This window comes from Sinohyriopsis cumingii, unplaced genomic scaffold (genome assembly GCF_028554795.1).
Source record: "Sinohyriopsis cumingii isolate HCF-2022 unplaced genomic scaffold, ASM2855479v2 utg001397l, whole genome shotgun sequence".
NCBI classification, from domain to species: Eukaryota; Metazoa; Mollusca; class Bivalvia; order Unionida; family Unionidae; genus Sinohyriopsis; species Sinohyriopsis cumingii.
Window position 1 is genome coordinate 2369467 of NW_028315993.1, and position 144179 is coordinate 2513645.

Here is a 144179-nt window from a genome sequence, read left to right on the forward strand (position 1 = left end):
TTGATATATAAGTAAAGGGACGACAATTTCCCATTTCTCCTGTGTTCTATTTAAGATCTGAAACATGTGCTTCAAGCTACATGTCACTGTGTAATAGATTCGCAACAAAGTTCAGCTCAGAGATTCAAAATTTTCTAATTCGGGTTTTCTCCGAATATTCCAACCCAATTTTTCACATCTGGATATTTAGGATGGAGTGTGGGGTCAGAGCAATTACATATAACAAATTTAGAAACTGCCAACACTGCAAGAAAGCTGGTAGCAAATTTAAACTGTTATTTTGACTTATAGTTGCATTAAATAGATAGAAAAATTATTGTCTCAAAAATGGCAAGTGTTATAATCGTTATGTCTTTAATCTGCCTTTATTCCTCTGACAGACTAGACGAAACTCGGCATAGATAAAAACCTGACCCGGTACTCGCCATTTGCGTTAATATTCACATGATTTCACAACTCTCACACAACAACAACAAAAGTACCAATAGGCATGTGATATCAACAGCAAACTCTTTTTTAATGTCATTGTACAAAATTTCAATTATATTAAATGAAAGTCTGACACGTTTTGCAAAAACCAGAAAGAACAGATAATTCTCAACATATTTATTTCGAAAACAACTACAAGAAACTTGGCCAGTTTGATTCATCAAGCAGAGTAGTCTGGTTTCCTGCTTCATAATCTCAACTTGGTAGTCACGTCATACAACAAAACTCCGGAAGTTGGTCTCAGAATAAATATAGAGAATTTTGTGCTCTTTCATGTTTGTATTTGTATTACTTTTATGACTTTCATTTAATTTTTTTCTACAATATTTGAAAATGACGGTTGTGAGATTCTGTCTGCTCGTGCGATTAACAATCAAAATCGCTAGTACCAGCTCACATTTCATCAATGCATTAGTTTTTCATTTTTGTATCAGATTAAAGGAATAACGATATTAATGCTCACAAATTCTGAGAAAGTAAATAATGTTCATATTGATTTCATGTAGGTATAACTGGAGTTAGCAATGTTTAAGTTTGCTAGCCCATCCGCAATGTGGCTATGTTTTAAGCCACCATGTTAGCCTCTTGTGATTCTACACTGGTTTTCATACCTTCCATATATCGAACTGTCTGTGAAACAGTCTACCAGACGAATCTAATCCACTGAGAATTTGGATTGTCTCAACAAATATATTTATGGCAAGCACCCAAAAAATGATCCATGCAACAACCTCCTAATATTCTCGACATAACTCGATAAATTTAACTCGTGATCAGTTCAGTTATGATTGCTTTAAGTAATTGTTTTGGTCGTCAAGTTGTGGAGGAAAATTTCTGGGTTTTTCCTGACTTTTGTCAATATTTGTAAAATTCAAGATTTGCAAAATTCAAGGACTTTTCACGGTCGACTAAATAAATATAATTTCTTCTGACTTTTTCCTGATTTCCCGGTAGCTTAAGAACACTGTGCTTGATACAATTGTTGTGTTTATTACAACTGATCATGTTTGTTTCAACTGAGTACATGAAACACATGTTGCGTTTCAACTGAATACATTTGGGTACATCTTGGTTTTTCTGTATCATGTGTCTACAATTTTCGAATATATGAATCACATTTACCCCCATTTTTGAATGACTGTATGAATTATTTGCATATGTCATAAGGTTTCACGAGTCACAAATTCATTCACATTTAACAAATATTTATGTGAAGTAATTAAATGAGTTGTATGTTTAGAGGTTGAACAAATCACACTGTATATGTTATAGAGAATATACCTTTATTTATTAATTCATTTCATAAACTTCCATCTTTCATCACATTGTGTTTGTATTGTCATTTAATCCAGGCATGCATTCAGGCCAAATCTTGTTACAATCGCGTACTGGTACAAATGTCACTCAAGTCCTTTAGAATGTTTTTCTGTCTGCACATCACCCTGAATAAACATTTGTCTTACATCACATGATCAGTTTAGTTATATCACAGTATAGTTATATCACAGTAGATATGATTCAATATTGCACTGTTGAGCAGACACACCTCTAAACACAAAATATTTTGAAACATCAGTTTTTAAAAATGAGAAATTTTAATGAAATCTTTAGATCTCATCAGTTATTCTATTTTTTATTGAATTATGTCCCATCAATATTCACTATTTCCAACACAAAAATACAAATAAAAAACCGAAAACACACCAACAAAAAACGGTCTCTTCATAGTCAACACAATAAATATATTGTTTCTCCATAGTCAAACCTATAATTGTCTTGTATTTTCCATAGTCAACACAATATGTGTCTTGCAATTATATACAGTCAACAACATAATTGCCCAGTGTTTCTCCAGTCGATACTACAAAAAAAGTTTCTCCATTGTCAGCAATATGTGTATTGTGTTTCTCCATATTTAACGCTATCATTGTACTATATTTATCCATAGTCAACACACTATAATTGTCTAGTTGCTTCAGTCCACACTCTAAATGTATTGTATGTGTCCAATGTCAGCACTATAATTGGTTTGTGTTTCTCCATAATCAATGTTGTAATTGTCTTTTATTTCTCCAGTCAACACCATAACTGTCATGTGTTTCTCCATAGTCAACAATATAATTATCTTGTATTTATCCATAGTAAATGCTTTTGTCATGTTCTGAACCCAACAGTTAAACAACCACCAACTAACCAGTGACATTGTTGTGTAATGTATTTTCAATTACTCTTCAAGGGCTCACACATCTCAGGAATGGGCCATAATTATGAACACATACAATAGTGACTCTTGACATGAAATTATGCATGATTATTGACTTCACGTAATTTTGACCAACACACAGCAGTGATTCTTGACTTGGAATTAAGCATGTGGGCATGTCTGAGATCCAGGCAAACACTCCTCTTCTACAAGGGAGGCATCACTGATGGTTCAAACCTGTAAAAAATATACAGTTCATGTCAACGTTTCCACTTTAAAACATGTTATGGGATGCACGCATTTAGTATAAAAGTCAAGCTGTATGATGCATATCACTCAGACACAAGAACTTTGGCATTGTGCACCATGCAAGTGTGTATTTAAAATAATACCTATAACATTATCTGATACAAGGACAGACTGCTCATTTTTATCCAGTTTTCCAACACAAACTAAAACATGTTGCGGAAGGCACTTGAAACTTCAATTTAGTTCCTCGTGTATAAAACGTATTATCACATAATTTCATTTATTTGTAGCTGTACCATATAACCATTTGGAAGAACACACATTTCCAAAGATATCAAAGAAATGTAGATGACAGAAATATGTAAAATAGTGAAATTAGAAGATAAATAAATGTCCTCATAACCCTAATGAACATGTGTTGAAATCACATTTTATTCTTTTACTTAGTAACATTGAGGCTTTTACATATATGTCACCAAAGATTTGGTCCATGTATATAATATAGGTATATTATTGTGTGGAACCATTTTCTCATTTCAGTGATGGTGACGTTGATGTCTTGACCTTAAAATCAGCAGACTCCTGTATAACCTGATACGCAAGTCATCCGTAATGCTTGGTCAAGGTCCAGGTTGTATAATTAATATTTTTGTTCAGAAAATTGCCTTTTAGTTCAGTCATTGACTTTTAACCCTTAAATTCCCAAATATGCTGCATTCTTGCTTACTCAGTATGCAAAGTATCTGAAATTTTGGAAACTGCAAATTACTGTATCAAAATCAATTGTCTTCGTCCAGCCACAGTGACCATGACTTTGTCCATTCCTCATGTAATTAAAAGTGATCTCTCTTAACCCCTGAACAAACCAACTTCAAATTTGTAGTATTTATTACTGTTGAAATTAGTTTTATTCTTTTAGACACATTATTGGCCTCTTTGACCCACAATAAATACAACTCCTCCTTTAGGTTAGGTGTATGCTATCCACAAATTCTGATAACTTCTTTGTGGACAATTTACAATCGTGAAAAAAGAAACAAAATGTGTATAGCATGCATAAATTGTGACATACTACTCTGTGCCTTACAGTTGGAATGTATAATTGAGTTTCTAAATTATTTTAATAGCATGTATAACACATTTTAGAAACTACTGTTTTTCCATCTTGTTTGCCTCTGTAGGTGATAAACACTGTGAAGAATCTATTATGCACACAACTTTCATGCCAAGGAGTATATGTATTGTCATTATTATTATTATTATATTTGACGAAGAAACATGGGGATACTCTCCTGCCTCACACTCAGTATGGCCATGAATTTCCTACTAAATATTTCCACTAAACTGTAAAATATTAAGAATGAGTATGAACATACCAAAAATATGTAAACTTAACAAAGCAGTGAACACCGTTAAAGCCAAAACCACCCCACCCCTTCCCCTATCCAAATGCCATGATAAATCATATTCATTCTTGTAATGATATGGTGTGTACACTGTACTTACTTTTTCCTCATACTTCACGATTCTCTTATGCAGTTAACAGGCTTCATAGACGGAGATCACCTGTCTATTTTGCTTCTCTAACTCTTGGCTGAATGCCTGTCCAACAATTACATCATCAATGTCACGAAGCACTGACTTGATCTTGTTCCAGTACTGATCAAAGTCGTCTTGGCTAGTCTGACCATCCGCGGAATGACCACATATCTCATTCCTATATAAATGAATTCGTTCCACATTAGCTTCTAGAGATTTGTCCCATGGCCTATCTTGTGGAGCAACTCCCCAGCCCATTGATGGAGGCTTAACCCTACTGACATTTCTTATCAAAGCGTATAACAACGAAATATCAAATTGATCAATGGAAGCCATATACCGATGTTTGGTATCTGGGAAGAGCATGTTACACTGCTCCTTGTTCAGAAGAGCATTCTGCCATTTTCCTGACCCAGTACGTGTCCCGCTGATCAGTTTAGTTTTGTTGGATAGGATTGCCTGGTAGATGTTTGTATGTGGTGCAGGAATGTTAGCTTGTAAAATGGATCTCATAGCTTTACCACAGACAGTTACTAGAGCAACACAGAGGCGGGCATAATTCATGTGCTCACGTGTTATGGGAGCATCAGGATCATGTACCTAAAGAAAGAGGAAGGTCAGTATTATTACAAGGCATATGTCATCAGTGACTAAATGTAAACTAAAGATATAAAGTCCGAGTTTGTTTAGATATAAAAAAACAGAACAGGTTTTCCTTTAGACTAAATATCCATGTGTGATCAAAATCAGATCAGCACTATGTCAGCCGGAGTTGAAGCAAGCTCATACAATCATTAATTTTGTATGAAGCTCGCTCATTAGTAAATTCTTCTAAGATCAAAGAATTTTAAAAGTACACAATAGGCAATGAAGACCTGTTCCAACTATTCACGACTTAAATTAAACAATGAAGTCAAATCCAGGCTTTTGTACATTAAGCTCAAAATTTAAAATGATAACATACATCAGAGAAAGCAGATGCATTTCAATAAAACAATGCTGCTGTGTGGACTGTCCCCTTGTTTCACCTTATTCAAAAAACACTATCAAAAATCCTAATTCAAGTCAGACGTCTTGAAGTGATTCTAGTCTTTCAGTACATTACCCGATACATTAAAGGTCACTGGCTACCTATATTTTACAAACGTGTGATTTTATTATAGTTATAAACAAAAAGCATTGGTTATGTATGCACACCATAAAAATGTTTAACTAGACTTAAAACTCCGCTTTATAAAATGAAACAATAATTCGGCAATCTCCATAAACAATCGGTAATTTCCGCGTACCAAAACCGGATATGACTTACATTTATCCCTTCTACTCTTCCTAGCCATTCAAGTGCTTAATTTCCCCACATAAATGCCTATGTGATATAGCATACGATTGTGCTTTTGTATAGCAAATATGGTGCATTGTGTTGCATACAGATGTAACCAAAAGAGTGATGATGGGAAAAAGCGTTCTTTCTTTTTCCGGAAAACCATGTTTACCAAAAAAGGTGGATTTAATCTCTGGGATCGAGTAGGAGAGGGATGGGAATGTTATATCATTTATGCCGGATTATAGTGAATTTATCCCAAAGACAATTGGACCCATCTCGAAATACAATTCGGCCAAACTTAACAATAGTTTGTACGTTCTTTTTCTTCAACAAAAAAAGTAGATGCTGTGTAAGATAGGTTTTAGGAAAAAACTAACTTTAAACAAACTATTTTGATATTCGTTGAACAAATAATCATCCTTCGTATTGCACATATTTATGAGAGAAAACACAAGCTGACATTTCTTGCTTGTTCTAATTAAAATATTCATATACATTTTTATGCTAGAAAATATATGCATCTGCACAACGACATTCTCAGTTTAAGTCTTCCAGTCAAATTATCAATAATCATTTATAAAACAAAAATACGTAACGGATAATATTCATCATAATACGTATACATTTTGCTAAGGGTAGTGTACATGAGATATTATAACAAATATACTTAATTTTAGGCTTCACATTGTAACACAGCTGCATACAATACATCCTAGATTACACAAGAGAGAGAGAGAGAGAGAGAATGATGTTGGGCATTTTGTCAGTATTTAGTTGCTGCAATATGAAGGTCTTACCAGTTAATTTTATTCCTTGTTTTTATTTTTCAAGTTGTCTTAGTGTGTGCGCTCATAAATTAAAAGCTTGTCATTACTGGTCAATATCGTCAATCATATTTGCTCCATTATTCCGTACAAATTAGAAAGGAAATAATTTTTTGTTTAATTTGTGCCCCCCCCCCACTCACGGTACAAAATAAATTGACAAACATACACTTGCTTGAAAATAAAATGAAAGGAATTAACCTTGCATTGTTATCATCATATTCCTTCTTTTTTCATCATGCAACAATTATTTTAAAAAAATATATATCCACGAACTCCGTATATGTAGCGGATGCCAGCTTGCATATGCATCCTTAGTGTAGTATGTATCGCTTATGTCAAATAACAAAATCGCAAAAGAGACGACAGTATCGCCCGGTTGCTTGAAGGCACCTGCTATTTACGCATGATAAGTTACTTATTGCAAACTGACCCAGATCGTATTGTATCCAGGTTAACTATAAGTCGGTATCTCGCAAAAAAAACAAAAAAATCATTATTTTAAAATACATTCAATATGAGTGCAAATAATAATCTTTTGGTAGCATGGGTTACAAAAGTATTATTAAAGCAGCTATTATTGTGTATAATATTTGCCCGGCAAAAAGCAATTATGATTACATATGGCAAACAAATAGAAGCCCGGGTGATAAACACAACTGGGTTGGACCAATAAACTCATTGTTTAAACTTATCGACAGGATATCAAATACATATGTTATTTTATTACAATACAAACCAACGCCGGAAACTTGACTTTGGTATTTTATTAGTGTGCCGATTTTTTCTTCTGAAGCCGGCCGACAAAAGGAAGTCAAGTTTGGTTCCTTTGGATTCTTTAAGTGTGTCTATTTCTTTCATCTTTTTCTTTTAATAAAGTCTGCCGACACAGAAAAGCCAGCATTGATTCTTTTTACCTGTATTAACGGGAATTTTCAAAAAAAATTGAAACAATGGAACAGTTTTGAAAGCGACACAATATAGTACGTCGTGCACGCATATCGATATAAGGCTGAACAGTAAATTAGTTTTCATTAGTTTCATCTAAATATTACCTATTCATAGTTTATAGTGTTTTATTTTTCGACAACAAGAAGCGTGTACTTCATCTTGTAGGGATAAATGTACGTCATTTCCAGTTGGCATCCTCTATAGGTGGGAAATCGTAACTAAGGGGAAGTAACAGCATTGTATACTTCTATTTCGAGTAATTAAATTATTATTTCTTCTTTACACTTGATAACTTTTTCGTTCTTTTTGTGCGAGTATAACTATTTTTAATCATGTAATGCAAATCTGATGTAAAAAGAAAAATATTGGAGCATGGCCGGTGACATTTAGCTTTGGCTAGCATATGGAATTTATTTTAATATACTATACACTTACTCTAGTCTGGGATTTGTTTCCATCAACCATCATCGAACCTGATCCAAAGGAGGTACTGCCACATACCAATGTCATATCATGTTACATGATGTCTTGCAACTTACTAAATCTATTATTGCCTTCTCCATTGAAAACCTGTCTTCTATTATAGTGTTATCACGAGGGGTAGAGTAATCTCACCTATGACTATGGCACTTTTATGCCTAGGCAAAAAGCATGAGAACAGTACCCTCAGGAGAAGACAATAATATAATAATATTCCCCTCCATTCAGTAATAATGAAAACAATTTACCTCATCCATAAACCACATCTCGCATGGCGGTGACAAACGGGACCTAATATCTTCAGGGATGTCTTGAGACTCTGCATTCTGTACACACAGCATATATTTTGAGTTTGGTTCCTGACGTGAGATAATCTCAGAGAGATTCATAGTAATGAACTTTCTAACTCTGGTGCAGATCTTTGCATTGACATTGTCTATCGCCATCCTTGTAATTCTTGCAAAAACAGCATGGTTCTCGCAGTGCAAAAATAATCTATGAATAGGGTCAAGGTCAAAAACAGTGCAATCTTGGAAAATTAGATTTTTGGATGTCTGCTTCTTCTTGGCAACTGGCCAGCGAGCTAAACAGGCTGCAACAAGCTTTTGGAAGATGATGGCAGGTTGCAGAGTCATTCCTGTAATGACCCAGCACAGGGATGATGTGCTCACCATACGGGGATCTTTTTCCGGAGCGATAACATCTCTTGGAGATTTTGTGCGAACCATACAAGGGGTAAAGAAGTATTTCTCCTCCTAAAAGTATATATATAGATATATACATTTTTCCTCAATGTTAACCTTGTGGCCTGATATTTATGAAAATAGTTATAAAGAAAAGATTTGCCATAAAAAAGAAACCATTATTATTAAATGTACCTTTCAAACTACAGTAGGTTTATTCTTATGAACTTCTACTTTCATACACAAGATAATTTAAAACACACAACAGTACAGTAGCTATTCCACTATACTTTTCCGAATTATTTAATTTTTGAAAAGCAGACTTACAAAATTGAAAATACATAGAACTTAGTCAATGTGAATAATCCAGTCAAGTCAAATGATACAGATTATGTACTCAGGGCCTCAAACATGAATCGAATGATAATAATGGCTAGCTGTTGTCACACTCATTTTATTCGCTGTGAACCGAACCCAGAATTGAATAATAACAGCCAGCTGTTGTCACACTCATTGTATTCACTCGGAACCGAAACAAGACTTGAATGATAATAACAGCCAGCTGTTGACACACTCATTTTATTCACTCGGAACCGAAACAAGACTTGAATGATAATAACAGCCAGCTGTTGACACTCATTTTATTCACTTGGAACGGAAACAAGACTTAAATGAAAATAACGGCTATCTGTTGTCACACTCATTTTATTCACTCGGAACCGAAACAAAACTTGAATGATATTAACGGCTAGCTGTTGTCACACTCATTGTATTCACTCGGAACCGAAACAAGACTTGAATGATAATAACAGCCAGCTGTTGACACTCATTTTATTCACTTGGAACGGAAACAAGACTTAAATGAAAATAACGGCTATCTGTTGTCACGCTCATTTTATTCACTTGGAACCGAAACAAGACTTGAATGATAATAACAGCTTGCTGTTGTCACACTCATTGTATTCACTCGGAACCGAAACAAGAGTTGAAGGATGACAACATCCAGCTGTTGTCACACTCATTGTATTCACTTGGAACCGAAACAAGATTTGAATGATAATAACAGCCAGCTGTTGTCACACTCATTTTATTCGCTCGGTACCGAAACAAGAGTTGAAGAATAATAACGGCTAGCTGTTGTCATCCTCATTTTATCTGGTCTGAACCGAAACAAGAGTTGAATGATATGATAATAATGGCTAGCTGTTGTTAGCACTATCCAGTTATATTTTCTATAGCCATGAAGCGTGTAGAAGGATGACACAGATTAGATGTTGTTAATAATATCCTTTTTAACTGTTTAATTAGGGCTTAGATTATGCATATACCTTTTTACTGGTTAATTAGGGCTTAGACTATAAATATCCCATTTTACTGTTTAATTAGGGCCTAGGCTATAAATATCCCTTTTTACCGTTTAATTAATATCCCTTTTTACTGTTTAATTAGGGCCTAGACTATAAACATCCCTTTTTACTGTTTCATTAGGGCCTAGACTATAAATATCCCTTTTTACTGTTTAGTTAGGGCCTATACTATAAATATCCCTTTGTACTGTTTCATTAGGGCCTAGACTATAAATATCCCTTTGTACTGTTTCATTAGGACCTAGACTATAACTATCCCTTTTTACTGTTTATAAATATCCCTTTGTACTGTTTCATTAGGGCCTAGACTATAAATATCCCTTTTTACTGTTTAATGAGGGCCTAAGCTATAAATGTCCCTTTGTACTGTTTCATTAGGGCCTAGACTATACATATCCCTTTTTACTGTTTCATTAGGGCCTAGACTATAAATGTCCCTTTTTACTGTTTAATTAGGGCCTAGACTATAAATATTCCTTTTTACTGTTTAATTAGAGCCTAGGCTATAAATATCCCTTTTTGCTGTTTAATTAGGGCCTAGACTATAAATATCCCGTTTTACTGTTTAATTAGGGCCTAAGCTATAAATATCCCTTTTTACTGTTTAATTAGAGCCTGGACTATAAATATCCCTTTTTACTGTTTAATTAGGGCCTAAGCTATAAATGTCCCTTTTTATTGTTTAATTAGGGCCTATATTATAAATATCCCTTTTTACTGTTTAATTAGGGCCTAGACTATAAATATCCCTTTTTACTGTTTAATGAGGACCTAGACTATAAATATCCCTTTTTAATGTTTAATTAGGGCCTAGACTATAAATATCCCTTTTTACTGTTTCATTAGGGACTAGACTATAAATATCACTTTTTACTGTTTAGTTAGGGCCTATACTATAAATATCCCTTTGTACTGTTTCATTAGGGCCTAGACTATAAATATCCCTTTTTACTGTTTAGTTAGGGCCTAGACTATAAATATCCCTTTTTACTGTTTAATTAGGGCCTATGCTATAAATATCCCTTTGTACTGTTTCATTAGGGCCTAGACTATAAATATCCCTTTTTACTGTTTAATGAGGGCCTAAGCTATAAATGTCCCTTTGTACTGTTTCATTAGGGCCTAGACTATAAATATCCCTTTTTACTGTTTCAATAGGGCCTAGACTATAAATATCCCTTTTTACTGTTTAATTAGAGCCTAGGCTATAGATATCCCATTTTGCTGTTTAATTAGGGCCTAGACTATAAATATCCCGTTTTACTGTTTAATTAGGGCCTAAGCTATAAATATCCCTTTTTACTGTTTAATTAGAGCCTGGACTATAAAAATCCCTTTTTACTGTTTAATTAGGGCCTAAGCTATAAATGTCCCTTTTTACTGTTTAATTAGGGCCTATACTATAAATATCCCTTTTTACTGTTTCATTAGGGCCTAGACTATAAATATCCCTTTTTACTGTTTCATTAGGGCCTAGACTATAAATATCCCTTTTTACTGTTTAATTAGGGCCTAGACTATAAATATCCCTTTTTACTGTTTAATGAGGACCTAGACTATAAATATCCCTTTTTAATGTTTAATTAGGGCCTAGACTATAAATATCCCTTTTGACTGTTTAATTAGGGCCTAGACTATAAATATCCCTTTTTAATGTTTAATTAGGGCCTAGACTATAAATATCCCTTTTTACTGTTTCATTAGGGACTAGACTATAAATATCACTTTTTACTGTTTAGTTAGTGCCTATACTATAAATATCCCTTTGTACTGTTTCATTAGGGCCTAGACTATAAATATCCCTTTGTACTGTTTAATTAGGGCCTAGACTATAAATATCCCTTTTTACTGTTTAATTAGGGCCTATGCTATAAATATCCCTTTGCACTGTTTCATTAGGGCCTAGACTATAAATATCCCTTTTTACTGTTTAATGAGGGCCTAAGCTATAAATGTCCCTTTGTACTGTTTCATTAGGGCCTAGACTATACATATCCCTTTTTACTGTTTCATTAGGGCCTAGGCTATAAATATCCCTTTTTACTGTTTCATTAGGACCTAGACTATAAATGTCCCTTTTTACTGTTTAATTAGACCCTAGGCTATAAATATCCCTTTTTGCTGTTTAATTAGGGCCTAGACTATAAATATCCCGTTTTACTGTTTAATTAGGGCCTAAGCTATAAATATCCCTTTTTACTGTTTAATTAGAGCCTGGACTATAAATATCCCTTTTTACTGTTTAATTAGGGCCTAAGCTATAAATGTCCCTTTTTACTGTTTAATTAGGGCCTATACTATAAATATCCCTTTGTACTGTTTCATTAGGGCCTAGACTATAAATATCCCTTTTTACTGTTTCATTAGGGCCTAGACTATAAATATCCCTTTTTACTGTTTAATTAGGGCCTAGACTATAAATATCCCTTTTTACTGTTTAATGAGGACCTAGACTATAAATATCCCTTTTTAATGTTTAATTAGGGCCTAGACTATAAATATCCCTTTTTACTGTTTAATTAGGGCCTAGACTATAAATATCCCTTTTTACTGTTTAATAAGGGCCTAGGCTATAAATATCCCATTTTACTCTTTAATTAGGGCCTAGACTATAAATATCCCTTTTTAATATTTAATTAGGGCCTAGACTATAAATATCCCTTTTTACTGTTTAATTAGGGCCTAGACTATAAATATCCCATTTTGCTGTTTAATTAGGGCCTAGGCTATAAATATCCCTTTTTAATGTTTAATTAGGGCCTAGACTATGCATATACCTTCTTACTGTTTAATTAGGGCCTATACTATAAATATCCCTTTTTACTGTTTCATTAGGGCCTAGACTATAAATATCCCTTTTTACTGTTTAATTAGGGCCTAGACTATAAATATCCCTTTTTACTCTAAAATTAGGGCCTAGGCTATAAATATCCCTTTTTACTCTTTAATTAGGGCCTAGACTATAAATATCCTTTTTTACTGTTTAATTAGGGCCTAGGCTATAAATATCCCTTTTTACTGTTTAATGAGGGCCTAGACTATAAATATCCCTTTTTGCTGTTTAATTAGAGCCTAGACTATAAATATTTTGTTCTACAGGTCAATTTAACGTTTACAAATTGCCACATTCTCAATAGCAAAGATGTATGGACTGATTATTGTAATGTCTTTAATACAAAATTATCATTAATTTATTATTACTTTAACCTGGTAAATTTGATTAACACATTATTGTAGAATAGTCAACAGTTTTGCTGTAATAATAACTGACACTCTGACTAATGATTATTTGATATTGCTGTAATATACATCAGATCAAAGAGCGGGAGACAATGTTAACATGTTCCACGGACCTATTTGTGTTACCCTATTTAAATAAAGCCATTATTATTATCATTATTATTATTATCTGTAAAATGTTTGGCATTTGGAGTGTGAAATATACAGGAAACCCGTGCATAGGTGCAGTAGAAAAAGGTTGCTTGATGGAAGTTTTTGTTCATCCAGTGATCAGAGTATCCAATTTGTATTTGCCATCTCCATTTCGATTGGAGATAAAACTAGCATGAATTGCTGCCAAGATTTGCAATCGATGACAAGAGTAACTGACCACTTGATTAGTTAAAATAAACAAGTAGCACAATATAGTTTTCTGTATGAAAGAATCGTGATAAAGATGATAAGATTGATTGACATGATAAATATCCTTGTTCATTTGTGACTGTGCCAATGATTTCAAATTATTTATGTTTGTACTAGCAAATATCGTGTTTATAATCTGCTCCAAGATCTTCGTTCTCTAAAAGCTGTTTATGTAATTCAATTGAAATCGTATGAAAATATAGTCTCTAGGGAGGTGTCAAGCACATCATATCAATCACATGATCACCATATTATGAACATATTTCAGCTTGTTACAGAATCTTTTTAACACCATAAAAAAAAAACTTATTTATGAAAATGAGATTATCCACCTATTAAAAGTTCTCCTTAAGAGTGCTTACAATTTCAATAAGTATAACATAGGATGAACTGTAATATATAAGAAAACCCCACCCATAAAATATGTAAACTCCATCAACAGCTGATGATCAAAGACTATTTAGCATGTCTGATCAAAATCTGATCATAAATAATTGCTATGTTAACCAAGCAAGTCATTTCAATGCTAGATCATGTTGTGAATATGCATTGGTGTTGCAACTATGTCGTAAGGGAAGGTGACAAGAAGTTTGGGGACAAAATGGGACAATGAGTAAAGGGACAATTAAGAGAGACAATTTTGACTGTATGTAATGTACCAGTCATGCTAAAAATGCTAGATAGTCTCATTTGCTTTGGCAGATGTCACCTGAACCTTGTCATCTGTACAATTAATGATTTCGCAATTACTTAATGTTACATATATATATATATATATATATATATATGTCGTTAATTTCAATATAGCTTTATTTAAATCATTTGTGTTTATGACAGTTATATATTTTGAATTCCATAATTCAGTGGCTGGATATAGCACCATTGTAATGTATATGTACACTACACACATGATTCCCATTTATAAATCAAGGAGGCTATGTGAAGGTAGTAATTACATACCATCTTATTCTTCAGTCTATGCCGGCTTTCTAAGAGTCATTGTGAAGAAATCGCGCTTTGTTTACAATACCGTTTTTGGGATTTAGCCTTGTGGCACATTTTTAATTTAAACATTCTATACATATTGGCTTATGTGAATGTATTCCATGATATGAATATTTAAATACTTTTATTGGATTATGTGAAATGTTCAAGGACTTTGGTGATATTCTACTTTCATGGGATTACCTTGAAGTAAAACATACGGATTTAGAACTGTGATTCGTCTGTGGTGCTAAAACCTTCTGACATAAACAGATAACAACCGTCATTCAAAATACCTTTCAACAGTTTCTGGAATGGTATGAAACTGATAGTACAATTTAGGATATTATTCTAGGATTTCATACAGTAAGTTATTTTCCATTCTTTCAATTTGTATGATTCTATATTTTATTTAAATAAATTTATATTTTTTGGAAAATTGAATCGTTGATTGGATTACCTTGTCTTGTTGTTTAAGTTTAAGCTCCCTACACATAGCAGGATAAATGCATGGCTTATTGCAGGACTTCTGAGGATTAATGGAACTCCTCTCGGGAGTTGGAATCTCATTGAATATTTTCAGGATTTAAATTTATCTATATATCTTCGAAGATTAATATTTTAGATATTCTGATATTTTAGAAGATTGGATTTTGAAGTTTTAATTTTATTTTTTGAAATTTTAGATGTCTCTAGCAATTGAGTTTATAGCTGAGAAATTAATAGAGAAAACAACAAGTTTTCTCAATGTCAGCCAAGGTAGAGTACCCAGGAAAAATTAGAGCTTTTAAAAAAGAAGGATGTACAGTATGATGAACTGGAACATAAACACTATAGGTTTCAGATAAACTAAATGATGACCCGATGATTGCTCAATTCCAAGTTATGTCCCTTTGCAAGTCACACGTACAAAAGCATTCTAATAGCACATGAACACAATTGCATCAACATCTTTTGTTTGATTTCAACCAGGTGTGGCAGCCATATTTGAGGAAAGTCAGCATCATTTGCACGCATTTTAAAGCACATCATGTACAGATGCTTCAAATCAAATTTATACAAATTCGGAATGTTTTTGAGGTGAATTTATTTAAAGGTTTTTCTCTGTAAGGTACTGGCAGCTATATTACATGGTGAGTGAGCATCATTAGAAAAAACATCTAATACCTGTTTTCCTAATTTTGTTACATTTTGTTTATCGGTATTAAAGAGACTGTTAAAATGTCATTATATTTTTTAGCAATTGTGGACATGGGAATGACAATGGCGTACACCAGCTTATTCTATATCCTTATACATGATATATAATTAACTGAAAGGAAGATAGATTCCATATATATGATGTCCAGTCAACTGAATGGAGGATTGATTCACACAATGTCCAATTAACTGAATTTAGGAAATATTCTTTAAGAATGACATCCGACGAACTGAACTGATTCAAAAGATGGTTGGCACGGTATGCAACAATATTTGTCACCAGTTAATATGTACTTTTGAGAGAGTGACGTATGTAAGGTGAAGTTGTTTGCATTTAAAACATGCACAATGGAGAGGAAGTTGGCATACCTCTATGCTACATTAATGTAATGTGGATGCTATTTCTTTAGATATTGTATTTTGGAAATTGTACATGATCTAAGCACAATGCTAACTAAAATGGTTGCTCCCTTGTGCTAAAAATCAGCCTGAAGTAGCCTAAAGTACAATGAATGAATTACCAAATATATCAAATGTAAAAAATATCGGCTCTTTTTTATACAATTCACCTCTGAAGTTCAGGAAGTGAAAATGACCAAGTTGAGCTAACACTTTTTTGAAAGGTGCACATCTGGAGTAAGGCCAAGCTGTATACTTTATGACCCATAATACACACATCAATCATATTGTTAAATAGCCAGTATAACCAGTGAGGAAAGCCAGGGAAATTATTTTTCTTTAAAATTCTAAACCTATGCATAATCCGAAACTGTAGAGCGCCACCATAATGATGTCACTGTCCAACTGCTTACTTTGTTTCAAGAGATTATATTTAATGTTACCAGGTTTCCCCAAATTTTTCTGTCGACATTTAGTTTCCCTATCCCTTTCTTTATTCCTTGTTATAATTTAACTTATATTAAAGTTAATGTGCTCGTGTGTTTGTTACCGGTATTGTTCTACATATATATTTGGCTTTTATTCTTAACTGGATATATAAAGAACAAAGCAAACAATAAATGTTCACAATCTATGAAATTTCTGCTAAGTTTTATTATTTTAGGCAACCAAATATAATGTTGACGTGGTACTAGAGATGGGTCAAGGTAAAATCTTGTCAAATGAAACTGTATTTTATTCCAAGACACACATGCATTACACTACAAGACCCTGGAAAAAAGGCCCACAATAAACTTTGTTTGTATTGCAAACATTTACATATGTCAAAAAAATGTGAAAATAAAGGATGAAAATTAATGAAGAATGTAAGGATGTCAAGGATGATAAGCATGAAAATGGACATAGGATTTTAATTTTGCTAAATATCATTTTCTCGTATGTGTGTAGATGGATATAGGAAATGATTACATCTGTGCAGGCATGAAAGTAAATTCATCCAGCAGTGGTTTCAGATGAGATAAAACCTTGGAAGTAGATATTGCTAAAATTGCCACAGCTTTTTATTTATAATAAAATTACATTTTTAAACTAATGTTAATATGAATTGTTTGCATATATATTATTTGTTCAACCATTTTTTAAAATATCTTAACATTTGTTCATAAAACAACAGTACTCCTGTTCAATTTTGTCATTTTACATTTTACCATTGGGGCTCTTGACAACAGGTAACATTTCGAAATGAAAATAAATGGAGGTGAAAATTAGAATGTCATTAACTGACCTTCACACCATTCTCATTGAATGACCTTGCCCTGGTAATGACGTTTAACTTCTCCATTTTGTTCAAGAAGTAATCTTTATTTTCATGTAGTTTTGGATTCCTCTCCTCTGCATAGATTACATCTAGAAAAGCAGAAACGGTTTTAGGTGTAAATGAAAAGCTTTGATACAAGTGGCTTGTGAGATACTTTTGAAAACAATACTTTTAAGGAATATGACAACTTTAGTTTGATGGACTCCTAAATTGATGCATTTAATGTTACTCCCACCCCAAATATTAGCATTCACTTATCCGTGAATAATCTAGTAATATGTAAGATAAGTATGCTAAATTAAGTTTTTTCTAAATCAGATTTTTCAAGTCATATAAGATTTTGTTTCCATTGTCACAAAGTTTTGTGGACCCTAAAAGAAAAAGTGAGGCTAACAGAATGGACATCTGTGCTGTTCATTATTAGCCACGTTAATGAAAATCACAATCTTTGACGTCTTTATGATATAAAAGGCCGGATGTGAAGTCATATTCTGTTGAATATTTTATTCAGCAATTAATCTGAAACTTTCAGTCATAAAGTAAAAAGAGTCTTTTGCAACATGTTTTGAAATATAACTCTTGCTAACACGCCAAGCGAAGCTTTTTATCTGATTGGTCCTGAGCACATGGTTACAATCTATTGTGTACTCTACCAAACATAAAAAGCATACATGACCAAACCAAGGTTTCATGCAATGGTGGCATACATTATGACCATATACATAAAAAGTCCCAAACAAAACTGAACAAGTATTAACAATAACATTTAAAAGTGGTTAATACTTTTCACAAGTTATAAATGTTCACCCTAAAATGTCCCTATCACAATTAAACGTTACATTGTTATGGTATTCATGTCAAAAGAGGTGAGTTTATTTACATCTGTGAGTTAATATTTAAACATATTTGTGCATTGGGTGAACTCCATGCTGCAGATATACAATTGAACCCCTAGTACCCACACCAGCTATCAAATTAACAATACCCTTAGTTTTACTTGTTATTCTAATCTTGAAGTTAATGCCATTTTTCATTGCATTATTTGCCATATGTGGAGCAACGATCCTCGTTGGGGGTAAATACACCATATTCAATGATCCTCATTGGGGGTCAATACACCACATTCAGAAAGACATTACCTCTTTTACCCAATTCCGTTTTGGGAGTCATTTCAAGAAATGGTAATTAAAATAGTAATAGTATTAGTAAAAAGAAACAAGTACATAAGGCGGGTAAAGAACACCATCCAGCAAGTGTAGCCCATTAGTAAAAAGAATACTGCACAAGAATTTCATGGGTTTAATTGGACCCATCAGAATCACATAAAGTGATATACCGAATAGAGGCATTCTTAGCAGATGTAAGAAAATATAAAAATTGGTTTTCTGTCCTTCCATGAGGGATGGTTTCAGAGTTAGCAAAGGAACCTGTCCTAATGTAATATGTTGAGGCATGCATTTGCTGAACAAATGTACAAGTTGCTTGTCTCTATTACTTTTTTCAAGTCACTATTAGGCCTCACAATGCAAGGCATATCCCGGAAAAAAAGCCACACAGAGAATGACTTATTTGATTTATATTAATGACTGCTAAATAATGATGATATCAACTCATGGTCAAGATGCAAAATACAGGCTGTCAAATACAAGGCCATTTGCAGGGTGAAATAATTGGGATTTTTTTTAAAGCCACTTAGTGGCACTGATATCACCTGTAATGCCATTCAATATCAGCACTGATATCACCTGTAATGACATTCAATATTAGCACTGATATCACCTGTAATGAGATTCAATATCAGCATTGATATCACCTGTAATGACATTCAATATCAGCACTGATATCACATGTAATGACATTCAATATTAGCACTGATATCACCTGTAATGACATTCAATATTAGCACTGATATCACCTGTAATGACATTCAATATTAGCACTGATATCACCTGTAATGACACTCAATATTAGCACTGATATCACCTGTAATGAGATACAATATCAACACTGATATCACCTGTAATGACATTCAATATAAAAACTGATATCAACTGCAATGACATTCAATATTAGCACTGATATCACCTGTAACGAGATTCAATATCAGCATTGATATCTCCTGTAATCAGATTCAATAACAGCACTGATATCACCCGTAATGATATTCAATATCTAACAAGATGAAATATTTTTCATGCAACTGATCAGAATCGGAAGCAAATAGTTAATAAAGTAAATAAGAACACCACAAACCTATCAGTTCTGGAGTAAGTTTTCCCTGATCTCTGTACTCAAGCCATTTGCCAAGGATATCAGGTTTATTCTTCTGAATGAATGACTCAGTAGTGTCGAGGGACTTCTGGGCATCGATTAACGACTGTTGACCTGCACTGAAGATTGAAATATACATTACACTGCAGGTACCATTAATATTAAACATCCCTTGCATACTACTGCTTAAACATCCCTTATTCTACGTGTCATTAGATGCAGATAACATTAATGATGAACATCCCTTACATAAACCTGAGCTTAAACATCCCTTATTCTACATGCCATTTGATGCAGATAACACTAATATTGAACATCCCACTTATTCTACATGCCAATTGATGCAGATAATATTAATATTAGACGTCCCTCACATACAAATGAGCTTAAACATCCCTTATTCTACATGCCATTTGATGCAGATAACACTAATATTGAACATCCCACTTATTCTACATGCCAATTGATGCAGATAACACTAATATTGAACATCCCACTTATTCTACATGCCAATTGATGCAGATAATATTAATATTAGACGTCCCTCACATACAAATGAGCTTAAACATCCCTTATTCTACATGCCATTTGATGCAGATAACACTAATATTGAACATCCCACTTATTCTACATGCCAATTGATGCAGATAATATTAATATTAGACGTCCCTTACATACAACGGAGCTTAAACATCACTTATTCTACATGCCATTTGATGCAGATAACACTAATATTGAACATCCCACTTATTCTACATGCCATTTGATGCAGATAACACTAATATTGAACATCCCACTTATTCTACATGCCATTTGATGCAGATAATATTAATATTAGACATCCCTCACATACAACTGAGCTTAAACATCCCTTATTCTACATGCCATTTAATGCAGATAATATTAATATTAGACATCCCTTACATAAAACTGAGGTTAAACATCCCTTTTTATACATGCCATTTAATGCAGATAACATTAATATTAGACATCCCTCACATACAACGGAGCTTAATGCAGATAATCAACAACTTGTGTAAGGCTGATAATCTACTTACTCTATTGCAATCCTTAAACACTTGATTCAAGTATGTATGTATTATTGGACACCATATGTAAGTATGTATGTACTGTTGGACACTGAATGTATTATGTGACACTAGATGCAAGTATGCATTATTGGACACTACATGCAAGTAAGTATGTGTTATTGGACACTTTATGCAAGCATGTATTATTCTACAATAGATATAAATATGTATTATTGGACACTACGCAAGTATGTATTATTGGACAATAAATTCAAGTATGTTTTATTGGACACTACGTGCATGTATATATTATTGGACAATACATCTAAGTATGTATGTATTATTTGACACGAGATGCAGTATGTATTACTGACACTAGATGCAAGTATGTATTACTGAATACTAGATGCATGTATGTTTGTATTATTGGACACTATATGTAAGCAGGTATGTAATGATGGACACTAGATGCAAGTATGTATTACTGAATACTAGATGCATGTATGTTTGTATTATTGGACACTATATGTAAGCAGGTATGTAATGATGGACACTAGATGCAAGTATGTATTACTGAATACTAGATGCAAGTATATATTGTTGGACACTAGATGAAAGTGTGTATTATTGGGCATGTATGTATGTGTTATTAGACACTCAAAGCAAATACTACTGTATTATGCTCTGACTGAAGTTTATAATTTAGGAGAATCAATGAGTCTGGTCTCCATGTCATATGTGACCAGGCAAAAAACCGCCTAATCTCTGTAATGTGTTCCATATAATAATAATAATAATACTAATAAATGATTTTGACTAGCACCTAATATTTAGAAGCTCTCAGCAATTTGCAATATTAGATAACATATGAAAATATATTTAATGACAAGACTACAGAAACATATACCATGAAATTTCAAAACAAATTATATTTAAAAAAAAAAAACACAAAAATGAGGGATACCAATCTCCAAAGATGTCTTTAATGCATTGAATCTTGTTGTGGAGTTTTCCTTCCATGCATATTGCTAAGTAGATAGAACCTGCTGATGTATGCCATGCATAAGTCCGTACAAAGAGCATTCCATTCAAATACTGCAGAGTAGCTGTAGCTACTCAAGATAAACTTCATTACCCATAAAACAAACGTGACTTGGCAACTAGCAGCACTGGATATATTTCCAAAACTATATGAGCAAATCGTGTGTTTGTAAGAACTGGGATATCAATGGGTTAGTATATTTAGGGCTTTTGAAAGTTTTCAGTGCACAAAGGGAATCCAGAAGTTAGTAAATATGTTCTCCCATCATTGTGGTGCAATATGCTACTCAGTTTCACTGAGCTTAGGGCATTGAGTGTGTGATGCACCAGCCCTAACTGGGCAGAATGCAGGGGTTCATTTTAATCTGTTTGCAGGTACCTACCTGTGGAATTACCCTGGATTTAACCATATCAGGGTCTGACTGTTCAAGCAACCATCAGGAATCTCATAACCTTGTAATTTCTCTCACAAGATAAAGATCCCAAACCTTATCCAACCACAATGGACATTTATGTGTGCATGCACAATTAGTACATAAAAGGCATGCATGGCCTGTTTCATCCTGTTTTTATGTGACCCCACATCGCAGTGGAGAGATCTGAATCTTCAAAGCGGAAAGTCTTTTCTAGGTTTCTTCGTAAGACACATCTCAAATAGTTAGTGTGTCCAGACTGTGACAAAATTTAATCGCCTGCAATCAGTGTGTTTTCAGCAGGAAAGGTCTCTTGGGGATTTTGCTGGGAATGTATATTGCTATATCAAACTATCAGAATCAATTTGCACTTGTGACCCCTCATGCTGTGAATTCTTTTCTGTATCAGAACCATCAGTGTGTATCAGCAAATTGTGTGTACTTGAGGTCAAAGCATTCGAAATGAACCAAGTTGTACTCTGAGCTCATTGCCTCATACAGTACTGCATATGGTGGTTTATGTTTAACCGTACCTTAGCTATTTGAAAACATCATTTTTGGCAGCATTGAACAACCCAATTACTGTGAGTCCTATGGCTGTGTAGTTTCACCACAACCAAGGTAATTACTGAATGAAGTCTCACTGTATTATCACAAGTTTTGTCAGGAAGCTCTCCATTTATGGAGCCAGTCTTCAGCTGTTGAAACATAACACTGAATTATTCTTGCCCTTTGTTTTGTGATAGAATTGTTTTTCTACTGAACATCTGGTAATTTTTCTCTAAATCTTTCAGGGAATCCGATCAATGTCACATAATGCCATGTTACCAGAATGACTATAGTCTGCCTCAAATTATCCTTTTCTATAATTGAACAAATTCAACTATACATTGCCTTCATGAAAGCTGTTTGAGGATGGTAATGGTGTCTTCAAAGCTTTCGGACCAATTAGTCCACATGGAAAAAGGACTCTCAAGGATGTCAAAAAATGTTTTCGCATATGCACATAATCAGCATTGATTAGTTAAATCATTAAAGGCTGTCATTTTAGAGCAGAAGATAAAAAATAGAAAATCAGCAATGTTATTATTTCTCATTTTTTACAAATATCACACAGTATCTCCATTATAACTCAAAGGTATTTCTGTATTAACTTTGAATTTCTGTTGACTGAAACATAACAATGATTACAGCAAAAAGTAAGGGCAAAGATGTACATTGAACAGATTTGTTTTGAAGATGGTTGTCATCAACTGAAATTAATAGTTTCTTGTAATTTTTACTTTGAGAAAATGCCTCATAAAGATATAGGACACAAATGACACTGATGTAAAAGTATTAACACTAAGATATGACACACATGACACTGATGTAAAAGTATTAACACAAAGATATGACACAAATGGTACTGATGTAAAAGTATTAACACAAAGATATGACACAAATGACACTGATGTAAAAGTATTAACACAATGATATAGAACACAACGACGCTGACGTGAAAGTATTAACACAAAGATCTAGGACACAAATACAATGATGTGAAAGCGTTAACACAAATGATATAGGACACACACAACACTGCTATGAAAGCATTAACACAAAGATATAGAACACAACGACGCTGACGTGAAAGCATTAACACAAATATATAGGACACAAAAACAATGATCTGAAAGCATTAACACAAAGATACAGGACAAAAATGAAACTGATGTAAAAGCATAAACACAATTATATAGAACAAAAACAACACTGATGTGAAAGCATAAACACAAAGATATAGAACGCAAATGACACCGATGTAAAAGCATAAACACAAAGCTATAGGACAGGAATGACACTATTGTAAAAGCATAAAAACAAAGATACAGGACTCACACGACACTGTTGTGAAAGCATTAACACAAAGATATAGGACAAACATGACACTGTTGTCAAAGCATTAACATAAAAAGATCTAGGACACAAATGACACTGTTGTTAAAGCATTAACACAAAGATCTAGGATGCAAATGACACTGTTATGAAAACATTAAAACAAATATATAGGACACAAATGACAATGTTGTGAAAGCCTTAACACAAAGATCTAGGACAAAGGTGACACCGATGTGAAAGCATTAACACAGATATAGGACACAAATAACACTGGTGTAAAAGCATCAAGAAGTTTCCTCACATTCCTATGTGTGCATGTTCATGTTTTCCAATGCAGAAGAACAGAGTAAATATTGTTTTACAATGTAGAACACCAGAGTACGATATAACACCAGAGTACGATATAACAACAGAGTAAGATATTTACATATTAAAATATGATATAACAATATAGTAAGAACACAATCCAGTTGATGTGTAAGATATCAGTACACAATCCAGTTGATGTGCAAGATATCAGCACACAATCCAGTACACAATCCAGTTGATGTGTAAGATATCAGTACACAATCCAGTTCATGTGCAAGATATCAGTACACAATCCAGTTGGTGTGTAAGATATCAGTACACAATCCAGTTGCTGTGTAAGATATCAGTACACAATCCAGTTGATGTGCAATATATCAGCACACAATCCAGTTGTAAGATATCGATAAACAATTCAGATGTTGGGTATTGCCACTACCATAGAAAATTCAATAAATGACTTTAAAAATATCAATACACAATTCATACGCTGAGTATTGCCAATACTATAGTCAATTTGATTACTGACTTTTGAAAAATATCAATACAGAGTTTAGATGCTGAATATTGCCCATACTATAGCCAATTTAATAACTGACTTTTGATAGCTAAAACATCATTAAAGTTTACACTTCATATTTCTGTGCAAAGTAACTTCGTATGCTATATTGTAAGATAATTTGCAATGGGGATTTGTATGCTCTGTCTTAAGGTACTATTCAATGGGGATTTGTATGCTCTGTATTAAGGTATTTCTCAACTGGGATTTGTATGTTCTGTTTTAAGGTATCACTCAATGGGGATTTATATATTCTACATTAGGTATTTCTCAACTGTGATTTGTATGCTTTGTATTAAGGTATTATTCATTGGGGATTTGTATAACCTACACTAGGTATTTCTCAACTGGGATTTGTATGCTCTGTCTTAAGGTAATATTTAATGGGGATTTGCATACTCTAAATTATGTATTTCTCTGCTGGGATGAGTATACTGTCTTAAGGTATTATTCAATGGGGATTTGTATAATCTACATTAAGGTATTTCTCTGCTAGGATTTGTATACTGTCTTAAGGTAATATTCAATGGGGATTTGTATATTCTAAATTAGGTATTTCTCTGCTGGGATTTGTATACTGTCTTAAGGTATTATTCAATGGGAATTTGTATACTCTACCTTAATGTATTTCTGAATTGGGATTTCTATGTTCTGTATTAAGTTATTATTGAATTGGGATTTGTATGTTCTATCTTAAGGAATTTCTCAACTGTGATTTGTATGCTCTGTATTAAGGTAGTATTCATTGCAGGGCTCGAAATTAGCAGTAGTCCACTAGCCCGAGGCTAGCAGATTTCCTGTCAGACTAGTAACTTTCATAATGTTAATAGTTCGATGGGCTAGTCAGTTTCAGTTACCAATAGTCAGCATTTGTTTATGCCTTTCCCTAATAAAGACTTGACTTAGCAGATGTTCTGTAGAATCAAACAGTGGCCTTTATAAACACAGTCATAAAATATTAGCATGAGAAGATAAAGTCAATTTCTGACTCAGAATGGTGCGTTTCTATAATAAGAATCCATCCGATTTTGTCCATTTCACTTTACAGCGCAAATTATGGCCCTATCATTAACAATGGAAGTTTTGTAATTTATCCTAATTAATCTGATAATGAATTAAATGAAAAAATGACGTGGTATCACACTTTATTCACTCAACCACAGTAACAAACTACAAAGCTGTATACCACACATAAGAACATGGCAAAAACTATTCAAAGAAATTAGTTTGCATGTTGTGCTCACTACCCAAATGCTCCATCAGTCACAAACAGGAAACTACATATTTTACATTTCCATCGAAATATATATAAGAATTAAACCAATTTATTACGATTACGTTATTGACACAGCCTTTCCATACAGCTACTTTTTCTATGATGATAAGAAAAGTTTGTATATTTTTCCCTTACAAAAACAAACAAATAATTGAATACATGTGGAGATATCCAAGCAGACAGCCGTACATTTGTTGGGAATTAAAATCTCTGAGCATGGGCATCTAAGATTTGAAAATTTTCCACATTATTAATTTCAAAATTACACTGAGATTCGATTAATTAGGAACAATTACCAAACTTACGAGTTATGATACCGTAATTGGAGCTGTTAAATACAACTCGACGAGTGTCAGATGGCTTCGTTTGATGGGAACACACCTTTTCCAAGCTGAAACTAACACTATCTTCTGATGCTAATATTTTATAACATTGTTTACAATAGCCACTGCTTTGATCATGCAGAACATTTGCTAATATAAGTCTTTGTTAGGAAAAGGCCATTTAATTGTGGGAGGGGGTAAAGACACGTGTTTTGAAACATGTTTCTTGCTCTGACTGCCTTATATAAAGGACACTGTGCCATTCCTTTTCTTGCTTTAAATAATTTGCATCAGCTATACAGTAACTTCTCGTATTTCAAAACAAGGCACAATTCCCTCCTCATAAGACAGGCAAAATGTGGCATTTGATAGAAGGTGTTCAGCCATCAAAAAAAGATAAAGTTGAATGAAAATGATGAGGAATAATTCTTATGATAGGGAAAAGCGTAATGAAAAATTTCAGATGAAATGGACAAAAGACAGGAAATGGCTGAATTACGACGAGGAAAGGAACATTATGTGGTGTAACTGGTGTAAGCAATTCGCAAAAACAAACAGATAGCATCCAGTTTTGTTGCGGGTTGTTTGAACTTTAAAACTGAATTGGTAAACATACATGAAAGCTGTGTGACATTGTTTCGTGAACAGGACTGGTAAAGATTTGACAGGACTAGAAAATTTCTCAATATATAAGTTTTCTGGCTACAATGAAATTTGTGTTAAATTCGAGCCCTGTAATGAGGATTTGTATAATCTACATTAGATATTTCTCAACTGGGATTTGTATGCTGTCTTAAGGTATTATTCAATGGGGATTTGTATACTCTACATTAGGTATTTCTCAACTTGGATTTGTATGTTCTGTTTTAAGGTATTTCTCATCTGGGATTTGTATGTTGTTTTAAGGTATTATTCAATGGGGATTTGTATACGCTACATTAGGTATTTCTCAACTTGGATTTGTTTGTTCTATCTTAAGGTATCATTCCTATGGGAATTTTGTATACTCTACATTAAGGTATTTCTCAACAAATACTTGTATGTTCTGTCTCAAGGTATTTTTCAACTGGGATTTGTATGTTCTGTTTTAAGGTATTATTCAGTTGGGATTTGTATGTCCTGTATTAAGTCATTATTCAATGGGGATTTGTATACTCTGTCTTAAGGTATTATTCAATGGGGATTTGTATACTCTACATTAGATATTTCTCAACTGGGATTTGTATGTTCTGTCTTAAGGTATTTCTCAACTGGGATTTGTATATTCTGTTTTAAGGTATTATTCAATTGGGATTTGTATGTTCTGTTAGGTATTTCTCAACTGGGATTGATATGTTCTGTTTTAAGGTATTATTCAATGGGGATTTGTATGTTCTGTCTTAAGTATTTCTCAACTGGAATTTGTATGTTCTGTATTAAGTTATTCAATTGGGATTTGTATGCTCTGTCTTAATGTATTATTCAATGGGTATTTGCATTCCCTATTTTAAGGTGTTTCTCAAGCTGGATTTGTATAATCTGTCATAAGGTATTATTCAATGGGAATTTTGTATACTCTGAATTAAAGTATTTCTCAGTTGGGATTTGTATGTTCTGTATTAAGTTATTATTCAATTGGGATTTGTATGTTCTGTGTTAAGTTATTGTTCAATGGGGATTTTTATGCTTTATCTTAAGGTATTAGTCAATGGGGATTTGTATGCTCTACATTATGTATTTCTCAGCTGGGATTTGTATGCTCTGTTTCAAGGTATTATTCAATGGGGATTTGTATACTCTACATTATGTATTTCTCAACTGGGATTTGTACGTTCTGCAAGGTATTTCTCAACTGGGATTTGTATGGTCTGTCTTAAGGTATTTATCAACTGCGATTTATATGTTCTGTCTTAAGGTATTATTTAATGGCAATTTGCATACTCTACATTAAAGTATTTCTCACCTGGGATTTGTATGTTCTGTAAGGTATTTCTCAATTGGAATTTGTATGTTCTGTTTTAAGATATTATTCAATGGGGATTTGTATAAGCTACATTAGGTATTTGTCAACTGGGATTTGTATGTTCAGTCTTAAAGTATTTCTCTCCTGGGATTTGTATGTTCTGTCTTAAGGTATTATTCAATGGGAATTTGCATGCTCTACATTAAAATATTTATCAACTGAAATATGTATGCTCTGTCTTATGGTATTATTCAATGTGGATTTGGGAACTCTACATTAACGTATTTCTCAGCTGGGATTTTTATGTTATGTCTCAATGTATTATTCAATGGAAATTTGTATGTTCTGTCTTAAGGTATTATTCAATGGGGATTTTGCTGTTTGAAAGAACTATAGTAATTGCATTCATCATTTTTCATTCAGTATGACAAAATAAGAACCCTTTCTGTGCAAAAGAGGAAAGTTCCAAACTCATGAACCAAATTTTAGCCTGTAATTCAGTGTTTCCCAAACTTTTTTGTCTTGCAGTGCACCAGAAAGATTTATAAAATTTTCATGGCACACCTGAAAAGATTTAACAATTTTTGTGGTGAAGAACTTATTTACTTTTACATATATATTTAATTTTAAATTTAATGTGAAGGATGTGCCCGCTTTCCAGAGCAAAACAGATTGAAGTGAGGCTCCAATGTCGACAAATAAGCGCGCATTTCATCGTCGATTTTAAGAAATCTCTCTCTCTCTTTAGATTTGATTTCAGTCAATGCTGAAAATCCAAACTCATAAAACCACGAAGACACAAGTTGCAGAATTACTTTGCTTTAGAACTGATTGCAGGATATGACTTCTTGATTGAGATCCTAAACTCATCCAGAATCTTTTCGGGAAATGTTGACTGAAAAAATTTACAGTTTTTTAAATCGATGAGCTGTTCTTCTTCGGTTGTAAGATTTGTAGTTACGTTGTTTCCGAATGGATTGATCACCCATCCATATTCATCACTTGCATGTGATGGGAAGTAATGCTGCAGTGCCGATTGTAGGTCTCTCAGTGTGTCCAGAATTTCGACAATGAGATCTCGCACAAGTCTCGCGTTACAAAAGGAACCAATGAATGACAGACTGACTGAGATTGCGTTTTTTTATATGTTACATTCTTAACTTTTGCGACATTGATTTACCATTTCATTTTTCAATATGTTCAAGGTTTCAAAATGCTAGCATGTTTAAATACTTTTCAAAACTCTCAAGGCACACCTGCAAATCTTTCGCGGCACACTAGCGGCACACAGTTTGAGAATCACTCCTGTAATCTGACACAAAAAATTCTAACCCTTGGGTGTACTTTTCGTATCCTATCTCAGGCATATGAATCATTCTAATAATATAATTAGCCTGTAATTTGACGCAAAATTCTAACCCTTGGGGGTACTTTTCAGATCATATTTCATGCCTATGAATCATTCAAATATTTCTGTTGTTTTTCTTCTCAGAGCAGCTCACATTCCTTCACACATGTTGACTGTTGCACTGTATGAAACAAATCAACAGGGAAATAGTAAGAAATAGTTCAGTCTTAACACAGGGATGTCACAGACTACCCTTGTAGCAACGAATCTAAAAAACCTACCCAAAAAGCACGGATTCCTATTAGTAATGTCAATGGTTTAAAAAAGATGTAAATAAACAGTTTCCTAATGAAACTCAGAAAAACATTCATGATATGCTACATACTTGTCATTGCAGAAATAGATTATGCCTCTGTATGTCCAGCATGAATGTATGTAATTGTCAGTTGTTGTTGCAGGGTTTAACGCCATTTTTCAGCACACGATAGGCTATACATGGCGGCCAGTATTAATGGTGGAGGAAGAACCCAGGAAAACCCCGGAAAGAACCACTGGCAAGCTTTCTCACATACCCACATTGGCCGAATCCGAGACTCGATCCCATGCAGACAGAGGTCAGATGGCAGTGATCCATAACGGAGAGTGTTAGACCACTCGGCCCCCCTGTAATTGTCAGTAATGCCTGTAATTGTCAGTAATACCTGTCATTGTCAGCAATGTCTGTAATTGTCAGTAATTCATGTAATTGTCAGTAATTCATGTAATTGTCAGTAATGCATGCAATTGACAGTAATTTATGTAATTGTCAGTAATTCATGTAATTATCAGTAATGCCTCTAATTGTCGGTAATACCTGTAACTGTCAGTAATGTCTGTAATTCATGTAATTGTCAGTAATGCCTTTAATTGTCAATGATGCCTGTAATTGTCAACACTACCTGTAATTGTCAGTAATGCCTGTACTTGTCAGTAATGCCGGTAATGCGTGTATTTGTCAGTAATGCCTGTAGTTGTCAGTAATGTCAGTAATGCCTGTAATTGTCAATAATGCCTGTAATTGTCAGTAATGCTTGTAATTGTCAGTAATGCCTGTAATTATCAGTAATGCCTGTAATTATCAGTAATGCCTGGAATTGTCAGTAATGCCAGTAATGTGTGTATTTGTCAGTAATGCCTGTAATTGTCAGTAATGTCAGTAATGCCTGTAATTGTCAGTAAAGCCTGTAATTGTCAATAATGCCTGTAATTGTCAGTAATGCCTGAAATTATCAGTAATGCCTGTAATTATCAGTAATACCAGTAATGCGTGTATTTGTCAGTAATGCTTGTAATTGTCAATAATGCCTGTAATTGTCAGTAATGCCTGAAATTATCAGTAATACCTGTAACTGTGAGTAATGTCAGTAATGCCTGTAATTGTCAGTAATGCCTGTAATTGTCAATAATGCCTGTAATTGTTAGTAATGTCTGTAATTGTCAGTAAAGCCTGTAATTTTTACTAAAGCCTGTAATTTTTAGAAATGCCTGTAATTATCATCTTCTTGATCACTTTAACACCTGTGTCTTTGACTACAAGTAAAAAGAATTTGTCTCCTTTGTTAGGGAGAGAAAGAAAAGAAACAATGTTATTCTCACCTGAAGTGAAGAGTTGTGCCAATTTCACCCTGAAATCTTAGAAACAAATCCCTGTTTTCTGAGGTCATTTGAATTCCTGCCTTGTTTAAGCTTTCCTCAATAACCTGTTGAATTGGCTGAAGACATAAAAAATGTAATTTAGATTAATAAGACTCTTCTGTTAGCTTGATACATCATTTGACTTTGTAAATTGTAATGCCATGATCTATATTTGCTTCGATCATAATAACATAAAATACAGAAGTATAATTAATTTACCTCTTTTTAAATGGATGAGTTAATATTAATGTGCAGTCGTTAAAAATGTACACTACATGCATTGCATTTAACATGACAAAGACTTACTGAAAAATCTGTAATCTTATGAAAGTGTATTATTATGCCTTGCATTTCATTCGATAGACTTACTGTAAATGTGTAATCTTATGAAAGTGTATTAAATGCCTTGTATTTAATTTGACAAAGACCTATTGTAAATGTGAAATCTGTCAAAAGTGTATTGCATGCCTTGCACTTAATTTGAAAATGATTTACTGTAAATGTGTATACATACAAATGTGAATTACATGCCTTGAATCTAATATGAGAAATGCTTACTGTAGCTACAGACTATTATTATATAAATGTGAGAAAAACAAGTATTTATTGAAAGAAAAGGGATCCATATTGTATAAACGTCTCGTATTTCAAATATACTGATCTATTGGAAATTGCTACATCTTGTATACATGTAGCTTGTAATTACTAATATAAATGAGTATCATGTAAAGTTCATATAATTACTGAGGTAAAATAGGTTATAAAATCATGCAAGTTAATTACTGGAAGCTAAATAGTCAATTCTTACCATGTTAAAACTCTTATCTTAGACTTAGGTTGGACATTCGTGGATACTGTAAATGAGTGTTAAAGCACTGTAAATGAATGCTAAAGCACGTAAATGAGTGTTAAAACACTGTGTTGGACATTCATGGATACTGTAAATGAGTGTTAAAGCTCTGTAAATGAATGTTAAAGCACTGTGTTGGACTCTCATAGATACTGTAAATGAGTGTTAAAGCACTCTGTTGGACACTAATGGATACTGAAAATGAGTGTTAAAGCACTGAGTTGGACACTCATGGATACTGTAAATGAGTGCTAAAGCACTGTCTTGGATTCTCATGGATAATGAAAATGAGTGTAAAAGTGCTGTGTTGGACACTCATGGATACTGTAAATGAGTGTTAAAGCACTGTTTTTGACACTCATGGATACTGCAAATGAGAGTAAAAGCACTGTCTTGGTCATTCATGGATATTGTAAATGAGTGTCAAAGCACTGTCTTGGACATTCATGGATACTGCAAATGAGAGTAAAAGCACTGTCTTGGTCACTCATGGATACTGTAAATGGGTGATAAAGCACTGTTGGACACTCATGGATACTGTAAATGAGTGTTAAAGCACTGTTTTTGACACTCATGGATACTGCAAATGAGAGTAAAAGCACTGTCTTGGTCATTCATGGATACTGTAAATGGGTGTTAAAACACTGTTTTTGACACTCATGGATATTGTAAATGAGTGTTAAAGCACTGTGTTGGACATTCATCGATACTGCAAATGAGAGCAAAAGCACTGTCTTGGTCACTCATGGATACTGTAAATGAGTGATAAAGCACTGTTACTGACACTCATGGATACTGTAAATGTGTGTTAAAGCACTGTGTTGGACACTCATGGATGTTGTAAATGAGTGCTAAAGCACTGTTGGACACTCATGGATACTGTAAATGAATGTTAAAGCACTGTTGGACACTCGTGGATACTGTACATGAGTGTTAAAGCACTGTGTTGGACACGCATGGATGTTGTAAATGAGTGTTAAAGCACTGTTGGACACTCATGGATACTGTAAACGAGTGTTAAAGCACTGTGTTGGACACCCATGGATACTGTAAAATTAGTGTTAAAGCACTGTGTTGGACACTCATGGATGTTGTAAATGAGTGTTAAAGCACTGTGATGGACACTCATGGATACTGTAAATGAGTGTTAAAGCACTGCTGGACACTCATGGATAATGTAAATGAGTGTTAAGTCACTATGTTGGACACTAATGTATACTACAAATGAGTGTTAAAGTACTGTTGGACACTCATGGATACTGTAAATGAGTGTTACAGCACTGTGGTCGACACTCATGGATGTTGTAAATGAGTGTTAAAGCACTGTGTTGGACACATGGATGTTGCAAATGAGTGTTAAAGCACTGTGTTGGACACTCATTGATATTGTAAATGAGTGTTAAAGCACTGTTTTTGACACTCATGGATGTTGTAAACGAGTGTTAAAGGACTGTGTTGGACACTCATGGATGTTGTAAATGAGTGTTAAAGCACTGTGTTGGACACTCATGGATACTGTAAATGAGTGTTAAAGCACTGTTAGACACTCGTGGATGTTGTAAATGAGTGTTAAATAACTGTGTTGGACAGTCATTGATGCTGTAAACGAGTGTTAAAGCACTGTGTTGGACACTCATAGATGCTGTAAATGAGTGTTAAAGCACTGTGTTGGACACTCATGGATGCTGTAAACGAGTGTTAAAGTACCGTGTTGGAGCACATTAATACTGTGATATAACACTAAAAGTTCATAAGCAAAGAGAAAAAACATTTCTAGTTCAAATTTCTACAAGAATCTGCTTAACCTTGCTAATGTGGAAGCAATATATTTATGAATGATGTCTCCCAGCTCTGTTTCCAGGACCCATATATTTAAGGTCAAACAGAACCCCCATCTGTATGCAAATACCATAAAAATATGGACCAGAACAGCTGTTTCCAGGACCCATATATTTAAGGTCAAACAGAACCCCCATCTATATACAAATACAACAAAAATATGGACCTGGACAGCTGTTTCCAGGACCTATATATTTAAGGTTAAACAGAACCCCCATCTGTATAAAAATAACATAATAATATAGACCAGAACATGACATCTATCAGATTTCAGGATATCATTAATCATGTGCTGATAATAGAAGATATAGTATGATATAGTGGCCAAAACATAATGTCTTTGCGCTATAACAGTACATCAGCCAAGCAAGCAATTCAACAGGCTTATTTGACTGGGAACATCTGCTGTCAACAGCAGAGGTTGATGTAAAAATAATATGGTGTATGTTCAATATTAGCAGCAGTCTAGCAGCTGTCTCATATATTGCTGATGCTAATAAATATTTATTTATATATATATGGGGGCATATTAATTAGAATAAAGTCCATCAATACTAATATGCTGAATTTTCCAATTGGAGAATTTATTTTCCATAGGAGTATAATATCACATGCTGATATGCATCTGCTATAACATAGCCATCACAGGACACTCATTGAATGCATGTATAAGTTACTGGACATTTGATTTTCTGGTGGGGGTGTGGGGGTACAATTTGCTATTAAGCTATTTTCTTTTCTTTTGTATCATAATGATTAAATTTATTTCAAATAACAGGATGGATTTATGTTCCTGTAAATCAGATCATGATATTTTTTCCAGCTATTGACAGATGGATGTATCTTTTAAAGTCAGACGCCAACCCAAGGCAAATGCATTGTTGGTCCAATATAGAACTGCTGTATCCTGTGGTACATATCGCAGCATATTCAGAAGTACGGATGTACAATATATAATTGCTGTATGGTGTGGTAAATATCGCAGTATATTCAGAAATACTGTTGTACAATATAGTGTGATATCCAGCTCAACAAGGAGGGGGCTTAATATGACTGGTGGTAATCTACATAACGCGGAAATATCAAAACAAAGCCTGACATTTTTGTCCATTTTGCCTTCAACCTATTAAAAGGACACCAAGAAATTGGTTTGTGAATTAAACTCAAGAATAAATAATAAATAAAGTATAGAAAACTAAATTACCAACAGATAGATAGCTCTCCAGCATGTATAGATAAACATGTAATGACATACCCTCCTGTCCTCTGTGTGTGTATGTGTGTGTGTGTGTGTGTGATTTGGAAATTACGAACAGATAGATTGCTCTACAGCATGTACAGAAAAAACATATATTGACATACCTTCCTGTCCTGTGTGTGTATGTGTGCGATTTAGATTTTTGATGTAGCTTTAACAATTCTTCAGTCATAGCGCTACGATATATGCAGAGTGGCAGTTTATAGTGATGTCTAGGACTGGAGCATCATGCCATAGACATGTAGGATGATATTCCACCCAGTCACATTATCCTGACACCAGGCCGACCAGTCCTCTTAATGCTGAGTGCCAAGCGAGTTAGCTGTTAGTACAATTTTTATAAGTCTTTGCTATGACTCAGCCGGGGATCCGACCCACGTTCTCCAGCATCCGAGCAGACGCTCTAAAAACTAGACCACCCTAGCAGTCACGTGTCCTGTTTGTACCCCCCTACCGGTTTTAAATAAAAATGCACAAAATTTGGTGATTTCATCCATTAATTTATAAGTTCTAACTCGATTGGTGCCATTTCTTTGCGTTTCAGAACGAATGAAGTTCTCAATGTAAAAAACAGAAAGACTGCTCATTATCCTTGTCTTGTTTCAACATCAGTCCATTTCAGTAATAACTATGCAATGTCTACTTATAATATTTCTAAAACAAACTGAACAAATAATAAGGAAAAACTACTATATACATGTGTTCAAAAATATGTGAATTCCTAAGATGGTGAATGGAATCAAAACACAGACTTGCCCAAGTAAATATGGTGACCTTGTTAATAAAATAACTCGAATTGGATTAGAATCCATACTTTGTTTCAGTGACTTTAAAGTAAGTTTCTTCATTATAAGACTATTGTAAATAAATAATCACGCATAATCCGAATTTTGGAAAAAAAATAAAGCCTGGAAGAAGGATGGTTGTTGTTGTTGTTGTTGTGGGGTTTAACGCCATTTTTCAGCACACGATATGCTATGCATGGTGTCCAGTATTAATGGTGGAGGAAGAACCCGGAAAACCCGAGGAAGAACTACTGACCCACGAGAAGCTACTGGCAAACTTTCTCACATACCCACATTAGCCGAATCCTGGACTCGAACCCAAGCAGACAGCAGAGATGGCAGCGATCCGTAACAGAGAGCGCTTTAGACCACTCGGCCACTCGGGGCCCCGGAAGGAGAAGGGTCAGCTTATCTGCGGGTCTGAACAATTTTAAAGCTTTTTTGTCTCGATTACTGGTATTTATTGTTATTGTCGATCGCCTAATAATGCCACATGGCTCATATGATATGTGCTGTCATGAAGTGAAACAAATATCTTCTAGGATAATGAATGGAACATGTATTATAGTACTTGACGTCTATTTGACAGACGTCCATTCACTAGTAAATACATCCATACACGTTAGTTGGAGGGGGCAACCAGACATATACAACCTAACCTATCCAAAAAAATAAAAGCTTTTTTTATGTGTTTCTGTATTCCCCAAATGTATGTTGCTTGTTTAATTTTATAAAAAAAATTTTGAATTGAAAATTTATTTAGAAATATTTTGGTTAGGGTATTTCTACGGTTCCCTAGTGTTTCTATAGGGTTGTTCATCCGGGTGAGGTTTCTCACATACTCAGAATTCCTTCCCTAGTTTCCACAGTTGCTATGTATATGTGCTATATTGTGTGTATGCTCTATATTGTTTTAGTGTTGGGACAGCATTCAGATATCAGATTTTTTACCCAGTTGTCCTGTCATTCATTGGATATAATCTCCATTGATGTATGTTTAAATTTTTATCTCGATTTCGAATTTTGGCGAGTAGAACGGTGTAATAATTATGATAATAAATTAAAATCCTTTGTGTTTTATGTGAGTGCTTTCTGTGTCATTTCCTCGCATTATTTAAACGAGATTGACTGTTCTCGAAATGGGTTCATACTTTCTTTCTCCCATCTCGAGCAGGTCATCTCTTATTTATGTAACAGCCAAAGTTACCAAAATATTTTAAAGAATCCCTCGAGAGTGAGGTTTAGTAGACAACACAGTACGGGAGCTGTATAGTTAGAAAAGGGTAGAAGAGGTAGAAAATATTTAGAAATTAAAATCCTACTTCCTTATATGCTAAACCTTGTGTTGTGTGTGTCTGTTAAGTGTTCTATATGGAAGGTTTCCAAGCTCTTTCATGGGCCTGTTCACTTCGCGTGGCACCTGGTGACATAGCCCCAAGACATACTCGACCTGTACTTACCCTGTGTTCCTCCCTCTAAATTTCCTACGTTATGTTTCTTTTAAAATAAAGATATATAAATAATTTACACTAAATTTAGAAATTATGAAATAAAGGTAAGGCACTGTCCGCTGCGGGATCCAAGCCAGGGGTCAAGTATGAGGGAAAAAGGTCCGCTTTCATTAATCTAACCTTATGGGGTGATCTTCCCTTGCCCCTATCTCCCCTCTTCTTTTCACGCTTTCGTCAGCCCCGTCCAATAACAATTACCTCTCCACAAGCTTTCATCGTATCTATTATGAAATTTGTAATTTTTGTATAAAGTTTTCTTATCATAATTCCCGTCTAAGTATCGGATGTTTTGCGGTCTGTATATCTCTTTTTTACTTATTTCATTAATTATTTGCATTTTTTGAGTCTTCCTATTTTCGCACTGGAATATGGTGTGAACTTTGGTAAATGTGGGTTGTTTTTTGCACAGTGGGCATTGAGGCGGTACTCTGACCATATGCCGCCTCACTGCTACCTCTCCTGTCAAACACGCATCATGCATGCATTTGAAGAAGAGGCTTTGTATTTTAATGCAGATTAGTTTTATCCAGTGCCCACGAGCCCTTTTCCAGTTTACATGCATTTTCTCCATCTCTATATTGCTTTTTATCTTACAAGTAATGTCTTCTCTTATCCATTTGTAGGTGTTTTTTTCCATCAGATTCCCAAAGTTCTTTTTTGTCTCTATATTTAAGTAATAGGTCTTTGATACTCCTAAATCTTCTTGGTATTTCTAGTTGTTTCATTAGTTTATTATTTTGATATATGTCTTTTTTATGTTTCATTGAAAACCCAAACCAATATATATATACAACCCCTCCCATGGTAGTTTTGGCTCTGTTTGTTACCTTTTAAACCTGTTAATTATATTTGCACATTTAATAATTAAGGGACTAGGTATTGCTAGCCCCCCCCCCCCCTTCTCTTGCTCTATAAATTGTTTCCTTGTTAACATTGTGGGCTTTTAAATACCATACATAATCAATAATACAGCTATCACTTTTGTGCAGTGTCTCATTTTTAATGTCTATAGATTTTAAAATATAATTAATATTAGCATACATGTATGTTTTGGCCACCTGGGCCCGTTCCATGAGGCATAGTGGCATAAGCACTCAGATGTTCACATTTTCATTTATTTTAATTTTGATTTGGTTACAGTTTTCCTTTTCTTCATCTTTACCAAAGTATATTCCTAAAGCTTTAACCTTTACCTTAATTTGTTGTGGTGGTAACCCAAAGTTGTTCCCCTGCCACTTCCCTATTTTTAAAATTTCCATTTTGTCATGGTTGATTTGGGATCCTGATGCCTTACTGAATTCTTCGAATTCCTTTACAAGGTGCTTAAAAGAATTGGGATCCTTGATAAAGTTTGTGCAATCGTCTGCATGCTGTAGCATTTTCACCTCTTCTCTGATGTTTAGAACTTTCAATTTTGTTGTTTAGTCTTATTTTTATACTTAGGATTTCTTTTGAAATTACATATTGCATTGATAGGGGGCATCCTTGCCTCACAGATCTTTTAATATCAAATTTACCTGTATTGGCTCCATTTACCTGTACTCGTGAAGTTATTCCGCTGTACAGGATTTTTGTCCATTTTTGGAAATTTTTTCCAAATTCAAATTTCTCCAAGACCTTCTGTTTATAGTTGTGTTCAAATCTATCAAAGGCTTTTTCCTTGTTGAAAAATAGCATACCCCCTTTCTGTCCAGAATCATTTATAAAGTCTATTATAATTGTCTTAATGCTTAAAATATTATTTTGAATTTCCCTCCCTTTTGCCACACATGTCTGATTTCTCTTGATTATTTTATCCATTCCTTTTTTTTACGTGGTCTGCTAATATCTTACTTAATATCTTATAGTCTGTATTTAGGAGGGAGATGGGCCTACACTTTTCTTAAAATCTTCCTTATCTCCTTTCCCTTTATATATCAATATGATTGTCCCCTCCCTCATACTGCTTGTCATTGTATCATTTCTTAGTAATATATTAGTATACAACCATTCTAGTATGGGCAACAACTCGCCACAAAACTTGAAATATAATTCCGCGGTGAGACCATCTCTACCTGGTGATTTCCCTTTAGGTACATTGTTAATTACACTTGTAATTTCATGTGTCGAGATGAAATCATCACATACGTTTTTATGATCTGATGATATCTCGCATTCTATTCCTTGCAAATATTCATCTATCGTAGTGTTGTCTATTTCTTGAGATTGGTATAATTTGGTGTAGTATTCCTTAATGTGATCTAAAATTTTATTTTTATCGGATGTTTTCTTGTTATTTCCTAGTTTTAAACTGTCTTAAAAAAATTCCCCTCCCCTCCTCAATTCTTCTCTTTTATACAGTCCATCTGCTTTTTTAAAATAAATTTGAGTAAATTTCCCAGCTTTTAGTTCTCTTCCTTTTCTTTCATCCTCCAATATCTTACTTAACTTCTCTCTTAAAATGTTTTCTCTTTCTGGCATCATACCCTTTTTAAAAAATAATTTTCAATTCCTTCTTTGTCCATTTTAATTATATCTTATTCTTGAGAATATAATTGCTTTCCTTTTAAATTTTTTCTTTAAATTATCCCATTCTTCAATTATGTCATGGTTCCCCTTGTTTCTAAAATTCTTATATCCTCTTTAATTTCCTTACTGAATTCTGGCTCTTCTAAAATGTTATTATTAAATTTCCATTTCCCCTTACCCCATTTAGTTCTACTTTTAATCTCTAAGTCCAAGTAAATAAGTTTATGATCTGATATTTTATAATTAAATACACCTGTATCTTTATACATATTTTTCTCAAAGTGTGTTCCAAAAAATGTGCCCAATCTGCTCCCATTTCCTATTTTGGATTCATATGTAAATTCCCTTTTAAGCATGTTCAATTTCATATATATATATATAAATTTATTAATAGAGATAAACAGTTTTAGTAACATTTATATTATGTGTAGTGCACACTTATTAAAGGTATAGAAAATAAATAAATAGAAAAGAGAATGTAAAGAAGAACAAAATAAAGATAAAACATTAATAAATAAAAATAAAATCAGATAAACACATAAAATATATGTACTAATATAATTTGTTCAGCTATTAAGTAGGTCATTAGAACTCAATTTATATAATAAAAAATATGTATAAAAATATGGTGTTCATAATGCTTGCTATGAAGTATTTTATAAATAATTAAATATTTTTAAAGAAAATTCATTTACAACTGCAATTTCATTTTTAAAGAGTTAGTAAACTTATTTTTATGTTATTAGATTCTACTTTTACCAATTAAATTATTTTTGCAAAGTTGAATAATCATATCTAATTGTACACAAGGGACATAATTCAGAAAGAAAAAAAAATGTCACTTAATGTCATATAGTGTTTTTGAATTTAGACCTTTTGGATATACCATATTAAGACGGTGAATCCAATAGGTTTCCTTTAGTAGACGTTCCATTTCAGGATCAGTTTTAACAATAGGTTGGAAGGAGAAATCTTGCAATGTATGGGGATTTTTGTTAAAATGTGCGGCAACATGAGATGAAAATGATTGATCGATATAATTTTTTATATCTGATCTGTGTTGGTTCATACGTTTAGATAGTTGTTGACTGGTTTGTCCAACATATTGGATGCCACATTTTTTGCATGTTATCAAATAAATAACATTTGATGTTGCACAATTAATATCACAACGCATATTAAAAGTTTCTTTCATATTATTACTATTGAAAGAAGTATTTTCATTAATAAATGAACAGTGTGAACATCTAGGTCTATTACATTTAGTTGATGATCCTATTTTATATGATGGTTTTTCTAATTTGAAATTAGTTAGGAAATCTTTAAGATTTTTAGTCCTTTTATAAGCAAGTGTAGGTTTGCTTTCGTGTAGCGATTTAACACTTGCTTTACATGATAAGTTTAATAAATCCCAATATTTATTGATAATTTTACCTATATTAGGCAAACTTGGATTATATTCAATAACAAAAGGAACAATATCTTCATTTTTACTTTTGATTTTATATTGTAAAGAAGCAAGCTGTGTAAGAGAAGATACATTTTGGAAAGCAGTATTAATGATATCAATGGGGTAGTTTCTATTTAGAAAATGCTGACCTAGCTCTGTCAAAGATGATTTAAAAACAGCATCATCCGAAATAATTCTTCTGTATCTTTTTGCTTGACTATATGGTATCCCATTTTTACATAATAATATGTAAAAACCTCTAATACCTTTAACCTCTAATAAGTGTGCATTACACATAATATAAATGTTACTAAAACTGTTTATCTCTATTAATAAACTTTTATGTAGTTATCAGTAGAGATATATGTATCTTTAAGATCCAGTTTTATATATTTTTATGTATTAAGATATCATTAATCTTTGCTGTATATGCACATCTCCATGTAAATTATTCGTTAAAGTATAAGATGATTACGTTAAAAATGTAAGCTATGACGTCATCTTGTTTATGTCATATTGTTTATTTCACTCATCACTTAGAAACAACATATTTAATGACGTAAACAAGATATTGAATTCAGTCTGATGAAGCATTAAAGCGAAACCGGTCACACATTCTACGTGTTGGTGTTGTTTATTTTATAATATATATATATATATATATATATATATATATATATATATATATATAAATTTATGATTTTTTAAAAATAAAATCCATTTTGGGTCTAAATCTCATGTCATTTGTTGTTATGGACCCTATCCTATCAGTGGAATCCCCCACCCAATTGAAATCTCCCCCTAAAACAAGATCCTCCATAGTATATTTCTCTAAATAATTTGATAGTTTTTCTATAAATTGCTGTTTTTGGTACTTATTTGCTGGTATATAAACATTAATAAAATGTACACTTTTGATAACTATATGTAGTAACCTCCCTTTAAAAAATTATCCCTCCTCTCTTCTCTCCCATTTACACCCTTTTTAACTATTTATCACTACCGCCACCACCCTCTTGTGTCTTTTCTAACATAATTATTTAAAATCACAATCCCATTCATTTTCTCTTCACATAAGGATATTAGGTCTTTTTTGAAACCATTGTTTGACTCTTTTATAAAAATCATTATATTGGGTTATAGTGCTTAAATTTAAAATTGTATCCCTATTAATTCCATTAACGTTTACTGACAAAAGATGGAGGTTTTTTCCTTCCATTTTTGCCGTTTCCCCAGGTTGCTGCTATTTTGGTTGTATGTACATTATAATTTAGTGTGATAAATGCTAGATATGTTAAATAATGGTTTAAGTATTTCCGGTTAGTTAATTAGTTTAAATCTATGAGTGGGGGGGCACTCGGTCTCCCCCTGTTATGCTTTCTGTTGGTGTTTCTAACGTTTCTTCGTCAGTTTTATTTGTTTGATCAGTCAAGTTCTCAGTTTCCATTTCGGTCTCCATTTCCGTTTCCATTCCTCTGTCCGTAGCACTGTTGTATTCCGTCCCTGTTTCAAAGTCTTCACTGTTGCCATCATTTCCATTGTTGCTTTCATCCATTGTTTTTTCGTCATTGCTCGTATTGTCAGATCCATCATTGTGTTTCAGTCTTTTCTTTTTCATCCTTAATTTCATTAGGTTGGCTTCATTTCTATCATGTGCAGTTTTCGGGGTGTCATCTTTTGTCTCATCAAGAGTTCCCTCTTGCGATGATGGAGACCCCGATGCAGCTTTCCTCTTTCTCAATTTTTTGTTAGGTAAGGGTGTGGAGCATGTTAAAGGGGCCAGACCAGACATATCTGTCTTTTCATCATCCTCCCCCCTTCTACTCCTCCTCCTGTATGGATTCTCCCTCCTCCTGTAGGATTGTGTATTTGTTACTTGTTGTCACAGTTTCTTTACCAGGGGTCTTCATTTTCCCTGTATTATTTGGACTAAAAAATTGACCCCACTCCTGATCTATTTGAGATTCATCTACAATTGTGACGTTTTGGTCCTATTGTGTTGTTGGTGTTGCCTGTATTTGCTCTTCCCCTTGTTTAGTAACTTCTTGTACAGTGTTCGTTCTTTCCTTTCTAATCTGCTCTGTTGCTCTGATCAATTTCAATCGTTTTGGGGGACATATTGTTGCTTGGTTCAGCCTTACTTGCATATGTTGCTGCAGCTGTCGCTGTTTGTTGCTAAGCAGGCTGGTGCTGTTTGGAAACATTTGGGGCATTTCCTATCATTTTCACTTCCCCTATACCAGCTCTTCAAACGAAACCCCATTACATAAAAGAAGGTAGGTAACTTCTTGGCTTCTTCTCTTGTCATAATCAAGATCCGCACCCCAGACAGTTGCCATTTTGTGCGTGGTTACTATTGCCTTCAGTCTGTTTTCTACTTTCCTTACTAACTCTTGAGTTTCTACTTCTAGGGGGAGTCCTGACACATGTACTTCTACTAACTTCGCCTCTATATCCGTAGTAAAGAGAGGGGGCTCCCTAATTTGGGCCACCACCCCTTTAACCTCTATAGAGTTAACTGTCAGTGATTGTGTGTCATATTGGCGGAGATATAACTTATACTTCTTGTATCCCATATTTTGCAAGCCTTCTATCTTTCCTATATATATCCCCATTGCATTTAATGCTAAGAGTATTTCCCCCTGCCTGGGGACATTTGGTGCTGAGTCAAAGTCTAAATCTTTGCATCTTAGGAGATGGTATGCCCTGAACACCCTATCTAATACCTGGGTTTTAATATCTACTTGTTTTGTCTCTTTGGGCCAACTTGATAATTCCCAGCTCCTACTTTGACTGAGTAATTCTCACTACGTGGGTCTCACACCATTATGTATTTCCCTCACTCTTAAAACTGAACTATCTAATTCAGAGGGCAGTTAATCCCTCTAGACATGCGCATGTAATAACGAAAAATTCTGTCAAAAATCACAATAGACTAAAACCCCTGTGGAGATAAAGTCTCTAAATACAAAAATTGCAAATAATGATTAAAAGACAAAAATACATTGAAAATCCCACAAGGGGAAAAAAGGAACAAATGAAACAAATGGTGTAAAGGTGCAAAGGTGCTTACAGTTAGATGTGATCAATCTCCACATTTCCTGGTTTGCTTTGTACGTGCCATTGCAACAACAGACTTTACTTCTCAACAAGTAGTATAAGAATTAATTACAGACTTAAAGTATGTAAATTAATGTTATTTGAGCCACTGGTGGTATGTGTATTTTCCAAAAGAACTGCCATATTAGTAACCTCTCAGGCAAGTATTTAACCCTCAGCTAATCAGTAATCATTAAACTCTACGATACCATAGAAAGGCACGCCAGCTTATTTCAGTGTAAATATGAAAAGAATCTACATTAATGAAGGTATTTATGACACAAACATTTTGGTATCGAGAGTAGAAACTTTGGTTTCTGCTCAAAGTACGATAGTCTTAAAGGAACAATAGCGAGAGGCTCCATAGGGGCTTGTTGTGTGCATGTTTAGAAAGGGTAAATAACAGACAAGTAGCAATATACAAGCCTGCATGAATAATTGTAAAAAATATAATTTGTGGGATTTCTTTGAGAGGTGTTTTAGAAGTAAATGTTGTTTAGTTGCTTGTAAAGCAAACTGGTTTGTTAGCAGAAGAGTGCTACAAGGTAACTACTGGTATGCTTAATCTGTGGTAAATGCTTCAGGGATAATGGGTTTGTTTTGTTGCACAATGCCAATGACTTTACTAATACATATCGACTCTCAGATGTATTGTTTAATGAGATAAGGTAGTGGACAATGGTTTCTGCTTAAAGTTATAACTGTCACAATACTTGAACAATGTCCACACTGAAACCAATCATATTTGGTCCACTGAATTACACAACCCATAGTTTTAAAAAAACACAAAAAAAACAATAATAAATAATTATCCAATACAAATTGATAACCAACCAACCATTTAAAAAAAATTACAGGATAAGGTATAAATGGTATACAACCACTATATGAAATTAGTTCAGTTTAATCTTTCCAGAAGTTTATATTCAATCAGATAAAATGAATAGTGTTGGAAGTAAAAGAAAGAGTTCTGCTTATGATGCAGCATTCAAACTTAAAGTTACTGAATATGCAGAAGCAAATAACAACTGTGCTACAGCACGCGAATTTTGTGTGAACGAGAAGCAAGTACGGGAATGGTGGAAAAGCAAAGCAGCATTAGAAAAAATTCCAAGAATCAAGACGGCTCGTCGGACTGGGATCGCCTCTTTCCCTGAATTGGAGAAAGAACTCAGTGATTTTGTAAGTAAATGTCAACAAAATGGATACATTGTCACACGAACTGCAATTCGTCTGTGTGCTGATGACAAATATAAGATGACAGATTCAAAACTTGTTGCATCAGCTGGTTGGTGTTCTCATTTTATGAACCAGCATGGTTTCTGTATCAGGCAGCGAACGAAGATAACACATTTGCTACCAAAAGACTTGGAAGAAAAAATGGAATCATTTCAGCAGTTCATCATTAAGCGCAGAAAGGAGTCCTCGTTCGAACTATCACAAATCGGAAATATGGATGAGACGCCTATGACCTTTGACTTACCAAGCAATAAAACGGTCAATGCTGCTGGAGAAGAAAACTATTCTGATATACGGGTAATGTTGTCATTACAGGTGACAATTCCATAACTGTATGAAATTTGGTCCATCCCATCACAGTATTGTGTGTTTCAGCAACTTGCGATGTCACCAACAACAATTTCGTTTCAGATTAGCTGATTGTTTATTGCCCAACAATCCATGATTTGTTTACCAAAAACTTGCACTTGCTAGCTTTCTTTATATCATAAATCTGAATAATTTATATGTGTCACCGTTTCAATAGCTCTTCAACTCCTCTGCGGCTTACATGCAGTGTTGATATAACACTTGCTTACTCTATCCTGAGCATGTATGCTTCTACAGTATTCCAAAACTACTGGAAATTCTAGATGAGAACCCCATTCAGCATTGTTAACTAAATGTTGATTGGCTGACAGTACCGAAGTTTACATATCTTAAATTATCCTAACCAACAAGAGACCTCTTTACTCCACACTTTGTTTCACATTTGAAATGTAATAAGTTAAATTTAGACACAGGAAGTGCTTTCTTGCACTTTAGGACTCTTGTGTAGTTAAGATAAACAATGATAGATTCTGATTCAGATATGAGCGAGTTTCAAAGTTTTAATGGAATTATTTAATGGATCAATCTTTAAAGCTGAATCAGTTCTTGGTGTTAAGTCCAGTCTCAACACCAGATGCAAGAGATTTTAAAAACACCTGACGGGAATGCTATAGGCATACTTAATGGATTGATGACATCGCTATGTTCGAGATCAACGAGTGTGATTCTGATGTTTATTCAACTATAGAGCTTAGACCATTAAGCAGTGAGAAAATAATTCTTCAAAAAACAATTCTTATTTTTTCCCCTGAATGTTTGGTGGTAAAGGTTGTTAAATAAACAGCTATCCTGAGAAAATGGGGGAAGAAAAGCAAGACCCGAAATAATGCCAGCATAACGGAGATGTGGATATTTCTTGGAATCTACATTGTCATGAGTGCTAGGCAGATACCCTATTGCCTGGATGGCATCCACATATTTTGGGATCTCTGGAATACCGGACATCATGACCAAAGAAACCTTTGATAAAAGTAAGCACATATTTTCACGCCAATGGAACAAGTGTCAACCCACCCACAGGCCAACCAGGACATGACAATATTTGCCAGACATGACCTTGTTATGCCAGAATCCTTGAGAAATGCATGGAACAGTATGACCATCAAAAATAGCAGTCAACTGATGAAGGCATTATTGCATATAAAGGAACAGTATGACCATCCAAAATAGCAGCCAACTGATGAAGGCATTATTGCATATAAAGAAAGGGTATGACCATCCAAAATAGCAATCAATTGATGAAGGCATTATTGCATATAAAGGAAGACATTCAAGCAATACCTGCCAGGAAATCCACAACATTTAGCACATAAGTCTAGAAAGTACCTATCCCTAACACCACAAATTTAAGATATATATATATATATATATATATATATATATATGGACATGTTCTTTTCAAGTCCCCAGTTTTTGGAAACTTTACATCAGGATGAATAGTTCTCCATAGTAGAGTCCAAGCAAACAGAAAATAAATGCCAAACATTTTTTTATATAAAAAAAACTGGTTTAAAAAGCTGGGTGACACAAAAAATTAGACAAATGCAGAAGCTGGTCTGTGTTGCCTGGAAAGATGAAAAAATTGCCCATAATTGTATTTTATTTAATAACATGGATCCCACAAAGCAGTTCTGTGTAACTCACAAGGAATTACTAGGAGGTGAAAGATAGTTCATGTTCAAAAGGTTGCATTTGATTATTAAGAAAACAATAGGGAAGTGGATACTGTAGACCATTAAGAAAACAGGGAAGAGGATACTGTTGACCATAATAAAACAATAGGGACGTGGATACTGTAGTCCATAAGAAAACAGTAGGGAAGTGGATACTGTAGACCATAAGAATACAATAGAGAAGTGGATACTGTAAACCATAATACTACAACAGGTAAGTGGATACTGTAGACCATAAGAAAACAATAGGGAAGTGGATACTATAGACCATAAGAAAACAATAGGAAAGTGGATACTGCAGACCATAAGAATACAATAGGGAAGTGGATACTGTAGACCATAAGAAAACAACATGGAAGTGGATACTGTAAACCATAAGAATACAATAGGGAAGTGGATACTGTAGATCATAAGACAGCAACAGGGAAGTGGATACTGTAGACCATAAGTATACAACAGGGAAGTGGATACTGTAGACCATAAGAATACAATAGGGAAGTGGATACTGTAGACCATAAGAAAACAATAGGGAAATGGATAATGTAGATCATAAGACAGCAACAGGGAAGTGGATACTGTAGACCATAAGTATACAATAGGGAAGTGGATACTGTAGACCATAAGAATACAATAGGGAAGTGGATACTGTAGACCATAAGAAAACAATAGGGAAATGGATAATGTAGACCATAAGAATACAATAGAGACGAAATGGAATAAGTACCTATTGGAGATTCTAAGCTACATTTTTAAATATTAGATTTATTTTGTGTGATTCAAAACACTTAATATGACTGATTTCTTATTTGAAGGGATGCAGGAATATATCAAGGAAAAATACAGTGATAACAAACTGTACAACTTGTAAGCTGTTTTTTTATTTCATTGAAAATGGTTGTAGAGCAGGATCCAGAATTTCAGGAAAATGAAATAACAGGAATGAGTGCTGTCTGCATTACTGTACGTGATAGGACTAATGACTACGTACGAGCCATATAACAAGAAATGATTACAAGAGGAATTCAAATCCCCAACAAGAAGTGATTACTGCACTGATTAAAATAAGACACACTATCATATTCAGAAGCAAAGAAAGAATACAGTCAATTTGGCAAAACATCTGGATCACAAATAAACAATTCTAAGACAGAAATATTATCAGGAGGAAAATATAAAGGGATTCAACTTGGACATCCACCAGAACTTTTTTAAAAAAAACAAAGGAAACGCATTAGGAATAACATAACACATAAAACAAACAATTTCAAAACTGTATTCAAAAAAATTTCAAAAACAAAGAAACAAGAAACAAATATGGTACAGTATGAACTTAAGATTGAGTCAGTCTATCTATTCCTAACTATTACCAAATGTTTTAAAAATAAATTGATGGGATAACAAGATCTCTGAAAAGGAATATAGTATTTTGGTTAGGAATACACCTAAAAACATTCCCAGGAATGGACTAAAAGTACAACTAAGACCCTAGACCCACCCATCTTATGTAAAAATAAAATGCTTATAAAAAATATTACTAATATAATATAATTTGGATCCTAAAATATGGACACAGAGAAAGGGGAAAATACCATAATATATGCCGACACATACGAAACAAAATTAATTTGTAGAAAACTGCATATACTGTAAAATCTAAAGACTTAAATAACAATCTGAAACTAGTTATAGAAAAATCTTAGCCATATAAAAACATTAAAATACAGGTAATATTACTCTGATACCTACCTGATGCATGGCAGACAGGGGAAATGACTCTCAGAAAGAATGTACTGAGATAAACAATCCATGTGACCACTGAATAGAATCAGAATGATAAAAAACCTTTTTTATAAGCCAATGTCATATGGAAGTCGTATACAATTACCTTTGCCAAGACATTAACAGAAAAGAGTGAAGACAACAAGCGTTGTAAAATTTAACAAATAATTGATTTCCCTAAAATACAAAGTGAAAGATGAGAGAGAAAAACTTACGGTATTGCATATTAAATCCAAACATAATCAAAGAGTTAAAGACAAGTTCTAGTAATAAAAAGTCCTAAAGAAAACTGAGTTCAAGTCCTGATGTGATCCAAAATTGAAGGTGATGATGTGCCTGTCATAGTCTATTAAGTACTGATTTGTCAACAGTCTCTTGTTGAATCAAAGAAGTAATCCAGGTTTGAATTCAATATAAATTCAAATGACTGTCTTTATCCAAGTATTTTTCAGAGCACTTTTGTATTTCCAGGGAAAATAATCACTTGAATATGTTGAAGAAAATAAAACTCAGCTCAAATTGGTCACAATACAACTGAAAGTAGATGTTAAAGCAGATGTGTAAAATCCTCACAGTCACAAGATAGCATAGTTCTCTACTTGACCTCAGGATACAATTGGCATTTTCTAAAAACAACCATTGCCAAATGGAAAATTGCCTTCTAGAATGATCTAATGATCCTTGTTTATTTACAATACAATAACCTATAAAATTCACTCAGGAATCTCCAAAACCCTGACCAAAATCAACATATTTACTCCTCCTTGTTTACCTGAATAATAATGTTAATAAGCTCATACACATGGAGAATAATGAAGTATGCTTAGTTGTTTACGTCATGAAATAAAAATGAAATGAAAGAGTCAATCAGGTCAAGCAGTAATTAGCTCGGGTTTGGACAAGGTCAAGTCCAGCAAATTATGTTACATTATAATAATATGTCATGAAATAAAATATTTAAAACTAACAGACAAACAATTAAATATACATAACACAACTCCATCGCATAAAAGAACAGAGTGTAAAGGACATACAACAAATGCAACACCACATCATGGGGACAAAGCAACAAAACTTATCAGACCTTCAGGATCAAGGACACTTCAGGATTTAAAAAGGGTAAAGTCAAGAAACCCAGCCAAATACGATTACGCATGAAGGGAATATAATATGTACCTAGAAACTGATGATGGATTAGCTAAATAACAAAAGATGATAATGGAAATATCATAAAACTAAAAAATAGCTCCATTAATTTTTTTCTCCAAATTCTTTTCATTTTATAGATAAAATACCAAATCATCAAAAACATACAGGTACAAACAAACATAAAAGCCTTTAACCTTAGAAAACATGAAAGGGCATCCCATAAAGGCCTATGCGATGGGATGGGGATGTGTGGTGTCCACAAATAATGTGGCTACAGAGCTAAAAGTTTGAAAAGGAAATTTTATAATCATTAAATTTTAGAACCTAATTATTTATTGTCACAAAAGCTGATGAACTTTTCCCGTGAATTTTGAGTTTAGATATTGGGACTTTAAACAAATTATCTCTTATATTTCTTCAGGAACCTCCCAGGGTGCCGTGAGAGTCGGTGTTAAGATATCTCAGGGTGTACAAAGTGACGAAACCAAGAGAATAAGAAAGAAAGCCGTGGAGACTTCCAGTGTGTACACAAGAGGCACAGTGTATAGAAGGAGAAGGAGGAAGGAAGGAGGAAAGAAGAGAAATTAAATGAGTACTTGGGGAAAACTCACTGAACATAGACTCTCTCACAATAGGACAGTAATTTCTATATGACGAAGTAAAGAGTAAAGTGCAATTGGTCAACCCGGCCATTATTGTATTATGATATACTGAGCTGAAGATTTATGTCCATGAAATTCTTGCAATCGTATATTTGATAAAATTGTTATTTATTCAACTTTGAGATGTTATATGTATTTAGAGGCTTGGAACTGCTGACTGGGGGCTCATGGGTAATTAAATTTTAATGCACACATTTTGCAGTATTATTTATAATATTGTAATGGATCAGTATTATTTATAATACAGTAGCGGGGTTGTGACAATACTTCTCATAATGAAACAGTGACAAAAACAATGAGGGAGGGATTAATTACTCTAATTTATAAAGGGAAAGGGGAGAAGGAAGGACTAAAAAGCCTGAGCCCATCTCCCTCCTAAATACCGAATACAAAATCCTAAGTATAATTTAAGCTGAAAGAGTTAAAAATGGAATCCATAAAATAATTAATTATATCCAAACTTGTGGAGCAAAATGAAGAAATATCCAAAATAATATTCAAAGTATAGAAACGATATCAGACTATCTAAAAGAAACAGGTCAAAAAAGTGACATGGTACTTTTTGACCAGGAGAAAGCTTTTGACAGATTAGAACATAATATATACATTATCCTGACACCAGTCTGACCTACCCTAACACTAACCTCTTAATGCTGAGTGCCAAGCGAGGAAGCTGTTAATACCATTTTTGTAAGTCTTTGGTATGACTCAGCCGGAGATCGAACCCACAACCTCCTGCATCTGAAGCAGATGCACTAACCACCAGGCCACCGGAGCAGTCTAGCTCTATCCAGCCCAATGTTATTTAAATGCACTAATATTTTAACCAGATTTAAAAGCATTAACTCGGAACCAAAATCGCCTTGGGAGGGCCTCTACATATTCTCAAATGCGAAATAGAGGAGATATCTACAAAAATAATAAATTAACAAAATGATTGTAAGTTCCAAGAAAATTCAGAAATATCAAGGATCTACTAGCTAAATATAGAGATAAGAAGGATTTATTGATACAAGACAAGAAAAAAACATACTTGGATAAGAGAGGAAATCACAAACATTTAATGAAAGGTATAACAAGAAAATCAAGCAATAAAATGGGATAGAGCATAGGGGCACTGGTCCAAGCTAAGCTCCCTAAAAATACAAAGCATCTGTTTCAAATACATGCACAATGCATGGCTGATAGGAGAGGTGGCGGTGAGATGGCATATGATCAGAGTATAGCCAAAATGTCCACTGTGCAAAAGAACACCATTTAGCATGTTCCATACTGTGGTGCAATGTGGAAAAAGACAGAAAGAAAGAGTAGAAGTTATACTAGAAAAAAAACGAGAGAGAGGTACCGGAGGACTAATTTACTATATCTCTACGAAAATTTTGACAAGAAAACATTATACAAAATCACAGAATATATAATTGGTACAGTGATGGCTTGTGGACAGGTTATCACAATTGAAGATGACCTGGCCTGGGCAACATTCCTACTGGCTGGGGGGAGATGGGGAAGGGGCATCACTTTACTGCCCATGTAGGGGCGTGTACCACAAAATGTGGGCTGGAGCCCCTGCATCATCTCTTACCTCAGGAAATATAATTTTTTCAACTAAAGGAACTTTCTAGAATCGGGGGGGGGGGGGGGATAGGGGATCCAGTTTACCTCCTGCTTAGGGGAGTTGTACCATCAAGCACGGGCTGGATCCCTATCCTCATCTTTCACCTCATGGAGGAAATTATAAACACAAACAAGTAGACTTTTCTAAACCCCTCCAGTGCCTTTAAATGGCTCTTTTTTCTTTCTTCTTTTTTGTATCTAACCAACACATAAAAACAGAAAGGGCAACTCACAGAGTAGGGAACTAACAAAATAGAAAGGTTTAAGTCTTAGAAGGGAAACAGGGGACCTTTATGTGGATAAAATACGATGCATAGACATCGCAGGGCTATGTCACAAGGCACCACATGAAGTGGACAGGCCTGCAGAACCATATCAGAAAAACCCACATGAAGTATATAAATACCACAACAAAAACATGGGGACTAATAAGTTACTAACCCACTAATAAATTTCTAAACCCTTTTGGAATTTTTTAATTTGATAATGTAAATAATAACGAGGCCTAGCTAGAGTCGGGAGAAACACAAATAAAGGAAGTGTGGACCCCGACTCAAATACAGCCTGCCTCATGTTGCAAAAATAGCTCTTTTTTCAATACGAGGAACGCTACAACATAGCCACTCATATAAAACACTAGGTTTTATTTTATTTTCAATTGTAGTGCACCGTTCACTCACCAAAATTATAAAATGCAAATCAATCTTAATTTTTTTTATAAAACCATATTAGGACAAACAAATGGACTTGAAAAGTCCATATATATATATATATATATATATATATATATATATATATATGAATGATAAGACAACGGGGGAAATTTGACAAAATTTTTTGCCATCCCTACATACAGAATATATTATATATAGCATACACACACTACAGCACACACGGGACAAAGAAGATCCTTGGCAAAGATCACCAAAAACTCATGGATTGAAAATCTTAAAATAGGGACGAGACCCATGTTTCAGACTACTACCCTTTAGAAACACTAGAACTCAATAAATATCCCATCAAAATTTAGTTATAAACTAAAATTTTGATCAAAATTCTTTTCTAAAATAAAACAAGCGCGCACACCTTGGGGGATACAAAAATACATGAAAACACTTTATTTTTTGGTTAAGTGGGGGGCATGTGTCTGTAAATAAAGACGGGGTGGAGAATGAAAATTCATTTGAGAAAATGATACCTGAAAGGGACTCATCCGCAAACCTCTTTTTTATAAGTAATCTAGTAAAATTGAACACAAATAAGAAACGATGAAGAAATAATTCAATTAAAATATACTTAAACTTAAAAAATATATTTTAATAAAGAAAAAATACAGTACTAACTGAACGTTAAAATTGGAAAGTAAACTAATAGATGAACGATGAATGTGACAGAGACTCCATCTCAGACGGTTATTAAAGTTTCTGATGATGGAACCTATGCCCAGTCGTATAACCATCTTATTCAAAATTTAATCAAAACTTAAGGAAATAATTATATATACATAAACAAGCCTGATGGACTACCAGAAACCTTCAGACAGACTCAGAAGTTTCCACTACAGAGCATCCCGCTGCTTGATGGCAGGAAAATGTTTGCCCCAACACCAAAATTGAAATAGAGCGCCAGGAGGTAAATTTGCCCACGGATCATTCCATGAAGACTGACCCGGGGCAATTTCTTCAGCGAAATGTACTGAAACCAGCTTTGAACAAATAATATACAAACTCAAGTAACACATTAAGATCTAGTACACGTAAATAAGACCTACATAATAAACTATTTGGCTCAACCAAATAAGAAACTAATGGAAATATAATACTACCCAAAAGTATACAAAATGATTAGAAACATAAGAGTACTACGGAACATCAATTAAAACCTAATATAGCTCTCAACTCAATGTTTGACAAACGGGGAAAAGAGAACTACACCGAATTAGGATTTAACACTAAAAAGTGAAAAAAGTTGTACCTTAAAAAAAAAACCACCACACTTTTAAAATCTAATATTAAAAAAAGTATGCGAAGACATACTACACCCCCCCCCAAGATACACAAACATACAAACATATATACACACTTTATTATTCTTATATACTTACCTAAGAGAAAGACTGGAACCATTTGATATAGATAAGCCAATACAAAAAAAAAACATACGTGAAACAAAATTAAAAAAAAAAAAAAAAATATGTGTATATATTTATGTATGCGCAAACTAATACACGAATAAAATGGGTTAAATGACTCTGGCAAAGTCAACTACATAAAAAACAATACAAAGAAAAACAAATGGGATGAAATTGGCCCACAACATTAACATGTCACTGGGGCAATAGTACGACCCTAAATCGGAAGTCAAAACTTATGGAACTGGGACCCCTAAAAAGTCCTATGGGGGTTGGAAAGTACATAAAATTTTGACTTCATGGGATTTAAAAAAACTTACAAATATGATGATACAAAAGAAATTAACCCTGCAAAATTCAAAATCAACATTATTGTTTTTATACAATGAACATACACAGATAATTTATGGGAGGACAGGGTCAACCCACAATAAATACACTTTCAGATATAATCAGGGTGTCACTTCTAAGTTCTAACCAGCTATATATGCTGGACGGAGCTAGGATGTGTCAACAATGGACAGTTTCAAAAAAGAAGTTGTGGTAAGTGCTATGATATATCTATATGAAATGAATGACTTGTGTCGAGACAAGCAGTTTGAAGGTAAACGGCTGATTAGCAATTGTTGTACTGAGTGTATTTTCATATGCACAACTTAAAACCAATTCGCTGTTGTTCCCAGGCATCACTGGTTTCCAAATATGCAAATTCATACAAATTATCGCATGCACTGGCAACATCTCTTTGTTCCAACAACTATCCCCACATTGAGCCCCAGAATATAACAAATCATTCTAGTGACACTAAAGAGACATAACTCTAAAATGGACTTGAATTGTGTTCCTAGATGCATACTTTAAACCTTCATTTGGTCTTGTTTTACATCCATGATCCTTGTGAGCAACAATGATATATATATTCGTTTCAAACATGAAGACTGATGCTCAACTGAAGGTAAAGAAAAAGAATCATCCAACCTTGGAAACCTTTATTTTATCATTGATATTTCAGCAAACAAATCAATTTATTGACTACTTCTATATTTTGGGAAAAGGGCTTTTCATTTTTATCATATCAATCATTCTAAACATCAGGAAATATGCATTTTAACGATTCAGGCTACAATACGTAAAGAGTGGTTCCCCTTTATCAGAACTTTGTACATCATGGAAAAAAAATGCATTTCCTTTTGCACTGGTTTTGAAATCACGGTAGGCAACTTTGAAGCCTATTTTTAAAAAATGGGATTGTAGTTTGCAGCTGTTTATTTTTTTTAATTTAATTTTTTTGTTCCGTTCTCTTTTTGTTTTTGGTATTGTACTTTTTTACCATGGGGAAAAACTGTTACGGTAGCACTGAGAAACAAGGATGGTCGGCCGACTGCAAATACATTTTCTTGCCTCAGAAATCACAGAAATAGTAGTGACATGTACAAATGAGTTCAGAAACTAATGAAGCGGGTTGGGGTGTGGTGCATAGCAGCAAAGAAATATTTTATTATTTTATGAAATTTAAAAATTAAATATTTTCTTTCGGAAATGTTTCTCTTTAAAACGCGTGTTATAATACGTACATAGTAGGCTGTCGTCATTTTAATTATTGAAATAAATGTTCTCCAATTTACTCTTAATGTTATGCCTCAACCTTGCGGATTCTCCCGATCAGCTGATTTTAGTAGCACGCATTGTTATTGGAGTAATACGCAAACATTTTGAGATGGCCCCTGGTAAAACAACATCATCGTTAACTTTTGGCATATCTTGTACAACAATGCAAGAGTGTCAAATATAATTACCTCCTCAAGCAGTCAAAGGTTACATCCAAATATCCGGGTAAGGTTGTCATTACTGATGATATCTCCGACTAACGTAAGAATTTTGGTGATTTAAATCACGGTTTGCAATGTGTGATGAACATGCTAGGTCCCGCTCCCACAGCATGGTCGTTTCGGATTGGTTGATTGACTGTCATGCCCACCAATCAATGGTTTGTATACCACAATACGTACACGTGCTTACTGTATGTACATCATTGAATATCTGCATAGTCAAGCCAATAAGTTCCAAATTTCGGACTTGAAAAGAATGGGTCGGTAGAGTACAGGTTTAGACCGAGATCCAAAATTTCAGAAAAATCTGAGAAATAGCATATCTATATTACTAAATGTGGTAGCGACTCTAAGTCTTAGAACTTAGGAATTATGGAAAAATAATGACAAATTGTAAAAGCAATAAAGAAACTCAGTTTACAAATACATGTAAACCATTCTAAGACAGAAATATTATTAAAAGGAAAATAAAGAATCGTGTCGGACTTCCACGAGAACTCATAAAAACAATGCACAAAAGCATTAGGAATAACATGGTTAAAACCACAAACAAACGAATTTGTAATTTTCAAAATATACTTTCAAAAACTTCAAAAATATGTATTCACATGGAAAACATGATATTTATAAACTTTGTGTTACACAAATTGCAAAATAATTTCATTATGACTAATTATTATAATGAGTTGGAATAAACCTCAAAACTTCCATCAAATTTGCAAAATCAATCCCTCAAGATGTTAAAAAAACTAAAAGACTAATAAAAGAGAATTTTGGATCCTAAAATATGGGAAATAGAAAAGATGAAAATATATGCAATTAGATACAGAAAACATGTTTTGGAGAAACTGAAGTGTAAGGTAGAATCTTAACATTTAAATATAAAATTTAAACTAGCATGGACAAAATATTCTTTGCTAAATAACAGCCACTAAAATTCAAGCAATATTACTAAGAGGCCTACATGATTCATAGTGGACAGGGGAAATAACTTTATAAGGCTTGAAAAATTAACCCCCATGATCACTGTGTAAGAACCAGCAGGATACTAAACTACATGTTATAATAAAAGCATGCATAAATAATTTCTAGAAAAACAAGTCCTCTTCTTAACCTCAGGTCACAATTAACATTTTCTAAATAAAACTATTACCTAATGGAAAAGTTGATTCTAGAAGGTTCTAAATGTTGACAAGATAAAATCCTAGTTATAATTAATAGGTTTGTTTCTAAAATTATAATTAAAAATGTAGTAAACAACTTGTAGACCTAGCAATTCATGGGTTATTTCCAAAGTTCTCGACTTAGAATGAGATAAATATGTTGTTTACAAAACCCAATTCAATGATTCAGGTCAGGTAGAGGATGGACTTAATTTTGGACAAAGTCAACCCACAAATTTACACAATTATCCATAGCATATAATTAATAAAAGTAATCTAGCAAACAAAGCAAATTAAATATACATAACAATATATATGAAATCATGGGTACAAGAAGGGAAGATATAATGAGAAAAACAAAATGGAATTTAGTAAATCAGGAAATAAATTTTTAACTCAGTTTAATCAAAATGAACAAATCTAATTCATGCGAGGAGAAAGGGACAGTCTAATCTTCCTAATGTCCCAACACCAAAACATTCGTAAAACTACCCAAATACATTTTTTAATCAAACATGAGATAAACTGGAAATGAATAGATCAGGAAAACATGTACTTCAGTTCAACAAATATTAAGAAAAGTAACTTGAGTCAGGAGAAGGACAGTTGTATTTACCTTCTTAATGAACCACTCCGGTGCCCTAGTGGTTAGAGCATCCACCTTGGATGCGGGAGGTCATGGGTTCGATCCCCGGCCAATTCATACCAAAGACCTACAAAAATGGTACTAACAGCTGCCTCGCTTGGTGCTCAGCATTAAGAGGTTAGTGTTAGGACTGGTCAGCCTGGTGTCAGGATAATGTGACTGGGTGGGACATCATGCTACATGTCCGTGGCATGATGCCCCAGTGCTAGACATCACTATAAACTGCCACACTGCAGACATCATAGCGATATGACTCAAAAACTGTTAAAGCTACGTTAAAAATCCAAATCATACACACCTTCTGAATGGGTATGTGTGTTTAACGGGATGCTCCATTATCATCTCCTTGGGGATGGAATTTAAGCCAATTACCCAACAAACACTTCTAGATTAAGTACTACAAATCAAATGCTCAAAAAATATATCCTTCATTTTCAGATCAAACTGTTGTCCTGTTCATATTTCAGATTAGCCATTACAATTACTTTAACAAGAATTGTTGAGGGAGGGACAATTATATATCTCCTCTTAAGATAGGTTTCCATAGTGCATGCTGCATCCTCCCTCCCACATAAAAAAACTTAATGACATATGCATAAAGGATAACTCTGAACCTTACTTAACTCCAAACCTTACAGAATTAACAGTGTTTTTCCATCATTTATGCACCACAAACCACTTCAATGTAGTGTACAACTCCAGGTCAATAATTATATTTTTTTGTTATTAATCAGAATTGTCAGCAGAAATTTTTCGATGCATCAGGAGTTGGATGTCAGTTGTGGTTAGTTTTTTTTTAAATCTGTTGTTTTTAAGGTGTAAAGCATATATAATTTCAATCCAGTTGCTCTGTTTTCCCTCTACCCTCATATGTGCTTCAGAGATCCCATATTTTTTTTTATTTCACCAGTTTTGATACCAAAGTTTTTTTTTTAATTTTTTTTTTTTACTCAGGTTGACACCCAGTTTTGACACCAAGGTGATGGCACACCTAGGGTATACACTGACAGTTGTCAAAAATACTATTCAATCACATCTGTCTGTGTGGGTTTTAGTCATGGGTATTGACCAATGTGGATATGTCAGAAACCTTGCCAGTAGCTTCTTGTGTTGGTGGTTCCTTAAGGGGTTTTACCGGGTTCTTCCGCCACCATTTATACTGGCCGCCATGTATAACCTATCCTGTGCTGAAAAATGGCAAAAACCCTACAACAACAACAACAATCACATCTGAGTCAAGAGTAATTTGAACCCATTTTTGAAATACCAAAGTTTTACTATGACCATAAATTTCAATAATGTCCATGCCAAATACATTTTCCATCCCTTTGACACATTAAAGGTCCAAAATTCTCATGTTACTATCTTACAATCCAACTCATGAATTCAGCAATCTTAATTTGCTCTTAATCACCAAGTATAGATATTTCCCTGCACTATATGTTTTCAAGTCTGTATAAGAAACCATTTCAATCTGTAAAACAATGATGGACACATGAGCATCAATACATTACAAAACAGATACAGGTTCAATACCATATTATTACACAACTTTTGGCCAGTTAATCTAAAACATATGAAAGGTTAACTTTCTTTAGTTGCAATTGCACATATTCTCCTTGTCATGTCTTGCACTCCTTCCATGCAACATTTCTCTCATGGTCCAGTTAGGGACCCTTTGTATCAAGGCCACCTGGCTAAAGGGGAAATTTTACAAGCTCATTGATGGCTACTATTCTATGTCTATACCATACAAGAATATTACTAAATGAAGCAGACATGCCTCTTCCATCTTGTAACCTATGTTCTGCCTTTTTACATTGATTTCTCAAAATTACTAAATAAAGTAAACTTGTTCTGCTATCTTTCTTGTAACCTACTATTATACCTTTTCTATATTTATTTCTCATCATCTGAAACGAAACAGATATTGCTAATGAATGTTGGAAGCTAATCAAGTTTTTGGATAAGATAACCATCTCAAGACTTTTGTAATTTAGTGTAAAGAAAGTGAGAATTGTCACTATTTATATGTGGGGATGAATTCAACTCTGTGTGTGTGTGTGTGCCGTCACTTCATACTAACATATGAACTGTTTGTATGCATGCGAGTTTGTATATTACCTATTCATACTCTTAAATATTAGAACTGTTTGGACATGTATCCGTATACTGTCACTTCATACTGACTGCTCTGGTAGCCTAAGTGTTTAGACCATCTGCCACAGATGTGGGAGGTCATGGGTTCGAACCCCAGCAAAGTCATTCCCAAGATTTATAAAAATGGTACTCACAGCTGCCTCGCTTGGCGATCAGCATTAAGAGGTTAGTGTTAGGACTGGTTGGCCTATTGGTGTCGAAATAATGTGAATGGGTGGGACATGATCCTACATGTCTGCAGCATGATTCCCCAGTGCTAGTCATCACTAAAAACGGTCACACTGCAGACATCGTAGTGATATGACCGAAAACAAATTAAAGCTACATTACAAATCCAAACCACACACAGACACTTCCTTCAAACTTTTAAACATCTGAACTATTTTTATAAATGTGTTTGTATATTAATATTGTCACTTCATGCCCTTAAATATCTGAACTGTTTGCATGCATGTGTGTTTGTATATTGTCACTTCATATCCTTAAACATCTGAACTGTTTGCATGCGTGTTTGTATATTGTCACTTCATACCCTTAAACATCTGAACTGTTTGCATGCATGTGTGTTTGTATATTGTCACTTCATCCTCTTAAACATCTTTTGTCTAATTTTGTAAAGCGCTTAGAGCTTCTCAAGATTAGGTGCTATACAAAGTCTTCATTATTATTATTATTATTATTAAATAAAGTTTGTATTATTATTATAATTATTATAATTATTATTCTATTTCTGTGTCTATGACTCATTAACAGGATCTAAAATATTATGATTATTATTATTATTATTATTATTATTATATGTGTGGAATTAAATTTCTGTGTTTATGACTCAGCTTATAAATTCCAAAGAGATTACTTCTTTTCATATCATCATGAGAAAATAAATATGATAAGATGCCAATCTGATGTCAGTCAAATCCTTTTCCTAGTTTTAAGTTCTGGAAAGTCTAAAAATCCTGACTATTTTCCAGATCAAAGAGGTTCTAATAAAAAAGACCTCCCAAAACAAATTATACTTGAAATAACACTATATTTTGTTTTATTCAGAAGCAACTACATATTATAAGAAATCTTTTGATGTAAACCCATGTCAATGTTACTTTCAAATACGGAGTAGCAAGATATTTAATATGGCTGTCCAGGCAACCATATGTGAGGTCTCATCTACATTTCATTTAGAGATAAACAGATGTCATAAGATGTCATCAAGTGAAAATTCAATCAGTAGTTTCCGCATACCAAAAAGCGGATATGACGTACATTTATCCCATCAATTCAACCTAGTCATTCAATTGTTTGATTTCCCCACATAAATGTCTATGTGATATATCTTATGATTGGGATTTTGTACAGCAACTATGGTGCACTGTGTTGCATATGGATGTTACCAAAAGAGTGACGATGGGACAAAAGGGTTATATGGGGGTGGGGTGTCATCAAGATGTGATGAGCATGGTTTTAAGAACAATCAGCAATGAAATTCATTGACAGTGAATCCAACCCACTCTGATATTAAAATACCTGTATGTTATTTAATTTTCTTACCGTTAATTGTTTTGAGCCTGCAGTTGGCAATTGCTTTCCTGACTCTTACTTCTTAGTCTAATGTAGTGTTAGACCTCATGTGGTGACCTCGCTAGAGTTCACTTCCAGGTCATTGCTAGTTTTTCATTGAAGTTTTGTAGAAGACTGTTTTTATCATTCTCCACAAAGAAACTGTTCCTTGTAAAGTAATTATTGTTTAATAAATATTTATTAGATTACTGTAAAAAAAAATATAGTCTTTCATTGAATATTCTTATTTTCCTGAACATACTCCTTAGAAGGGGGGGGGAGATTTTCTGCTGAATTCTGTATGCCTTACAGGATTTAGAAGTTTGTCGGAACTGGGAAGATGGTCAAACATTTATCTTAAGGATCTATCCCAGTTTTAGGTCAGAAATTAAAATTATAGGTACATATGCCTAATCTACTAGTGCCTCAACTTATACTAAATAAAAATTGTTTGATTATAGTCTATTTCATATAAGGGGTAAGTAATAGGTAAAATCATCACATGTACATGATTTCTCTAAAATTATAAGCATACAGATTTAATTTTCATATAGCAAAGATTATCTGTCCATTCAAAAGGTTTACTGATCTGAAATTTTCATTTTAAATCCATAGTATTTTTTTAAACTGGTGTAATTGAGTTTTTTGTTATTAGCCAAAGTATTTTTTCTGTTTTACTGTGATATTCACCACTGTGGCAGTATAATCAAATAGGATGATAGTTTCAATTATTTTTAATTCTTAATCATATCGTTTAATTACATATTTACATGTGTTATTGTTGAATTTGAATTTTATTTTTGCAATAAAACTAAGGAACCTAATATCAGGGTTTCGTTATTCAATTAATTTTAAGATACCTATGCAAACATGCATTCACTTTATTACACTTTAATTGCATATTACTACATACATCCACAATGGTGACAGTCATTTAAACACACGCTACCAAAGGACATCACAATATTGGTGATTTGCAATTACAGTTGCAAATACAGTGTAATTGTAAATAATTACTCAGTTACACCAATTACGTTGTATTTGAACCTAAGTCTGTTACATGTATGTAGGACTCTGCTTCACCTATTCTTGGGAATATGTGTCAACTGCATGTATACCTGGGGTAAATATGCAACACAGAGACTGAACTAATGGATAGTTATTGGATATCAGTATGTGCATTTTACTGTGCAGGAATATGTGAAACAAAAGCTGCACAGTGACTGGGAAAAAAATATAACTGGTTATCACAATATAGATTGTATTCACTACACAAACCATGTAAAATGTTCCACACTTTATCCCTCTTCTGGAGCCATGGGTGGCCAAGTGGTCTAATAATCTCACCTTTACAGATTACTTGCACATCTCATCTCTGCATGATTTGGGATGCTCATCCAAGTGGGTATGTGAAAAACTTGCTGGTAGCTTCCCAGGTTATCCCTCCACCAAATATACTGGCCAGCATATATATACTATCATTACTGAAAAACAGTGTTAAAACCCACAAATCAAACCAATCATGTCTTCCTCTAACCCGAACCCCCAGGTCCTGTACTAGGTTTCCTGGCTAATGGCTTATATGGAACATAGAACAGATACCATTCACCATGCAGCTATGTTACAAAGCAGGTTAGCATGAAGCAGAGGGTGATTAAAAGCCAAAGGGTGCATAAGAAAGCAAAAAGCAAGCATGCTGTAAATTGTATATAATTAGCATGGATTTTCTTTTTTGGTGCAGAAATGGTTCAAGACTGAATCTGATGCAAACAAAACCCAGTTTACGGTCTGCATTGTGTGAGTCACTAAATAAAAACCATATGCACTGTATCCAACAAAAAAATAAACTTATTTGTTTTTAAAAAGCAAAATGAATACATTTTGTACATATCAACACGTGAATCATATCGGCAGGCAAAAATAAAGTCACACTCTTTAGAAAAGGATATACATAAATATTTTGCAGTATTTCTCTCCAAACTATTTGTCCCATCCATGCCACATCTGTCTTCAGTTTTGCTGAACACTTTATATGAAGTTTGTCTTTCTATAGCAGTTAAGTTGAGTAAATATTACAATATCTTGTGACAGTTAAGTTCATCACAGCATTTAAACATCATGAAGAAACAACAAAAATAATGAGTTATGAATTTCAAGTCAAAGGAAATTTATCTGCAAATGGCTATGCAATATAAAATCCTTGTGATAATGGTCAAATTCATGGACAAATGCTTTCAAATCTGATTATTCAAAGTATTTTTGTAAGTAATTTCCAAATTAGTGATGATCTAAACTCGAGTGGAATACATACTCATGGTTGAGAGTTTGTTCTGAAACCTAGAGTTGTGTGAAAACATTTTCATGCCTGCACTGCTCTTGAAATTCAAAAGGCATCTGTTACCATTATATTCTTTATGTTTGAGATCTGGTAATAATCCTGTTGTAATTTAAAATATATATATTGTGAGAGAGAGAGAGAGAGTTTTAAAAAACTACAGTATTATTAGTAATTTTAACAAATATTAGCACCTCAGCAGCACACTTCAGGAAGTCTCAACATGAATATACTTATTTATTTCTCAAACTCGAGTAAAAAAGCGCTAAAATTTATATGACAAATACAGAAATGTTATATAAATGAAATAAAACTATAACAGTACATTCTTTGTTAACTGATGTTACTCAACAGTTTTAACCTTTATTTTAACCTTCAAATGATTCAAACAAATTTTACCAAATTATTATCATGCTTATATTGAATATCCATTCACATGGGACATACCAGACATAACAAAATCTTCTACTAAAACACCCAAGTCAAGATATCTCACAATGGCAACATGTTTAAAATATCAGCCAGGTGACCATACTGGATGTTATATTGACATAGTTTTCATTGCTGATTAACAACAGAAGATGAAATATTCTCAAGAAAGTTGTCTATCGATACAATTTTCTGTTTAGGATGAGTAGCAAGAACAAGTGTGTGTCTGATTTTGGTTTTTAACATAGCTTTAGCAATTTTTTAGTCATATCACTACAATGTCTGCAGTGTCACAGTTTATAGTGATGTCTATCACCAGGGCATCATGTCCCACCCAGTCACATCCCTATGAAAACAAATTCATGACTTCATGAACAACCATGAAACTGTTCATGAATGTTCTTCAAATGTTCATGATCAGTTCATCATTTGAGTTCATGAACAAACTGTTCATGAAAGTTCCACAACTAAGTTCATGAACACTTCAAGAATTTTGATGAATCATGTACTCAAAGTTCATGAACACACTGATGAACATTTATGAACTATTATAATATCTTTGAAGTTCCTGAAATATCATGTCATGATTATCCCCGACTCCAGACTGACCATTCCTAACACTAACTTCTTAACCCTAAGCTGCAATGGGGCCATACTGGACGACAGATGCAATGGGGCCATACTGGATGACAAGTGTAATGGGGCCATACTGGATGACAGATGCAATAGGCCTTACTGGATGATAGATGCAATGGGGCCATACTGGATGACAGATGAGCAAAACTTTCATTCAACTAACAATACATCAAAAGAAGTATTTTGTTGAAAACCTCCTCATGTTGATATAGCTTTTATCAGAGATACTGATGAAATGAGTTTCTAGAGGGCCAACATATTCAAGATCAGATCAGCACCATTTATTTAGGACCAACTTGAGATCAAATTAAGTCTTCTAGAATTAAACTCCATGCAGATATGGCTTTTAATTTAGAAGAAGTAACTAGAAGACTGTCAAAATTATACAAATATGGCCATGCTGGATATCTTTGTAGTATTATGTGACTAAATGTTGAAATGTTCTCTCTGTGTGATGAATCTGACTTGTTTAGCTTGCTGAAACAGCAGCAATTTTGTCATTGTTCTTGGAATAATACTGAAAATTATGTATCAACTTATCATTTTTCACAAACTACTTTTATTAATTAATTTTGATTTTTGTACAACACCGTTGGGAAGGGGACTTACATTGGTATCACATGAAAATTTAACCTCTGATGTCATGGATGTATAGGCTGCTAGGTTTTTTGTACCAGCAATGAAAAATGGAGTACTAGGTCAACTTTTATCAACACTAGATGCATATCTTGCATCAAAAAATAAAAATGTAATAAACGTTCTATTCACAATTTTTGAGGAGATGAAACATGTTCCAGTTCATTCTTGTAAGTACAGGTAAATGTAATGCCATTTAATTTTGCCAGGCTTATTAATAAGCAGCTACCCCAATGTGGTTTATGTGAATTCCAACTTTATGATGGGCAATGCACTCTGACCCCATACCCCAACCTAAATTTCAGAATATCTAAGATGTAGTGGGTAAGATCAGAGGAAACTGACTAGCTGGTATGACTTTATGTTTAGGAGTTCTAAAAATAGTTAGATGGTGGTTGCCAAGATGGCTACATCTATTTTGGATGTCATATTGATTTCAGACCAAAATGACATCACGTGTTTTAGTGAAAATCCCATGCTGATATGATCAATCATTCTGAATATCGAGATGGCCAATGTGGTGGAAATGTTGGATATGCACGTGGGAACACTTTCATTTAAGATCAACTATATCTTGGCATGAATGTGTCAGGAAATTTATTCTCTATGATGTTTAGGAGTAACATCAGATAATGTAAAATGGCCATCCCCCAAAATCTCCTGGTCTATAAATATACCTGTGATGATTTATAAAATAAAATCCATCACTTTCAAACAGTGAGGGGAATTACCCCTGCCCCTAACTTTTTGTTTCTACTGTAGAATAGACCCTGACTTAAAAATATGATTGTGTAAATAGTATTAAAGGTGTATCATCTATCCATATCACACATCAGAGGTTGTGTAAAGTGAAACTGTTATACTGAAAGTGAGCTATCAATACACAATATGGTAAACAATCATTGATGCATTAATGGACTACTTACATTTCCTTGTTCTTCTGAATCTTTACGACTTCCTACTGGAAAAGAAAAATTGTCCCAGCTAATTGGCAATACCACCAAGACATTGAATTTGAATGAGGTATTTATTAAAATCTGTACAAACTAAAGATTACAGTAAAATATGTCTGGGAACAATTCAATTTTCATAAGACATCAGGGGCTCTAATGGCCAAAAGTATTTACAGGAAGGCCAGACAAGATTGTTCCTTCTCGTTCAACCTGCTGAGCACTGAAAGCAATGAAAGCATCTCAGAATGACCATGTGACGGGGTAATGTCTTGAAATAACTTGAGTGCCTTGCTCAGCAACATTTCCGGCTAATGGGCTCAAACCCAACTGCATGTAATACAAAAATCAAAAAAAGTCAGGCTTAATTTTACAATATTTCATTTGATTATGTTTGTTTTATATTCTCCACATTTTGAAAAAAATTTTAAATAAATTTAAATTTAATAGATCGGCAAATTAAATCTCTAAACGTGGGTGGGATGGATATTCTTTTCTTTCTTCCTTTTCCTTCACAATTCTTTTTACTTCAAAATTATATGAGAGTTCACTGGTTTTGGGGGAGGAGATTAGACTATCACACTTGCATCTAGGTTGATAAATAAAGTTCAAAATTATGACTGACTTCCCTATATACCCCGCAAAAGACTTAATTAAATAAAATAAAAAATAAAAAAGCCACAGAAATGTTGTACAAAAATAATTTCATGCATCAATTATTTATAATTTCTAACCTGACTGACATTACTGGGTTATAGCCCTGTTATCCTGTGTGTATTTCAAATGCATTGGATGTTCCTTAATAGCATGGCTTAATATTTGATATAATGAAATGTGTGTGTGTGTGTGCTTCTTGAAATAGATTGAGTGTCTTACTCAAAATGATTTTGAGACCACTGGGCTCAATCCAATTAATTCACAAAAATCAGCTTAATAAAATAACAATCAGACTTAACTTAATTCATTTAACTAGGTTTGTTTTATTTTCATAAATTTATTCACCACCTTTTCAAACTTAGGCAGTAAATAAAATCGTTAAAAAGTAGATGGGGTGGATATACAATTCTTTCTTCCTTTCCTTCATAACTTTTTTCTTTTTTTTACCACCCGAGTGCAAAAAAAAAAATGATAATGGAGGGGGGGGCTGCTCATATCTAGCTTGATAAAATGTATTCTTGTTCTTTTTGAAAATTAAACAATAATGGTTTGTATCTTTAAGTTAAGTTACCTGAGAAACAAATATTGCATTTTTTAAAAAATTAGAAACTTAAAATTTCCTTAAAATGTAACAAGATGAAAATCTTAAAAATTATAGATGATTTCACTATACACCCAACCACATATTAAAATAATTAAAAAAGAAAAAAATGTCCTATTCTTAAAAACAAATGCACAGAACTTCCTCATTTCATTCATCAATTTCAAATTTATAACCTATCTGTCTTCTAGCACTGTTACCGTTTGTGTATTCCAAATACACGTGATTTTCCTTAATAACACAGCCTAATATTTACGTGGGCGAGTCCATGTTTTGCCAGACAAGTGAGATATTGTTCATCGTCTTAGATAAGTAATTCCTTTTATTTTCGTAATATTAGGAATTCTGTACCTTTAGTGAACTTGTATTTTTTTCTAACAAATGGTGTTAGAAATATTAAAACTATGTGTTGCTGGGAAAGGACATTGACCTCTGACTGGTTCATGACAACATCTTCCGTTTGGTTTAAAAATCATTTTTTTTTTTTTTTACTGACGGTTATCTTTTGACATAAATTTCTAATTACAAAAAATATAAATAGAAATTCATTGTTAAAGCAAGGGAACATTAAGACATGGGTAAAAAATAAATATGTGTCAAGAAATACGGTGTATAGAACAAGTGAATACATCCAACGGCCATCTTTGTAATCTATATTTAACCAGAATGAATGGCACGCGCTTGGAATGAAAGCGACACCTGGTGGATAAACTCGGTATAAAATATCGTCGTCCTTTTCAATCGGTGATAAATTATGTCTATAAAATCTATGTTATTTTTATTTACATATAAATAAATATATTATAAATAAATATTATAAATAAATGTAAATCACTTAACAATATTAAAGTGAACTTAATATAAATTTTATAACATCAAATTACTGCTTTATTTATATGTAACTTCATATCAACATGACTGAACTGTCATGTTGACATTTTGTTTTCTAAATTTAAAATGAAATCTTTGAGAATTTTCAATAAATAAAGTTTGTAATTTTATTTATGACGTCATTAAAAGTTTTTATGTCAATAAAATATAAGAAATATGAATTACCTTGATACTCGTGACGGAATACAGTAATGTCACTACTCTCATAGCATGTGGCATACAGACGTCCATTGTCCCAGAATATGGAATAGAGTGGAATTCCGTGTGTGAAAATGGCGACAAGTTGACATGAAGCTGTAAGTTGATGAATACAGTAATCAGGGACTCCACAGCTACATACGAAAATATTCCCGTCTTCATTTATAACGATTGATGTCGGCCATTGTAGACGTTGATGTTTGTATGTATATTTACATTGACTGGGATTCAAAATGTCGAATCCATACACACCAGTATTATCACGGAATTTATAACCAGCATGACACGCGACATAAATCATGTTGTCTTTTGTTGTCACTCTACTCCGTCCGTACCCTTCACAAATCCGGTTAATTGTGTCAACATGTCCGTCATCAAGTGACACAACACACCAGTACATCGTGCCCTGTCTTACACCACTGACAACAAGACTGTCATTCAATCTGACAACACCATGATATTCATCCATTACTCCCTTTAGACGTAAAGTCCTGGTCGTTTTAATATCACGTGACATGTCTGTAGTATTAATGGCCATCATTTTTATCAGACCGTCTAAATGAAGGACACAAATTGTCATGGCGTCTATCAGACACATGTCACGTGGTAATGACTCTAGTCTGTCTGACGATGCCAGGAATTTTCCATCATGGAGTCGATGTATCTGGACTTTATACGTATTGAAGTCTAGGACGACTATCTTGTCTTGGCAGACGACAATAGAGATGAATTCGGAGGACTTGTCGGCTGTGGAAATAAAGTGATATAAACATTAATACACATCTACACACAAATATTAAACATGTATAATTATATTAAAATATGAAATAACTTGTATATTTGCAGTGTGTAGGTACTAATACATTAATAATAATTTAATTAATTATATTTATGACTTTACAAATTAATTCCTGTTAAATTTATTATACTTATTCTATTGTTCTAAATTTAGCTCTCACAAAAATGCAATGGTCACGGTGGTTGTCGTCGTATATATTACTAAATTTGCATACTTATATTTATATTAAAATACTAAAATAACTTGTATATTTACGTGATATATACATTAAAATAATGCATAATATAAACGTTGATACACATCTACACAAAAATACCATACATGTATAATTTAAATACTAAATAACTGACCATTACAATCGTCGTAATGGCGTCATCATTTTATTATTATTACAAGAGAGATTTACAGCAGACATCACACAGACCCAGTAATCACACTATTATAGTTCTGTACAGTATTTTAGTAAACTGAAGATACCAATAATAGTGTGTTAACAGGTTCTGTGTGGAAACTGCTATCGTCTCTCATTTTTAATCATGTTACGTACGTGCATTCGTACGTGTGTATTAATCTTATACTCCTCCAAAAAATGGACAAGACAAATTCAGACATGAGTCCATCCTTACATTAAATAACTCTGTGTCATTCCTTGAAAGCTATGGAGTGAAGATCTTCATCACAATACCACGTAATAACTGATCACAAAACAGGGACATACACCAAAATGGGGGGGGGGGTACATTTTTTAAATAAAAAAAAGGGATTTTAGTCAAAACTAGGAATAAAACGGATAGACCAGTTTTGCAAACAGAATAACGGCAGTCGATTTTAACGAGTACAACAATATGAAAGCATGATAGCACACTATATTAAACACAGCCAACTAAACTTACATTTGTTAATAAAACCACAACAAAATTAGAAACACTTCGTTAGTTTACAACTATAATAGTAACACTTAAAAATTTCAATTCTGTTTCAAATTCCATTAAAAGCCGAAAAAATAGAGAAAATATAAAGAATTTAACCTGATGAATGCCATTTTTTTCATTCTTTGAAAAGTTGTTTAACCATATTATTGGAGTTGGCCATGCAAACGGGGAATCGCGGAGAAGGGCAGGTGAACGAAACTCACTAGATAATAATAATAATAACATCATAATATTAATAATAATAATAATAATAATAAATCATTCATCTAACATTTCCCTGTCATACTCAACATTTAGTCGTTACCCTATATGTATGTACTACCCTGAGTGTTTCAATGAAAGTCCCTGTTAATAAACGTCTTCATTCATTTACTTGTCTGCTGCATTTTCTTACATTGGTATGCCTGCCTTGAATTATGACGTCTGCACTGAAAAGAACGCTGACGGAAACATGCAACATGGAGAAACGTACTTATTTACAAATCCGCGAAGCCCGATGTACTAAAGTTTACATGACACAGGGGTCAAAACAGCGGTAGCGATTTATTCTGACAGAGTTTTAGTATCGATGTTTGACAGAGTGCGTGTCTTCAACTGTCACACAAACTCCGATTGCAAAATAACTCTCTGGGAAAAATAAAAAAAGTCAGACAAACATAACGGAAAACAGATTATACACAAGTTTATGTTTTGAAGATTGCATTTATTGGTAAATTAGGCTACTTTTAATATAAAACAAAATATACATCGTCAGCTTTTAACCAAGTGGTTATCATGGTTGTTAATGGTGTTAAGTGCAAACTCCTGGCAAACATTTGCAGCTATCGAAGTAATAATTTTGTAAGATGTTTAAACATGGGCAGTGTAAATGTGTCTAGGGTTATCACTTTTTTGTATAGTAGTTCTGATGTTAATTTATCATCTTTATCAAGAGAAATATTTACCAGGCCTGAAGTTATGAAATCCATATATATAATTATCGATGTGTCGAGTTTTATTTCCCTAAAGGGTCTTGCAACATTTCATCATGTTCAAGAATAGTAAAGAATTAATCATGTCAAATGTCGTGCATGTAATTTCCGTTATGATTTTTCACGAAGACAACTGTTTGCGAAGAAAGTGGCTATTTTCAGGAGCAAAGTAAAGGCATTTTTAATTTTAAACGCGTGTATCATGGCCGTATATATATATATATATATATATATATATATATATATATATATATATATATATATATTCTCATGGATAAATTATTATGACGAGTTCCGTATATTCACGAAAATAAATCACTGGTCTTCCATGAGAAATACACTTTCATATCTGATGACGTGTGTTTTACTAACACAATTTATATACTTTTTCTTGGAGATTCCCTTATCTCTTTACGTAACTTCACAGCAAATTTCTGACAAGCTAAAAGCAGTGTCGGTAATTTTGAGGGGGGGGGGGGGCATTTTTTAGATGCTCCCTGACATTACAAAATACCGTTTCCCAGTGGAATGTTCTGCAGCAATGTTACATTGTATATATTTTTACATATATTTTTACACAACCTCTTTTAGAAAAACCGTAAACATTCATATATGTAATTAACACACATGCACACACACACACACACACACACACATATATATATATATATATATATATATATATATATATATATATATATATATATATATACATGTATATGCCATTTATAAATTCCACTTGGATATTACACAATATTTTATTTGAACATAATTATCCAATTGAGAAGATAGCATTCTCACTTCGATAAAGTCCAAATCTTTACAATAATTCAAAAAAATTACAAACATTGTGATTAACAAACTTTATACTGGCATTGTTCATTCTAAATTAATCTTTATAACTGAGCAAACTATTGTTACAGCAAATCATAATTTATTTTGTTATACATGCATAGTTTGGCAATATATTGCATAATACATATTACAAAACTTAGACTTAAACAAATTAAATTGCAAATTAAAATAAAAATGTCCAAATTTAGGCAAAAGCCTCTCCCAGACACTTGGAACAGCGAAGGAAATGTACAGCGAAGCCAACACATTTTGTCATTGTTGTCGTCATTTGAAATGAATGTGTAATGTCCAATCCCATAACTCAGAAACTATAGGTAATGATAAAAACTGATTCGATTGAGTCTACGACGTCCTATTACCGCGTCATGCCTATTACTGCATCATGCTTACCACCACGTCCCATAACTCAGAAAGTACAAGTAATGATGAATAATATTGATATTACGACGTCCTAATACAGCGTCATGCCTATCACTGCGGTGTTTGAGCGTATCAAACAACCGCTGTCATAATGCATCACATATTGTTACGGAATCATATCGTTAAAATCGCTCTGGTGGCGTACTGGTTAGAGTGTCCGCCTCGGATGCGTGAGGTCGTAGGTTCGAACTCTGGCCGAGTCATACCCAAGACTTATTTTTTTTTTAAATTATACCAACAGCTGCTTTGCTAGGTACTAAGCATTATGAGGTTAGTGTTAGGACTGGGGCTTGCTGTCAGGATAATTTGACTGGGAGGGACATGCTGCATGTCTGCGGCATGATGCCCCAGTGCCAGACCTCACTATAAACTGACTATTAACTGCCTCATTGCAGACATCGTAGCGATATGACTGAAAAATTGTTTTAAGCTGCGTTAAATATCCAAATCATAAACAAATACACTTTAGAATCATACATACATAATTACATACATACATACATTTTATGATTATTTCTCTTTATATGTTAACGATAGCACAAGCAAAAATTGTACTCGTTTAACAATTCCAGTATAATATTCATCCCTTATACATTATAGACTTGTCTTTTAAAATAAAGTTCAAATGACCCTTCTATTTCAAATTTTTTTTAGCCAGGTATGAAATCGCATTCTGTTACGTTTTTCTCTTGATTCGTCATAGGTCATATCGTCGTAATAAAAGAAGCAAAACATAATAAAAAAAATTAAAAAAAAACTAGTCTTTGACACAACAGATTTCCAGCTTAAGAAGTTAAGTACATATTGGATGAGACTTGTTCGCCTGCATTCCATATTGCTGACAAGTCTTCAAATATTACTAAATAATATTGAACTTAAAGTTCGTTCCGACTTCTGTGTGTCTGTTATTTCGTTTCTGCGCCATTCTCGAGTAAAGAGCTAGTCCATATATCAGCCAATCCTAATCCCCCGATTCCATCAATACATTAAATGGTAAAACCAACAAACAGAAGTGGAAGCTACGATTTCAGGTAGATCAACCCGTGAGAAATAAACATGCAAACGTCATCTGTTTCACAGCTGTTGTAACACTGTTCCACGGCTTGACATCGCAGTAAATCAGGGAATACGTTGTCACAGTTATTTATACCCACTGTACCGTATCCCCTCGACAAAGGGTAACTGACACGGATTATTTTCTTATGCATACGAAATCTTTCTTATCAATATGTTTGTAAAACTACGGTGGCCTTTAAGTGATATACATTACAGAAGAAGTACTAAATCGAAAAACGACATATCTTGTTTAATGGAATTGTTAGTATGCATGAAATCAAACAATATCGTTCTATCAAAACATAATGTGTCGATAAATCGAACACTACTACTTCGTTATTTCATCGGAACACATTGCTTCTTTGAATAAATACGAACTTTTTCTGTTTATAATACATGGGTTGTCAATAATTGTGCACAGCCGTCAATAGGGTTTCATCCATTTGAGAAATATCAATATATTGCCTGAGAGATTCAATGCTTATAATAGCTAATCGCATCCAAGTTGACATCTGTCTTTGAGTCTATTACTTGTCGGCAATTTTTTTTTTAAAAAGTATTTTATTTTTTTAATTTTTTCTGCAGCCAGGAATATTAACTGAGTAATCTTTTATAACACAAATATGGCCCGAAAAATTATCATTTCTTTCCAAACAAATTGCCACGTGAGTTTACTTCTTTAAACATAACGAAGGCTATAAGCCGGGATCGTTGTTGTTGTGGGTTTATCGCAATTTTTCAGCACACGATAGGCTATGCATGGCGGCCAGTATTAATGGTGGAGGAAGAACCCGGGAAAACCCCGAGAAGAACCACCGACCCACGAGAAGCTACTGGCAAGCTTTCTTACATACCCACATTGGCCGAATCCCAGACTCGAACACGCGCAGACAGAGGTGAGATGGCAGTGATCCGTAACGGAGACCGCTTTAGACCACTCGGCCACTCGGGGCCCCTATAAGTCGTTATAGATAGACAGATACAAAGATGTATCACATATATTAAAATTAATTTGACGTTTAAAGTGTTGGTGTGAAGCAATTTGATATACTAATACTGCTGGTATGACCACATATAAAATTATTGTTTCAACAAATGATTATTTCTCTTGATAAGTTACGAGTTTCTATTAATGGATCATTTATAAAATAATAAAACAGAAAGAAAAGTAATATTTACCAATTTAGAAATGAATTTGATCGGAATTTCCACTGATTTCCCCCTATTCTTTAGGAAAAAACGTGGTGATTATAGAGAATGAGAGGGAAAGGAATTTGAAGGGATGAAAATCTTCAAACTGACCTTACACCAAGTAACCTAGATGAACCTGGGTCGTTATTATGTTAAGCGTACACTTTCCATGAGATTAATCTACAATATTACAAAGTTACAATAACGTCTCGAGATGAGAAAATCTAACTGGAAATCTTTGACTGTGTGGCATACGTATACATGTACTTTATTTTATGCCGAGCCATAAATTACAAATTTTTCTAAATTAAATATATGTGATAATTCACTGAAAATTTTATATATATATATATATATATATATTTGTATATATATATATATATATATATATATATATATATATATATATATATATATATATATATATATATATATATCACGATGTCCCACCCAGTCACATTATCCTGACAACAGGGTGACCTGTCCTAACAATAGTCGATCGAGAAAAGTTGCAAAACACAGAGAGAAAAAAATCCATAAAATGGAGCTTAGCAGATTTTTGCCCGTGACATGCTACGATGTATGTAGACCTCTAATGATGAAACTGTCCAAACAAACAGACCACCAGAGAGAGAGAGAGAGAGAGAGAGGGAGAGAGGGTGTAAGGCTAGTCTGAATGTAATTAGCAATACACATCACTTTGTACGTCAAAGATAACAGGTTAATAACATACATACATACATACATGCTGACAGACAGACAGACAGACATAGGCAGGGATATATTGTGTGGGCGCGCTTTTTCATTGATATACCACGAGATGTGTAAATTTTATATTAAATGGAAACGAGTCTTATCCTACATCAATAGCTCTTTTGTCCCTTTCCATTGTTCGGTTTGACTGATCGTGCTCGTACGTCGAAGAGAGCAGACAGCACTTTGGGTGCGCTCTAAAACAAAGGATTAACAGCTGACAATTACGCACAAGGAAAGTTACTATACTTTTGTATCTAGAGTGATGGCACTAGATACAACATTATCATTTTTTGTATTTTTGTTACTCATATTTAACCTTAATTTTTAATTTTCATCATTATTCGTTGAACCTAATTAGATTTTCAAATATTTGTGATTTCCTTTGTGGAGGCAGGATTCACTGAATACAACTCACAGCATTGGTCACCGCCTTTATTATTCAGCAATTACACAGTAATTAGTAAATTTTTGGACTAATAGTAGTGTGAGACCTGACCGCCCTCAAAATCTTAGGGGCAGACATTGAACAAATAGATGGTCTGCAAAATGCAGGCTACAACAAAATATGTTCTGTACCCTAAGGAATTCGACACACCTCTTTTAGAGATAAGTCAAATGGAAATTAAAGGGAACAACGTCAGTATCTACAAAACTGCGCCCCTGACCAGAGAGTTAGAGGCAAAAACTGTTGATGTTTCGATCTCAGGTCTGCCTCTGGAAATTGAAACAATAGAACTGACGAACAAAATTGAGAGAAAACTCAAAACAGAGGTAGTGAAATCAAAATGGCCACAGTTTGGGGTTTTGGCAATGTAAAAACAGGCGCCCGTATCGTCACTGTTGCCAAAGAAGATGCCCCTAAGATCCCAACGTTTTTCTACGAAATGGGATTTAGGGTGTGAAAACCATAGAAAGTGCCCCAAATGCCAACAAACAGGTCATGACCTTAGAATGTACACATACCAGCAGGCACCAGTGACAAAAACAACAACCTATGATAGTAAGGTAGCGGGAAAAAAGAAGAAAAAAAAAATCAGAAATAGACATCGACACACAAATAGGGATGGTATTAACTGAAATAAGAAACGAGGAAAACAAAGGGGGAGACATAGCCGAAACCACAATCAAACAATGAGCTAATGTCACTCCCAGAAATAGACCTAACGGAAATTAAGAGAATCTCTCTAACCCTGGAGTGGGAGAAAATACTCAGCCCGAATAAAAAATGGAACTTCCAAACCCCCTTCAAAGGGCCTCCGATTACTTTGACCAACAGGTTTTCGCTTCTACAAGAAGATGAAAACTCAGTAGTATAGTACAATGACACAATTGAAGGTGTGGAGTCAGATGTGAGTTTGAAGCATCTGACCTCTACTCCCTTGCCAAAAATAAGGATAAATAGAATAAACAAAAGGAAAGCCCTCTCCAGGTCAAGCTCGTCACAGAAGAGGGGCAGTAGCGATACAAAACGAGAGAGCCCTGTAACTATATATGAAATTAAACAGGACAAGACGACTGGGACAAAAAAAAAAAAACCGAGACAGGGGAATGACAACGAATACAGCGACAGAGACAATGACAATAGCGAAAACGACAACATTGCAGAAAACGAAACGGAATCGCAATTAACGGAAAACGACAACGGATAACACCAAAGACCAAACGAGCATAGATAAGACAGAAGACAGTTCATCATCGAAGAAATTATTTTTTTTTGGGGGGGGGGGGGATTCAGTGCCCCCCTCAAATAAACAATACAAATTAAGTAAATCAGAAAACACACATATTCAATTTGAAACTAAGATAAAAATAACTACGTATAACCGAAATGCGGCAACCTGAATAGAAAATGAAATATGGAATAAAAGAACTTCCGCGTTTCATCTATCAATGCAAATGGGATCAACAAAGAAAAATTAACAAAACTATGCAATGAAACCAACAATGATGTCTTGTTTATACAAGACAAACATAATGGTTTCACCAGCGAGTTAAAAGCATTATGGGGACGCTCACCAATTAATATGTACTTTAGAGAGAGTGACGTATGTAAGGTGAAGTAGTTTGCATTTAAAACCTGCACAATGGAGAGCATGTTGGCATACCTATGTGCTACAGTAATGTAATGTGGATGATATTTCTTTGGATATTGTACTTTTGGAAATTTTAAATGATTTAAGCACACTGCTAACTAAAATGACTGCTCCCTTGTGTTAATAAATCAGCCTGAATTAGTCTAAAGTACACTATACATAGCAGCTATTAAAATAGGGAAAATGAATTTTGCCATACTAGACAATACCAGCTTCTGAAAGTGCAATGAATGAATTACTAAATATATAAAATGTAAAAAAAAAGTTATCCGCTCTTTTTTATACAATTTTCCTCTGAAGTTCAGGAAGTGAAAATGACCAAGTAGAGCTAGCACCTTTTTGAAAGATGCACATTTGAAGTAAGGCCAAGCTGTATACTCTATAACCCAGAGTACACCCATCAATCATATATCATAATAAAGGGAATTAAAGGTTCTTTTAATTATACCTAAGATATACAAGGTCTTTTTTAAATAACCAGTATAACCAGTGAGGAAAACCGGGGAAACTCTTTTTCTTTAAAGTCCTAAAACTTATGGAAAATGCGAAACTGTATAGCGCCACCTATATGAGGATAAAATGAATGGAGTTTTGATTTTTAATGATTTTAAGGGAGAAGATGTAAGAGGAGGGGTAGCAACTTTCATAAAAAAAATACAAAAGGGTGGGAATTGGAAAAGGGAAAATGAGGGGGATTTTTTAAAGGGAGATTGATTCACATTGTAATGGACGAAGTTCACTTTTTAAATGTATATATGCCAGCGAATAAATAATGCAAACAACAATTTTTGGAAAACTTATCTAAATGCATGGAAAAATACACCATGGAAAATTTAATTTAGGGGGAGATTTTAATTGACATAAGGTTTAAACCAAAGTTCGAATTCTTTAAAAAAACAAACAACAAAAACATAAAATGGTAGACATGTGTAGAAAATTTAATTTCCTAAGGAGGGAGTATACACATAATTACAAAATAAATAAAGGGAGCAGATTGGATAAATTTTATTGTACTAATGCTGAAAAAGATATATATGAAGAAGCAGGCATCAAGGACTTCAAAATTTCAGATCACAATTTAATATATCTAGAAATAACTTTAGAATATAAACACAAATGGGGCAAAGGGAAATGGAAATTAAACAACAAAATTTTAGATGAAGAAAACAAAGAGAGGGAAATAAGGGCTGGAAAATTCACTGCTATATATATAAAAAAGCAGAGGTACTTACAAAAGAGAGGAGTTAATGGGGGGGGGGTCAAAATATGTTGAAACTCTTAAAAATAATGAGGGATTGTGGGTAACTGACAGGAAAGAAATTTTAAAATACATCGAAAAATTTAACATTAATTTATATACTTCACAACAAATTAATACCAATATAATAGAGGATTATTTGCAAGGGATAGATTGTGAGGTGATATCATCAGAACACAAGAAATTGTGTGATGATTTCATCTCAAGCGAAGAGATTCTAAATAGCATAAATATTCTGTCCAAAGGAAAATCCCCAGGTAGAGATGGACTCACCGCGGATTTGTATATTAAATTCCGCGGCGAGTTGTCGCCCATTCTGGAAGGTTTATACAATAATATTCATTTGAGAAATGATACTATGGCGGAAAGCATGAGTGAAGGGATCATAAGACTTATAATTATAAAGGTAAGGGAGATAGGGAACATCTAAAAAAAATTGGAGGCCCACCTCCCTCCTAAATACTGATTATAAAATACAAAATAAAATTGTAGCAGAAAGAATAACAAAGGGAATGGATATAATTATAAACATAAACCAAACATGTGGGACCAAGAGGAGGGATATACAAATAATATTTTAAGCATAAAAACGATCATAGAGTACATGCAAGAATGTGGGCTAAAAGATGATATGGTACTTTTGACCAGGATAAAGCATTTGACAGATTAGAACACAATTATATGCAAAAAGTCTTGGGAAAATTTGGATATGGAGAAAATTTTCAAAAATGGTCTAAAATCGTGTACAACAAAATAACCTCAAGAGTACAGGTAAATGAGGCGAACACCGGAAAATTCGACATACAAAGATCAGTGAGGCAAGGATGCCCACTATCTGTGCTATTATACGTAATAGCGATTGAGATCCTAAGTGTAAGAATAAGACTGAACAGTAAAATTGAAGGTATAAAAGTTCCAAATACAAAAGATGAAATAAAGATGCTACAACATGCAGATAATTGCACTAACTTTATAAAAGACCCAAACTCCTTTAAACAGCTGGAAAAAAAACTTTGAAAAATTTGGAAAATCCTCAGGGTCTAAAATCAACCATGATAAAACAAATATTCTAAAGATATGGAACTGATGGGGCAACCACCCCGTACTGACCCCCCCCCCCATAAAGAACGAGTTAAAGCACTGGGAGTCTACTTCGAGAGAAGAGACGAACAGGAAAATTGAATAAATATGAGAAGAAAAAAAAATAGAAGAAAATGTAAATATATGGGCACCAACGCCACTATGTATTAAGGAACGGGCCCAGGTGGTCAAAACATGCATGTGTTCTAATATAAATTCATACATGTATTCTGACATAAATTATATTTTAAAATATACAGAAATAGAAAATGCCACATTAAACAAAATAGACAATAATATTATTGATTTTATATGGGATTATGAAACACTACATAAATAAACAAACTTTATATTGAGCGAGGGAAAGTGGGGGATTAGCACTACCTAATCCCATTTTAATGAAACAAGCTAATATTTTAAATAGGTTTAAAAGACTTAAATCTGAACCCAATCTACCGTGGGAAGGGTATACATATATTGGTATGGTTTTACTATGAGAAAATGGAGAGAGATATACCAAAATAAATGTTTTTTAAAAAACTTGAAATACCTTGGAAATTTAGACTTGGAATTATTAATTAAATATCGTCATAAAACGGAGTTATGGGAAAAAGAAGAGAAAGATACATACCAATGGATTAGAGAAGAGACAACAAAAAAAAAAAGAAAAAAAAAAACCAAGAGCAAAATAGAACAAGAAGATTTAGGAGTTAACTGGGAAAGGGCCTGGGGGCACTGGAATAAACTAGGATCTTTAAAAATTCAAAGCCTCTGCTTCAAATACATGCATATTGCATGATTGACAGGAGAGATGGCAGTAAGACGGCACATGATCAGAGAGTATCGCCAAAATGTCCACTGTGTAAAAATGCCCCCTTTAGTAAGTACCACACTATGACACAATGTGATAAGAAAAAAAGAATATAGAATAAATAAATTGGGGAAATATGTAAAAAGAAGATATATAAAAGAGAAAGTATTTTATTTTTAGACGGGAATTTCGATAAAACCACACTCTATAAAATTACGGATTATATTATCGGAACAATGAGGGCCTATGGGCAGATAATTGTAATAAGTAGATAACAATGAAACATTTTAATAAAGAACTGTTACCTGGAGGGGAGGGAGAATATCGAGGGAAAGGGTGATGGGGGTGGGAGCTCTGGTTAGCTACCCACTAGGGGTGTGATACTGATAGTGAGCAAGCCAGAGCCTCCAACTCATCCCTGGGCCCGTCCATGGAAACTACAAACCCCAGGATCCAATTCAAATTTTACAATTAAAAAAAAACAAACAATAAAAATTAAAAATTAAAAATAACGTCTCTAAACCCCCAACCAAAATAATATTAAATAGGAACTTAAAACCATTTGATTAAAAACTACATAAAACTTAAATTTCTAAATCAGCAATATTTTTTAGGAAATGAATTAAAAATTCTTAATTTATAATATCATAATATATTCTAAAAAAGAACCCATACTTATTAAATCTGGAAAAATAAATATAAAACTACTATCTGAAATAAGGAACTATAGTGGTTCGGTGGTTCTTTTCGGGGTTTTCCCGGGTTCTTCCTCCACCATTAATACTGGCCGCCATGCGTAGCCTATCGTGTGCTGAAAAATGGCGTTAAACCCTACAACATACACAAATACATACAATATTACCCCCACTGACTATCTTCCTCTTCTCTAACCCTACAGCTCCATCACTTTATGGTCAACCGACCTACATTCTTGTAGTGTCTTAAACAATTTTGGAAATTTCTAAGAAATAGTTTAAATAATTAAAGGAGGTCTAACTCAAATCAGAATAAATACAAGGAGAATAAAGAAGTTTTGACCTTGAATCGAGCACAGCCTACCTATATGTTTAAAGAACATATTACGAAGAACGACACAGATTAACACTTGAATAAAACAAAATAATCTTTTTCGTAAACTAATATAGCACGCCGTTCCGATCGCTAAAATTATAAATTGAAAATAAATTAACCGGTACCTGGACGTTTCGCCCCATGGACGTTTCGGTCCAAGACATTTCGCCCCACTTCAATGGACATTTCGCCCCACATGGTACATGGACGTTTCGCCCCATGGACGTTTCGGCCCATGGACGTTTCGCCCCACATTAAATAAAGTATGAACCCTCACTCGAGTACAGCCTGTCTCAGTATAATGGTAATGCGAGAAACGACACACATCATCAATCATACAAAACAATATGGTTTATTTGTCGTTTAAATATAATACACTATTTATTCACCCAAATTCTAAGCTAAATTTAAAATAAAAACCGGACTAGGATTAACAACCCTATATATTACACTAGGGAAATACATAAATACCCCGACAAAATTTTGAATTTTTTTGTTCAGAAATCTTTTATAAAGCAACCAAATCTCATACCTTTGGGGAAAACATACACATATAAAACAACTTTATTTTTTTTTATAAGTAGGGGTGTATCTGTCTGGTGCCATAAAGAAAATAAATGTTCTGGCGTTCACTATTGCTCCCAGCAAGTGTTAATATGACTTAATTACATCCAGGTAACTTCATGCATTAAAAAAGAAATCATAGATAGTTGCTGTTTAGAAGTATACTTTTGCACATCATAATTTGACAACTATACCTTGTCATGAGATGTAATTTTGATTAGTGATGTGTTTTTATTTAAAAATGCAAATACATGCTTCATATTTCAAAAATATAAATCTCTGAAACCATTTTTATATCTCTTTATTGTTAATTACAATTAACATTCCTCGCCCCTCCTCCTGTCTTTTCATTGCTCGCGATATGTCGGGTTATTCTGTACACAGCTTTGAAAAGATGTAATGTATAACGATCGGGCTATAGAAATGAAATACATTAATTTGAACTGTTTCTGTCAGTAATTCAATCGAGTAATTAGGACCCGATTTATAGCTAGTTTTACAAAATTCAAAGTAACAATGCCAATAAATGGCAGGAGATAAAAAGTTAACTAACCCGAGCTTGAAAAAAAATGAGTAAAGTTCAACATTTAAAAAAAGTTTAACGATAGATCTTATTACATAAATGAAGAAAAAAAAAGGAAAATATTGTCTGATATAACGGCACGCTGAATGTAATTGAAATGGATGAGAGTGATGGGATTATGGGGCATGAAATTAAATCATAACGGCAGGCCCCTAAAGTAAAATGAAGATAATGGTGTAATGCTTGTGAATTTCTATAAATGTCCGATATTTCCAATGATGTGGGGCGAAACGTCCATGGGCCGAAACGTCCATGGGGCGAAACGTCCATGTACCATGTGGGGCGAAATGTCCATTGAAGTGGGGCGAAATGTCCATTGAAGTGGGGCGAAATGTCCATTGAAGTGGGGCGAAACGTCCTGGGCCGAAACGTCCATGGGGCGAAACGTCCATAATCCAAATTAACCTATAAATAATATAAAATATATTATAACGTATTCTACATCCAAAGACTTGAAATAAGATAACTGGGGAAAAATTCTGACTTATACTTGCTGTCTCAAACATGCAGAAAATATAGCATACACACAATATAGCATTAACACAAATAGCAAACACTGAGACTTAGGGGATCTGTAGCAAAGGTCACAAAATTTTCAGGGACGGGACTCCGAGCAAGGTGAATAAGACCAGGCTCGGAAGAATAACCCCATAGATAACAATAGGGAAAATAAATACCCCATAAAAATAAAAATTAAAATTTGTTATAATAAAATTCTTTTTAAATAAAACATACAATATATCTGAGGGGGAGACATACAAACATAAAATACTTTTTATATCTTTTTGGAATGGGGGCATCTGTCTGGTACCACCCCACCCCCAAAAAAGGATCTTGCCTGACCCACCAAAATAGGGGCAGTATGTAGGGACACCTTTCGGATATTTTGATATTTAAAAATAATTGTTTTACAGCCTAATTATAGGTTTAGAAAAAAACAACAACAACAAAAGCAAGCATTAAATAAATTACAGTGTGTGTGTGCCTCATAAACAAGAAAATTACCTTATAATTTCTACAGATTATTGCGAATTTGTATCACTGATTGTGACGTTTGCACGTATTGGGGTGGGGTTCTTCCAATATAATTTAATTAAATTATGATGAAAGTTCCACCCTGGCTCGTTAGGTTAGAAAGTTAAATTAGTGACGATGTAGATTTACAGCTCTGAGCCCCCAGTCAGCGATGCCGACGGTTAAATTATAGAGAACACGAAGATGAAATTCAATCAATAACAATTTAATAAATTTGATAATTTAAAACGATAACTTCCAATCACTCGTCTTCCCCTCGACCAAGTGACAGCTTAATTCATCCCGTGATTTACAGTGTGAGTTCGATTTCCCCCCGTCCTTGCATCTACTCATCTATTTCTTCCCGCTGATTCCTTCATTCTTTCCGTTCCTCTAACTCCTCCTTTGTCTCCGTTTCCCTTTCTACTATCTCCTGAGTCCTCCTCCAATTTCGCTGCCAGACTTCAACTTCACCTTCTTCTCCTTTCCTCCGTCTCTCTATCTGAGACTACGGGACCAAACTGAAACTGGTCTGTCCCTCAAAGCTTACTTATTTGAAGCTTTCTGTTCTTAGAATTTCCCGCTCTAAGATTTTCCCGCCAATAACGAATGTCTATTCGGAGTTACGCTAACCTCTTCTCTGGGTAATTTCTCTCAGCGAACTAACTCTTGCCGGAAGACGCGGGGATATCATTCTGCCCAAATCAAGGTCTCTCCCCATCTCGATTCTGATTGGGTGGCGCTGTGCCCCTGTCCAATCGTCTTAGCGGCCAGTTCAACCTGTCTGTCTGTTTGCAGGGAAAGAAGTTAAGACACTCCCACTTCTTCAGGCAACTTCTTTTGATCTTGGAAAACATTTCGACACCTAGGTGATAATTGGCTGTCTGTGACTTCGCAACTCCGATGTCCGGCTCTCCCCGTCTAGCTACGGCAATCTTACGTAACGGATTAGTGCTAGCCTTCGGCAATGTTTGACATTAAACAATGGCTTGTGAGAATTACCTTGATTATACATGTTTCAACTGGGCTACTCTGGGTCGGGGTAAACATGACTCTGATATTATGAACACTGTAGATAAATCCCATGGAAAGTGTACACATACCGTTACAACTATCCAAGTTATAGTAGGCTACTTGGCTAAGGTTCAGTTTCAAATAAGTTTTTTCTCTCACTCCAGATTCAGGCGCACTCTGTCCTTTATGAATGAGGTGGTTGGCTGGAAATTCTTAATATCTGTATCGTTATTTTCGCACGTCACTAGTGATTAACCAGTGATCAATGGAAATTCGTGACTGATCTATAGAATTGATGACAGGGTTGAAGTAATGTTTATAAATGCCATAGGCGGATAAAAATTTAATAAACAATACCTTACACACGCACGTGTGTGTGTGTGTGTGATATGGTCCAACCACAGGAGTCAGACGTTCTGGCTGACGATAAAACGTCAGACTTCTGTGGTCCATGCGACATCGAACTGGCTGTAGGTCAAGGTGTTAAATGCGTTTATGAACCTCGGATTGCACGACTCAAGAGTGTGCTTGACCAGTCCACACTGACGGATTGTAACCCTGGTTGATGGTTGCGCGAGTGGAGTGATTATTAAATGGCTATTTCCTTCAAATGTCCAAATAGTAACATGTATTATGGTGGATACAACCCATGAGTGACGGTTTGGTGGGTGGGAGATTATTCAACCTCTAACTCTACGCATGTCAAAATAAAAGCATATTCTTGTACTGGATAATAACCCTTGTTGACGGTGGGGTGGGTAGGGCAATTACCGAACCATTGTCAAACTAATATCGTTTTTATAATATCCATATATAAATCGAAATATTTTGATCATCGAACCATATTAGACCTAGTAATATGAGGCGCTATTTTACCTTTTTTCCTTATTTTATGATATTATATTTATCTTGTGATATCATTTAATTTTATTATATCAATCAACTAAATTTGTAGTTAGTATTTGACGAGCATACACTCTTAATTGATTAGTGTACATGCAATTCCCAAATTAAGTTTTAGTTGCAAGTTATTTCTTCACACTTGAATTCTCTTTTTAATATTGGGAAATATCGCCTATATCCAACACATTTCTCTCAGTTCGGACGTCAATGTAAATCATTCATTAGATAAATTTAAGATATGCATCTAATTTATAAAACAATAAATTGAAAGAAATAATAATATAATGAATTTGAAGTTATGCTATCATACACGAGACTATGTATATCATGCACCGAATGTATTATACAGCATACAATAATAAAACGGCACCTCATATGATTACACGATGAATGCAGTCTTATGTTGCCATCTTGCGGACACATGTTTGTGATAGATAAAAATATTAATAACAATACAATTTTGAGATTTATGCCAACACAGTAGACTATAGACTAAATTATACCGGATTTGGAAGACAGGATTTCTTTTACGCACGATCTTGCAAAACATGTTCTTGGAGACCTTAACTAGAACATTATTCATCAACGTAATTCTACTCAAATAGGAACAAAATGAGACTCTTTGGTTTAGATATTTGTTAGTTGAAAACATACAAATACAAAGTTTTATTTTTGTGACGTCTAATTTCCAATCTGTTTATAACGAGCATGCATAAAATCTGTATGTTTTCTTGAAACTATTTTGTGCCAGTGACAAACAATACATCTGTTTGAGGACGCTTTATCAACAAAATCGTCGCCATCGTTACCGCAGTCTTCTTTGTGTTCACAAAATCTATACTCCGTAAGAACAGCTTCTAGATCGAAATGATCCCAAGAAAGATAGTCTGAACATCGTCCGTGCGAGAAAAAGAATACATAGATATTTGACCCTTTTCTTACAAAAATCTAATACCTCTCCACAGGACAGATATTTTGGCGCTATACATAAAGGTAAATAATTCTTTAAGCTCGTTAAGAACAAAACCTATCTTCGCGGTGGTAAGATTACCTGCCAACAGTGACAAGAGCATGTTCATACCTGTCATCAAGCAGTCACAATCGCTTTCGTTCGGTTCATATTGCATATTAATATACATAATGCAGGAACACACTACACTGAACAAAGAGAGTGGGTTCCGTTATTGATCTCTTTTATATAAGTGTATAGCCATCAGACTATGTCATCTTACAGAAAGCCAGTATAATAGGTGTCATGGTGGAAGCTTACACGTATAACCAATGAAAAGACTTGCATTGCAGCCAGTTGGAATATCTAATCACCAAACAATGAGCTTATGGTTTTACATTATAGTGTTAAGGTTAATTAGTAATTCCATATTTAGGCTTAGCCAACTCTGATGTGTTTCCCACTGGCTGTTGTACTGTTATTACACACATTCATTCCTGTCTTTCTTTCTAATATATGTATTAAAAGCATATGTATGCAGGGTATGAAAATATTTACTGACAAATTTCATTAAGTATTCCCGACAATAGGTAATAATAGAGTATGAAACTAAGATAGAAATTCAAAGTATTTACTGGAGACCTTAGCTAGAACATTATTCCTCAACGTAATTCTACTCAAATAGGAACAAAATGAGACTCTTTGGTTTAGATGTTTGTTAGTTTTATTCTTGTGACGTCTAATTTCGAATCTTTTAATAACGCGCATGCATAAAATCTGTATGTTTTCTTGAATCTACTTTGTGCCTGAGACAAACAACACATCTGTTTGGGGATGCTTTATCAATAAAATTGTCGTCATCGTTACAAGTCTTCTTTGTGTTCATAATATCTATACTCCGTAAGAACAGCTTCTAGATTGAGATCATCCCAAGAAAGGTAGTCTAAACATCGTCCGTGGGAGAAAAAAACTACATAAATATTTGACTATTTTCTTACAAAAATCTAATACCTCTCCAAAGGGCAGATATTTTGGCGCTATACATAAAGGTAAATCATTCTTTAAGCTCGGTAAAAACGAAACCTAGAATTGCGGTGGTAAGATTACCTGCCAACAGTGACAAGAGTATGTTCATACCTGTCACCACGCAGTCACAATCGCTATCGGTCGGTTCATATTGCATATGAATAAACATTATTTAGGAACACACTACACTGAACAAAGAGAGTAGGTTCAGTTATTGATCTATTTTATATGTGTATGTATAACCACCAGACTATGTCATCATACAGAAAGCCAGTATAATAGGTGTCATGGTGAAAGCTTACACGCATGACCAATGAACAGACTTGCATTGCAGCCAGTTGGAATATCAAATTACCAAAACCTGAGCTTATGGTTTTACATTATAGTTTTAAGGTTGCTTCAACATTTAGGCTTAGCCAACTCTGATGTGTTTCCCACTGGCTGTTGTATTGCTAGTACACACGGTCATTCCTGTATTTCCTTTCTAATATATGTATTAAAAGCATCTGTATGCAGGGTATGACAATATTTACTGACAGATTCCATTAAGTATGCCGACAATATATAATGATAGAGTATGAAACTCAGTTCGAAATTCAAAGCATTCACTTAAATATTCGAATAAATATGCCAGACTTATGTAACAAAGACTACGAACATATGAAATTATTAAGTGTCATATTATATTACATATGCCACACTTAAGTAACACAGACTATGAAAATATGAAATTATTAACTGTCATATTTCATTAGGTATGTCAGACCTTAGGAAACAAATGAGTATAAAATAGAAACTGACATTTTCCACCATGTAATGAATATAGTACAAGTATCCGTATGCAGATTATGAAAATATTCATTAACAAACTCCACTGGATTTTTATATGTAACTTATGGATCACTTACTGGTTTCTTCTAGTGTCAGAGTCCCAACATTGGCAAGACTGTAACGAACTTTTTCCTCTCCTCCTGTAGCCATTTTATCTTTTCATATGATTGCGCCTCAGGGTTACTGACTCCAAGTGAAAGGAGTTTTCAACCTAACACAATGCTGACAGGATGACTGGACTGCAAAATATATAGACAGGACTATTCTAGCCGTATCGATGTAATATAAATAACTAATATTTAGTACAGAGATCAACTTGCTTGTGACATGAAATATCTATACAAATGAAATCGCGTAAATATTTTGGTGTCTAAAGAGCTTATCTAAGCTGCAATTACATACACTCTTTTTTTACACGCAAAATGTAATCATCTTTAAGTTCCTTAGTCATCTTAGTGTTCTGTGATATTGATATTTAGTGATATTGTGCCATCTTAGAGGTGTTGTGTGATCTTGGTGGTTTTCTGTGATCTTAGAGGTGTACTGTGATCTTATTGGTTTTGCTTGATCTTATAGGTGCTGTGTGATCTTAGTGGTTTTGTGTGATCTTATAGGTGTTGTGCGATCTTAGAGGTGTTTTTGTGATCTCAGTGATCTCCTGCTATCCCGGAGGTGTTGTGTGATGTTAGAGGTGTTGTGTGATCTTAGAGGTATTATGTGATCTTGGTGGTTTTATGTGATTTTAGAGGTTTTGTGTGTTCTTAGGGGTGTTTTGTGATCTTAGAGATTGTGTCTGATCCGAATGATACTGTGCCATCTTAAAGGTGATGTGTGATTTTAGAGGTGTTGTGTGATCTTAACGGCTTTGTGTGATCTTAGAGGTGTTGTGTGATTTTAGTGGTTTTGTGTGATTTTTGAGGTGTTGTGTGATCTTAGTGATCTTGTGCATTCTTAGAGTTATTGTGTGATCTTCGTAGTATTGTGTGGTCTTGGAGGTGTTTTGTGACCTTAGTGGATTTGTGCGATCTTAGTGGTGTTGTGTGATCCTAGTGATCTTGTGCCATCTCTGAGGTGTTGTATGATTGTATTGGTTTATGAAATTTTATTGGTTTATGTGATCTTAGAGATTTGTGTGATCTTAGAGGTGTTGTTTGATCTTAGTGATCTTGTGCCATATTCAAGTTGCGTTATCTTAGTGGTTCTACGTGATCTACAAGGTGTTGTGTGATCTTGGTTAATGTATGTGATCATAGGGGTTTTGTGTGATCTTAATTAATTTATATGATGTTATAGGTGTTGTGTGATCTTAGTTAATTTATGTGATCATAGAGTTGTTGTGTTATCTTAGTGGTTTATGTGATCTTAGTTATCGTGTGGCATCTTAGAGGTGTTACGTGGTCTTAGAAGTGTCCTGCGATCCTAGTGGATTTGTGTGATTCTAAAGGTGTTGTGTGATCTTAGTGGATTTTGTGATCTTAGATGTGTTGTGTGATCTTAGTTGATGTATGTGACCATAGAGGTGTTGTGTGATCTTAGTGGTTTTATGTGATCTTAGTGATATTGTGCCATCTTAGAGGTGTTGTGTGTTCTTAGAGGTGTTGTGTGATCTTATTGGTTTTGTGTTATCTTAGAGGTGTGTGTGATTTTAAGGGGCTTGTGTGATTTTTGAGGTATTGTGTGATCCTAATGTTTTTATCTGATCTAATAGGTGTTGTGTTATCCTAGTTGTTTTATGTGATTTTTTTTGTAGTTGTGTGATCTTAGTAGTTTTGTGTGATCTTAGAGGTCCCTTGCCATCGTAGAGGTGTTGTGCAATATTGATAGTTTTGTGTGATCTTATCAGTTTTATGTGGTCTTAGAGCTGGTGTGTGATCTTAGAGGTGTTGTGTGATCTTATTTGTTTTATGTGATCTTAGAGGTGGTGCATGATTTTAGAGGTCTTGTGCCATCGTAGAAGTAATGTGTGATCTTAGTAGTTTTGTGTTATGTTAGTAGTTTTATGTGGTCGTAGAGGTGGTGTGTGATCTTAGAGGTGTTGTATGATCTTTGTGGTTTTATGTGATCGTAGATGTCTAGTGTGATCTTACTGGTTTTGTGTGATCTTAGCTGTGTTGTGTGATCTAAGTGATCTTGTACATATTAGAGTAGCTAATTGTTACAATGACTGGACGAAGCATTGTACCATTGTGTTTGGGGAGTTATTGGTTAGTGTTAGTAATGTAAGCGTGGAGTTATTGGTGAGTATAAATACTGTTGACGGATAATTAGAGGTTGGAAAATACTATAGATTTTGAGTTAGTGGATGTAAATGATGTGTATGGGGAGATCAGTTTAAGGGGTAAATACTGAATTATATGAGTTAATCAGCGGTAGGTAGAATATGGAGCCAATGGTGGTGGTGGTGTGTGTGGGTGATTTGGATTTTAACGTAGCTTTAACAATTTTTCAGTCATATCGCTACGATGTCTGCTGTGTGGCACTTTAGAATGGTGTGTGTAAATAGTGTAGATGGGGTGTTAGTGTTATGTGTAAATAGTGTAGATGGGTAGTTAGTGGTGTGTTCAAATAATGTTGATGGGGAGTTTGTGGTGTGTGTAAATAGTGTAGATGGGGAGTTAGTAATGTGTGTAAATAGTGTAGATGAAAAGTTAGTGGAGTGTGTAAATAGTGTGGAGGGGGATTAGTGGTGTGTGTAAATAGTGTAGATGGGGAGTTAGTAATGTGTGTAAATAGTGTAGATGGAGATTTCGTGGTGTGTGTAAATAGTGTAGATGAATAGTTAGTAGAGTGTGTAAATTGTGTAGATGGGGAGTTATTATTGTGTGTAAAAAGCGTTGATAGACAGAGAGTGGAGTCTGTAAATAGTTAAAGGGGGAGTTAGTGGTGTATGTAAATAGTGTAGATGGGGAGTTAGCGATGAGTGTAAATAATATAGATGGGTGGTCAGTGGTGTATGTAAATAGTGTAGATGGAGAGTTAGTGGAGTGTGTAAATAGTGTTGATGGGGAGTTAGTGATGAGTGTACATAATATAGATGGGGAGTCAGTGGTGTGTGTAGTATAGATGGAGAGTTTGTGGAGTGTGTAAATAGGGTTGATGGGGGTTAGTGGTGTGTGTAAATAATATAGATGGGGAGTTAGTGGTGTGTGTAAATATGTCGATGGATGGTTAGTGGAGTGTGTAAATAGTGCTGATGGGATTTAGTGGAGTGTGTCAATACTGCAGAAGGGGGTTAGTGTTTTTGTAAATAGTGCTGATGGGGATTTAGTGATGTGTGTAAATAGTGTAGATGGAGAGTTAATTGTGTGCGTAAATAGTGTAGATGGAGAGTTAGGGGTGTGTGCAAGTGTTGTAAGTGGGGAGTTCGTGGAGTGTGTAAATAATGTAGATGGGGAGTTCGTGTGGTGTGTAAATAGTGTAGACTGAGAGTTAGTGGAGGATGTAAATAGTGTATATGGGGAGTTAGTGGTGCATTGAAATAGTGTAGATGGATAATTAGTCGTTTGTGTGTGAATAGTGTAGATGGAGAGCTAGTGGAGTGTGCATATTGTGTAGAGGAGGAGTGAGTGATGTGTGCAAATAGTGAAGATGGAGAGTTAGTGGAGTTTGTAAATAGTGTAGAGGGGGCGTTAGTGGTATATAAATAGTGTAGATGGAGTGTTAGTGGTGTTTGTAAATAGTGTAGATGGAGAGCTAGTGAAGTGTGTAAATAGTGGAGTGGTGAAGTTAGTGTTGTGTGTATATAGTGTAGATGGAGAGTTATTGGCGTGTGTTAATAGTTTGGGGGAGTTTGTGTTGTGTGTACATAGTGTAGATGGAGAGTTAGTGGTGAGTATAATAATAGTGGAGGTTAGCAATCAGTGTCAATACCAGGAATGATTTCTTTTAAAGAATCTTCATCTGCTCTTATTGACCTTAGAGTCACAGGAAATGATGCGCAGATTATATTTTTACCTTATAATCGCACTCACTAAAAATAAACAACTTTTTGTGCATTAAATAACCTACGTATGAGTTAACGGGATTTAGTATGTGAACATCTAACTCACTGAGACTGTACAGCTCTCTGTATTATCAGTAACATCCGTTTGAAAACAAAAACTATCTGAATTTAATTGATAATGTATCATTAACTGAACAACTCTTGGAGAGACTAGTGTCGATGACCTTGATTTGAGTAAATGTAGGACACAGCACATTCAGTACAACGTTATTCCATTTTCATGCATTGACTCAATATAAATTAATGTTTCATAAAAATAAATAGTAGACTGATACTTACAGAATATATATAAATCCCTTAAAATGCAACTTTCCGAAGTTCACCAGTCGGTGTTCTGTGCAATGATTGTACTTGTCTCCAAGCAAATTCTTGTTATCATACACAAAACCAACCAATCATTACATGACAACAAGCCATGTTATTAAGTGTTGACCTTATCTGGCAAGCTATTGGCGTGTGCAGACAAATGCCACAATGGATATTCAGCTAACTTAGTTAGAACATGCGTATCTCTTTCTTCAGGTTTACTTGAGTGAACAACATGGCTGTTTGAGAGAATAACTCTGAAAAAATAAATAAATTCAAATAATAATGGAAATGTGTAGTGCTGGCATGCAAGTATCAGTGTGTAATAGTAGTTACCTAAGTCTAGGTTTCCGTCAAGTTAGTTATACAGGTAGGTACCTCAGGGGAGTGTGTTTTGGGTTGTGGGATTTTAATGTAGATTTATCGATTTTAGTTATATCGCTACTATGTCAGCAGTGTGGCAGTTTATAGTGACGTCTAGTACTGGGGCATTACGCCGCAGACATGTAGCAGGTGCTAGTGAGAGGCAGCTGCTAAGTACCACTTTTATAAACCAATTGTATGATTCTGCTGGGGTCAAACCCACGACCACTAGCATCGAGGTACTGTAGCCATCTAGCTAGCTCACAATCATCTGTTTACTACTAACCACCACCACTACTACTACTATTACCGTATTCCTGCTTATGGTGGTGCCCTACAATTTCGTATTTTGCGGGTGGGGTGGGGGTGTAGAATTGTAAAGAAAAAGAATTTCCCCGGCTTTCCTCACTAGGTCTGCTGGCTATTTAAAAAAGACCTTGTGTATTTTAGGTATAAACCTTTGCTTCCATTTGTTTCGGTGTATGATTTATTGGTGTAATATGAGGTTACAGAGTATACAGCTTGGCCTTACTCCAGATGCGTACCTTTCAAAAAGGGTGCTAGCTCCACTTGGTCATTTTCACTTTCTGAACTTCAGAGGTAAACTGTATGAAGAAGAGCCGATAACTTTAAAAAAAAATAATATTACTACTAATATTACTACTAATACTACTTTTACTAATACTACTACTACTATCTTATTGCTACTACAACTATCGCAATGCTACCATTACGTCAGAACTATTACTACTACTACTGCTACTGCTGCTACCGTAATGCTACCATTATGTCAGAACTATTACTACTACTACTGCTACCGTAATGCTACCATTACGTGAGAACTATTACTACTACTATTATTAATTTATTGATACTGAGATGCTGTTGCAGCTGGTACTAGTACGTGTGACATATATAAATTAACAACTGGTACATTCATACCGTTACCAGTACGAGTTACATATAGAAATTACCGACTGGTTCATGCATAATGTTACCACTACGAATTACATATATAAATTACCGACTGGTATATGCATAGTGTTACCAGTACGAGTTAAAATATAGACATTACCAACTAGTACATGCATACTGTTATCACTACGAGTTACATATAGAAATTACCGACTGGTACATGCATACTGTTACTAGTACGAGTTACATATAGAAATTGCCGACTGGTACATACATACTAGATATATACTTATTCTATTTTAATACTGATAAAGAGAAGGTGTGGAGAATTATGACGACACGACGAACAATAACATATAGAAGTTGCCAACACATACATACATACATACTTACATACATACATATATTTATTATTATTCTCTCGTGCCTTAATGATCCAGCGTTACCCCAAAACAATGGTTCCAATTACTTGTCGACCGCTAAAGCCTCACATCCATATAAAAGGAAATATGGCCTTCCCCTACTGGGATGATGGAGCGAATAAGGCAAAAATCACATATGACGGCATTAGGCTGTAATTGTAAGGAATTTTTTAAATATCCACTCTTTGTTATATCATCCTAATTTTGATGGCGGTATCTTTATATAAAGCATTTATTCGGATTCTTAATCTCAGGTCAGCTGGCTTATCTTTATATAAATCATTAATCTGGATTAGTAATCGACAGTTAGCTAGGTTATCTTTTATATAAAGCATTCATTCCGATTCGAAATGGAAGGTTAGTTAAGGTGTTACCGACTAGGTAAAGCCGGGTGGATTACATCTCCTTGAGAAGGGAATTGAGGGGTCTCCTCGCTTGTGAATCGATTTGTTCGATGCAAAATCGAAAATTCCCAGGCCTTAAATATTCTACAGTCAGAACTTAGCTAAGGCTTGGAATTTGGATGTCTTTTGGAATATGTGAACAATATTGGACAACTTGGAAAAAATGTGAAAATCCTAAATCATCATAAGAGGATAAACGTATTAAACAGGATAACTATTTACACCAAAATGGATATGAAATTGATACCAGGGAAAATACTTTATTCACAATTTATCCACAATTTGCTGCTTAACTGGAATTTGGCAACTCGTGCCGCCTTCCATACGGGCGTATTAGTCTCGACCTGTCCTGCGCATGCCCATTGAGTTTTAACAGCGATGAAAGCGATTTAGGACGGGTTCATTCAGTGATCGATCTGAAGTCCAGTATGTTGTATAAGAAGCTGTGACATCTATTAAATATCATCTCTAGTGATCACACGTTATCTCCGCAATCGGCTCCCATCTAGAAAATGTCTCATTATCATGTCAAACTTGTGTCTTTCCAAATGATCAGGAGGCTACACGTACATGTATACGCATCTGTAATCAGCTGATCTTTGCTTCCGGCAGCCTTTATTAGGGTAATTTTAACTGTTTTTCTTCCCATCAGAAAATTGTATATCGTTTAAAAAAACAAAAACCAGTTTAGCCTTCCCCAGTCCCGTATGACGCGCAAGTGAAGTTAGATTTACTTGATTCCGTAATTATTATCAACGTATTCATTCTGAATCAATTAGGTCATTCTCATGATTACGGTATCGGTTGACTCCGGTTTTGCTGACCGTATTATACCGGGTTTGACGACGGATTCATGCTATTTCCAAATCGCTTGTATACAGTGGTGTATGGTGATCTTGCAAGTCGTTGATTGTAGTAATTGACAAATAGACTTGTTCTGATTTTGAAGGATGCAATTACTGTAAAGACTAGAAAACTGCCTGTTTCATTACTCTCTAAGTTGTGTGCAGGGTCCTTGCAAAACCTTAACTAAAATTAAGAAGATGCATTTATCTTTTATTTTTTTAATTTATTTATATCTTTTACTGAACAGTGTGTAATATTTTCTTATCATAATATGGCAGCTAAAAGGAAATCATTGCAAACTATTTTTGTCTCCAATATTCTCATGATTTGTGCGTAATATTCGTGTTAAAAATAATGACTTGTAATAATGTATTCATTTCAAAAGGTAAATACTAGCTTAAAGTACATCATTAAATGTGGCACAGGTTGATGCAGCAGGTAATTAATTCTAAAAGAGAAGAATTATTATCAAATCACCCAATTATATTTAATTTGGATATTGATGGAGTGCAGCCAGCGCCGTGACTCCTCAAATTTAACAAGTTCAATAGAAGTTAATATGTGGTAAATGTCATTGATGGCACTAATTCCTGTTGTGAGTCTATGGTCTTAAACTAAGTAATGGAAAAAATCCATCATGTTATGAGTTAATGGTCCTAAACTAAGTAACAGAAAACAGCAAAACCAATAAAGTATTATTAGATTTAGCAAATGATTTATTTCCATACAATACAAAGTGAAAATTTAAAAGGCAACTTACAATATTGTGATTTAAATCTCAAATAGTCCTAAAATATTATGTCACAGTACCAAAATTTAGATTCAAATAAATTCCAGTCTTGTATGTGTTATATGCCATTAGCCTGGAATAGTGTTGATTTGCTAACAGTCTTGATGTATCACAGTGATAAAATCTAAAATTTTCATGAATGAAATCACAAAAATTCCATAGTGTAATTTAGCAACTGATAGTAAGATATGGAATGAGTAATTCTGAAGTAAACAACTTTTTATAAAAAGCTAAGACACAACAACAGAACCAGGATAATGTCCAATTTTTCTTCAAATTCATAACTAACTTGCTTCTAGAATATTCTTGATTTCCAAAACAAGTAGACTTTAACCTCAGTAAAAATGTTCATCTGAAAGTAATAATTATTTTAATATGTACATTTAAATCATAAACACGTTAAAAATAATCACTTTACTGATGTTGTTAATTGGCATAGGGCTGTATAATTATTTTGCTCATGTTAGGAATTAGTTGATTTCTAAAACAAATAGACATTAACCTTAGTAAATATGTTCATCTCAAGTAATAATAATTTTAATATATCAGTTAAAATCATAAACAAGTTAAAGAATAATTACTTTGCTGATGTAGTTAATTAGGCATAGGTTTGTATAATTATTTTGCTAATGTTAGGAATTAATTAGACCTAGGACTGTATCATTATTTTGCTGATGTTCAAAATTACTTATGCATAGAGCATTATGATTATTTTGCTGATGTTAGGAATTAGAAATAAGGCTTTATAATTATTTTAGTGATATTTGAAAATGCTTAGGCCAAGGACTGTTTGATTGTTTAGCTGATATTAGAAATTAGTTAGGCGAAGGTCTGTATAATTATTTTGCTGATTTTAGGAATTAGTTAGGTATAGGACTGTTTGATTATTGTACTGATTTCAGGGATTAGTCAGACATTGGGAACAAGACACATGACCCATAGTCACAATTCATGCACCAGTAATAATGATGATGTGATCCCATTCATTAACCTGTAATAACTATGTTGTGGTTCTCATTCATTAACCAATAACAATGATGATGCGTTTACATAAAGTGTTATGGTTGTCATGGAAATATCATGGTATAATTAGCGGTGAAAGAAACGACCGATATAGAATTTCATAATTTTATATGGATTTTATTTTGGGCTTGCGAGTATGCAGTACCATTATAATAAATTCTATGATGAGTGGACAGCATTGATTATCACCTCTGAGAAATGTGACCTTGAAACCGTTCATACGGCATTGATGGATAATTCAGATTTGTTGAGTCAATATAGGTCTTTTCTCAGTGTGGTATGATATGTCAAACTATTTTGATTTGTTCCAGTGTTAATTATAGGAACTATTTTCCAGGCTGAAGGTTGATAATACTTAAGGCGTAATTTAATGTCTGTGTGTGCTTATTGCTTGATTTAATGTCTTTTTGTGCTTATGGCATGGTTCCATTCCATGTCAGTGTTCATATGGCGTTGTTTCCATGTATGTGTGTGCTTATGACATGGTTCTATGCCATGTCTGTGTGTTTGTATGGCATGGTTTCCATATATATGTGTGCTTATGACATGGTTCCATTCCATGTCTGGTCCCACGTTTGTGTGAAACCACTCCAGTGGGCTAAGTGTTAAAAGTGCCTGCCTTGGATGAAGATCATGGGTTGAAACCCTGGCTGAGTCATAGAAAAGAATTATAAAAATGGGACTGGCACCTGCCTTGCTTAGCACTCAGCATTAAGAAGTTAAAGTTAGGACTGGACAGCCTGGTGTATGGATAACTTGGTGACTGGGTGGAACATGATGCTACATGTCTACTGCATGAAGCTCTGGTGCTAGACATCACTATAAACTGCCACACTGCAAAATCATAGCTAAAAATCCAAATCACACACACACTCTATGTCTGAGTGTGCTTATGGCATGTTTCATTGTCTTTGAGCTGATGGCATGTTCTATATCTGTTTGTGCTTCTGGCATGGTTCATGGCCTGTGTGTGCTGATGTCATAGTTTCCATGTCTTTGTATCCACATAGCATGGTTCAATGTTGTTGTGTGCTTGTGGCATGGTTTCCATGTATGTATGTGTTTATGGAATGGCTCATTGCCTGTGTGTGCATATGGCATGTTCAATGCCTGTGTGTGTTTATGACATGGCTAAATGCCTGTGTATGCTTATGGCATAGTTCCTTTCCATGTATGTGTATTCTTGTGGCAGGGTTTCCTTGTATGTATGTGTTTATTGCATGGCTTAATGCCTGTGTGTGCTTGTGGCATGGTTCAATATGTGTGTGTGCTTATGGCATGGCTCAATGCCTGAGTGTGCTTATGGCATGGCTTAATGCCTGTGTGTGCTTATGGTATAGCACAGTGCCTGTGTGTACTTATGGCATCATTCAATGCCTGTGTGTGCTTATTGCATGGCTCAATGCCTGTTTGTGCTTATGGCATGGCTCAGTGTCTGACTGTGCTTATGGCATGGTTTGATGTGTGTGCTTATGGCATGGTTCAATGTCTGACTATGCTTATGGTGTGTGCTTATGGTATGGCTCAATGTCTGACTGTGCTTATGGCATGGTTTGATGTGTGTGCTTATGGCATGGCTCAATGCCTGTGTGTGCTTATGGCATGGCTCAATGCCTGTGTGTGCTTATGACATGGCTCAATGCCTGTGTGTGCTTATGGCATGGCTCAATGCCTATGTGTGCTTATGGCATGGCTCAATGTCTGACTGTGCTTATGGCATGGTTCCATGTATTTGTGTGCTTGTATCAATGCTCAGCATTTCTGCTTATGGCATGGTTTGATGTGTGTGCTTATGGCATGGCTCAATGCCTGTGTGTGCTTATGGCATGGCTCAATGTCTGACTGTGCTTATGACATGGTTCCATGTATTTGTGTGCTTGTATCATTGCTCAGTATTTGAGCTTATGGCATGGTTTGATGTGTGTGCTTATGGCATGGCTCAATGCCTGTGTCTGCTTAAGGCATGGCACATTGCCTGTGTGTGCTTATGACATGGCTTAATGTCTGTGTGTTCTTATGGCATGGTTCTATGTCTGTGGGTGCTTATGGCATGCCTCAATGCCTAATTCAATGGGTGTGCTTATGGCATGGCTCAATGTCTGTGTGCCTATGGCATCATTCAGTGGGTGTTCTTATGGCGTAGTTCAATGTCTGTGTGTGCTTATGGCATGGCTCAATGTCTGTGTGTGCTTATGACATCACTCAATATTTGTGCTTATGGCATGGCTCAATGTCTGTGTGTGTGTGCTTATGATATTGTTCAGTGTCTTTGCTTATGCATGGCTCAGTATATGTGTGTGCTTATGGCATGTTCAGTATAGGTGTGTGCTCATGTCATGGGGCAATGCCTGTGTGTGCTTATGGCATGGCTCAATGTTGTTTGTGTGTTTATGGCATGGCTAAATGTCTGAATGTTTTTATATCATGGCTGAATGTCTCTGTGTGTATGGCATGTCTTGATGGATGTGTGTGCGTGGCATGTCTTGATGGCTGTGTGTGCTTATGACATGGCTCAGTGTCTGTGTGTGCTTATGACATGACTTAATGTTTCTTGTGTGTTTATGGCATGGCTCAATGTCTGAATTTTTTTATATCATGGCTGAATGTCTGTGTGTGTATGGCATTTCTTGATCTCTGTGTGAGCTTATGACATGGCTTAATGTTTCTTGTGTGTTTATGGCATGGCTCAATGTCTGAATGGGTTTATATCGTGACTCAGTGTCTCTGTGTGTATGGCATGTCTTGATGTTTGTGTGTGCTTATGGTACGGTTCAATGTCTGTGGGTTTATGGCATGGTTTCTATTTATCTGTGTGCAGATGGCTTAGTTTCCAAGTCTTTGTGTGTTTATGGCATGGTTCAGTATCTTTCTGTGCTTTTAGTTGCTTAAAGTATGTTCAATGTCTGTTTGAGCTCTTGGCATGGTTAATTGTATGTGTGTGCTTAAAAAATGTTCAATGTCTATTTGTGCTTGTTGCATGGTTAATTGTATGTGTGCTTAAAGCATGTTCAGTGTCTATTTGTGCTTGTGGCATGGTTAAGTGTATGTGTGTGCTTAAAAATGTTCAATGTCTATGTGTGCTAGTGGCATTGTTAATTATATGTGTGTGCTTAAAGCATGTTCAATGTTTATTTGTGCTTGTGGCATGGTTAATTGTATGTGTGTGCTTAAAGCATGTTCAGTGTCTGTTTGTGCTTGTGGCATGGTTAATTGTATATGTGTGCTTAAAGCATGTTCAATGTCTTTTTGTGCTTGTGTCATGGTTAATTGTATGTGTGTGCTTAAAAAATTTTCAATGTCGATGTGTGCTAGTGGCATTGTTAATTATATGTGTGAGCTTAAAGCATGTGCAATGTCTGTTTGTGCTTGTGGCATGGTTAATTGTATGTCTGTGCTTAAAGCAAGTACAATGTCTGTTTGCAGTTGTAGCATGGTTAATTGTATGTGTGTGCTTAAAGCATGTGCAATGTCTGTTTATAGTTGTGTCATGGTTAATTGTATGTGTGTGCTTAAAGCATGTGCAATGTCTGTTTGTGCTTGTGGCATGGTTAATTGTATGTGTGTGCTTAAAGCATGTACAATGTCTGTTTGTGCTTGTGGCATGGTTAATTGTATGTGTGTGCTTAAAGCATGTGCAGTGTCTGTTTGTGCTTGTGACATGGTTGATTGTATATGTATGCTTAAAGCATGTGCAATGTCTGTTTGTAGTTGTGGCATGGTTAATTGTATGTGTGTGCCTAAAGCATGTGCAATGTCTGTTTGTGCTTGTGGCATGGTTAATTGTATGTGTGTTTAAAGCATGTTCAATGTCTATTTGTGCTTGTGGCATGGTTAATTGTATGTGTGTGCTTAAAGGTAAACACTAAAGTACATCATTAAGTGTGGCACAGTTTGATGTTGAAGGTAATTAATTATAAAGGAGAAGAATTATTATCAAATCACCCACTTACATTTAATTTGGATGTTGATGTAGTGCAGCTAGCCTTCTTGTGACTCCTCAAATTTAACCAGCTCTTTTAGAAGTTATATATGGTAAATGTCACTGATGGCACTAATTCTAGTTATGAGTCTATGTTCTTAAACTAAGTAACGGAAAAAAAATCCATCATGTTATGAGTGAATGGTCCAAAACTAAGTAACAGAAAACAGTAAAATCAATCAAGTTTTGTTAGATTTAACAAATGATTTATTTCCATATAATACAAAGTGAAAATTTATAAAGCAACTTACAATATTGTGAATTAAATCTCAAGTAGTCCTAAAAAAATGTATCACAAGTACAACAATTTAGATTATTCAGAATGAATTTCATTGGTGTTCTGAATAAATTCCAGTCTTGTATGTGTTATATGCCATTAGCCTGGAAGAGTGTTGATTTGCTAACAATCTTGATATATCACAGTGATAAAATCTGATGTTAGGAATTAGTTGATTTCTAAAACAAATAGATTTTAACCTCAGTAAATATGTTCATCTCAAAGTAATAATAATTTTAATATATAAGTTAAAATCATAAACAAGTTAAAGAATAATTAATTTGCTGATGTTGTTAATTAGGCTTAGGGTTGTATAATTATCTTGCCGATGTTAGAAATTAATTAGGCCTAGGACTGTATCATTAGTTTGCTGATGTTCAAAATTACTTATGCATAGGGCATTATGATTATTTTGCTAATGTTAGGAATTAGGCATAGGGTTTTATGATTATTTTGGTGATGTTTGAAAATAGTTAGGCCAATGTCTGTATAATTATTTTGCTGATTTAGGAATTAGTTAGGTATAGGACTGTATGATTATAGTACTGATGTCAGGAATTAGTCAGACATTGGGTACAAGGCACATGACCCATAGTTGCCATTCATGTACCAGTAATAATGATGATGTGATCCGATTCATTAACCTGTAATAACTATGTTGTGGTTCTCATTCATTAACCAATAATAATGATGATGCATTTACATAAAGTGTTATGGTTGTCATAGAAATATCATGGTATAATTAGCAGTGAAAGAAAAGACCCATATAGAATTTCATAACTTTATATGGATTTTATTTTGGGTTTGAGAGTATTCAGTACGATTATAATGAATTCTAAGATGAGTGGACAGCATTGATTATCACCTCTGAGAAATGTGACCTGGAGACTTTTCATACAACATTGATGGATAATTCAGATTTGATGAGTCAACAGAGGTCTTTTCTCAGTGTGGTATGATATGTCAAAATATTTTGAGTTATTCCAGTGTTAATGATGTCCCAATTGGCCGAGTGGTCTAAAGCACTCACCGTTCTGGATCACTGCCATCTCACCTCTGTCTGCGTGGGTTTGAGTCCAAGGCTTGGCTAGCATGGGTACATGGGAAAGCCTGCCAGTAGCTTCTCGTGGGTCAGTGGTTCTTCCCTGGGTTTTCCAGGGTTCTTCCTCCATCAGTTATACTGGCCGGCATGTATAGCCTATCTTATGCTGAAAAATGGCATCAAACCCTAGAACAACAACAGAACAACAACCAGTGTTAATTATAGGAACTATTTTCCAGACTGAAGGTTGATAATACTTATGGCATAGTTTCATGTCTGTGTGTGCTTATTGCATGATTTAATGTCTTTATGTGCTTATGGCATGGTTCCTTGTGTGTGTGTGCTTATGACATGGTTCCATTTCATGTCTGTGTTAGTATGGCATCGTTTCCATGTATGTGTGTGTCTGTATGACATTGTTCCATTTCATGTCTGTGTTCTTAATGGCATGGTTCATTGTATATGTGTGCTTATGACATGGTTCCATTCCATGTCTGTGTGTTCTTATGGCATGGTTTCCATATATGTGTGATTATGACATGGTTCCAGTCCATGTCTGTGTGTTCATATGGCATGGTTTCCATGTATGTGTGTGTCTGTATGACATTGTTCCATTTCATGTCTGTGTTCTTAATGGCATGGTTCATTGAATATGTGTGCTTATGACATGGTTCCATTCCATGTCTGTGTGTTCTTATGGCATGGTTTCCATGTATGTATGATTATGACATGGTTCCAGTCCATGTCTGTATGTTTGTATGGCATGGTTTCCATGTTTATGTGTGCTTATGACATGGTTCCGTTCCATGTCTGTGTGTTCTGATGACATGGTTTCCATGTATGTGTGGGACCACTCCAGTGGGCTAAGTGGTAAAAGTGCCTGCCTTGGATGCAGATCACAGGTTGAAACCCTATCTGAGTCATAGGAAAGACTTATAAAAATGGAACTGGCAGCTGACTTGCTTAGCATTCATCATTAAGAGCTTAAAGTTAGGGCTGGATGGCCTGGTGTCAGGATAACTGGATTGTTGTGTGGAACATGATGCTACATGTCTGCTGCATGATGCTCTGCTGCTAGACATCATTACAAACTGCCACACTGCAAACATCATAGATAAAAATCCAAATCACACACACTCCATGTCTAAATGTGCTTATGGCATGGTTCTTTGTCTTTGAGCTGATGGCATGTTCAATATCTGTTTGTGTTTCTGGCATGGTTCATTGCCTCTGTGTGCTTATGTCATGGCTCAATGCCTGTGTGTGCTGATGTCATAATTTCAATGTATGTGTGTCCACAAAGCATGGTTCAATGTTTTTCTGTGCTTGTGGCATGGTTTCCATGTATGTATGTGTTTATGGAATGGCTTAATGCCTGTGTGTGCTTATGGCATGTTCAATATCTGTGTATACTTATGGTATGGCTGAATGACTGTGTGTGCTTATGGCATGGCTGAATGACTGTGTGTGCTTATGGCATGGCTCACTGCCTGTGTGTGCTTATGTCATAGTTCAATGCCTATGTGTGCTTATGTCATAGCTCAATGCGTGTGTGTGGCATGGTTTCATTGTATGTATGTGTTTATTGCATGGCTGAATGCCTGTGTGTGCTTGTGGCATGGTTCAGTATGTGTGTGTGCTTATGGTATAACTCTGTGCCTGTGTGTACTTATGGCATGGCTCAATGCCCGTATGTGCTTATGGCATGGTTCAGTGGCTGTGTATGCTTATGGCATCATTCCATATATGTGTGTGCTTATTGCATGGCTCAATGCCTGTGTGTGCTTATGGCATGGCTCAATGCCTGTGTGTGCTTTAGACAATGGCGCAATGCCTGTGTGTGCTTATGACATGGCTTAATGTCTGTGTGTTCTTATGGCATGGTTCTATGTCTGTGTGCTTATGGCATCCCTCAATGCATGATTGAGTGTATGGCATGTCTCAATGTCTGTGTGTGCTTATGACATGTCTCAATGTCTGTGTTTGTGTATGGCATGGCTAAATGTCTATGTCTGCTTATGACATCATTCAATGTGTGTGCTTATGAGGTGGCTCATTGCCTGTGTGTGCTTATGACATCATTCAATATGTGTGCATGGCTCAATGTCTGTGTGTGCTTATGGCATGGCTCATTGCCTGTGTGTGTTTATGGCATGGCTCAATGTCTGTGTGTGCTTATGGCCTGGCCCAGTGTCTTCATGTGCTTATGACATCACTCACTGTGTGTGCTTATATCAATGCTCATTGCCTGTGTGTGTTTATGACATGGCTCAGTGTTTGTGTGTGCTTATGGCATGGCTTAATGTCTGTGTGTTCTTATGGCATGGTTCCATATCTGTGTGTACTTATGGCATGGCTCAATGTCTGTGTGCTTATGACATCATTCAATGAGTGTGCTTATGGCATGGCTCAATGTCTGAATGTGTTTATATTATGGCTAAATGTCTGTGTGTGTATGGCATGTCATGATGTCTGTGCATGCTTATGACATGGCTCAGTGTCTGTGTGTGCTTATGGCATGGTTTCCATTTCTCTGTGTGCTGATGGCTTGGTTTGCAAGTCTTTGTGTGCTTATGGCATGGTTTCTTTGACTTTGTGTGTTTATGGCATGGTTCACTGTCTTTCTGTGCTTCTGGCTGCTTAAAGCATGTTCAGTGTCTGTTTGTGCTTGTGGCATGGTTAATTGTGTGTGCTTAAAGCATGTGCAATGTCTGTTTGTGATTGTGTCATGGTTAATTGTATGTGTGTGCTTAAAGCATGTTCAGTGTCTGTGGTTGTGGCATGGTTAATTTATGTGTATTTAAAAGCATGTTCAATGTATGTGTGTGGCTGTGTCATGGTTAGTTGTATGTGTGTGCTTAAAGCATATTCAATCTCTGTGGTTGTGTCATGGTTAATTGTATATGTGTATTTAAAGCATATTCAATGTCTGTGTTGTGTCATGGTTAATTGTATGTGTGGGCTTAAAGCATGTGCAATGTATGTTTGTGGTTGTGTCATGGTTAATTGTATGTGTGTGCTTAAAGCATGTTCAATGTCTGTGGTTGTGTCATGGTTAATTGTATGTGTGTGCTTAAAGCATATTCAATCTGTGTTTGTGGTTGTGTCATGGTTAATTGTATGTGTGTGCTTAAAGCATGTTCAGTGTCTGTTTGTCATTGTGGTATGGTTAATTGAATGTGTGTGCTTAAAGCATATTCAATCTCTGTTTGTGGTTGTGGCATGGTTAATTGTATGTGTGTGCTTAATGCATGTTCAATGTCTGTTTGTGGTTGTGGCATGGTTCTGTGTATTTACTGATGGCATGTGTTCTATGTCTGTATATGCGTATGGTCAAGTTCCATATCTGTATGTACCTATGGCATGTTTTCTTGTCTATTATATTTATCATTTGATGAGCACTTTAGATCTTAACAGACAAGGAAATTAAAACATCTGTCATTTGATTGTTGGTTCCTAATGAACATTTGGATCAAAAGCATGCATGATTTGATACCTCTCAGATAATTATTACACAGCAGTGTTAATTTGATACCGCTCAGATAATTATTACACAGCAGTGTTAATCGATTGTATTAAAAATCATTGCATGATGTTTGGAACACTTGTATATTATCATTTGCCCTACATAGAACAATATTACCAAGATTTCGGGATTATTAGCTGTTTTTCAGTGTTGTTTTCATATGTGTACTATTCTAATTTGTTCTATTCTACTATTTGTACTGTTGTACTGTTTCTGCTGTTTATTGTTTTATCATTGTAGTATTGTTCTTTTTTACTTTTCTTCTCATCTGATATTTGTACTATTTGTATTATTCTGCTATAGGTACTGGCTGTGTCATACCATAGACTTCCAAGAATGGTACTAACAGCTTCCTCACTTGGCACTCAGCATTAAGAGGTGTGAAGTATGACTTTGATATTTGCCATATCATAGGTTGCCTTATTATGATCATTCTGGCCATCAGCTCCTGAACTGTCCTGTTTATGCAGGGAGGAGTCAGTAAGTAAATTCTTCATGAGGTCTCATACACACTAATTTGTCTATGCAGGATGAAGTTGATTAAGTACTGTCTCACCTAACAAGAGGGTACAGCCAAGGGTTAAATGAGATCACGTCACAAGAGTGTACAACCAGTGGCTAAGTGAGATGACATCACACATCACAAGAGTGTACTACCAATGGCTAAGTAAGATGAGATCACAAGAGTGTACAACCAGTGATTAAATGAGATGACATCACAAGAGTGTACAACCAATGATTAAGTGAGATGACATCACAGGAGTGTACTACCAATGGCTAAATGAGACGATATCACAAGAGTGTACTACCAATGATTAAGTGAGACAACATCACAAGAGTGTACTACCAATGGCTAAATGAGACGACATCACAAGAGTGTACAACCAGTGATTAAGTGAGATGACATCACAAGAGTGTACAACCAATGATTAGGTGAGATGACATCACAGGAGTGTACTACCAATGGCTAAATGAGACGACATCACAAGAGTGTACAACCAATGATTAAGTGAGACGACATCACAAGAGTGTACTACCAATGGGTAAATGAGACGACATCACAAGAGTGTACTACCAATGATTAAGTGAGACAACATCACAAGACTGTACTACCAATGGCTAAATGAGACGACATCACAAGAGTGTACTACCAATGATTAAATGAGACAACATCACAGGAGTGTACTACCAATGGCTAAATGAGACAACATCACAAGAGTGTACAACCAATGATTAAGTGAGACAACATCACAAGAGTGTACTACCAACGATTAAGTGAGACGACATCACAAGAGTGTACAACCAATTATTAAGTGAGGCGACATCACAAGAGTGTATTAACAGTGGCTAAGTAAGATGAGATCACAAGAGTGTACAACCAATGGCTAAGTGAGATGACATCACAAGAGTGTACAACCAATGATTAAGTGAGATGACATCACAAGAGTGTACAACCAATAGCTATGACAGATTTTATTTAAAGTTGAAGTTGCATTAAACATTACAAAAAGAGACATTATCTTGCTATAGCTATTTTACCAACTATTTACATGCATACCATTTGCATGCATACCATTTACATGCAGATCATTTACATGCATACCATTTACATGTATACCATTTACATGCATACCATTTACATATATACCGATTATATGCATACCATTTACATGCATACCATTTACATGTATACCATTTACATGCAGATCATTTACATGCATACCATTTACATGTATACCATTTACATGCAAACCGATTACATGCATACGATTTACATGCATACCATTTACATGCATACCATTTACAAGCATGCAATTAACATGCATACCATTCACATGCATACCATTTACATGCAGACCATTTCCATGAAGACTATTTACCTGTATACCAATTACATGTATATGGTTTATATGTGTATCATTTACTTGCAGACCACTTGCATTTATATGTACCATGTATGTGCATAACAATTACATGATGGCCATCTTTATGCAGGCCATTTACATGCAGACTATTTACATGCAGACCAGTTACATACACACCATTTGCATGTATACCATTTACATGCAGGCGAATCACATACATACCATTTACATGCATACCATTTACATGCATACCATCTACATGCGGACCTTTTACATACAGACCATTTACATGTAGACCAATTACGCTACGGCCATTTTTATGCATGCGATTTACATGCTGAACATTTACATTCATTCCATTTACATGTATACCATCTCCATACATACCATTTACATGCACACCATTTAAATACATACCATTTACATGCGGACCTTTTACATGCAGGCCATTTTTATGCAGGCCATATACATGCGGAACATTTACATGGATACCATTTACATGAAGACCATTTACATGCATGCAATTAACATGCATACCATTTACATGCATGCATACCATTTACATGCATACTGATTACATGTAGACCATTAACATGCATACTGATTACATGTAGACCATTTACATGCAGACCATTTCCATCCATACCGATTACATGTATACCATTTACATGCACACCATTTACATGCATAACTTTTGTATGCATATGATTTACACGGAGACCATTTAGATTCAGAGCATGTACATGCAGACCATTTACATGCATACCGATTACATGCAAACCATTTACATGCATACCATTTACAAGTATACCATTTACATGCAAACCGATTACATGCATACCATTTACATGCATACCATTAACATGTATATGATTTACATGCATACAGTTTATATGTATACCATTTACTTGCAGACCACTTACATGTATAACATTTATATGCATGCCATTTATGTGCATACCAATTACATTATGGCCATCTTTATGCAGGCCATTTACATGCAGAATATTTACATGTTTACCATTTACATGCAGGCATATTACATGCATACCATATACATGCAGACCTTTTCCATGCAGACCATTTACATGTCGACGAATTACACGATGGCCATTTTAATGCATGCGATTTACATGCTTAACATTTACATGCATACCATTTACATGTAGGTCAATTACATGCACACCATTTACATGTGTACCATTTACATACATACCATTAATATGCTTACCATTTACATGCATACTATCTCCATACATACCATTTACATGCAGGCCATTTACATGCGGAACATTTACATGCATACAAATTACTTGCAGACCATTTACATGCCAAACATTTACATGGATACCATTTACATGTGTATTATTTACATGCAGGCCAATTACATGCAGACCATTTACATGCATGCCAATTACATGCATGCATACCATTTACATACATACCGATTACATGTATACAATTTACATGCAGACCATTTACATGCATGCATACCATTTACATGCATACCGATTACATGTAGACCATTTACATGCAGACCATTTCCATACATACCGATTACATGTATACCATTTACATGCACACCATTTACATGCGTACTATTTACACGGAGACCATTTAGATGCAGACCATTTACATGTAGACCATATACATGCAGTCCTATGCAGACCATTAGCATGCATACCATTTGCATGCAGACCATTAGCATGCATACCATTCACGTGTACCATTTACATGCATACCATTTACATGTACCACCATTTACATGCATACCATTTACATGCATACCATTTACATACAGACCATTTACATACAGACCATTAGGATGCCATTTACATGCATAACTTTTACATGCATACCGTTTACACGTACACCATCTACAGGAATACCATTTACAAGCATGCCATGTACTTGGAGACCATTTGCATGCATATCATTTACATGCATACCATTTAAATGCATACCATTAACATGAATGCATACAATTTACATATACCATTCACATGGCCACCATTTATATGCATACCAATTACATGCTTACCATTTACATTTACCATTTACATGCATACCACTTAAATGCATACAATTTACATTTACCATTTACATGCATACCATTTACATCTATACCATTTACAAGCATGCCATTTACATGTAGACCATTTACATGCATACCAGTTACATGCATACCATTTACATGCTGGCCAATTACATGCATGCCATTTTTATGTAGGCCAATTACATGCATACCATATACATGCGGACCTTTTACATGCAGACCGTATACATGTAGACCAAATTACACGATGGCCATATTTATGTATGCAATTTACATGCAGAATATTTACGTGCCTAACATTTACATGCATACCATTTACATGTAGGTCAATTACATGCATACCATCTCCATACATACCACTTACAATCAGACCATTTACATGAGGACCTTTTACATACAGGCCATTTATATGCAGACCATTAGCATGCATACCATTCATATGCATGCCATTTACATGTAGCACCATTTACATGCATACCAAGTACATGCATACCATTTACATGCGTACCATTCACATGCATGCCATTTACATACAGACCATTATGATGCCGTTTACATGCATAACTTTTACATGCATACCATTTACATCCAGTCCTTTTACATGGAAACCATTAGCATGCATACCATTAGCATGCATACCATTTACAGGAATACCATTTACAAGCATGCCATGTACTTGGAGATCATTTGGATGCATACCATTTACATGCATACCATTAACATGAATGCATACAATTTACATATACCATTCACATGGCTACCATTTACATGCATACCATTTACATGCTTACCATTTACATTTACCATTTACATGCATACCAATTACATGCATACCAATTACATGCTTACCATTTACATTTACCATTTACATGCATACCAATTACATGCATACCATTTACATGCCGAACATTTCCATGTATACCATTTACATGTATACCATTTACATGTATACCAATTACATGTATACCATTTACATGTATACCAATTATATGCATACCATTTACGTGCATGCCGTTTACATGCATACCAATTGCATGCTTAACATTTACATGCAGACTATTTACATGCATACCAAGTACATGTAGACCAGTTAGATGCATACCATTTACATGTATACCATATACATGTGTATTATTTACATGCAGGTCAATTACATGCAGACCATTTACATGCATACCAATTACATGCATACCATTTACATGCATGCATACCATTTACATGCATGCCAATTACATGTAGACCATTTACATGCATGCATACCATTTACATGCATACCGATTACATGTATACCATTTACATGCACACCATTTACATGCACACATACCATTTACATGAATACTGATAACATGTAGACCATTTACATGCATACCATTTACATGCATACCAATTACATGTATACCATTTACCTGCATACCATTTACATTCATAACTTTTACATGCATACCATTTACATGCATACCATTTACATGCAGACCATTAGCATTCATACCATTTACATATAGACCATTGGTGTGGACACCATTCACATGCATACCATTTGCATGCATACCATTTACATGTACCACCATTTATATGCTGACCATTAGTATGCATACCATTCACATGCTTACCAAATATATGCATACCATTTACATGCATACCATTAATATGAAGACAAATTTACATGCATACCATTTACATGCATACCATTTACTTGCAGACCATTTACATGCATGCCAATTACATCTAGACCATTTATATGCAGACCATTTACATGTGTACTATTTATATGCAGACCATTTTAATGCATACCATTTGCATACATGCATACCATTTACATGCATGCCAATTACATGTAGACCATTTACATGCAGAACATTTACATGTATACCATATACATGCAGACCATCTACATGCATACCAAGTACATGCATGTCATTTACATGCATACCATTTACATGAATTCCTTTTACATTGATGTTATTTACATGTAGACCATTTACATGCATACATATCAATTACATGCATACCATTTAAATGCATACCATTTACATTCATACAAATTACATCTAGACCAATTACATGCATGCCAGTTACATGTAGACCAATTACATGCATAATATTTACATTCGTACTAATTACATGCATACCAATTACACGCATATCAATTACATGCATAATATTTACATGCATATGATTTACTTGCAGACCATTTAAATGCATACCATTTGCATGCATGCATACCAATTACATGGATACTATTTACATGCATACCATTTACTTGCAGACCAATTACATGCTTACAATTTACAGGCATGCAATTTATATGCAGACCATTTACATGCATACCATTAACATGCAGATCATTTAAATGCATTCCTTTTACATGCATACCAATTACATCCATGCCATTTACATGGAGACCATTTACATGCATACCATTTACATGTATGCCAATTAGATCCATACCATTTACATGTATACCATTTACATGCACACCATTTACATGCATACCATTTACATGAATGCCATGTACTAGTAAACCATTTGCATGCATACCGTTTACATGCATACCATTTACATACATACCATTTTCCTGTATACCATATACACCCATACCATTTACATGCATACCATTTACATGCAGACCATTAACATATATATCATATACCTACATATCATTTACATGCAGACCATTTACATGTATACCATTTACATGCATACCATTTACATGCAGACCATTTACATGCAGTTCATTTACATGCATACCATTTGCATGCAGACCATTTACATCCATACATTTACATGCATACCATTTACATGTATACCAATTGCATGGTGATATTGTATACCATTTACATGTATACCATTTGCATGCATACCATTTACATGTATACCATTTAGATGTATAACATTTACATGTGTACTATTTACATGTATGCCATTTACATTTGTACCATTTACAGACGATGCAGACCATTTCCATGCATGCCATTTACATGCATACCATTTACATGCATACCAATTACATGCATAACATTTACATGCATACCATTTTCATTTATACCATTTACATGCAGACCATTCACATGCCTACCATTTACATGTTTACCATTTACATGTTCATCTCTCATAGTGTTATTTATATTGTATTTGTATTATATGTTTGTTTTTTTGTTCCTTTTATGGTATGGATAATTTTATTATGGACTTGACCTTATCGAAAAGCAAGTTCATATTCTACCTGACCTGAATCATTGTATTGTAAGCAGTGTGTTTATCTGAATCTGAATCCATGACATTGGAAATTCAAAATGAAAGTTTCCATTAGATATTTGGTTAGTTGTTAAATGCTAATTGTGACCTGAGGTCCAATAGATGACTGTGTGACAATGTATAATAAAACTTTATGACATTTACATTAATCATAATGTCATTTACAGAAGAATTCTTTGCTCTGTCTTCACCTTGCTGAGTACATAAAAAGGAGGATTCTTTGCTCTGTCTTCACCTTGCTGAGTACATAAAATGGAGGATTCTTTGTTCTGTCTTCACCTTGCTGAGTACATAAAAAGGAGGATTCTTTGCTCTGTCTTCACCTTGCTGAGCACATAAAAAGGAGGATTCTTTGTTCTGTCTTCATCTTGCTGTGTACATAAAAAGAAGGATTCTTTGCTCTGTCTTCATCTTGCTGTGTACATAAAAAGAAGGATTATTTGCTCTGTCTTCACCTTGCTGAGTACATAAGAAGGAAGATTCTTTGCTCTGTCTTCACCTTGCTGTGTACATAAAAAGGAGGATTCTTTGCTCTGCAGTCATCTTGTAGAGTACTGTTGTGCAAGGGTACTCCATTTGAAATTGTCACATCAATGTGGTCCAAGTCATGTTTTACTGTTTGGTAAGCAGAATATATTTGGACATCCATTAGTGTCACAAATACTGGGGCTGAGTACTGTTTTAATGCTTGGTAAGGAAATAAGTGTCATGAGTCAGGAATACTGTTCTGCTGTTAGTCACAGACACTATTTTGAAGTGCCATGACTCAGGAGGCAGAATATTGTTTTACTATTAGACATCAACACTCCTTTTCAAATTGTCATTATTATGCGATCAGAAGTACTGTTTAAGTGCTTGTAATGGAAATTCATTTTGGGTATCATGACTATGGGGTCATGAATATTATTGTACTGTTGACATGGACACTTGTTTAGGGTGTCATGAATACTACTGTACTGTTGACATGCATACTTATTTTGAGTCTTGTGAATACTACTGCACTGTTGACATGGATACTTATTTTGAGTCTTGTGAATACTACTGTACTGTTGACATGGATACTTATTTTGGGTGTCATGAATACTACTGTACTGTTGACATGGATACTTATTTTGGGTGTCATGAATACTACTGTACTGTTGACATGGACACTTGTTTAGGGTGTCATGAATACTACTGTACTGTTGACATGGATACTTATTTTGAGTCTTGTGAATACTACTGTACTGTTGACATGGATACTTATTTTGGGTGTCATGAATACTACTGTACTGTTGACATGGATACTTATTTTGGGTGTCATGAATACTACTGTACTGTTGACATGGATACTTATTTTGGGTGTCATGAATACCAGTGTACTGTTGTCATGGACGCTTATTTTGGGTGTCATGAATACTAGTGTACTGTTGTCATGGACACTTATTTTGGGTGTCATGAATACTACTGTACTGTTGGCATGGAAGCTTATTTTGGGTGTCATGAATACTACTGTACTGTTGTCATGGACACTTATTTTGGGAGTGTCATGACTGGGGGTCAGGAATACTGTTTTGTTGTTTGGCAAGGACAGTCCATATAGAAGTGCAGTTATTCTGATTCCAGGATTACTGTTTTACTGTTAATCCAGGCATTGGAAGTATCATGACCAGAAGGTTATAGTATTGCTTTACCCTAACACATGGACACTCCATTTGGAAGTGACATTACTATAGGGTTAGGAGTAATGTTTTGCTGTTAGCCATAGATACTCAATTTGAAAGTGTAATGACTATGAGGTAATTAGTTCTGTTTTACTGATTGCCATAGTCACACTGTTTGGAAGTGTCATGACTACGACATCAGGAATACCGATTTTTCTGTTAGACATGGAATTTCGATTTGGAAATGTCATAACTTTGGGGTTATAATATTATGTTACTCTTAGGCTATTCAGCTTGTCCCAAATGTCAGGTAACTACACTAAAGTATCACAGATCTATTTGAGCCAATCCTCTTGTCCCAAATGTCAGGTAACTACACTAAAAGTATCACAGATCAATTTGAGCCAATCCTCTTGTCCCAAATGTCAGGTAACTACACTAAAAGTATCACAGATCTATTTGAGCCAATCCTCTTGTCCCAAATGTCAGGTAACTACACTAAAAGTATCACAGATCTATTTGAGCCAATCCTCTTGTCCCAAATGCAAGTTAACTACACTTGAAGTATCACAGATCTATTTGAGCTAATCAGATTGTCCCAAATGCCAGGTAACTACACTTGAATTATCACAGATCTATTTGAGCCAATCCTCTTGTCCCAACTACATTTGAAGAATCACAGATTTATTTGAGCCAATCAGCTTCTATTGTATCAAATTGCAGTAATTAATAATTGAATCTCTAGCAAATTTTATTTTGTTTTCCTGAATAGCTGTACCTAGTATTTCTTCCTGAGTAATTGTACCTAGTGTTTCTTCCTGAGTAACTGTACCAAGTATCAGCAACTGTACCAAGTATCAGCAACGGTACATAGTATCATGTGTCTTTTTGTATATGATATTCAGTTGTATACAAGAAACAAACTTTGTTTTTTCAGGCTTGTCAGTCAGCTGTGGTGTAGTAGTCTTTCTCAGTCAGCTATGGTATATTAGTCTTTCCCAGTCAGCTATGGTGTAGCAGTCTTTCCTAGTCAGTTATGGTGTAGTAGTCTATCTTAGTCAACTATAGTGTAGTAGTCTTTCCCAGCAGCTATGGTGTAGTCCTCTTTCTCAGTCAGCTATGGTGTAGCAGTCTTTCCCAGTCAGCTGTGGTGTAGTAGTCTTTCTCAGTCAGCTATGGTATATTAGTCTTTCCCAGTCAGCTATGGTGTAGCAGTCTTTCCTAGTCAGTTATGGTGTAGTAATCTATCTTAGTCAACTATAGTGTAGTAGTCTTTCCCAGTCAGCTATGGTGTAGTAGCCTTTCCCAGTCAGATGTGGTGTAGTAGTTTTTACCAGTCAGCTGTGGTGTAATAGTCTTTCTCAGTCAGCTATGGTTCAGTAGTCTTTCCCAGTCAGATGTGGTGTATTAGTCTTTCCCAGTCAGATGTGGTGTATTAGTCTTTCCCAGTTAGCTATGGTGTAGTAGTCTTTCCCAGTCAGCTATGGTGTAGTAGCCTTTCTCAGCTATGGTATTTTAGTCTTTCACAGTCAGTTATGGTGTAGTAGTCTTTCCCAGTCAGCTATGGTGTAGTAGTCTTTCCCAGTCAGCTGTGGTGTAGTCTTTCCCAGTGAGCTATGGTATAGTAGTCTTTCTCAGTCAGCTATGGTGTAGTACTCTTTCTCTGAATGGTAGTACATAGCCTTGAAGCCATCGAATGTGGTGAGATGGAGGATGGCTTGTCTGTTTGAGAGACCAGAAGTTCAGAAAACACAACATAAGGTGTGTTGACAATTTTTATATTTTGATCCCAAAAGATAAATAACAATAAACACATGTATTTGAACTTAAGCCCTACTATATATATATATATATATATATATATATATATATATATATATATATATATATATATATATATATATATAATATGATTGCAGTCTTCCAAACACTTTATAATATATTTGGCAGTTATACATGATGTGACTGAAGTTGATCTATCCAGAGACTGGCTGCTGTGATAAGCTTGGTATTAGACAGTAAGGCTGCATGAGATTGACCCAGAGACTGATTATTGTGAGAAGTGTTTTATGAGACAGTATGATTGCAAGAGATCCATCTATAGACAGGTTGTTGTGATAAGTTTGATATGAGACAGTGTGGCTGTAGGCGATCCATCCAGAGACTGGTTATTGTGGTAAGTTTGGTATGAGACATTTGTTCTGTTGTCTCACTTTAGCTAAAACAATATGACAAATATTTGTCTGGTACCCTAGCCTCCTGTGCTGTTCTGCACTCAAGGCCAGGCATGACCTTTGAATGACCGATATCTTGGGAGAAATTTACAGTTTGCAGAATAAATCCAAACAATGCATTCGCAATAAAGAAATAGGATTACATTATTTTGTCAGCTGTGTCACCACCACCTTTTTCATTGCATTAGTCAAAACTGTGTCAATTAAAAAGGTTCTCATTCTTTGTGTAAAGTGTCACTATGCAGTATTGTCATTTTAAACCATTTTTGTGAGCAAGTTGGTACAGTGAGAGCGTGGAACTGTTTGGTCATGCTTTAATTGTGTCAGAGATTCTTTATTTGAATAAGTGTTTTTCAGTTGTGTTTTACTGCTTGTTTTGTTTTACATTAAATTTCAACAAATGAATTTTCAACAAATGTTTTGTATTGACAAATGAATCCATGTTTATGGATTAATGGCCTTTTCTTTGTCATGTGACGGAATGCATTACACTACTACAGGTCACTCTGACTTACTTCTGTGACACCACCCTTGTAGTGAGGTTTATTGCATTATACTACTTTAGACCACTGTGACTTGCTTCTGTGACATTACACATGTTGTAAGGTTCATTCCATTATACTACTCTAGGTCACTGTGACTTGCTTCTGTGACATTACACATGTTGTGAGGTTCATTCCATTATACTACCCCAGACCACTTTCAATTCCTTACGTGACATTGCCCCTGTTCTATGCTCATTCCATTATACCACCCCAGACCACTTTCAATTGCTTACGTGACATTGCCCCTGTTCTATGTTCATTACATCATACTACACCACACCACTGTGACTTGCTTCTGTGACACTGCCCATGTGAGATTCATTGCATTCATGTGCTGGCTTGAATTCTTTTGTTTGCAGATGAGTGTTCATGTTTGATTTCATCATTTGTATTGTGTTGCAGCAACAACACTGAACATTATTTGAAACTACATTAATATTATGTGTATACAAATATTGTACTCAATGCCTATGAATCGGCAATTGGAAGTAAACAGTGATGCAGGGTATTAATTAGTGTACACTGTGCTCACCTGGACAATGCAACAATTATTTCCTTATGCCCAGCCCAATTAGTATGCTACTTCCCATGTTTCAGGGTGATGTATAGGTGCCAATTGAATGTCTTATTGTGGCTCAGTGTGCTACTAAAGTACTAATTGAATGTCATGTCTTGCATTGGGGACATACCTTAGTGATGATTGAAAGTCTTATCTTGGACCATGGTACTGTCAAAGTGTTAATTGAATGTCCTAACTTGGATCAGGGTACTATCTAAGTGCTAATTGAATGTCTTGTCTTGGATCAGGGTAACCTCTAAATGCTCACTGAATGTCTTATCTTGGATCAGGGTACAATCTAAATGCTAATTGAATGTCTTATCTTGGATTAGGGTAACCTCTAAGTGCTAACTGAATGCCTTATCTTGGATCATGGTACTACTCACATGCGAATTGAATGTTTTATCTTGGATCATGGTAATATCTAATTGCTAATTGAATTTCTGATCTTTTATCAGGGTACTATTCAGGTGATAATTGTAGATTTAATTGTGGATCAGGTTTCTATCTAAGTGCCATTTGTATGTTTTAATTTGAATCGGGCTATGTTGTGTTTATTTTTGATCAGGGTACTATGGAAGTGCTCATTGAATGTCTTATCCTCGATCAGGGTGCAATCTAAGTGATAATTCAAAGTGATATCTTGGATCAAGGAACTATCTAAGTGCTAATTGAATGTTTTATCTTGGATTAGTGTACTATTTAAGTGCTAATTGTCATGTCTTGGATCAGGGACATACCTTAGTGATAACACTGGTCAACAGTGAAATCATTACTGACTTGAAAAGGCCCTAATCTGTAGTATTTTGGTGTGCCGAACACGAATATAACCGTGAAAAATTTGTATTGGCTCTCGTTTTGAAGATATTCATATACCTCATTTTCTATGTTTCACTGTGTAAATTTCTCCAGTAGGACTGCAGCAACATCCGGAATAATGATGTAACATTGCATAATACCATCATGCTCACATCATCCACAGTTGATTGCATCATTTTCTGATGCAATGCAATACTAATGCCATGCGGCTGCTGAAGTAAGTTGACGTCAGCAGTGTACTATACATGTGTAGGCCTATTATACTAATGCCAGGCGGCTGCTGAAGCTGACGTAAGCAGTGTACTATATAAAGCCCAATCAGATAGGTTCAGCATTTAAAATATTTTAGACGTTGTGCGAGACAGTTCAAGCTACTGTTACATAAAACTTATTATTTTATCCATTTACGTACAATAAAGAACAGTAATGCCTCGAAAGTGTGTTAATACCGCGGACAATTTTTGCTATATTTGTGGGGAAGTGACATTTGCCAACCAGAAGAAAAGTATCAATTCTCAAGTGAAGAAGGCATATCATCTTTACTTCGGATGCAAGGTTGGTGACCTAGACAAGCCTTGGGCTCCGCATATATGCTGTGCTACATGTACAACACAGCTTTCACAGTGGTTGAATTGCAAAAGGTCATCAATGCCGTTTGCAGTCCCAATGGTGTGGAGAGAGCCAAGCAACCACCTAAATGACTGTTACTTCTGCTTGGTTCCTCCTCTTTCCGGCGGAATAACGAAGCGAAAGAAGTCGAGAATAGTCTACCCAAACATTCCGTCTGCATTGAGACCAGTTCCACATGGTGAGGGACTTCCTATTCCAGAACCTCCAGCAGAATATTCTCTTGATTCATCTGACGAAGACAAAGGTGAGTCGACCTGTTCTTCTCCTGGTCCATCAGCATGCAGTGATCCAGATTTTCACTGTGGTGCATCATCAACCCCACACAGAATAACACAGGAAGAACTAAATGACCTGATTCGTGATTTGGACTTATCAAAGAACAAGGCAGAATTGCTAGGATCAAGACTCCAACAATGGAATCTTCTAGAAGAAGATGTCACAATTACTGCATATCGAAAGCGCCACCAGCAATTGGAGCCTTTCTTCAGAAAGGAAAGTAATCTGATATTCTGTTCCGATATTGAGGGCCTCATGAATGCTTTAAAAATCACTCATGACCCACAAGAATGGAGACTATTTGTGGACTCTTCGAAACTGAGTCTCAAGGCTGTGCTTTTGCACAATGGAAACATTCTTCCATCTATTCCAGTAGCGTATGCTGTCCACATGAAAGAGACATACGATAACTTAAGGCAGCTACTGAATTCCATTGAGTATAACAAGTACAGCTGGCACCTCTGTGGTGATTTGAAGGTAGTTGCCCTTTTAATGGGACTGCAGCAAGGATATACAAAATACATGTGTTTCTTATGCGAGTGGGATAGCCGAGCAAGGGAAATGCACTACATGAGGAAGGAATGGACTCACAGGCAGAATGTAGCCATTGGAGAGAAGAATATCCAACACCCAGCTCTGGTTGAGGCTCAGAAAATCTTGCTACCACCCCTTCACATCAAACTAGGTTTGATGAAGAACTTCGTGAAAGCCATTGACCGGACTTTGCCAGCATTCCGATACCTGCATGAAAAATTCCCTCGACTCAGCGAAGCAAAGATTAAAGAGGGAGTTTTTGTGGGTCCTCAGATTCGAGAGCTTTTCAAAGATGACCGGTTCAACAACTTGCTGGAAGGTGACGCGAAACAAGCATGGAATGCTTTTCGCCTAGTTTCTACAAACTTCCTCGGAAATGTTAGGGCAGAAAACTATAAGGAACTAGTAGAAGACATGTTGATGAAGTATAAGAAACTTGGCTGCAATATGTCTCTAAAGATTCACTTCCTTCATTCCCATTTGGATTTCTTTCCTAGCAACTGTGGTATTGTTAGTGATGAACACGGCGAACGTTTTCATCAAGATATTGCAACAATGGAACAAAGATAGCAGGGAAAATGGTCCACTACAATGCTGGCTGACTACTGCTGGACACTCCTCAGAGATGCTCCCGAACAGCTGTACAAGAGACAGGCGAAGAAATCTAAGATGTAGTCAATGACTTGATTTTTTATAGGTAGGCTATTACAGTTGACCTTTTACTATTGGAATGCATTTCGTTATGTAAACATTAATTTCTTGCAGATTACAAAAAAACTAGAGCCAATTTTGCAATTTGACTGTCATATTCGTGTTCAGCACATAAAAATTGATAAGAATTGACTAATTTTATTTCAGTAACATGACTTTTGTAAAAATTTGTTGTCCAGTGTAATAGAAAGTCTTATCTTGTATTAGAGTACTAAGTGCTAATTTAATGTCCTATCATAGATCAGAATACTTTCTAGCTGCTAATATAATGTCTTATCTTTAATTGGGTACTATGTAAGTGCTCAACGAATATCTTATCTTTAATTAGACTACTATTTAAGACCTAATTGAATGTCATGTCTTGGATCTGGGACCTACCTTACTGATAATCAATGTCATATGGTGGATCAGGGCACTAACACAGTGCTAATTGAACTTCTTATCTTGTATCAAGGTACTATCTAAGAGATAATTAAATGTCATGTCTTGGATCATCGACATAACTTAGTGATCTTAGACAGTTTTATCTTGGATCAGGGTACTACTCAAGTGTGAATTGAATGTCTTATCTTGGATCAGGGTACTACTCAAGTGCCATTGTATGTCTTAATTTGAATCAGGATATTTTGTGCTTATTGTTTGGTCAGGATACTATCCAAGTGCTCATTGAATGTCATATATTTGATCAGGGTGCAATCTAAGTGATAATTCAAAGTGATATCTTGGATCATGGAACTATCTAAGTGCTAATTGAATGTCTTATCTTGGATCAGGGTACTATCTAAGTGCTATTTGTATGTCTTGAATTGAATCTGGCTATTTCATGCTTATTGATTGACCACTATCCAAGTGCTCATTGAATGTTTTATCTTCGATCAGGGTGCAATGTAGGTGATAATTCAAAGTGATATCTTGGATCAAGGAAACACTAATTGCTAAATGAATGTCTTATCTTGGATCAGGGAACTAAGTGCTAATTGAATATCATATCTTGGATCAGAGGCATACCTTAGTGATAATTGAACATGTTATCTTGGATCAGGGTATTCTCTAAGTGCTAATTGAATGTCTTCTCTTTCATCATGGTACTAAGTGCTAATTGAATAAATTATCTTGGCTCTTGGTACCAAATAAGTACCATCTGAATGTCTTATCTTGGATCAGTGTAATATATATATGTGCTATTTGAAAGTCCTATCTTGGATCAGGGTACTATCTAAGATCTAACTGAATGGCAGGTCTTGGATCAAAGAGATATCTTAGTGATAATTGAAAGTTTTATCTTGAATTTTGGGACTAAGTGCTAATTGAATGTCCTGTCTTGGATTAGGGTACTGAGTGCTAATTGAATGTCTTATCTTGGATCAGGATACTATCTAAGTAATAATTTATTTTCATATCTTGGATTAAGGTACTATCTAAGTACTAATTGAATGTCTCATCTTGGATCTGGGTACTATCTAAGTGTTAACTGAATGACTTATCTTCGATCATGGTACTATCTAAGAGCTAATTGAATGTTATTTCTTGCCTCGTGGATCTACCTTATTGGTAATTCAATCTCATATGGTGGATCATGTTACTTACTAGTGCTAATTGAGTGTCTTATCTTGTATCAGGGTACTTTTTAAGAGGTAATTGGATGTCATGTCTTGGATCAGTCACATAGTTTAGTCATAAATGAAAGTTTTATCTTGGATTAGGGTACTAAGTGTTAATTGAATGTCCTATCTTGGATCAGGGTATTATCTAGGCGTGAATTGAATATCTTATATTGGATCAGTTTACTATCTAATTGTTAATTGAATTTCATGTACTGGATCAGTGATATACCTTAATTATAATTCAAAGTCTTTTCTTGGATCATATTACTAGCTAAGTGCTAAATGAATGTCCTATCCTGGATAAGGTACTGCCTAAGTGCTATGTGAATGTCTTTTCTTGGATCAGGGTACTATCTAACTGCTAATTGAATGTCCTATCTCGGATCAGGGTACTAAGTGCTAATTTAATGTGATATATTGGATCAGGGTACTATCTAAGTGCTAATTGAATGTCTTTTCCTTGGTCTTGATAATATTTTTGTACTAGCGGAATGTCCTATCTTGGATTATGGTACTATCTAAGTGATTACTTAATGTCTTATCTTTGCTTGGGGTACTACGTGTTAATGGAGTGTTCTATCTTGGATCAGGTTAATATCTATGTGCTAACTGAATGTCTTATCTTGAGCCAGGGTACTATTTAAATGCTATATGAATGTTCTAACCTTGATCAGGGTACTATCTTAGTGCTATTTGAATGTCTTATCTTGGATCAGGATACTATTCAAGTGCTAAGTGAATGTCTTCTCTTGGATCAGTGTACTGTCTAAATGAGTATTGCATGTCTTGGATCAAGGTACTACTCAAGTGTGAATTGAATATCTTATCTTGGATCAGGATAATATCTGAGTGGTAATTGAATTTCTGATCTTGGATCAGGGTACTACTCAAGTGCTAATTGTTTTTCTTATCGTGGATCATGTTACTAAGTGCCACTTTTATGTCTTAACTTGGATCAGGGTATTTTGTACTAATTGATAGATCAGGGTTCTATCCAAGTACTGATTGAATGTCATATATTGGATCAGGGTACAATCTTAGTGCTAATTCGATGTCATAACTTTGGTCAAGGTAATACAGAATGTTAAGTGAATGTCTTTTCTTGGATCAGGGTACAGTTTAAGTGATAATTGAATTTCTTATTTTGGATCAGGGTATTCTCTAAGTCCTAATTGAACGTCATATCTTTGATCAGGGTACAGTCTAAGTGATAATTCAATGTCTTATCTTGAATCAGGGTACTATCCAAGTGCTCATTATATTTCTTATCTTGGACCAGGGTATTATCTAAGTGATAATTTTATGTCTTATCATGGATCAGGGTTCAAAGTAAGTGCTAATTAAATGTCATATCTTGGATCAGGGTTCTACCTAAGTGGTAATCAACTGTCATATCTTGGATCAGGGTTCTATCTAAGTGCTAGTGGCAATTCAATTTATTATCTTGGATTAGAATACTATCTAAGTGGTAATTCAATTTATTATCTTGGATTCGGGTATTATCTATGTGCTAATTAAATGTCTGATATTGTATCAGTGTACTATCTATGTGAAGGATTTTGTTGTTATGGTTGTTAGGGGTGCTCCCGATGTTTAATTAAACTATGTTAGAAGTCCCACCCTGGCTTAAGTTTGGATGGAAGTTAAATTAGTGAAAGATGTTAATCTCCGAGGCCCGAGTCAGCACTGCCGACGGTTAGATGGCTAAATATACAACAGTTTAAAATTCTATGAAGAACAATTTGATAACAGTTAAATAGGCAATGATTCAATTTTCCAATTGCACTCCTTCCTCTCGACCTTTTAATAACCTATTGCGTCAATTGATCAGCAATGTGAGATCGATTTATATGTCATTGTATTCTAATCATCTATGACATTCTTTCATCCTATTTCTCCCAATTCCTTCTCCTCTTCTTCGACTTCTCTATACTGCTCCTCCTCCACTTTTCTCCTCCTGACCCCGTTTCCTCCTCCTTCACCTTCTATCCAACTTGTCTCGACCGACTAGACTTCTGCCGCCTTCTGCTGTTCGACTAGTCTCACTTCCGTCTCCCCTCTTGGAGACTCGTGACTCAACAGAACCGGAAGTTCTCTGTCCGCTATAAAGCTTCCTTTTCGAAGCTTTGTCCTCCTTAGAATCTGCTTATAAGTTTTACTTATGAGTAGTTACAAATTATGAGTAATTACAAATTATGAGTGGTTTTCTCGGAGTAACCCTATTTGCTCAGCAATCTTCTCATGAGAAACCATCTGCTAACGAGTTATTAAAGTCATAATTCGGATCTAAATTATAATCACATCCTCTAAGTTCTCATTGGATGTAGCTGTGACCCGATCCAATCAAACTTAGCGGACAATGTCCTTCTCGCTTTATGTCCATGTGGGGACGGATAAAAACACTCCCCATTCACCCAGCGGCTTTCTTTTCATCCCTGAACAAAACTTTAACATGTTGGTGTGATACGGCAAACCGTTGTCCAGTTGGCAGGATCTATAGCCTGTGCCGATTAAAGATTACGGGTCTCTGGCCGGTCATATCATCTTTCTAAGAGATTATCACTAGCCCGCGGCAGTCTGGCCGTGAACAAATGGCCGTGGTAATATTTTGAAGACAGTACATTTATAGCTTATGGATGACTTTAGCAAACGTGTCAACTTAAGTGCGGGCCAAATGTCTCATCTTGGATTAGCGTACAATGGAAATACTAATTGACTGTCTTATATTTGACCAGGATACTATCTAAGTGCTAATGTATGTCTTGTCTTGGATCACAGCACTATCTAAATGCTAATTTTAATATCTTGGGTAAGAGTACTGTCTAAGTACTAATTGTATGTCTTACCTTTGATCAGGGTACTATATAAGTGTTAATTGAATGTCTTATATTGGATCAGGGTACTATCTAAGTGCTAATTGAATGACTTGTCTTGATCAGGTTGCTATCTAAGTGCTAATTGAATGTCTTATCTTGGATCAGGTTACTATCTAAGTGCTAATTTAATGTCATATCTTGGATCATGGTGCTGTCTAAATGCTACTTGTATATCTTATCTTGGATCAGGGTACTACTCAGGTGCTAGTTGAATGTTTTATATTGGAACAGGGTACTGCCTAAGTGCTAAGTGAATGTCATTTTAAATCAGGGTACTATCTAAGTGCTAATTGAATGCCTTATCTTGGATCATGGTACTACTCACATGCATATTGAATGTTTTATCTTGGATCAGGGTAATATCTAATTGCTAATTGAATTTCTGATCTTTTATCAGGGTACTACTCAAGTGATAATTGTAGGTTTAATCATGGATCAGGTTACTATCTAAGTGCCATTTGTATGTCTTAATTTTAATCAGGATATTTTGTGCTTATTTTTTTGGTCAGGTTACTATCCAAGTGCTCATTGAATGTCTTTTCTTTGATCATGGTGCAATGTAGGTGATAATTCAAAGTGATATCTTGGATCAAGGAAATGCTAATTGCTTAATGAATGTCTTATCTTGGATCAGGGTACTATCTAAGTGGTAATTAAATGTCATATCTTGGATCAGGGTTCTATCTAAGTGCTAGTGGCAATTCAATTTCTTATATTGGATTAGAATACTATCTAAGTGGTAATTCAATGTCTGATGTTGGATTCGGGTACTATCTATGTGCTAATTGAATGTCTGATATTGTATCAGTGTACTATCTATGTGAAGGATTTTGTTGTAATGGTTGTTTGGGGTGCTCCCGATGTCTAATTAAACTATGTTAGAAGTCCCACCCTGGCTTAAGTTTGGATTGAAGTTAAATTAGTGAAAGATGCAAATCTCCTAGGCCCGAGTCAGAACTGCCGACGGTTAGATGGTTAAATATACAAAAAGTTTAAAATTCAATGAAGAACAATTTGATAACAGTTAAATAGGCAATGATTCAATTTTCCAATTCCACACCTTCATCTCGACCCTTTAATAACCTATTTCATCAGTTGATCAGCAATGTGAGATCGAATTATATGTCATTGTATTCTAATCATAAGTGACATTCTTCTATCCTATTTCTCCCAATTCCTTCTCCTCTTCTTCGACTTCTATATACTCCTCCACTGTTCTCCTCCAGACCCCGTTTCCTCCTCCTCCACCTTCTATCCAACTTGTCTCGACCGACTAGATTTCTGTCGCCTTCTACTGTTCGGCTAGTCTCACTTCCGTCTCCCCTCTTGAAGACTCGGGACTCAACATAACCGGAAGTTCTCTGTCCCCTATAAAGCTTCCTTTTCGAAGCTTTGTTCTCCTTAGAATCTGCTTATAAGTTTTACCGCCAAATTATGAGTGATTTTCTCAGAGTAACCCTATTTGCTCAACAATCTTCCCATGAGAATCCATCTGCTTATGAGTTGTGAAAGTTATAATTCGGATCTAAATTGTAATCACACCCTCTATCTCAGTTCTGGTTGGATGTCTCTGTGACCCGATCCAACCAAACTTAGCAGACAACGTCCATCTCGCTTTCTGTCCATATGGGGACGGATAAAACACACCCCATTCACCCCGCGGCTTATTTTTGATCTCTGAACAAAACTTTAACATGTAGGTGTGATACGGCAAACCTTTGTCCAGTTGGCACGATCTATAGCCTGTGCCGATTAAGGATTACGGGTCTCTGGCCGGTCATATCACCTTTCGTAAGAGATTAACACTAGCCCGCTGCAGTCTGGCCGTGAACAAATGGCCGTGGTAATATTTTGAAGACAGTAGATTTATAGCTCATGCATGACTTTATAGCTGTGCTTAGCAAACGTGTCAACCTAAGTGCAGGCTAAATGTCTCATCTTGGATTAGCGTACAATCGAAGTGCTAATTGACTGTCTTATCTTTGACCAGGATACCATCTAAGTGCTAATGTATGTCTTGTCGTGGATCACATCACTATCTAAGTGCTAATTTTAATATCTTGGGTAAGATTACTATCTAAGTACTAATTGCATGTCTCACCTTTGATCAGGGTGCTGTCTAAGTGCTAATGTATGTCTTGTCTTGGATCAGGGTCTTAAATGCTAATTGAATGCCTTATATTAGATCAGTGTACTATCTAAGCGCTAATTGTATGTCTTGCCTTGGATCAAGGTACTATCTATGTGCTAATTGTATGTCTTGCCTTGGATCTGGGTACTATCTCAGTGCTAATTGAATGTATTATCTTGTACCAGCATGCTATAAAAGTACTTACCGAATGTCCGGTCTTGGATCAAGGTACTGTCGAAGTGCTCATTGAATGTCCTATCTTGAAACAGAGACCTACATCAGTGATAGTAATTGAATTTCGTATCGTGGATCAGCGAACTATCTAAGTGCCAACTGAATGTGTTATCTTGGATCAGGGTACTATCTCAGTGCAAATTGTTTGTCTTCTCTTGGATCAGGTACTATCTAAATGCTACTTGAATGTGTTATCTTGGTACTAACTGAATGTGTTATCTTGGATCAGGGTACAATCTAAGTGCTAACTGAATGTGTTATCTTGGATCAGGGTACTTTCTCAGCTCAAGATGTGTCTTCTATTGGATCAGGTACTATCCAAATGCTAATTGAATGTCTTATCTTGGATCAGGGTACAATCTAAGTGCTAGCTGAATGTGTTATCTTGGATCAGGGTACTATCTCAGTGCAAATTGTATGTCTTCTCTTGGATCAGGTACTATCTAAATGCTAATTGAATGCGTTATATTGGATCAGGGTACTATCTAAGTGCTAACTGAATGTTGTATCTTGGATCATTGTTCTATGGAAGTGTTTACCGCATGTCCTGTGTTGAATCAGGGTACTATGGAAGTGCTCATTTAATGCCATGTCTTGGAACATTGGTGCTAATAATTGAATGTCTTATCTTGGATCAGGGTATTAGCTAAGTCCTAACTGAATGTCTTATCTTGGATCGCGGTACTAAGTGCTAATGGAATATGTTATATTGGATCAGGTTACTAAATAAGTGATAATTGACTGTCTTATCTTGGATCAGGGCAGTAAGTTCTCATTGAATGTCTTTTCTTGGACCAAGGTATTCTCAGAGTGCCAATGTATGTCTTATTTTGGATCAGGGTACCATATAAGTGGTCATTGAATGTCTTATCTTGGATCAGTGTACTGTCTAAGTGCTAACTGAATGTCTTATCTTGGATCAGGGTACTCACTGCTAATTGAATGTCTTATATTGGATCAGTGTACTGTCTAATTGCTAATTGAATGTATTATTTTGGATCATGACATTAAGTGCTTATTAAATGTCTTATCTTGGATCAGGGTACTATCTAACTGTTAATTGTATGTCTTTTGGATCACGGCACTATCTCAGTGCTAATTTAATATATAATCATGTATCAGGGCACTATCTAAGTGCATACTAAATATCAGTTCTAGGACCATGATACTAGTGCTCGTTGAATTTCTTATCTATGACCAGGGTATTGTCAAAGTGCCTATTGTATGTGTTATCTTGGATCAGGGTGCTATCTGATTGCTAATTGAATGTCTTGGATCAGGGCACTAAGTGCTTATTGAATGTCTTGTCTTGGATCATTGTAGTATCTAAGTGCTAATTGTATGTCTTATCATGGATCATGACACTAAGTGCTCATTTATATATTATGATGGATCAGGGTACAATCTAAGTGCACACTAAATGTCATATCTTGGATCAGGGTACAAAGTGCTCACTGTATATCTTATTTTTGAACCAGGGTATTATCAAAGTGCCAATTGTATGTCTTATCTTGGATCAGGGTACATTCTATTGCTAATTGAATGTCTCGTATTATGTACCATCTAAGAGGTCATTGAATGTCTTAACTTGGATCAGTGTACTAAGTGCACACTGAATGTCATATCTTGGGTGAGGGTAATAAGTGCTCATTTAATGTCTGATCTTGTACCAGGGCATTATCAAAATGCCAGTGGTATGTGTTATCTTTGATCAGGGTACAATCCAAGTGTTATTTGAATGTCTTGTCTTGCATCATTATATTATCAAAGTGGTAACCGAATGTATCGTCTTGTTTAAGTGTACCATGTAAGTGCCCATTGACTGTCTGATCTTGGATCATGGTATTGAGTGCTAATGGAAAGCTTTATCTTGGATCAGGGTTCTAAGTGCTAATTTAATGTTTTATCTTGGATCAGGGTACCATCTAAGTTCTGATAGAATAAAAAAAATCTGGATCAGGGTAATATCTAAGTACTAACAAAGTGCTAATTGCAGGCTTTATCTTGGAATGCCTTATTTTAGATCACGATATATTCTAAGTGCTAATTTTATGTATTATTTTGGATCAGGGTACCACTCAAGTGCTAATTTTATGTCTTGTCTTAGATTATTTGTATGGCAGGGTTAATTTTGGGATGACATGACCATGGGGTTTTAATTAGTGGTCTGTGTATGCTGTTTTGGAACGAACGTTATCGTGCATAAATATCAAACTTGACCTTTGACATCTATACCCATAATATACAGAATGTTTGCCACCCTCTGTATAAAACATCCACACATATTTCGATCAAGAAACGTATTCAAGCACAGAAGTTATTTTGCATAACCAATTCTTCTTAATCATAACAACCTTCACTTTTGACAGTTCTGCACCAAATGCAGCAGGTCTCTTACATGCATTTTTTTACGAGCCTCATTACTAAAATTGATATGCGAAAACCGTGTTTAGTTTTCGGTGAATGTGATTTTGAACTTTGACCTGTTGACTAGAAAGTCAAAATGCAAGTAATTTAAAATTTGGTGAATATGCGTGATCAAGTACTGGATTTGTGTACAGAAACCATGTTTTGCTATCACATTCACTTTGTCCCTTCACTCTGTGACCCTCATATCGATGTTTCTTTCTTATCCAAGTGCAAGGCATGCATTACGTTTACGTTTGTCTAGGAATGGGAAACAACTAAATGTATTGTGCGGAATTTATTTGTCTTCTTTCAGCGAAAACTAACATAACCTTTGACCAGTTGAATGCACGTTCATAAGTTAACGCTCCAAGTTATCTGTTGAAAGTGATGTTGAACTAGTTTTATTGTCCAGAAATCAGTTATATCTTTCAGTCAAAGATGTCATATTATTTTACTTTTCGAATCAAAAATCGGTTCTTTCGTACCACAAGTTCAAGCCGTCCAGTAAGTTTCGTACAGACACGGGAACGTTAATGGACAGATGGACAGACGGGCAACCCAAGACATAGTAGTATACATACCGCCAAAAGGCAATTTCATAAAAAATCACCGTGTACTTAAAAATGGCGTTAAACCCTACAACAACAACAACAACCGCGATTTTTCCAAAGCGCAAGGAGGGGTGGGGGTGATAAGGCTCATCATGTATATCATATACTGCTTTGAAATATTTCCAGAATTTGACATAATTTACTATTCCTCTATGGTCTATTGTCTTTCTTTTATCCAAACAGTATTTGAAACGAAATAAAATTTTATAAATGGTATAATGCTATTCTGTTTTCTTTTCTCTTCTTACATTGGACATAATAATTATATAATTTCAAAAATTATTTGAAAGACTCCCATACGGAGAGTAGTTGGCATCTATGCTAAAACTACGCTTGACTGACAAACGGCATAATTTCCACTACGATTTAAATGACGTCATCCCCTACAAAGAACACACTTTGGACACATACAAGGCTTTATTTCCACTACGATTTAAATGACGTCATCCCCTACAAAGAATACACTTTGGACACAAACAATGACTTATTTCCACAGATAGAACTCGGAGAACTTCGACAGCACATCTTTGATCCCTAAACATTATTGACATTGTATTCCATATATAAAAACATTTTATGTGACATGTGTTTAAGGAAGAGTGAGCACTAAGAATTATATATATATATATATATATATATATATATATATATATATATATATATATATACATACATACATAATAGACATTTATATTTGTGTATACTGCTATTGTTCAGGCCAGTGTAGACACGCTTCTGATGAGTGACAGTTATCTCTCTTTCAACTTTGACCTTTAAATGTCAGATGCTGGAATAAAAACTGACCTAAACGTTTTATCTTTTGTATGTGTTGGACTTTTACCAGCACGGCTATCACAATATTGACATTAACGACACGTCTGGTACATTATTGGCGTCAACCACACGTCTAGTACATTACTGGCATGAACCACACGTCTAGCACATTATTGGCATTAAAGACACGTCTAGTACATTATTGGCATAAACCACACGCCTAGCACATTATTGGCATGAACCACACGTCTAGCACATTTTTGGCATAAACCACATGTCTGGCACTTTATTGGCATGAACCACACGTCTAGCACATTATTGGCGTCAACCACACGTCTAATACATTATTGGCATGAACCACACGTCTAGCACATTAGTGGCATGAACCACACGTCTAGCACATTATTGGCATAAACCACATGTCTAGCACATTATTGGCAATAACGACACGTTATTGGCGTCAACCACACGTCTATTACCTTATTGACATTAACCACACATCGAGCACATTATTTGCGTCAACCACATGTCTAACACATTTTTGGCCATAACGACTCTTATAGTACAGTAGTGGCTTTAACCACACGTCTAACACATTACAGGCTTTAAAGACAAGCCTAACACAATAATGGCTTTAACGACAAGTCTAACACAATAATTGTAACCTAACCCTTGCTCATTATTGGTTATGTAATGGCAAAAAAATGAGACCTAAGTACCCTTCCCAGTGACAGAGAAGCATTAGAACCGGGTTGACCTGGACAGATTTTGAACCTGTCACTTCTGTATTACGAGTCCGTTTCTCTACCTGGTAAGGTATTTCGGCTTCTTGGCATAGAATAACTCCTGTCTCAAAGTTGACTAGCTTAAAGAGAGAGAGAGAGAGAGAGAGAGAGAGAGAGAGAGATATCCTTCACTTAAACCAAAACAGATATTGCATCCTTCCTCTACAATTTAAGTTCACATGGAGAATCATTATATTGTTCTTTTAATGCTTGGCTCATGGCAACATACATGATTGGTCTTTACAAGCTGTGATTTGTCTCTGGCTGTTTCCAAGTAAGACATTGTTTTTAATTGATTACTACATTGAATGTACAGTGTCGCATCCATATAGTGAATACCCGTTTAGAACGGACATTTCTGAGGACCCCAAATGAAAATCTTACTTCAATCGGTCTTTATAATGCGGAACACCTGTCGAAAATTGATGGCTGTCAGTGACTTTTCGTTTATTGTGTCATCAAAGTTACGTTTAGGGTCATCATGACCGAAAACGTGAGTGGAATTGCCATGGGTGAATCTCGCCACTGGTGTTATATAATCCTCATGGACTAGGAAAAGCCCATCTTGTTTTGAGAGTTAGCTACACAGACTTTCTAAAACCCGATCTGATTTTGACAGTTAGCTACACAGTGGACATTTACCATTTTTCACTAGGTCTCATAAAGTTACAAGTTCCATTAACTCGGATTTCATAACAAATACGATCTTGCTTTAGTACCTATGCGTTAATGAACACCCAACTTACAAAACATATATGATCTTGCTTTAGTACGGTTACAGTAATGGGCACCTTATTGATAAAACATCTGATCTTGCTTTAGTACATTTACGGTAACGGACACCTTATTGTTAACACATATGATGCCGCATTAGTACGTTTACGGTAATGGACACCTTACTGATAAATCATATATGGTCTTGCTCTAGTACATTTACCGTAATGGACATCCTACAGGTTAAAAATAATATTGGCAGTATGCGCATGAAAATACAGAAAAAGGGTAACAAGTACAAATTGCTTCACTGACTCCGGAAATACTTGGCAAACATTTGCACCCATTACGGTCAGGAATAGTTAGAACTGCACAAACAACAGAACAAAAAACTTTGAAGAATGAGGAACATACCCGAAGTTGCTAGAGACCAAATACAAAAACATCGGACAAAGAGGATAAATTTGAAAGAAACATCGACCCTAAGGAGACTAGGCATAGTATACCCGCCAACGCAAGAACTATTTTTTCGACAAAATACCACCAGCACATCCACCAACGTCTCGATGTATAGGAGAGAGAGAGAGAGAGAGAGAGAGAGAGAGAGAGAGAGAATGTCAAACGAACAGGGAGAAATGTTTTGGAGTTAATTACCACTTCCCAGCGCAAGATATGCTATAGACTGCGACCAGTATAACTGTGTGGATTAACATTCTGCGGAAACCCGGTAAGAACCTCCGACCCGCGGGCATCTTTCTCACATATCCACATTAGCAGAGTCTGAGACTCGAACCCACGCGGGCACAAGTGAGATGGCAGAGATCGGTAAAGGGGAGCACTTCAGACCAATCGAGCACACGCAGCCCAGCTGGGGGAAATAATACATAGTCACATAAACAAAATATAAAACAATAACATTAACTTAAACATAACGACCAAACCATATTTAACCAAATGATCCTACAATTTGCTTTGTGCAAGAGACGGATCGAAAAAAGCGAACAGAGAAAAAAGTATATAGAATCATATAACTCACACAATAAAACATAATGACGATAACTCACACAATAAAACATAGTGACGATAACTCACACAATCAACGCAAATCCTAGGAAGGAGGGACATATAATACTTGCCCCGACAGGGTGAGAACTTGTACTTAAATAAGATGTCAGCTCCTCAGAACCAACACAAAGTTCGCTATGTCGAAGAGATGACCGAAGCTCAAGCGAAAATGGGCAAGGGTAAAATATAAATAATAATAATAATAATAATAATAATAATAAACGTTAACTCAAGAAATATAGAAAGAAAGATAACACAATAACAAAATATAATTTAAAAAACAGGATCATATATAATAATCACACCTTTATATAACACAAAAAATAACAAAAGGTGACAGGAACAGACGATTAACAAATCAAAATAAACATTTCACTTTAAAAAACCAAATGAACAATCCTGTAAAGGCAACGTAGGCAACATAAGTGCCTAAAAAAGAAACAAACACGGCAACATAAGTGCCTAAAAAAGAAACAAACATGGTGGACAAAGTGAAGAAATAAAGAAGACCAGGAAACACGAAGCAAAAGACGATAGACAACCTGAGAGAGAATTACGAAAATGCTAAGTAGGAAGGAGAAAAAAGAAACCCACCAGGAAAGACGAAGAGAGACAACCAATAAAAAGACGAATTCATCTGGAAAGCCTGCATCAAGAAAGAGGAAAGCCCAATAGTCCACCTGCAGACTAAAACAGAAACGAATTTGCCACCCCAAATAAATAAAATCCATTCCCAAACCCCCAACAAGGAAAATGCCTAGCCCCACCCCCGCCCCAACTGAAAAATAAGGGAAGCATACAGATGTATAGCTTACAACCATCATAGCACTCACATGCAAAACGGCATTTAAACCCCACCCCAAAGAAAAAGGAACCTAACAAATATTGCACGCACAAAACAATTATTAAATAAGGCTTTCATTCTGACCCAATAAAACTCTTTTTTTCCGGCGAAATCTACGTGTCCATGAAAACTAAAGCGGATGGCATGCTGCTGGTGATATCACCTAATGGCGACGCGAAAACTAAATAAAGATATAAAAATAATACGGTCACCATACGCCAACTTAATTGGTATCAATTCTGTAAACAATTACTCTCAATACAAAATCGAAACAAACAACTTTTTATGAAAATTCACAGATCGGAAATATTTTATTTGGACTATAATTAATGCATTTTTCGGTGATAATGTAGGTAGTGCCTACATAAATAGACAACTGGACATAGAGTCGACATAACACAACAAGTGCAGTAACTGAAAGGCGAAAGAAATGATGGGTGGACGGAGGAAAGACAAGGACCACGGATCCGTGGAGCAGAGAAGGCGGAACCAGTAGGGCTCCTTCGTTTGAAGGAGGCTGGACGTGTGTCGGCTATGTTGGCGCCCTTTCCTTTTGTGTCTTGTTTTGGCGGCATTAATACTAAACGGACAATCGGAAAACTTAATCAGTGCACACATTATGGGTGCTCGCATGCCAACACGCCTACGCATGACCTAAATTAAAAGCAGCAGTGTATGTGGGTTTGTTTGTGTTTACTGAATCGAATAGATCAAGGTTATTTTTATATATGGGCCTCTGAATTCGGTAATCTCCGTTATTTGACTTTGGTATAAAACTTCAGTATACAGGTGTTTAGACATGAAAAATATAGTCGCTAATTATATTTTATGAGTGGGGACGCCAGTCTAGTCTTAATCAATAAGCCTTCGATATTTGTCAATTGATATATATTATATAATCTCTCTTTATAATAAATGCTATATAATGAAGCCCGTGATTTGATGTAGCTTATTTCTACTGTGTGGACACACTGACGTATCCATTGTTCTGATACTAATATACATGAAGTAGTTTGCCTAACATACTGTCAGTTTGACCACCTACAGGAAATGCTTTATTCCACGGTACGATGATGACTTTGCCAAAGATTAATAATACGGACAATATTTTAATTCAACAATGCGCAACATCTAATGTGTGTGTGTGATTTGGATTTTTAACGTAGCCTTTTCAGTCATATTGCTACGATGTCTGCAGTGTGACAGTATGACATGAAACATAATGTCTCACCCAGTCACATTATCCTAACACCAGGCCGATCAGTCCTAACACTGACCTCTTAATGCTGAGCGCCAAGCGAGGCAGCTGTTAGTACCATTTTTGTAAGTCTTTGGTATGACTCGGCCGGGGATAGAACCCACGACCTCCCGCTTCCGAGGCGGACGCTCTAACCACTAGGCCACCGGAGCGGTTACTCAACATCTAATATCACGCTTCTTCTCTGTTCATTTATGCCTAAAGTACACATAGCTTAAATCAAAATTAAATTGTGTTATGTATATTTAATTTAATTATTTGTTTGTTAGTGCGATGTGATGTGATTTCGATTTTTAACGTAGCTTTAACAAATTTTCAGTCATATCGCTACGATGTCTGCAGTGTGCCAGTTTATAGTGGTGTCTAGCACTGAGGCATCATGCCGCAGACATGCAGCATGATATCCCACCCAGTCACATTATCTTCACACGTGGCCGACCAGTCCTAACACTACCTTCTTAATGCTGAACGCCAAGCGAGGCAGCGGTTAGTACCATTTTTGTAAGTCTCTGGTATGTCTCGGCCGGGGATAAAACCCACAACCTCACGCAGCCGAGGCATCAGCGCTCTAACCACTAGGCCACCAGAGCGGTTTGTTTGTTAGTTTTAATTTTTCAAATTTAATTGCATGCTATTCTAATTTAACTTTGTTTACTGGAGTTGACATTGTCCAGAAACCCAGTTCAGTTCTCTTTGACCTGACTTATTTTTTTGTTGTTGTTGATAAACAACTAATAATAGAAACATTATGTCTAGTTTCTGACCTCGTTCCAAAATCAATCAGTTATGGGAAACAACTTCTTAAACAAATTCTTTCTCAGGGTAAGATTCATTAAGTGTAATCAAGAAGCAGCAGAGAGGGTGAACAGACCATAGAATTCCGACAAAACAAATAAAACAAACAAATAAATCATCTCGTAGAAAGGTCAAGATTTTACAAATGAACTTTTCCTTGAGATGTTTTATTTCTGCAATGACCGATTGTACTAATAAAACCTCAGTTTGAAATAGTAGCTAAAAAATAAAGTACTCTACGTGTTTATTTATTTCTTGTTTATTTTTTTGACGACCAACGTTGGTAGGTACCCTCTCTGCTGCTATTAATTTACCACCATACCAAGTTTGATGAATATTTTTCAACGCGTTCTCGCTGTCCTTTCTCCTCATCTGTTTCATCTTCATCTGAATCTTCGGAATTTGTTCTATGTTTCAAGTAATATTCAAGTTCTGATGGTGGTTTTTCTATTTTTGGATTTATGTTCTTTCTGTGTTTATAATATATCATCAAACTTCTGTATCGATTTCCACCGCAATTTTTGCAAATTAGATATAATCCTCTAACACCGTTGTTACAACCAACACAACTTCGTGGACCAGCATGAAGGTTTTTCTTTATAAGATAATTATGTTTCTTGCAATATTCTCCACGGCATTTTTTATTACAATTGTTAGTGGTTCCTTGACGCAGCCACGCACAGTTGTTCATTATATTAATGATATCTGTTTAATTAAATTTAATTTTATCATCACCCCTGTTACCCAAATATTTTATCAAGACCCACACGATATCTTGTTCTTGGATCATGTAAATTTATTGTTATAAATCCATGTGGGGTAGCTTGCGCTCGTGACAAGAAATGTTTGAATTTAATTATATCCATGTCACTACCACACCAAGTTTGATGAATATTTCGCAACGTGTGTGTGTCTACGCCATTAAACACAACTAAAATGTTGCAGTTGTCTCTGATCACCTTCGGAATTTGTGTATATCGTTGAGTAATATAGATCACGTCTGTATTTTTGTGTCTACCTCGGCAAAATATTCTGGCTGGATTTGATTGTTTATCTAGCATCACATCGTCGTATACAACTAAATTATTAATAAATCCGTCTATGGAATCTACAGATGGTGCTTCATCAATATCGGTTATAAACTCTATAACATCATTATCTTCATCCAGTAATCGTGCGTTTTCATTGAAATCTTTAAGTACATCATAACATCGCTGATCATCAACGGATGGTGCTACTAAATATAATTTATCCCATTTCAACCATCTCATTATCAGATTAAGTAATAATTGCGTCTTGCCCGATCCAGCTGGTCCTATGATAATCATTCTGATGGAGTTCGGTAGCGCAGGATGATGCTTAACTGGCTCTCGCTGCCGAGTTGCTGAGAAATCAATTATATCCATATATATTATAACATGAATTTATATTGTTTACGCTGTAGAGTTAAAACTCCAACTACTGATTTAGCCACAGTTATAACAAAAAATAAAAAAATAGCGTACGGTGGAAAATGTTCTATATGCGGTAGAAAGAAATTTTCGTTTTTACCTAATAAGCGGGGGGGGGGGGGTGATATTGCTAATTTGATGTCAAAGTTTCCAGGTGCTCCATGGGCTAAATATCCAGGAGAAAAACATCTACAGGATATAATTATTGCGGTCCTGGTACTCGACTCGATATCAGGCTCGATGATCAAGATCAACCAAAACCAGGCGAGGAACCAGTAAACGCTATTGATCGAGCTTGTCATGCTCATGATGTAGCTTATAAAAGTCAAAATCTACAAGATAGGCATATTGCAGATGTAAAATTAATTCATTCATTAAATTCTATAAAAAATAAAAATATTAGAGAATCATTAGCTAATTGGTTAGTAAGATCCTCGATGAAAGGTAAATTAGCGATTGGGGCTGGTAATTAATAATGGAATCAATTTATTATTCACCGAGAGGATACTGGAGAGGCAAAGCAGCAATTGGTAAACTCGCTGATGCAGCGGCGGTTAAACATTCTACTGCTAAAGCGTGGTTGTCCAGGCAGGCAATATGGCAAATTTATCTACCACGTCCTAAACAAATTCAGTACGCGTATTTCGATGTCAGTGTTCCTAATGAAGTTCATCAAGCTGATATTCTGTTTTTACCGCATGATACTGTACGTGGAAAAACGTACAAGTACGCGTTAACCGTAGTTGATGTTGCAAGTAGATATAAAGAAGCAGAGCCGCTATCAGCGAAAACATCATCTGAAGTAGCCGATGCGTTTGAACGAATTTATCAACGAGGACTCGGACCACAAGGTGGTCTGCGATGGCCACAGCTACTACAGGTTGATCCTGGTAAGGAATTTCTTGGTCCAGTATCATCGTTGATGAAACAACATAATACCAAAATACGACGAGGTCATACTGCAATTCACCGTGATCAAGCAATTGTTGAGCGATTTAATCGAACACTTGCTGAGCGGTTATTTGGATATCAATACGCGAGGGAATTTATTCAGGATAAAAGATCTCGCGAATGGGTTGCAAGATTACCAGGCGTGATAGCTGCATTAAATAATGAGATCACACGAACAACCAACATGAAACCCATTAGCGCGGTCACAAAAAAAAATATACCAACACAACGAAAAGATGTTGGAAAACAAAAAATATTAGGTGATGTTACAGTCAGATATTTATATGAGCCTGGTGAACTTGAAGGTGGTAAAACGAGAGCAACTGATCCTATTTGGAGTGTTACCACACACAAAATATCTACCGTGACAAGATCCACTGGAAGAAATGTAGGCGTTTCCAGACCTGCAATCTACAGATTAGATTCAGCTGCTCCTCAACGTGGATTTACACGTGAACAACTACAAATAATTCCCGCGGATACACAACTACCACCAAAATCACTCCGGTGATTTCGATCACTTAACTAGCACTAGTGCCAGCGCTAAGGGTACCTGCACCCCGACGTCGATTACACTCAAGACAGGTTAACATGGTATTTTCTCGTGTATGACCGCGACTATTATCTTTTCTATCTACGGTAAATTGTCTTGAATCATTACTCGAATACCGCCATAACATTATACAATTACAACTGGTGCAATGATTGTTCTGCTGCTGTTTTAACTCAATAATAAATTCAACATCAAGATCAAAGTCACGTTTATTTTTTTTATCAGATTGTTTGTATCCGATTAATTTTTTTCTTATTATATCATCATCGATGATGTTAAATTTATCAACGATTTCAGGAATTATGATTCTACGTAATTGAGATATATTTCTGACCCTCGATACCGCCAAATAAACTAAATTTGACCACTCGATGCGATCGTCTACAATCCAGACTCGTGTGTCAGAAATAGTTAATCCCTGAGATGAGTGGATCGTCATAGCGTATCCCAACACCCATGGAGATTTGTCAGCGTGTATTGCATCTTCGACCACACTGATATCAACGGCGACAATATCATTTAATACGAGATTCTGTTTCCTTGACTCTGTCAAGGGTCCTGGAATATCAACATTAATATTCTGTTTTCGTGTATCTGATGGTCTATAACACAACGGTACGGGTAATTCTGAATATTTTTCTTTATGCAGTTGAAATAACTGCTGTTGTAAAGCGTCTCTGATTATTTTTCTGCTTGCTACTATCAAATCGGTGGGTCTCCATGAGTTCAAAAATCACTCATTGAGGTCTCTGAGATCACTCCACGTATTATTTCACACTGAATTTTGTTTGATTGTAATCTGATTAATTTTTTAAACTCCCTCAAATTTGCATCAAGAGCTCTATGATCATCATCTATTTCTTCGTAATAATCAACGAAATTTTTTAACCAATCATGTGGAGATGGTCCAACAAAGGGCGGCGGTTGACCATGATCGTCACACATTATTATGGCGGTATTTTTTGTCAACAACCAATCAAGAAACATTTTTAATGTATCCAATGAGACCGTACATATCTCATCCCAAATAATTATTTTAGGTATATATTTTTCTCCCATCCGTTCAGGAGTCCATGTATCTCCGCGCCACCGAAAGAAACTATGATACGTACACGATTGTACTTGCCGCTGTTTCATCTCACGTGCAAGTCTATGTGTGGGTGTCAGCACGATTATATCTGAATTTCTAAAAACATTAATCGTTCGAGTTGTTTTGCCGCATCCACCAGGTCCATTGAGATATACTGTCTTATATCTGGTTATTGGATCACTCAATGATGGTGCTTTCGACATTTCTGATATTTTATTACCCTCACGATAAAAATCTCTCACTGGAACATCTGCTGATTCTGTATAATTGTGTAATAGTTCCTTTTTTATTCTCCACGAACCCCATCGTTCATCATCACTTGTAAATTTCTTAACAGGTTCTGAATATTTACTTGAAATATAAAACGAGTCCGTTGCGACTCTGACTGCGGTCTCAGGAAATCTATTAATCATCGATAATAAATTTATAGAAACATAAGCCAACATGGAAGATCTTAGATGAGTATATTGCGGGGATACGTCATTTATGTAACTAACGATCGTACCTAATTTTGTT

The 144179-nt window shown here is 35.1% G+C and overlaps 1 protein-coding gene and 1 long non-coding RNA gene across 2 annotated transcripts; one reads left to right on the forward strand and one right to left on the reverse strand.

Moving 5' to 3' along the window:
- Positions 1 to 1751: 1751 nt before the first annotated feature.
- LOC149772544 (uncharacterized) lies at positions 1752 to 94912 on the reverse strand. Its single transcript, XM_089947661.1, has 10 exons — positions 94778 to 94912; positions 90573 to 90734; positions 70286 to 71065; positions 67948 to 67982; positions 31679 to 31794; positions 19906 to 20042; positions 17620 to 17741; positions 8308 to 8814; positions 4448 to 5080; positions 1752 to 2929 (listed from the first exon to the last, which is right to left on the reverse strand). Exons 2-9 carry the CDS (start codon positions 90643 to 90645, stop codon positions 4481 to 4483), a joined length of 2370 nt encoding a protein of 789 aa, XP_089803787.1. The 5' UTR covers positions 90646 to 90734; positions 94778 to 94912; the 3' UTR covers positions 1752 to 2929; positions 4448 to 4480.
- A 2032-nt stretch (positions 94913 to 96944) lies between these two features.
- Positions 96945 to 109903, forward strand: LOC149772545 (uncharacterized). The gene is made up of 2 exons (XR_016417666.1): positions 96945 to 97531; positions 108695 to 109903. It is a non-coding gene; the product is annotated as an uncharacterized LOC149772545 (long non-coding RNA).
- The last annotated feature ends 34276 nt before the right edge of the window (positions 109904 to 144179 follow it).

Excerpts from the sequence above, each read along its gene's own strand:
- LOC149772544 (XM_089947661.1), bottom strand. The coding sequence starts at position 90,645 with ATGGCTACAGGAGGAGAGGAAAAAGTTCGTTACAGTCTTGCCAATGTT. Across the intron at positions 31,795-67,947 it reads ATTCAGAAGAACAAGGAAAT|CCAATTCAACAGGTTATTGA; the intron begins GTAAGTAGTCCA and ends TTATGTCTTCAG. Across the intron at positions 20,043-31,678 it reads GGCACAACTCTTCACTTCAG|TGCAGGTCAACAGTCGTTAA; the intron begins GTGAGAATAACA and ends TTCAATCTTCAG.